The sequence below is a fragment of the Anolis sagrei genome, chromosome 2 (genome assembly GCF_037176765.1).
Source record: "Anolis sagrei isolate rAnoSag1 chromosome 2, rAnoSag1.mat, whole genome shotgun sequence".
In the NCBI taxonomy this organism is placed as follows: domain Eukaryota; kingdom Metazoa; phylum Chordata; class Lepidosauria; order Squamata; family Dactyloidae; genus Anolis; species Anolis sagrei.
In genome coordinates, this window is record NC_090022.1 from 168,362,964 (window position 1) to 168,472,663 (window position 109,700).

General features: G+C 42.3%; 3 protein-coding genes across 5 annotated transcripts; 1 reads left to right on the top strand and 2 right to left on the bottom strand.

Annotated features, from left to right (window-relative positions):
* Window positions 1-1,317: 1,317 nt before the first annotated feature.
* Window positions 1,318-16,463, top strand: M6PR (mannose-6-phosphate receptor, cation dependent). The gene is made up of 7 exons (XM_060763459.2): window positions 1,318-1,496; window positions 9,019-9,186; window positions 11,227-11,390; window positions 11,480-11,589; window positions 12,072-12,202; window positions 12,859-12,985; window positions 14,818-16,463. Exons 2-7 carry the CDS (start codon window positions 9,029-9,031, stop codon window positions 14,938-14,940), a joined length of 813 nt encoding a protein of 270 aa, XP_060619442.1. The 5' UTR covers window positions 1,318-1,496; window positions 9,019-9,028; the 3' UTR covers window positions 14,941-16,463.
* A 929-nt stretch (window positions 16,464-17,392) lies between these two features.
* Window positions 17,393-61,572, bottom strand: PHC1 (polyhomeotic homolog 1). Of its 3 annotated transcripts, none has more exons than XM_067464076.1 (15): window positions 61,251-61,572; window positions 46,164-46,322; window positions 44,605-44,715; window positions 40,753-40,830; window positions 39,497-39,646; window positions 37,919-38,074; window positions 36,134-36,635; window positions 34,347-35,137; window positions 30,880-31,039; window positions 28,796-28,932; window positions 28,441-28,555; window positions 25,054-25,162; window positions 21,958-22,105; window positions 20,410-20,641; window positions 17,393-18,409 (listed from the first exon to the last, which is right to left on the bottom strand). In XM_067464076.1, the coding sequence occupies exons 2-15, from the start codon at window positions 46,275-46,277 to the stop codon at window positions 18,255-18,257; spliced, it is 2,958 nt and encodes a 985-aa protein (XP_067320177.1). In that variant the 5' UTR covers window positions 46,278-46,322; window positions 61,251-61,572; the 3' UTR covers window positions 17,393-18,254. The 3 variants fall into 3 exon arrangements, with proteins under 3 accessions (XP_067320177.1, XP_060619443.2, XP_067320178.1); XM_060763460.2 differs by having other exon boundaries at window positions 28,796-29,004; XM_067464077.1 differs by lacking the exon at window positions 37,919-38,074 and having other exon boundaries at window positions 28,796-29,004.
* A 12,338-nt stretch (window positions 61,573-73,910) lies between these two features.
* On the bottom strand, window positions 73,911-90,119 carry LOC132766547 (single-stranded DNA cytosine deaminase). The gene is made up of 5 exons (XM_060760894.2): window positions 90,035-90,119; window positions 81,167-81,314; window positions 78,804-79,074; window positions 77,785-77,900; window positions 73,911-74,975 (listed from the first exon to the last, which is right to left on the bottom strand). Exons 1-5 carry the CDS (start codon window positions 90,043-90,045, stop codon window positions 74,922-74,924), a joined length of 600 nt encoding a protein of 199 aa, XP_060616877.1. The 5' UTR covers window positions 90,046-90,119; the 3' UTR covers window positions 73,911-74,921.
* Window positions 90,120-109,700: the final 19,581 nt, after the last annotated feature.

The window sequence follows — 109,700 nt, forward strand, 5'->3', positions numbered from 1 at the left end:
CAATTTCAACAGAAAGGAGGAGACCATGAACATGGCCCTATAGCCCGAAAAAACCTACAAGAACCTAGTGATTCCAGCCTTGAAAGCCTTCGACAATACAATGGTATTTTGGCCTGCATCAATAGGCGCATAGTCTCTAGATCTAGGGAAGTAATGCTACCCCTCTATTCTGCCTTGGTTAGACCACACCTGGAATATTGTGTCCAATTCTGGGCACCACAATTGAAGAGAGATATTGACAAGCTGGAATGTGTCCAGAGCAGGGCGACTAACATGATCAAGGATCTGGAGAACAAGCCCTATGAGGAGCGGCTTAAGGAGCTGGGCATGTTTAGCCAGAAGAAGAGAAGGCTGAGAGGAGATAGGATAGCCATGTATAAATATGTGAGAGGAAGCCACAGGGAGGAGGGAGCAAGCTTGTTTTCTGCATCCCTGGAGACTCGGACGCGGAACAATGGCTTCAAACTACAAGAGAGGAGATTCCATCTGAACATGAGGAAGAACTTCCTGACTTGTATTGTCGAAGGCTTTCATGGCCGGAATCACTGGGTTGTTGTAGGTTTTTCCGGGCTATATGGCCATGTTCTGGAGGCAATTTTTCTCCTGACGTTTCGCCTGCATCTATGTGAGAGCCATTCAGCAGTGGAACTCTCTGCCCCGGAGTGTGTTGGGGGCTCCTTCTTTGGTAGCTTTTAAGCAGAGGCTGGATGGCCATCTGTCAGGGGTGATTTGAATGCAATATTCCTGCTTCTTGGCAGGGGGTTGAACTGGATGGCCCATAAGGTCTCTTCCAACTCTTTGATTCTATGATTCTATGTCACCCCCACTTCACAGGGGCGGTCTGCCAGAGACTAGGAGGCAACGTTAGACCTTGAAGGCCCAGACCGGCAGTATCCCCTTGCGGCGGCCTCCAACTCTTTGATTCATGACAGTCAGTCATATCAGAGTGAACCATATCGGCCTGCTTTCCAGCGGGGAGGCTTGGCTGGCTTCTTCAGAGCATTTCAGGGGGGCTTCTTCGAGAGCAGAGCTCACCGCTCTCTTTGGGCCTCGCTTTATGGCGCCCCCAGCGGGAGAGGAGCAGAGGAGGCAGCGGCGCGCGAGAGTCTCGTGACGTTGGGGGTGGGGCACCTGGTTGAGAGGGTGTCATTTATTTCCTCACCGATTGGGCGTCAAGGTGCCTGTCAGACGGAAAGCCCCGCCTTACAGGAAGTGGGCGGAACCTGATTGGAGCAAGTGGCCTCCTGGCAACCAATCCTTGTAGAGGTCGAGGCCGCGCGCGCGCACGCACACATACACAGTCACCTCCCGCCCCTGTTGGCGTGCTTGCTTCCGGCCCGCTTCCTGTTTCCGGCGCACGGGGCTGTCGGCGCTTCCTTTCGGGTCGGCATGAGGCGTCACGAGGCCCCGCTGGGCTCCCGCTAACCGGCTCCCTCCCTTCCTCTTCGGGCGGGCTTCCTTCGCAGCCGAGGGGCCACCGGTGGCTGGAGCCGCAGGTGAGAGACAGGGGCGTCCTCCCTCTTTCCCACTTTCCCTCGGGGCTCCTTCGCTCCATATGCCTTCCATAGAGCCTCTTCATTTTTTCCATCGCCGCCTCCTCCTCCGTGGCTCTGCTTATAGAATCAAAGAGTAGGAAGAGACCTCATGGGCCATCCAGTCCAACCCCCTGCCAAGAAGCAGGAAAATTGCATTCAAAGCACTCCTGACAGATGGCCATCCAGCCTCTGTTTAAAAGCTTCCAAAGAAGGAGCCTCCACCACACTCTGGGGCAGGGAGTTCCACTGCTGAACAGCTCTCACAGTCAGGAAATTCATAGAATCATAGAATCAAAGAGTTGGAAGAGACCTCATGGGCCATCCAGTCCAACCCCATTCTGCCAAGAAGCAGGAATATTGCATTCAAATCACCCCTGACAGATGGCCATCCAGCCTCTGTTTAAAAGCATCCAAAGAAGAAGCCTCCACCAAGGGACCACAGAGAGTTCCACTGGTGAACGGCTCTCACAGTCAGGAATTTCTTCCTCATATTATTATTATTATTATTATTATTTATTTGCTTTACTTCTATACCGCCTTTCTCAGCCGAAATGGCAACTCAAGGCGGTTTACATAGTAAAGGTTATCACAACAGTATCAAAAAGACAATTAAAAACACATTATACAAAATATACCAAATCAAAACAATCATTATCATAAGCCTCAGCAAACAGATCAGAATCAGAGTCCGTAATCATAATCCTTATACCAATTCCTATATTCGGTTGTACCATCTTCGTGTATTCATTGCACCATTGTTCGTAAAGCCAAGTCTTGACCTTCCTCCGGAATCTCAGCAGTGAAGGGGCCTGTCTGATGTCCACAGGTAGGGCATTCCACAGCCGAGGGGCCACCACCGAGAAGGCCCTGTCCCTCGTCCCCGCCAACCGCACCTGCGATGCAGGCGGGACCGAGAGCAGGGCCTCCCCAGACGATCTTAATGTCCTAGTCGGTTCATAGGTGGAGATGCGTTCGGAGAGGTAAGTAGGGCCAGAACCGTTTAGGGCTTCAGATATTCAGATGGAATCTCCTTTCTTGTAGTTTGAAGCCATTGTTCCGTGTCCTAGTCTCCAAGGAAGCAGAAAACAAGCTTGCTCCCTCCTCCCTGTGGCTTCCTCTCACATGGCTATCATACCTCCTCTCAGCCTTCTCTTCTTCAGGCTAAACATGCCCAGCTCCTTAAGCCACTCCTCATAGGGCTTGTTCTCCAGACCCTTGATCATTTTAGTCACCCTCCTCTGGACACATTCCAACTTGTCAATATTTCTCTTGAATTGTGGTGCCCAGAATTGGACACAATATTCCAGGTGTGTTCTAGCCAAGGCGGAATAGAGGGGTAGCAATACTTTCCTAGATCTAGACCAGGGGTCCTCAAACTAAGGCCCAGGGGCCGAATACGGCCCCCCAAGGTCATTTACCCGGCCCTCGCTCAGGGTCAACCTTAGTCTGAAATGACTTGAAAGCAACCAACAACAACAGCAATCCTATCTCATCAGCCAAAAGCAGGACCACACTTTCCATTGAAATACTAATAAGTTTATATTTGTTAAAATTGTTCTTCATTTTCATTTTGTATTGTTTTTAAGTGTTTTTTGCATGACAAATAAGATATGTTCAGAGTGCATAGGAATTCATTCATTTTTTTCAAATTATAATCCGGCCCTCCAACAGTTTGAGGGACTGTGACCTGGCCCTCTGTTTAAAAAGTTTGAGGACCCCTGATCTAGACACTATACTCCTATTGATGCAGGCCAAACTCCCATTGGCTTTTTATGCTGCTACATCACATTGTTGGCTCATGTTTAACTTGTTGTTCACAAGGATTCCAAGATCTTTTTCACATGTACTGTCCTTGAGCCATGCATCCCCCATTCTGTATCTTTACATTTTGTTTTTTCTGCCAAAGTGGAGTATCTTACATTCATCTGCCATAGAATCATACAGTCGCAAGGGACCCCAAGGGCCGCTCCATTCTGTCATGCAGTAACACTTTATCAAAACGCTCCTGACAGATAGCCATGCTCCCTCTGGTTAAAAACCTCCAGAAAAAGAGGCTGCCACATACAGCAGAAAGAAGACATGCCTAGTGAGACACTAGACTTGAAGAAAGCCAACTTCAGTAAACTTTGGGAAAACCCGAGTGTGATCCCATGATCAGGAGTTCGTGATGGATGAGACTTTCTGAAAAGTGAGGTATTGTAGGCACAGTTTCAAACAGTTCCAGCGAGGATGGAAACTAGGAGGTGCCTCAAGAAACCAGAATGGATGTCTAGAGAATTTTCAGTTGAACCTAAGATTTAAAAGGGGCACTTACAAGAAAGGGAAAAAGAGAGAAACCAACAAAATTAATTTCAACAGGGAGAAATGTAAGGTACTAGTCTTAAGCAATAAAAATGAAATGCACAGATATAGGATGAGGGACAACTTGGCTTGAAAGCAATCTATGTAAAAGGGATCTAGGAGTCCTAGTAGACCACAAGCTGAACACTGTGAGTCAACACTGTGATGCAGCAGTTTAAAAAGCCAATGGGATTATAAGCTGCATCACTAGGAGCACAGTGTCTAGATCAAGAGAAGTAAAAGTACCACTCTATTCTGCTTTGCTCCGACCTCAACTGGAATACTGTAGCACCACAGTTCAGGTAGGATATTGACAAACTGCAAAATATTCAGGGAAGGGCAACCAAAGTGATCAAAGGTCTGGAAGGCAAGCTCTATGAAGAGTGGCTTAGGGAACCTGGAGAAAAGAGGGGACATTATAGCCATGTTTAAATATTGAAAGGATGTCACACTGAGGTGGGGGCAAGGTTGTGTTCTGCTGCTCTGGTGACTAGAACTCGGAGTAAGGGATTCAAATTGTACAAAAAGAGATTCCACACAAACATTAGGAAGAACTTCCTGATCATAAAATGATAAGAGACCACATGGCCCATCTAGCCCAGTGTTTCTCAACCTTCTTAATGCAATTCCTCATGTTGTGGTGACCCCTGAACAATAAAATTATTTTCGTTGCTACTTCATAACTGTAATTTTGCTACTGTTATGAACCGTAATGTAAATATCTGATATGCAGGATGTATTTTCATTCACTGGAACAAATTTGGCACTACTGGTTGGGTTGGAAGGGATTGATTTTGTCATTTGTCGTTGCTGGGATTTATAGTTAACCTATCATCAAAGAGCATTCTGAACTCCACCAACAATGGAATTAAACCAATCTTAGCACACAGAACTCCCATGACCAAGAGAAAATACTGGAAGGGTCTGGTGGGCATTGACCATGAATTTGGAGTTGTAGTTCACCTACATCCAGAGATCACTGTGGACTCAAACAATGATGGATCTGGACCAAACTTGGCACGAATACTCAGTATTCCCAAATGTGAACACCTTGACATTTGGGGGTTGTAATTACTAGGACTTACAGTTCACCTATAATCAAAGAGCATTCTGAACCCCATCAACGATAGAATTGGGCCAAACTTCCTACACAGAACCCCTATGACCAATGGAAAATACTGTGTTTTCTGATGGTCTTTGATGATTCCTCTCTGACACCCCCTTGCGACCCCCCTCCCCAGTGGTCCCGACCCCCAGGTTGAGAAATGCTGATCTAGTCCAATCTCTTGCCATGCAGGAAAAGCACAAAGTACACCTGACAGATGGCCATCCAGCCTCTATTTAAAAGCCTCCAAAGAAAGCATCCACCCCACTCTGAGGAAGAGAGTTCCACTGCTAAACAGCTCTTACAGTCAGGAAGTTCTTCCTGGTGTCCAGGTGGACTCTTCTTTCCTGAAATGTGAATCCATTGCTCCAAGTCCTAGTCTCCAAGACAGCAGAAAACAAGCTTTCCCCCTCTTCAACATGATATCATTTCAGGTCTCTAAACACAGCTATCATGTCTCCTCTCAGCCTTCTCTTCTCCAAGCTGAACAACACCCAGCTCCCTCAGCCACTTCTCATAGGGCATGGCTTAGTATTACAGGAGGCAATGTAGGCAAATGCTGTGCTTTTGCACTTCTAATGGCAATGGCATGGAGGCTTCAAAGCCGCGGGGCTCAGATCCATGTGCCTCTGCTCCCCTCTCTTGTGAAGCCTGCAACATTTTTGCAGTTGAGGGGGAGTTACACTTGTTGATTGAAGTACTTGCTTGGCCCCAAAAAGCCAGAGGTTTTTGGGCGTCCCTTGTCTGTCTCTAGAGTACAGAATGATAACCTTTAAAATAAACATTTTCAAAATAGTACATAATGCTAAGACACCGAGTGGGTCCGTCTTTCATTTGAACCCTTTTAAGGTTCCTGGATTCAATTGAGAGTGCAAGCAAACCATAAACATCCCCCTTCAACTGTGTCTGGATTGCGTCCATTACTGAACATAAGTCAGAAAGTGATTCCCCTTTTATTTGCTTATTACACTATGTAACAAAATAATTTTGTTCCTGGTTTGAAAGGGTTATTTCCTGTTGAACTGTGTGGTGCTTACTTTGAAAGTAGTTGTTATACTCTATTAACTTTGTTTTTGTGACTGCCACAAACTATATTGAATTGGTTGAGACTATGAGATATTCATTGAAAAAGTATAGCAAATTGTGCTGCAGAATGTCCCATAAAAACAAAGCTATTGCAGTTGAATACACTGTTTCCATGTTTTTTATGATACTATTTATTTACTCTATTTATATCCCTCCTTTCTCTACCCCGAAGGGGACTCAAGGCGGCTTTACATATGGCAACAGACAATGAAATACATTTAAGTTAAAAATTAAAATTCACATTAAAACATATAAACATTATAATCACTATTAAAATCACAATTAAAACCAATTAGGAAATGACATATCACAGGAACAAATATTGTGTTACGTAATGAAATGCTTAAACACTGATAGGGTCTGTTTGTACTGGTCAATGACCAAAATAAATGATTTGATTTGATTTGATAGGGTCTGTCCTAGGTCTTCACTGCAGTTGAGCCCTTTTAAGCTTCCTGAATTCCATTTAGAGCTGCAAACAAACAATAAACAATCTCCTTCAACTGTGTCTGGATTGTGTCCATAGCTGAGCATGAGAGACTGAAGTTAATTGTCCTTCTGATCTGTTTATTACAATTTCTCCAAATTTGGGTGAATATGCTGGGCAAGAACTCAGAAGCAAGGCTTTGAATCTTGTTGGGCAAATTGCATTCTTTCAGGACAAGAAGAAGGAAATGACTAATCTCTGAATAAAATCTTGCCAAAAACAAACTTTTTGTTTGGAATGCACTAACTCAGAACATTTCACAGTCACATAAAACAACTAATACTAAAGTTCATAGTGCATAGAAGCCTTTGTTAACTTACTCACGTATGAATGTCTTGAAATGTAGGCGGGATCATCTATAACCATGTTCAAAGGGAATCTCCACTTCTGAGATGATACTTTGTTCAGTGCTGTTTAACAATGTAAATACAGCTTCAGAAAAGAAAAACGTTAATGTCATGATTGAATGTGACCATACCTGAACAAACATGTCTGTAATTAGTATTCAAGAGAAAGCAGGTGTCTTCGAAATGGGATGGGAACTTGCACTGGATGTGCTGATAAAATGAGAACTACTTGTCATTTATTTCAAGAGGTCTTAAAAAGAGGATATGAAACACATCTGTTGGTTCAAGGGACACATTATTAATAGTTCTTTGTGTGTCATTGGAAAGTCTGTTGCTTGTGCTCATTTTGCAGTTGTGGCGTTCCTGAGGTAGAGCTCTAGACTACATGTTTTTGTCTTTTAGGGACTTTAGAGTCCAGAATCTATCTCATCAGATTCCTGCATTAATCTTGTGATTCAATCTTCCTGGCAGTTCTAGCCAGTCTCCTCATTTGAACAGGACACTGTTGCTGGACTTTGGAACAATAAAAAGGTTCCAGTTCAACTTTAAAGTAACTATAATACATATGTACATATTCTCTGAACATCAGTCATAAGAACTGCCAAAGATCAGGGTAGTCTAGTCTTATCTTCCATACATTTATTTATCCCATTGTCAAAAGCTGCATAAATATAGTGACTACCACAGCACTATTTATTTTATTTATTTATTATTTACATCATTTCTGCCCCACCCTTCTCACCCCCCCCCCGGGGGGGGGGGGGCCTCAGGGCGGCTAACATGGGCAACAATTCAATGCCATAATATCAACACAACAGTGTAAAAATACATAGCAAATTAAAACAATAATATTAATTAAAATCACATACTCGTATGCTAACATAGTCGCCTAATCAAAGTCACATATCCGTTTCCAATTGTCATAACAATCCTATGGTCCGGGTTCAGTGTCTAAAGTGCTGCTATGTCCACTAGCCGAAGGCCTGGCTCCAAAACCACAACTTTGTTTTTTTCCTAAAAGTAAGGAGGGAGGACGCCAATCCAATCTCACTGATGTTCAAATGTAAGAGACATCTAAATTACAGCAGTCCTTGCTTCACCAAACATATTTCCAGATTTTTTATGGTAACCCATACAAATGCTGACCTGTTTAGCTTCCAAGATCAGACTACATCTAGCATCTTAGGGTATTTAGGCCTATCCCAAAAGCACTTACATAGACATAATTACCATCATATATCACCAGGTAGGTTTCACTACTTCCCCTGCAATATACCTGAAAGAAAAATGTCTTAAATTACAGTGCAGTTGTTTGTTGGAAACCCATCTGAGTTCCCTCGGGAAGCTAGGTGCGGGATACAAATAAAGTTATTATTATTATTATTATTATTATTATTATTATTATTTGTACATTGAGGCTTTCTCTGATTTTTCCTGTATTACAGTATCTGTCTTATTGCCCATTCTATAGAGCAGGCTCTTCTTTCTGATTTTAAACTTTATCTAGTACAAACCTCATGGTCAGTTCAGGGTCCGTCTAGGAAAGAAAGCTTCAGGTTAAATGTGACCCTTTCACCATGTTTAAAGCAAGGGTGCCATGCTCTGCTGCTATCATTTTTCTTCCTCCCCCCCCCCCCCCCCCCGGCGAACATATCATTTAAACCATTTTCATTTCCCTATGTAGAAAGTGACTCATAACATAGTGCCACTTCAAAGTCTTTAAATTTCAAATCTTTCAGTGCAAAGAATTGCAAGTTCAAAAGAGTTAACCATTTGAAGTCAACCTAGCCTGAGCGATCCCAGTTGCCTTTTTGAAAGGTGTTTACGTAAGGGCTGGAAAAAAGTGGAAGAGAATACTAGCCAGTGAATGTGCTGGCTGTCTCCTGTCATGTGGACCTGAATTTATTATTGTCTTGGAGAATGGTCCTGGTGTACTTGGTACAAATCCCTCCCTTAAGTGGCAATTTTTTCCCAGCGCCCTATAATTCTGTCTTGTCATTCCTATGAGAGTAGTCATGTCCCAGATTCCTTCAATGTCCTTTTGATTTTCTGGAACTCAAAAGTCAGTGCCATATTAACAGTGTGTCTTCACTTGTTGTCTCTCTACTTTATTTCAAGTTATTATAGAATGTTCCTGGCCCGTGCTTGTCTCCATGCTGTGGTGCTTGCCATCATAACCGCCTCAACAACTGTTGAGAATAAATGTGATCTAGTTGGTGAGGAAGGGCATGAATCCACCAAGGAAAAAGCACTGCTGAAGAGATTGGAGCCACTTGCCAACATGAGGTACAGTGCTTGGAGCAAAAGTGGCTTGCTCAGAAAAGAGATGATTGTGATGCAATAAATGAAACAGAGGCCAGTGGCTTAAAGGGAATGTTTGAACAATTGATGTTAGGAAACAGGAAGTGATCCAGAAGTCACTTGATCATGCTGGCTGGGAGATTTTAGGAGTCCCTGACTTGACTTGAGTGGGGTGTTAGTGCCATTGCAACAAACACAAATCCACTACAAGTCGTAGTACATAAATCACAAGGGTAAATGTTTTTTTTAGCTTATATAATACAATATTAAACGTATAACCAACTTATATGATGCAGCATTGAGCAATATACAATGAACAAAAAACTCCGCTGACTCCATTTTTATAAACATTTTGTTGATTTAAATCATAATGCAGAATCACTCCGGGTGCTGGTTTTAGAGGTTGTCACCCCCCCCCCCCCCCTCTAATTTGGATTTGGGTACTAAATTATTACAGCGTGAAGCCTTTTGGATTTTCACCCTTAAAACTGTACATCCCAATGGTCTAAATGACACCATTTCATACCAGTGTTTCCTGTAAACTATAGTGTATAGCTCTTTAACACTTTCATTACTTGCTCTACCTGGTTTGGGCCCCTTTAATTGCTTCACTTTATATACTAGTTTCTACCTGTCAGCCATGTACTTGCTACAGAATCAAATCATTGCAGAGCACGGTTTAGGAGAACCTGATGTAAGTACCTATGCCTCTTTTGTTTTGTACGCCCTACATGCTAGCAACATATAGAAGTATTTATCCCTTTTGGAACATGTTCTAGCCACCTGTGTATATTCCCTTTAGATCCACTGTTTCATTGTATTCTTATCCACCTGAGGAAGAATTATTAGTTTGGAGAACTTGATGTCCACTTCATTGTACTCTTCACATTTCTCCACCTGAGGAAGACATTAGTCTGGAAATCCTCTACATGGATATCCTCTTACAAGGGGCTGGAAACTCCACTCAAGAGTATCTTTCTCTAAAGTAAGGGATCTTATGCCCTTAAGAGAAGTCTGCTTTACAGCAAGAAAGACACTACTCTTGTTACTGATGTAAAATCACTGTATAAACTACAGTTTTTTGTTCATTGTATATTGCTCAGTGCTGCATCATATAAGTTGGTTATACGTTTAATATTGTATTACATAAGCTTAAAAAAACCATTTACCTTTGTGATTTATGTACTATTTATTTATTTATTTACATCACTTCTACCCCGCCCTTCTCACCCCCGAGAGGGGACTCAGGGTGGCTTACATGGGCAACAATTCAGTGCCATAATGTCAATACAACAACATAAAATCAAATACATAAAAATTAACAATAATATTAATTAAAATCACATACTCATATACTAACATAGTCGCCTAATCAAAATCACATATCCGTTTTCTATTGTCATAATCCTATGGTCCGGTTCAGTGTCTAAGTGCTGCTAAGTCCACTAGCCAAAAGCCTGACTCCAAAACCACGACTTTAGTTTTTTCCTAAAAGTGAGGAGGGAGGACGCCGATCTAATCTCATTGGGAAGCGAATTCCACAAGCGAGGGGCCACCACTCGTCCCCACCAGACGCGTTTGTGACGCTGGTGGGACCGAAAGCAGGGCCTCCCCATTAGATCTTAAATTACGAGGTGGAACATAGAGAGAGATACGTTCGGATAAGTAAGCTGGGCCGGAGCCGTACTACGACTTGTACTGGATTTGTGTTTGTTGTGATTTAAGGAATCCATTGTCTTCTGTGTTAGTGCCATTGGCCATGCTGGCTGTGGAACTGTAGGAGTAGTAGCCCAAATAAGAGGGAACGTTTCCAAGCCTTTCTTCTCAAAACACATGAAATGAGCAGATGTTGTTCCTTCATTTGAGAAACAAACACCAATTTGGGTTTTCAGAAAAGCCGGGGGGAGGGGGGAAATATATTTCCAGTTCTTTCAGATTTTTGATCATGCAACGTATTGTAATTATTCCTTAGGGTGGAATCTCTACAGTTCTAAAATATAATACCTCTGGTGTTTCCTCCTGCAGTTTTCAAACAGAGAGTAAAAGTGGTAGTGATACCTACACCTACACATTCCGGGTGTGTCGAGAAGTTTCTGGTAGTAGTCCCTATGCTGGTTTGGTGCAGGAGGATGCAACGCAGAAAAAAGTAGCGGTGGGGCGAATCAACGAGACCCACCTCGCCAGTGGAAGTAAGATTGCCCAATTCCTCAGCAGATCTTCTCTGTTACACTACCTGTAGAATATGTGCTTCATATTCTTTGTATTTGTGTCTTGACAGGTAAGTGGATTATGCTGATCTATAAAGGGGGAGATCGCTATAATAGCCGTTGTGACAAAGAGAAGAGAAAAGCCATAATAATGATCAACTGTAACCGGAAAACACTAGCAGTGAGTAGTTACTAAAAATGGGGAAGTTAAAAGAGTCCAGGGTTTATTTTTTGACCAAATTTCTCCTGCCTGGGAGTAATTGCTCATTATCGTATCTCCAGTTTTGAGTGCATTTGAGCTGAGTTACATGCTCAAAAGAATAAGATTATACATTTCTGCAGGGATGGTAACAGATCAGAATAGCAATTATGTTCTTTCCTGCTTCAGCATTCCATTGGTTGGGCAAGTTTTCACCAGCAGTTAGTTCTTTATGTTAAAATTGGTTAAAATGTGAAGCCTGTATTGTCAGGTAATACTGTGAAAGAGATCACCTCTCTTGCTGGCTAGCAAGAGAAATACTGCCCGATTGAAATGAACTCACCAGTGAGGATAGTCTAGGTGTCTCAGAAGGCTAAAGGGAAGGAAGGATGCTGTCCTGTTTGTATTTTGGGGGTAATGCATATATTGATGACTTTCATGAATATTTTATGTTACCCAAACAGACTGGTTTCACTATGGTCACAGAAGAGCGGGAGAAGATCAACGAGTGTTTCTATATCTTTGAGCTAGAGAGCAGCTTGGCCTGTCCTCCAGAAGACTCACATCTAAGTGTTGGCTCCATATTGCTCATCATGTAGGTTTATCTAAAATCCTCAGCACTGCACTGCACTCATTGTCTTATATCATTATATATCAGGGGGATTTAAAGGTATTAAACAATTTAATTTTGGGACAGGACTACCTTTTGAAAATTGAATTCGCCTACAGTTGCTTACTTCATGGGTCTTATCTCAAAATCATGGAGCCCCCGGTGGCACAGTGGGTTAGACCCCTGTGCCGGCAGGACTGAAGACCGACAGGTCGCAGGTTCAAATCCGGGGAAAGGTGGATGAGCTCCCTCTATCAGCTCCAGCTCCTCATGCGGGGACATGAGAGAAGCCTCCCATAAGGATAAAAACATCAAATCATCCAGGCGTCCCCTGGGGAACATCCTTGCAGACGGCCAATTCTCTCACACCAGAAGTGACTTGCAGTTTCTCAAGCCGCTCCTGACACGACAAAAAATAAATAAATCTCAAAATCAGATATTATAGTGGCAGTGTGAACTTGACTTACCTGCTCAGGAATAATGAATCTGTACACTGAAGGATGTGTATTTGTAACTCTGCAAGGCAACTGTTGGCATCTTCCCAGCTTATTTCAGAATAAAGAACACATGTGTAGGGAGGTTTCTCTATAAACATAAAAGTTTTCTTCCTGATATATTTGTATTTTGAATTTGTATTCCAGATTTGCATCGCTGGTTGCAGTGTATATCACTGGAGGATTTCTTTACCAGCGTCTGGTAGTGGGAGCAAAAGGCATGGAACAGTTTCCCCATTTTGCTTTCTGGCAAGATCTGGGCAACCTAGTGGCAGTAAGTAGTAAAGCACTTGTCTTTGCAATATGGAAGTCACAGCCTGTGATGATTTTCTCTAAAATTTCATATTCCAAGACCTTACAATGCTGGGAAAAAGTTGCTTTCGGTACCTGGCTGATCTGCTAATATGTCATGAGATCATGGGTTGGCATGATGGAAGTGAGCTGCAGGGTGCTTTGAGTTATCAGGGTCCCAGCATCAAATGAAATATTGTTGAAAATGTGCACAAAGGAATTGCAGCAAATCTCAGGCCTGTTCCTTTCTTCAAGGGGCCCTTCCACACAACCATATAATCCAGAATATCTGCTTTGAACTGGGTTATCTGAGTCCACACTGACATATATTACAGTTCAAAGCAGAAAATGTGGGATTTTATTCAGCTGTGTGGAAGGGGCTAAGCACAGTTGAGGAAGAGTTCTGGACTTTTCTTGTGAAGCAAAGAACCACACATCAAAAGATATCTCCAATACAATACACCATAGTTTATCTTAACCTCAAAGCAGTTATTGACAAATTAGACATAATGAATCTACTTGTGTATAAGTCGACCTAACGTAAAGGTTGGGTACAGATTTGTGAGCCAAAATTACACTTTTTGATATAAGGCATTCCACAGAGGGGGGACCAACCAGTGCACCCCTGGCTACTGCCATTTTCCCTTCCAGAGATTCAAAAGGGGTGGAAAGCAGCACAGCAGTAAGTAGAGGCGAGGCAGTTTGTGATTCTTTTACCCTCTTCCTAGGACATACTATGTCAGGCAACACTTTTAAGCAGGGGGCTCGTTCTAAAGTTTAGTGTGGGGGCTGGATAAATTACCTTGGGGGCCACATCTAGCCCATGGACCTTTGTTTTAGGAACTCCTGTACTATGCTTTTGTTACTCCACTTAGAGAAGGGGGAGTATTTAAATTGACCTGTGAATAAATCAACACAGATTTTCGAGTTTGTTTTTGGCTAACATTTCTGGAGCTCTACATGGATATATACCAGGCATGGGCAAACTTCGGTCTTCCAGGTATTTTGAACTTCCAACTCCCAGAAATTAGGAATTGTGGGTGTTGAAGTCCAAAACTCCCGGAGGGCTGAAGTTTGCCCATACCTGATATATATAGTAACAAATCAGGGAGTCCCGATCCATCAGCAGTATACTCATGAGTACTGATTGTTCCCAGGACCCTTCTACATCCCAGGGTCTGATCCCAGATTATCTGCTTATCCAATATTATCTGGCAGTGTAAACTCATATAATCCAGTTCAAACAGATAGGTCAGCTGAACCTAACAGAAACCCATGTTACTGCTTGATTCTTTCCCAAGTAGCCCAAGAGAGAATCCATGTTTGTTTCACTGGCTTGTTGCAGGAGAAACGAGCAGTATGTGAAAAGCTGCTGAGTTGGGACACCTCAATTTTAAAAAACAAACCAGTTTATTTAACATTACTCCGCTTCTTTCACTATTACATTCAAAAGCCCTGTTTTTTATTGTCCAAATGCAGCCAATGAGGTGTGGGGTTTTTTTTGGCTCCCTGGTTTCCATGCTGGGGTTGCATTGGGCTTTTAAAGATAACAGGTGAATTCTTTTGTAGATTTTAGTATTAGCATACTATGGATCCTCTTTTAACCTTGGTTGCTTGCACCAAGAGCACTGTTCCTTGATGCATTTTTCCTAGAATCATTTGTGCTTAATTTGAGTTTCTTCCATGTATCTTCAAGATTAAGGAGGCTAGAATCAATCATTCTAAAAAGTGTAACTTCCCAATATGGACTATAACAGACTAAGATGAAGTTCCAACCATTTCTTGTAGTCTCACAGCATTAATCTGTGTTCGCAGGATGGCTGTGATTTTGTGTGCCGGTCCAAACCACGAAATGAACCAGCTGCATATCGTGGTGTTGGTGATGATCAGCTTGGAGATGAGTCGGAAGAGCGAGATGACCATTTACTACCCATGTGATCTCTCCAATTTCTTTCTGTGACCAGTCCTTCGCATCAGCAGCTGGCACTAAGCCACTTTCCCCCCTCATCTTTCTGTCTTTTCTAGTTGCCCCTTTAAACTGCTTGCTTTCACCAAGACGGTCCCATTTTTCCTTTCTGCTGATGCAAATAGGGGCAGGACTTACGAATGCAAAGGTGTTCTAATGAGCTTTGGAATAAGGGGAATTGTCAGGGCCTTGTGTAGCAAAACAGACTTCATTGCCTGGAAAGCCTCAGATTTTACATGACCTGTGGACAATTAGATGTCTTAATTACAGAGAGTGGACCAGCATATCTGTTATGTAAGAGAAGGAATGGCCTGGAATGCAGGGAAATTAGTGCTAGCAAGCAGATGGAAAGGTTAGGGCAGCTGGTTTTGAGAGTATTTTCTATAGACTTTATTGTAAAGAACTGGGGTGTTCTCCCCGCCCCCCGCTATTCGGGTGTACATTTTCACATCTTGCAAGTTTTCCTTGCGTTTTCTAATTCTTCCCTGACGTGCAGTTGACGTACCATCTGAACCTCTATCTGCTTTTCTTAACCAAAGCCTGTATTAAATGTACATTTGGGTTTTGTTTGATCACTGGCAAAGGAACCTGCCAATAATATGTATATTTTGAGAAAAGGTCCAGAAGTGAATTGAAGCTGGAGAATTAAGACAGCCTATAGCAAAACAGTTCCTGTGATGCCATTCCCTTGAAACACTTTAGTAACGTAATGGATCATTCAGCTTTAATTGTGAACATGATTGTGGCCACATGTCAAAGACTGATCCTCAACAGGAGTAGGATTTAACAAGACAAAGGCAGGATGGATAAAGACAACTGCCAAAGAATGTATGTTGTTTTGAATTCATTGCTCCAAGCCTTTGGGACTATGAAATAAATACAAAGATAGAGATGTGAAGCACCAGATTCCTGCCAGGATTTTAATTATTATTTTTTACTTTGATGGGACTCAAGAAACTTCCACTGTTACTATGTGTCTCAGCTATTACTGCTATCTGCTCTTAATGAGGGATATCAAATCCATCCTGTTTCTGTATTTGCTTTGAAGGGATGGGACATAGTTCTGTTAATTTTGGAGTTGGACAGGTGGACGTAGGACAGCTACCTCATAAGAGTGGAAAGCTGCAGCTCAAAACACATCCCTTTCTGGTGAAGGTATAGTAACTTAGTTCAAGAAATATTGGGATTCCTGAATTCACTTGAATTTGCTAGGAACTGCAGCTCTATGGGAGAGGATACCTACTTCTATTTGCTATCCTGTTAGGAGCTGGTGGTCTTAATGAGAAATAGATCTCTGGGTCAATTTGTCCTTTTCAAAAAGAGAGTCGAAGCTTTTGATGAGGTGAAAGAGACACAAGTTATGCAGTCTTGATTAGTCAAGCCTTTCCCTTAAAGAAAGTGGGTCACTGCAACAGACACTTTTTCACTGTGGTGTTTAAGAGACTTTGTACAAAAACATAGACTTTAAAAATAAAATGGCTTTGAAAGCCCTAAACTGTGTGTTTTCAGTTCATCAGCACAGATAGTAAAGATGCTCATTTAGAAAATATTTACTGCTCCAAGTCCTTCTGACACTGTATGTTCCACATTTATTGGTTAGTTTGGTGTGAACTGAGCAAAGAACAAGAGTACTAAACTGCTTCATGATAACTGTACAGCCTTCTCACATCTTGCAGATTTCTTCATTTAAGAAGCTACTGTGCTATAGCAATATTCATGACAATTTCCCACTAAACATCTGCAAGAATCAAATAGCTCGGCAGATGTTGCCACAATACAACTTCATCAACCATGCTGCCGAGGGCTGCTGGAACCTACAGTTCAGCAACATCCAGAAAAGCTAGGGGAACAAAACATTTCTTTTTCTGAAAAACCTTCAGCTAGAAAGATAAAGTATGTACCAAGACCTTTTATAACTGTAAGCCGTCCTCTAGCCAAACATGTTGTGTTTTAAGGCAATACACGCTGAAGTAGTTATCTGGAAGAGAAGGAACAAGCCAAGAGTCATGGCAATTATCCAACAGGTGCTGGGAAGCTTTCTAAATTCAATAGAAAGGTTTTATGGAGTAAAAGATGGAACTGGGTCTTGCTATTGAATTTATGTCTTTCAGGCTTGTTCCAAACACACTAGCAGAATCGTGGAAATAACTATCCTACTCTAATCTCTTCCGATAGTACAACAGACACATAGGTTACAAAAAGATTCAAGAAATGTTAAAGAGTCTGCATTGGTGTTTCAATATATTGTTTTAACATCTCTTCATTAAGCTTTCATTCAAATCCTATAACAGGCCTTGGTGATGCTCAGTGATACAAGAGAGAAGACAAAAGCAAAGCAATGCCACTACACTTGATATCTATGCCAGGTATCAAAAAAGCTGGTAGTCAGGGGAAGGATCAGGCTCAGAAAAAATAGCAACTCTGTTTTTGAAGCATTCTTTTTACTGAGGAACAGAATATTTGTATAATAAAGAAAAATATACAGGCTTTGATAAGAGATACAAACCTGCAAGAAGAAGCTTTTGTCCCAAATGCTCTCTCAGGGGGAGGGCAAAGTACAAAACTGAACAAAGAAAACTTTTAGAAGCAAGATAGAAACAACTGGAGTTCAGTACACTTAGATTCTCCTTTGGATCTGGGGTGGTATCTCCAAAACACACAACACAAACAAGTGGAATTATATGATCTTTAAAAGACATTCTCCTCTGATGCCATAGCCAAAAGTGCTCTTGTTGTCTAGGGAAGGGTTCCATTAGGAATGAACAAGCTCTTCTCCTTCAAATGATCCACAATACTTTAGCTTTAGTGTTCTAGATGGTCAGTTTGCTACTGACTTCCAGTCAACACCAAGAAAGGAACATGATATTGTTAAAAACTTCAGTTCCAAATGTAATCTTTCAGCTTCCCCTCCTCGGCAAGAGAAAAAATAAGCAAGGTGTGTTGATCCTCTGTGAATCTGTGCAGAAGAAAAATCCCATGGGAAGGAGAACATGAACATCCAAAAACTCTGGTACTGAGAAGAAAAATGGCTCCCTCACCCCTTCCACTAAGAAGCCTCAGCACAGAATAAATCAGCATCTTTGCCATGCTGCCCTCAGGAACAAGTCAGAGGATAGAGAACTTGCAGGCAACATGAGATGCTTTAAGGACTCCAAGGGAGCTGTTCTCTATGTAGCACCAAGGGACAGGCTTATAAGAGCTTGGTTTCCATCAGTTCCCTCTACGCTGAAAAGCTGGGGCAAGAGTCGCAGTCTACAAGAGGGAATCAGTCTGTCTTTCCATGTTCTTAGGTCTCTTTGAGAATGTTAATCTTAGCGCAGATCTTGAGAGCAGGGCCCAGTTTGATATTCATGGCACTCATGAGGTGCTCTTCCTTCAGAAGGAGGAGGGCCTGACCATCAATCTCCTGAGAGCGAAACTCCTCTGCAATCTCCTGGCAACCTAAAGGATTCAAACAGGAGAGAAACCCTGTAAGGGACAATAGCAAGAAGACTGGGCATTGTTATATTCATCTATACTTTGAATTTAAGAATGAGAAAGACTTTGAATCTGTAACAGGAAGAGTGCCATTTTTTTGTTCAGTTTACTCTAGAACAGTGCTTCCCACACTCCAGTCCCCCAGGTGTTTTGGACTTCAACTCCTAAAAGCCTCCGCTGCCTTGGCCAATGACCTGGGATTCTGGGGAAATGAAGTCCAAAACTCCTAGGAGAGCACACTTTGGGAAGCACTGCTCTAGAATACCCTTAAATACATGCTAGCAAGTATAAGGGTATATATGCTAGCAAGTATACCCTTAAATACATGCTAGCAAGTATACGGGAGAGCACATTTTGGGAAACACTGCTCTAGAATACCCTTAAATACATGCTACCAAGTATACTTTGGGAAACACTGCTCTAGAATACCCTTAAATACATGCTAGCAAGTATACTTTGGGAAACACTGCTCTAGAATACCCTTAAATACATGCTAGCAAGTATACGGGAGAGCACATTTTGGGAAACACTGCTCTAGAACACCCTTAAATACATGCTAGCAAGTATACGGGAGGGGGGCATTTTCACTTTTTGAGACCAACTTACCTGCCGGGGGACAAAAACAATTTTTGCAGCAGGGTGTTATGTGGTTTCCAGGCTGTATGGCCATGTTCTAGCAACATTTTCTCCTGGAGAAAATGGATCTGAAGATGCCAGTCACAGATACAGGTAAAATATCAGGAGAAAATGCTAGAACATGGCCATAGAGCCTGGAAAGAACACAACACCCCAGTGATTCTGGTCGTGAAAGCCTCTGGCAATACAATTTTTGCTCTGTTGTGATCCAAACCATCCACTAGAGCAGGGGTCCTCAAACTAAGGCCCAGGGGCTGGATGCCCTCCAAGGTCATTTACCCAGCCCTCACTCCGGGCCAACCTGAAATGACTTGAAAGCACATAACAACAACAATCCTATCTCATCAGACAAAAGGAGGTCCATATTTCCCATTGAAATACTAATAAGTTTATATTTGTTAACACTGTTCCTCGTTTTATTGTAAGCAGTGTTTTTTACACTACAAATAAGATATGTGCCGCGTGCATAGCAATTTATTCATGTTTTTTCTTTCAAATTATGTTTCTTTCTTTCAAGTGACTGGGCCTCACTGAAAGGGGTCCTGGGGACGTAGGGGACAGAGCTTCATCATAGCTGGAGTTATCGGATCCTCTACTTGAATCTTCTTGGCCCTGCAAAACCAACAGTTTGAGGGACTGTGAACTGGCCCTCTATTTAAAACGTTAGTGAACCCCTGCACTAGAGGGTCCAGAGAGCATTTACAAATTTCAGCCAAAGAGCAGCTTAAAAAAAAAACCGAAAACAAAACTTAAAACATGGTTAAACTACTCCTGTATGCCCCCTATGCATTTTAAAATCTTTCTTTTATTGTTTGGCAAGTGCAGCCCACTAACCCTCCACAGTTCCACATCTGCAATACCGCATAAGGTGCTTTCAAGTTCAAAATACCTCACAATGATTCTTAAATATGCTGTCACATCCACATATTGGGATGAAGGGATCCGAGACAAAAAAATACCAGACTAAACACATCACATCTATCATCATTATGGTATACTAACACAGACGAGCAGTCACGTGCCACAGGCAACAACTTTCGTACTAACCCTATTTTGAGCATCCAATTGCACCATATAATTAGGTTTTGTAAGGGGAGAGTTAGTACTTGCTCAGTCTCCTTCCATTGCAATCCAATCAGTATAGACAATATTGGGTTAAACCAGGTATGGGCGAACTGGTTCACATGAGAAATGTGTATGATTCACCCTTTTACAAATTGGACAGGAGAGCTGAAGTGTGCCTGTAGTCTATTATACTTCTCAAAACTAAAGCCTGAGCATGTCTTCTCTTTTGAAAAAAAAACAAGCAAAGGAGGAGGTGAACTTGCCTTGTAGGGATGCAATAAATTCATACACTTCCTCTACACTCCAGCGGCTGGGATTGCTGGATAGGAAAACTGGATTGATGCCATGGAGGTCAGGGATAGGTTGAATCATATTTGAGCTGCCAAGGTCCCGGTCACCGTGACTAGGCCTCACTGAAAGGGGTCCTGGGGACGTAGGGGACAGAGCTTCATCATAGCTGGAGTTATCGGATCCTCTACTTGAATCTTCTTGGCCCTGCAAAACCAAAACAACAGAAAACACAGAAAGAGGGAATGCTTCATAGGAGAACTCAAACAAGTATAGCCCAAGAATAAGAGGCGGTCCTGTGAATCCTCAAAGAAAACATCAAAAGATGACACTGGCAATTCCTTCAATATGTCACACAGTAGGAAGCAAGCTTCCAATTTTGGAAATGCCAGATGTTAGTACAAAATCTGTATTGCACTAGATGTTACTTGGAAAGAATTTAGAGAAGAGCTGGACACCTTCTGAATAGTTGCTAAAAATTAATTGTTGAAGGCTTTCATGGCTGGAATCACTGGGTTGTTGTAGGTTTTTCGAGCTGTATGGCCATGTTCTAGAAGCGTTCTCTCCTGACGTTTCGCCAGCATGGATACAGGTGAAACATCAGGAGAGAACGCTTCTAGAACATGGCCATACAACCCGAAAAACCTACAACCCAGTTGCTAAAAAGCCTTGTCTATACAACAGGGCTCAGTCTGATATGTGCCTGTTTAATCTTAGCAACAATGTAGGATCATAGAATCATAGAGTTGGAAGAGACCTCATGGGCCATCCAGTCCAACCCCATTCTGCCAAGAAGCAGGAATATTGCATTCAAATCACCCCTGACAGATGGACATCCAGCCTCTGTTTAAAAGCTTCCAAAGAAGGAGCCTCCACCACACTCCGGGGCAGAGAGTTCCACTGCTGAACGGCTCTCACAGTCAGGAAGTTCTTCCTCGTGTTCAGATGGAGTCTCCTTTCTTGTAGTTTGAAGTCATTGTTTTGTGTCCTAGTCTCCAGGGAAGCAGAAAACAAGCTTGCTCCCTCTTCCCTGTGACTTCCTCTCACATATTTATTCATGGCTATCATATCTCCTCTCAGCCTTCTCTTCTTCAGGCTAAACATGCCCAGCTCCTTAAGCCGATCCTCATAGGGCTTGTTCTCCAGACCCTTGATCATTTTAGTCGCCCTCCTCTGGACACATTCCAGCATGCCAATATCTCTCTTGAATTGTGGTGCCCAGAATTGGACACAATATTCCAGGTGTGGTCTGAGCAAGGCAGAATAGAGGGGTAGTATTACTTCCCTAGAGCTACACAGGAGGAAATAAGTTATCAAGTACATTCAGCCAGTTCAATATGTTAAGGCTTTTTCATGTTCACTGATTCCCAAATGGAATAGGACTGCAGCTGTACTTTATTAGGCAGCATACATACTGTATAATGTGGTAGCTAAAAAACTATGCCACATGCCTCTTTCATATCAAGCCATCACAGTATTGTCTCCTGGGTATGCAAGAGAAAGAGTTGGGTTTGCACCCTCACCCTGTGACGTTTGCCCTGGATCTTGGCTCGAGCAATCTCTGAGCTGCTGCGCCGAGGTCCACGTCGCCGACGGGCATAATTTGCTTCCTGGAGTTCTTTCATTTTCTTTCTTTGCAGCCGAAGTTGGTGACTACAGCCCACATTGTACCTGGCATGGGAAAAAAAGGGGAATAATGTCTTTACTTCTTAGCCTAAAACTAGAATCGATGGAAGCTGTACGATCTCAAGGTATTTTCAAACAAATAGCCGAGGAGGGGGATGCTGCTGATGCCTACATGCTTGCATAAAGAGGAATTTCCGGGCCAACCATCTATTTTGGATGACTACCATCATGCTCGTGGCAGAAGCAACTTTTGACTTGTTTAACCATATGGGTGCCACTGTCAGACCTGGGCATGAGGAACCTTTTCTGGAAAAGGCAACAGCGTAACCTGATCAACAACACAGGTTTTCTGAGTTTTAAGGAAATAATAAAAACCTATTTATAAAAGTAACTGAAATGTATTAGGCACTATACAGAAATAATTGGCTTATTAATAACTAGCTGTGCCCTGCCACGCGTTGCTGTGGCCTATAGTAAAACTTATCAAAGTTGAGGTAGATATCTGGACTATTATGAAAGAGAGGTCCCTACCTATTCCTTCCCCCTTTTCCTCCCCCTTTCTCTCCTTTCTTCCTTCTCTACCTCTTTCTTTCTTTCCTTCTTTCACTACTTGGTTTCATCCTTCTCTCTTTCCTTCATTCCCTCCCCCTTTCTTCCTTTGCCTTTCTTCCCTCCCTGTTTGCTTCCTTCTTTCGCTTTTTATTTCCTTTTATTTCACCACCATCATAACAATAACAATAATGCAATGCATTGCCTCCGGGACCTGACACCTCTCCCATTCCCCCTAAAAGGGTCTCAGAGGAATAATAGCATCATAATAATCATAGAAATAACAACCTTTACCCGCCACGCATTGCTGTGACCAACCTTCCCTCTTTCTCTCCTTCTTTCCCTCCTTCCTTCCTTCCCTCCCATCTTTCCTTCTCCTCTTCCTTCTCTATCTCCTTCCTTCCCCCTTTTTCTTTCTCTTCTGGCCTCTTTCCTTCCTTCTCTCTTTCCTTCTTTCCTTCCCTCCCTCTTTCTCTACATATTCCCCCTTCCTTCATTCCCTCTTTCCTTCCTTCATTCCCTTTTTTCTTTCCTTCTCTCCTTCCTTCCTTCCCCCTTTTTCTTTCTCTTCTGGTCTCTTTTCTTCCTTCTCTCTTTCCTTCTTTCCTTCCCTCCCTCTTTCTCTACATCTTCCCCCTTCCTTCACTCCCTCTTTCCTTCTTTCATTCCCTTTTTTCTTTCCTTCTCTCCTTCCTTCCTTCCCCCTTTTTTTTCCCTCCCTCTGTCTCTCATTTCTTCCTTCTCTACCTCTTTCCTTCCTTCCCCCTTTTTCTTTCTCTTCTGCTGTCTCTCTTTTCTTTCCTTCCATCTTTCCTTTTCTTTCCTTTTCTTCTTCCTTCTTTCTCTAACTTTTCTTCCTTCCCCCTTTTCTTTATCTCCCTTTCTCTTTCTTCCTTCTTTCCTTCCTTCCTGTCTTTCCTGGATTTTGACAGGGCGGGAAGGGGTGCGGTGGGGTTTGGAGGTGGCGTGAAGTAAAAGGAGGTAAGATTGGGGCAGGCGAGTGATGGAGCGTGAGGTTGTGTGTGTGTGTGCGGCAGCGGGGGGAGTGATGGAGCGTGGGGTTGCGTGTGTGTGTGCGGCAGCGGGGGGGAGTGGGGTTGCGCGTGTGTGTGTGTGGCGGTGGGGGGAGTGATGGAGCGTGGGGTTGTGTGTGTGCGTGCGGCGGGGGGGTGTGTGTGCAGGAAGCGGCGCGGCGGGGCTTGGAGTGGGCATGGCTTCCGCAGAGGGAACTGTGTGCGCGCGCCAGGGAACTTGCAGCTGGGCACCAATGCGCATGCTCAGTTGTTTTGCCGTTTTGTGAGTGTGTTGTTGTGTTGTTTTTCATTTTGAGTAGATATGTTTGTACCTTATGGGTTGTGTTATGGGCATGGAAATTTTGGTTAAGTTTCGTTGGGGGGTTTGTGAGTTTTGTTGATTTGCCATTTTGTGAGTGTGTTGTTGTGTTGTTTTTCATTTTGAGTAGATATGTTTGTACCTTGTGGGTTGTGTTATGGGCATGGCAATTTTGGTTAAGTTTCGTTGGGTTTTTTTGAGTTTTGTTGTTTTGCCGTTTTGTGAGTGTGTTGTTGTGTTGTTTTTCATTTTGAGTAGATATGTTTGTACCTTGTGGATTGTGTTATGGGCATGGCAATTTTGGTTAAGTTTCGTTGGGGTTTTTTGAGTTTTGTTGTTTTGCCGTTTTGTGAGTGTGTTGTTGTGTTGTTTTTCATTTTGAGTAGATATGTTTGTACCTTGTGGGTTGTGTTATGGGCATGGCAATTTTGGTTAAGTTTCGTTGGTTTTTTTGAGTTTTGTTGTTTTGCCGTTTTGTGAGTGTGTTGTGTTGTTTTTCATTTTGAGTAGATATGTTTGTACCTTGTGGGTTGTGTTATGGGCATGGCAATTTTGGTTAAGTTTCGTTGGGGTTTTTTGAGTTTTGTTGTTTTGCCGTTTTGTGAGTGTGTTGTTGTGTTGTTTTTCATTTTGAGTAGATATGTTTGTACCTTGTGGGTTGTGTTATGGGCATGGCAATTTTGGTTAAGTTTCGTTGGTTTTTTTGAGTTTTGTTGTTTTGCCGTTTTGTGAGTGTGTTGTGTTGTTTTTCATTTTGAGTAGATATGTTTGTACCTTGTGGGTTGTGTTATGGGCATGGCAATTTTGGTTAAGTTTCGTTGGGGTTTTTTGAGTTTTTTTGTTTTGCCGTTTTGTGAGTGTGTTGTTGTGTTGTTTTTCATTTTGAGTAGATATGTTTGTACCTTGTGGGTTGTGTTATGGGCATGGCAATTTTGGTACAGTTTCGTTGGGGGGGTTTTGAGTTTTGTTTCCTCGTTGGATGCCCCTAACAAATTTATATATATAGATTTAGGTGTGCCTCCATGATCAAATCAAAAACACTAAATTGGAAGTTAAAGATCAGTGACTATATGAAACATGCTGCCTCAAATAGGAAATGATGTTATTGTTACCTCTTGGCACATGTTACAGAACAAAATCTCTTAGAACCACGGAACTGATTGGCCGGGCCATATTTTCCACAGAATTCACATTTCAGCAGGTTCGCTTTCTTGTCTTGTTCTGAGAAAATGGGAGAGAAGCAGAGATATGGACAGTCAAGAAAAATAACTTTTCCAACTAACTACAGCAGAATGCAAGCCTATGATTTTATGTTTGAGAGTCAGTATAATCCCCTGTTGAAAGATTTATCAGCAACTGATGTAGAATATCAAAGCCTCCAGCAAAGGAAATGAAAACATCTGTATTAATATGTCTTCCCTTTGTCTCTGAATATATGAGTATGTGTCTGTCCTTTCATTTATCCATCTTGTGGAGTTTGAAAAAAAAATAGATCAGGGCTTGACACTTGTAGGAGGCAGGGAGCTGCACCACACCATCTCAAACTTTAGAAGGCCACACACTCACCAACCTGCACCTGTCATCTCTCCCTTTTTCTTTGGCTTTGAAACTAACGTTCTTATCACTAGGAGCATCAATAAATGTAACTGGCTAATTGGAGCCAATTCTAAAAGCTCCTACTTCTATATTTAGGCCCAAGGGGCCTTTTTTCAAACACCAGAAGGGACCAAAGGTCACCTCAATTTCTGATCCACTTCCACCCTGGCCTAAAATTACCATATATTTGTATGTATCTTGACCTCATATATATAAAACGATGATATGTTTTGGAGCCAAAATGATGGATTTAGATATAATCCATGGAGACATTGAGAGTCATCCCACAGAAAGAGAAAATCACTAATGCCACCATGGGAGGAAATCTACTCCTGGCCACCACATTTTCCCATCAAAGCATTGAAAATGCCTTTTGCCATGCAACTAAGAGATGGAGAAGGTTCCCTTTTTTAATATAAAGGTCAAGGTACAATATTAGCTCTTATAAAAGAAAAAGAACTATGCCCTTCTCTTGAGTAGAGCGGAGAAAGTATTTGTGTGTCTTGAGAAAACTTAAAAGAACCACCACCACCCTTAGAATCATAAAGTTGGAAGAGACCTCATGGGCCATCCAGTCCAACCCCATTCTGCCAAGAAGCAGGAATATTGCATTCAAATCACCACTGACAGATGACACCACTGACATCCAGCCTCTGTTTAAAAGCTTTCAAAGAAGGAGCCTCCACCACACTCCGGGGCAGAGTTCCACTGCTGAACAGCTCTCACAGTCAGGAAGTTCTTCCTCATGTTCAGATGGAATCTCCTCTCTTGTAGTTTGAAGCCATTGTTCCGCGTCCTAGTCTCCAGGGAAGCAGAAAACAAGTTCGCTCCCTCATCCCTGTGACTTCCTCTCACATATTTATACATGGCTGTCATGTCTCCTCTCATCCTTCTCTTCTTCAGGCTAAACATGCCCAGCTCCTTAAGCCGCTCCTCATAGGGCTTGTTCTCCAGACCCTTGATTATTTTAGTTGCCCTCCTTTGGACACATTCCAGCTTGTCAATATCTCTCTTCAATTGTGGTGCCCAGAATTGGACAAAATATTCCAGGTGTGGTCCAACCAAAGCAGAATAGAGGGGTAGCATGACTTCCCTAGTTCTAGACACTATACTCATATTGATGCAGGCCAAAATCCCATTAGCTTTTTTTGCCTCTCTGTTCTCTCAGCACTACTTTGAGGGGAAGTAGCATTTTCTCCTTCAAAAAGGCCAGAAGTGGTGCCACAGTACAGAAAATAAAGATGCAATGAACCCAAAGTTTTAAACAAGGGCAGTTTTGGAGGACATGACCTGTTGTTAAGTTGAGGGCCATCCCACAGAGAGAGAAAAGTGCCGGCATTGTCTCTTCTGGCCAGCCACTCCTAGCCACCATTTTCTCAGCCAGCACTAAAAAGCCAGAAACAATGCCAGAGCGAAGAGAGGAGGCTACTCCTTTTAGGTTCTTCTAGGATGCACTATGCTCTTGCCTCTCACCCCTCTATGCCCAAGAGAAGGGAATGATTCCTTTTACCAAAAAGGTAAAAGTTAAGGTTACGGTACTTACACACAGCACCTGGATAAGTCAACCCAGATTTTTGGGGTCAATTTTTGACATTTCTAGACTTATACGCAGCAGACGAAGTATGCCCCTGATTTTAGAGGGAAAAGTAGGTTTCACAGAATCGTTTGGGACAGCTGCCTGGAACCCATGGACCACCTTATGCCTACCATTAATGTGTCAGAACCTAATGCCTCCAAGTGAGGGAGATTAAATTCCCTCTGCTCATTTAATTCAAACATACCTTCAAGAAAGTGTAAATAAATCAAAAACACTTAGAATTGGCACTTGGTGACCATCATGGACGAAAATATGGACAGAGAACTAAAAAGGTCCAACAGTTACTAACACAGAAATAGCTCACTCGAAATTGAGACTCTCTCTTTTAACTACTAAGGTCAACAGTAAACACTTACTGTATATACTCGAGTATAAGCCTAGTTTTTCAGCTCTTTTTTTAGGCTGAAAAAGTCCCCCTCGGCTTATACTCGAGTCAAGGTTATTTATTATTTTACTCTGTTATTATTATTATTTGTAATACATTTATAATTTTACTCTATTAGTATTATTACATTTATTATTTTACTTTATTATTGTTATTACATTTATTATTTACATTTATTATTTTATTCTATTATAACTCTTATTACTACATTTATATTATTTTAATCAATAATAATAAATGTAATAATGTATTTTTATTAATAAATTATTACATTTATTATCTTTTTCTCTTTATTATTATTGCAAGGATGCATAAGCACATTTACATTGAAGAAGATGAAAATAATGGTTTCATCAGACTTGGACAGTTACCTTAAATTACAGTTTTATGTAAATATTCAAAAACATTGGACCTACTGATACTTCAATTAATGTAATTTCATTGGTATCTATTTTCATTTTGAAAGTGGCCAGTACCTGCTGCATTTCCCACCCTCGACTTATACTTGAGTCAACACGTTTTCCCAGTTTTTTGGGGTAAAATTAGATAAAAAGGTAAAGGTAGTCCCCTGACATTAAGTCCAGTCATGTCTGACTCTGGGATGTGGTGCTCATCTCCATTTCTAAGCCGAAGAGCCAGCGTTGTCCGTAGACACCTCCAAGGTCATGTGGCCGGCATGACTGCATGGAGCGCCGTTACCTTCCTGTCGGAGCGGTACCTATTCGTTTACTCACATTTGCATGTTTTCGAACTCCTAGGTTGGCAGAAGCTAGGGCTGACAGCGGAAGCTCATGCTGCTCCCCGGAATCGAACCTGCGATCTTTCGATCAACAAGCTCAGCAGCTCAGTGCTTTAACCCACAGCGCCACCGGGGGCCTCGGCTTATATTCGGGTCGGCTTATACTTGAGTATATACGGTACCTGCTGTTACACTTTCCCCTCCTGGAGAGTTGCTAGACTGGTTCTCGGTCTGCCTAGTAGGAGCTCCACCTTGAAGAGGCTTTTCAAAATCTTTTATCAGTTGAGAGCAACCCACCTAAAGAGAGATGGAAAGAAAACTTGCATCAACACATGATATTCTCCAAAGTGTTCATTCTGGGCGACTCAGTACACTTGTAGGTAAGGCTACAGGGACAGGCAATTTTACCCTGTCTTCAACAAATACAAGGTAAGTTAACAAACTACTCATGCATGGAAAACAAAAAGAAGAGGAAGACAGTTGGGGGAAGAAAGGAATAGCTTCTGCCCAGGGCACTCCAGGTTTCATGCTTCTTACCGGGAATGGTTCTGCCCCTTCCTGAATGACAAAGCCTTCTATAATATGTGTAAGGATCTGAGGCTTGACAATGGCTTGCGGAGGTTTGGAGTCTCCCATCTGACGGGACAACATGGCCAAGGTGGGCACAGGAGCAGCTGTAGAAGTGACAGAGGTGGGATCACTTGGGGATGCATTTGTAGTAGCACTGGGAAAAGATTCTGATTTCTCTGAAAGAACAGAAATAGTATTAACTATCCCAATCCATCTGAATGTCAAATTTAGTGATGTGGTTTGTATATTTCCATATGTATGCTTAAATAGAAAAGATGCATTGTATTAAGGACATAAGTGGATTCATATGGGTTAGAAAGGGAATATGCACCAATATTCCACTGCTTATCCCAGCTAGGTTAGGCACAATTATTCAATGGGACTTACATAAACGTTTAGTAGTCAGGTTCTGACAGATTTAATGAATCTACTCTACTTGGGACGAGCAATAGGATTGAGACCATAATATAGCTGCTGGAACCAACTGTGGCAAGACAGATGTTGCTGATGTAAGCTTCAAGCCCTGGGGCCCCATGTACCAGACATACACGAAACAGTGCAAGTATTAGACATGGAAGGTAGAAAGCTATCCATGAAGCAAGGCCTGGTCCAACCCCTACCCGTATTTATTTTATTTATCGTGTCAGGAGCAAACCAGACAGTTGTATTTCATTTTTTTAACAAACAAACAAACAAAACACAAAGTTTGCAGGCTTGGTATTCTATTAAATGTCCTTTGACCAGTATCTGGCCACTTGAAGTGCCTCTGGTGTTGTTGCAAGAAGGTCCTCCATTGTGCATGTGGCAAGGCTCAGGTTGCATTGCAGCAGGTGGTCTGCAGTTTGCTCTTCTCCACTCTCGCATGTCGCGGATTCCACTTTGTGGCCCCATTTCTTAAGGTTGGCTCTGCATCTCGTGGTGGCAGAGCGCAGTCTGTTCAGCGCCTTCCAAGTCGCCAGTTTTCTGTGTGCCCAGGAGGAAGTCTCTCATTTGGTATCAGCCATTGATTGAGCTTCTGGGTTTGAGACTGCCACTTTTGGACTCTCGCTTGCTGAGGTGTTCCAGCGAGTGTCTCTGTAAATCTTAGAAAACTATTTCTTGCTTTAAGTCATTGACATGCTGGCTGATACCCAAACAGGGAGTGGGCCACAGATGTCACCGCCCTGTCCTTTCACTATTGGTTGCTACTTCCCGGCGGATGTCAGGTGGTGCAATGCCGGCTAAACAGTGTAATTTCTCCAGTGGTGTAGGGCGCAGACACCCTGTGATAACGCGGCATGTCTCATTAAGAGCCACGTCTACTGTTTTAGCGTGGTGAGATGTGTTCCACACTGGGCATGCATATCAGCAGCAGAGTAGCAAAGCAAGGGCAGATGTCTTCACTGTGTCTGGTTGTGATCCCAGGTTGTGCCAGTCAACTTTCGTATGATATGGTTTTTAGCGCCCACTTTTTGCTTGATATCCAGGCAGTGCTTCTTGTAGGTCAGAGCACAATCCAGGTATCTGGGTGCGCTGCAATGCTCCAGTGGGATTCCTTCCCAGGTAATCCTCAGAGCTCCAGATGCTTGCCTGTTCTTAAGGTAAAAAGCACATGTCTGTGTTTTGGATGGATTAGGGATCAGCTGGTTTTTCTCTGTAATAGGTAGTGAGGGCACCTAGAGCTTCTGTTCAACCATCTCAAAGTTCACTGCTTGAGTGATAATGGCACGATCATCAACATAGATTAAACTCTCTGTCCCTTCTGGCAGTGACTGATTTATAGGTTGCTTACCTGTAACCATAGTTTCCTGAGTAGTCACCTGTGAATTCGCACATATGATATCATTTGTGTAAATGTTGAACATTGATGGAGCAAACATGCTCCCCTGAGGCAGGGCGTTCTTCTGTTTCCCCTACCTGTGATTCAAAAGTTTTGCTTGTACCGCATGTTTAAGTTATATGCGATCAACCACATCCCACTGTGTGTTATCTATGTTCATTATGCATCATATCCTGAATCTGTCAGAAGGCACACTAATGTAACTATAGTAAAGAGAACCAGAAAAACTCACCCCTGTTCCCTTCATTTCCAGGGCCACCCTTATCTTCAGTGGTTTTAGGACTCTCTGCCACAGGAGATTTGGCAGCCAGGAGAGGTGGTGGGGCACTAGACTCCTCCCTTTCCTCTTCTGATTCTGCTTTGCGCTTGACTGCCAAGGTCTGTGGCTTACTCTGTGTGGAGAGAAAGGAGCCAGTTTGAAAGGACAGACTCCAAATGAAGGGAAGAATAAGCTGTTTCTAGAGTTTACTTAGAAATGGAAAAAGTTGGGAAAAGGTGGAAGCAAAAGATCCTATCTAGATTAATATACTTGCCAAAGAGGAATGAAGAGTGTGAACATTAATAATAATACTATAGTAGTAACAGTGCTAACATCAATACATTCCTCAGAATAGTACTGCAGCTGTTTGAAGACTGTGATAAACTAGGGCATTTGAAGCCCACAGTCAATTCCAAGTCCAACATAAAAAAGCACCGAGTATCCCCCATACATAATATTCTTGTATACCAAAATTACAAGAATATTATGAAGCATTTCAATTGAAGGCAATTTTGGAATTAGAAGAAAATCAAGAGAAATGGATAAGAATAGAAAATGAAGTAAACAAAGGTCAAGGTGAATATGTAATTTTCACACAAAAACTAAAAGAGGTGATAGGAAAAACAATAGTTCCATGGAAAATAGCTTTAATATTTTGAGAAAAATGGGAAAAATGGATGCTGTTTTTTTTTTCAAAAGAAGCCCCAATAGGGAGTCTGAGGAACAAAGAGGATAATAATAATAATCATCATCATCATCTTTATTTGTACCCCGCTACCACCTCCTCAAGGGACTCGGTGTGGTTTACATGAGGCCAAGCCCAAAGTACATCAAACAAAACATCAATAAACACAACATCAATAAGGTAGGTAGGTAGTCCCCTGACATTAAGTCCAGTCATGTCTGACTCTGGGGTGTGGTGCTCATCTCCATTTCTAAGCCGAAGAGCCAGCATTGTCCGTAGACACCTCCAAGGTCATGTGGCCGGCATGACTGCATGGAGCACCGTTACCTTCCCGCCGGAGCGGTACCTATTCATCTACTCACATCTGCATGTTTTCGAACTGCTAGGTTGGCAGAAGCTAGGGCTGACAGCAGAAACTCACACTGCTCCCTGGAATCGAACCTGCGACCTTTCGATCAACAAGCTCAGCAGCTCAGTGCTTTAACCCACTGCGCCACCGGGGCTCCTCAACATCAATAAACAATCAATAAAATACAAATAATATAAATCACATAAACAAAAAACAATCGATAGTGACATAATTTTTAAAATGGCTGAGCCAAATGTAATAGATTAAAATTGAAAATATGCTGACATGAACAAGGTAAAATATAACTAGGATAGGATTTTTCGGAGAGAAATGAGGGAGCACAGTACATCCTAAGTTTGTATTAAAGTGCATTTAGGGACATATTGCTGAGAGATCTCCTTATTCTGGGAAGGCACACTGGAACAACCACGTTTTCAGGCTCCTCCTAAAAACTGCCAATGTTGGGGCATGTCTAATGTCCCTGGGAAGTGAGTTCCAGAGTTGGGGGGCCACCACCAAGAAGGCCCTCTCCCTCGTCACCACCAATCACGCCTGCGAAGGAGGCGGGAGCGCAAGCAGGGCCTCTCCAGATGATCGAAGAGATCGTGTGGGTTCATACACAGAAATGCGGTCACACAGGTAGGTGGGTCCTAAACTGTTCAGGGCTTTGGAGGTAAGAACCTGCACCTTGAATTGGGACCGGAAAATGAACGGCAGCCAATGGAGTTCCTTAAACAGGGGGGTTGTAAAGAAACTGAAACAGTTGGGGTATTGTAAAATAAAGGATTTATATAATGAAAAAGATGTACTAATGGAATGGAGTCAGTTGGAAAATTTAGGAGAAGGAAGATTTAGGCTAATACTAATATTAAGAGGCATTTGGGAACAAATAAAAGAAGAAGAAGAAAAACATAAAAGCACTAAGCAAAATAATAGTAAGAAAAAGACTTAGAAGGCTCTTCTGAGTATTTAAGCTTTCCTATTAATAAAATTGTCTTAAAACCTGGGATCAAAAGCATAAACTAAACTACCACTACTACTTAACAAGAAGCATAAATTATTAGGAAGCTTTCCTATACTTATCCAATTGCTAGCAAGCACAGGCAAGGAGGCAATAGTATGGAACTCCTGTGGGAATAGCCTCTTAGTAGATTGTGTTCTCTGTAGCTCCTATCTAATTTTATTCCCAAGTGTTCCTCTTTAGCCCAACTGCCAAAAACTTCAGGTTAAGATGGCTGCTGTAGATTTAGTATTTATCACAATATCAAGTAAATAAAGAAATGTATTATCAAAGGCTTTCATGGCCGGAATGACTGGGTTGTTGTAGGGGTTTTTTGGGCTATATGGCCATGTTCTAGAGGCATTCTCTCCTGACGTTTCGCCTGCATCTATGGCAAGCATCCTCAGAGGTAGTGAGATCTGTTGGAACTAGGAAAATTGATTTATATATCTGTGGAATGACCAAGGTGGGACAAAGGACTCTTGTCTGTTGGAGCTAGGTGTGAATGTTTCAACTGACCACCTTGATTAGCATTTGGCCTGGCAGTGCCTGGGACAATCTTTTGTTGAGAGGTGATTAGATGTCTTTGATTGTTTCCTCTCTGTTGTTTTGCTGTTGTAATTTTTGAGTTTTTTAATACTGGTAGCCAGATTTTGTTCATTTTCATGGTTTCCTCCTTTGTTGAAATTGTCCACATGCTTGTGGATTTCAATGGCTTCTCTGTGTAGTCTGACATGGTGGTTGTGAGAGTGGTCCAGCATTTCTGTGTTCTCAAATAAAATGCTGTGTCCAGGTTGGTTCATCAGGTGCTCTGTTACGGCTGGCTTCTCTGGTTGAAGTAGTCTGCAGTGCCTTTCAACAAACAAGGAAATCTAATCACCTCTCAACAAAAGATTGCCCCAGACACTGCCAGGCCATCAAATGCTAATCACGGTGGTCAGTTGAAACATTCACACTTGGCTCCAACAGACAAGAGGCATTTGTCCCACACTGGTCATTCCATAGATATATAAACCCATTTTCCTAGTTCCATGCTTGCCATAGATGCAGGCGAAACGCCAGGAGAAAATGTCTCTAGAACATGGCCATATAGCTAGATAAAGAAAGTTAAATAATAATAATAAGCCTTTATTTGTACCCCGCTACCATCTCCCGCAGGACTCGGTGCGGCTTACAAGAGGCCGAGCCCAAAGTACATCATTAACAAAAACACGACAGCAATACAATGCAACAATAAATAAGCAAACAATAAAACAGTAACAAAAGCACAGTATCAAAAGTTCATACAAGGCAAATCTTGACCATGCCTGTGACTGGCTAAGCAGGCCATGTGTTAGGTGTATGTAAAAGCCAATCTCATTCCTTCCCTATTTCAGCTCTGCTCCTTTAATAACTATGCCACTTACTGGTAACTGGACAGGCTGCACATAGTATGCTGCTGGCGGTGCCTGAGCCATCACTGGAGGTGCAACAGTGCTCTTCACCTGTGTTGTCCCTTGGACTTGGGCTACACTCACTCCGGAAGTGAGTTGAGGAGGTGCTTCTTGTAGGGGAGGTGGAGAAGAAGAAGAAAACAAGGCAGATGAGGTCTGTGACACCGAGGAGGCTGTGTGAGCCTGGGACACCGGCTGGACAACAGCAGGCAAGCCCCGAGGAGCCTGCACAGCTGCATTCAGCTGAGGAAGTCCCAGTGCCTGAGCCTGAGCAGAGCCCTGCTGGCGGCTGCCCACCACCTGGACTGGGATGTGAGGTGTAGGCTGCTGGGACGCCGACATTTTGGCAGCACCAAGTTGGGGAACCTTTAGTTGAGCAATTGGGGGCTTGGACTGAATTGGGACAGGTGACTTTGTGGCTGCCTGGCAAAGACTGTCCTGATGGAGCTGCACTGGCTGGGGCTGAGACTGCAGCATGGGTTGGACAACCAGGGTCTGAGCTGGCGGTTGGCCCTGAAGAGGTTGGCCCTGATGCTGGCCCTGCGCTGGTCCTTGCTGCTGCTGGGCCAGAGAGGGAGCTTGCTGGTGCTGCTGCTGCTGGGCTAACTGGAGGTGTGTGGCAGTGTGTAAGAGTTGGGACTGTCGATGTTGGAACTGCTGCTGGTGATGGATGGCAATTTGCTGCTGAATCACTACTTGCTTCTGAAGGTGAATCTGCTGCTGCTGCTGGATCAAGGAGTGAGGCTGGATTTGGGTATACGTGGCTGTAAGCAGAAAGAACAAAATATACAGCCGCATCAGCATTCATGCTAGCTTAAGGGTTTTTTTTTATGTCAGAAACAATTTGAGGAACTGCAAGTCACTTCTGGTGTGAGAGAATGGGCCATCTGCAGAGACATTGCCCAGGGGACATCTGGCTGTTTCACCATCCTGTGGGAGGTTTCTCTGGGAAGCTGGAGCTGACAGATGGGAGCTCGTCCCGCTCCCCATTCGAACCGCCAACCTTCAGGTCACCAGATCAGCTGGCACAAGGGTTTAACCCACTATACCACCACGACTCCATCTTAACTTAACCAAATAAAACCAGATTTCTGCCTCCAAGAAAATATCATCTGGCAGAGAAGGTGAAATGCAAACTTCAATGAAATAAGAGAAGCAAACAACTGCAGTTATCTCATAGATGGGTGGGGACCACAACCAGAGAGGGAACACATAGTTAGAGGATTCGTGGTCCAATCACATTAGCTGAAAGGAATTTAGATTACAGGAAGGCTGATAAAATGCCTGCCTCAGATCTTGAAGAGTCATCCTCAGATATTATAGGCTAGATCAGTGATTCTCAACCTGTGGGTCCCCAGATGTTTTGGCCTTCAACTCACAGAAATCCTAACAGCTGGTAAACTGGCTGGGATTTTTGGGACACCTGGGGACCCACAAGTTGAGAACCACTGGGCTAGATGGACAGAAGTCTCTCCAATAATCCATCAGCCTTGAATAAAGAAAGCATGGCAGTGCAATCTCAACTATCCTGAGCACCTGATCCTCAGACAAGGAGACTGCAAATCAGCCTCTCACCTCCCAGCTACAATTTCCATGAAAAACAAGCAATTATGCAAAATGCATTACAGCCAATCTCCCCTGTGGCATTTAGCAAGAGTACACAACTGTCACAACAGTGAAATTGGTTATTGACAAATGGATCAAGGAACCAAGCAGTCGTGGGAGGCTCTTCAGTAAAGAAAGCATCTACTTTCACCTACCAGAACTGATCAAAGTCTGGCTTGGGGCTGGCGTTGCTGTCCTGGTCAGGTTCATACCCACAGTCTGCTGACCATTACCATCTGCTTCTGCCTTCTTTGCTGCTGCATTTTCTGCCTCTGTTTGACTTCCCTGGCTCACAGTCACGGCCTGGGCAGCAGAGGCTACAGGCAAAGGCTGGACTACGCCAGTACCTTTCCTCTGACAGCTGCTCCCTTGGCCAGATGAGGTGGACTGACTCAACCCAGAGGCAGTATGATTCCCCACAGATGAAGCTACACCTCCAGAAATTCCATTATTTCCTGCAGCCCCTTGGCTGAGATTGAGAGACTGCCCTACATTGCCAGAAGAAGCTTGTGTCACTGTCAAGGTCTGGCCAGCATGGGTGGCCTGTGGCAGTACTGAAGACTGAGAATTCCCTGGTAAAGCAGCCTTTGGAGCAGAAGCCTGGAGCTGGGCATTAGCTGCTGAGGTCTGCTGACTTCTGACAGCCAAATTCTGCACCTGGGAAGGAAACAGAGGTGGAGGGACCACCCATTAGCACAAATTACAGGTCTATTTTATTTTATTTTATTTTATTTATTAATCAATTTTATATACCGCCACTCCCTGAAGGCTCGGAGCAGTTCACAATATACACATGCAATACATAACATTAAAATCAAGGAAAAATTCGATCAGCAAGGTTCAAATGCCTTGATTAGCAATAAAACCGAGCATGCTTCAAAGGCATTTTGAATTTGTTGCTGCCTTCCTTTTCCCTGTGTCTAAAACTGAATACTGGCCAGTGTTGCAAATTAGGGAATGAGGATTGAAACATTTTTAAAAAGAGAACGAATTCTTTCTTTGTAAAAAAATATCATCTCAGCTCCTTTCTCCCCATTTTGGGTCAGGTTAAAGATCTCATGGCACTTTCTGGGTGGAGCTTTAAGAAAAGGAAAGGCCCTCACAGCCTCCCCAGTACGGGTTTTGAATCCGCCTTGAACATGCTCCTTTAAAACATGTGGTACAAGTATTCTGGGGTCCACTACCTCTATATTCCTTTAGTTGAAACTCTACTCGTTTCTGTCTCCTCTGCCCATCTTTCCTTGATTTTCACATGGTCTATTTTATCTTTATCACCTGTACTCTTTCCTTCTACTTATGGGATAACCTGTGGCTGACTTTTGGTGGAATTAACATTAGTTAAGAAAGAGAACAGATAAAGAGAGAGAGAAAAAGATGCAAAGCAGGATGGAAATACCTCTAAGCAATCCATGAACTGGGATGGACAAGAGGAAAGGATAAGACATAGAATCTTCAGAAAGATACAGAGGCAGCATAAGCCATTCTGTAGCTCCTCAGAAATGAGCTTGACCATTGCAAACCCCAACCAACATGTATACATTTGATTTGTCTTACCAAATCACTCCCCCTGCCCCACGTTCTTTTTTGGAAAAAACCCTTGTCATAAAGAAGGTAAAAACTTCTGGCTTCTTGAGCCCTGGTTTCTTGTGGCTTGGGCTACTACTTGTGGAATCAGAAACATTAGTGCATATTCCATCTGTAAATCATTTGTGTCAGTGTAAGAATACAAGGGCATAATCAACACACTCACAGAAGGAGAACTGACTCATCAGTATGTCAACTTCAGAAATGAGAGCATTTCTGACTGAGTGCTGCCAAGAACCCTAGAGTATAGCACAATATTAATGCTCTACTCACATAAAGTGCGGGCTAGGAGGACACACTCAAAACTGGGGCAGGCCAGGTTGGTCGTGGGAACCCCGGAAGAGGGTGTCACTGACCTGGTCCGTGTCTGTGTGGACCCCAGGAGAATGAGTGGGTGGCACTTCCTGCTGAACAGCAGCCACAGCCCCGTTAGGCATCAGGATGAGCTGGGAGGTAAGAGGTACATTGCGGCCCAAGGTTCGGTTCACCTGCAACAGGTTCCCCAACTGCGGCTGTTGGAGGAGGTTTAGACAGTATGGAGATGGGAAGAGCAGAAGGGAGAGAAAGGAGGAAAGAAAGCGAACCACAAGCAAATAGATTATAATGTGTCGTGGGGCCTATAGTCTCCAACAGGCACTCATTCCAACTCAGCAGCGTCCTCTTCACTGCAGCCACTTGGCAGGAGATGGAATGAAGAGGTTACTTACTGTAAATGGACATGTTACTACAGTCCCCCTTTCAAGGTCAATAACTTAAGGTTGGTATGTGTCTTCAAGACATTTCTGATGTATGGCAACCTTATTGTAGGGTTTTCTTGGCAAGTTTTCTTCAGAGGGAGTGTACCATCGCAATTTTGAGAGACTAAGAAAGTGTGACTTGCTCAAGGTTTTTTGGTGGGGTTTTTTTGGTCATGTCAGGAGCAACTTGAGAAACTGCAAGTCGCTTCTAGTGCGAGAGAATTGGTAGTCTGCAAGGACGTTGCCCAGGGGACACCCGGATGTTTTGATGTTTTATCATCCTTGTGGGAGGCTTCTTTCATGTCCTCGCATGAGGAGCTGGAGCTGATAGAGGGAGCTCATCCATGCTCTCTCCAGATTCGAACCTGCAACCTGTCAGTCTTCAGTCCTGCCGGCACAGGGGTTTAACTCACTGCGCCACCAGGGGCTGCTCAAGGTTTCCATAGTCAGGTGGGGTATAAATCTCTAATCTCCCAGAATCCACTCAAATTGCTAAATCTCCCTGTCTTGCTATAGCATAAATTATGAGAAATAAATAACAATGGATTTGTGAATGACAGTAAGAGGGAGAGGAGGATGAGGGACCCAGGCTAATTCTGGATCAATAGAGGAACAGATTTTTCATATTCAATTGAATGCATTCATTAATAAATTAAAAATGAAAAATCTGAGGTCAAACAAATACACTAATTCAATGTTTGTTAAAAGATAGAATGCGGAGGAGGGGCAAGAATGTGGAGGAGCAAGAAGCTTGTTTCTCATTTAGCTTAGAACATGCTTTTTTCCCTTTAAACACTGTCAATTACAGGCTGTGATAGTATTTACAAATCAGATTATTTAAACCAATAGGGGGGAATCACATTTCAGCTGAGTATGTTACCAAGACTGGTTTTAAAAGAGAGATCCATGATCCAAACATGTTAAAAGAAGGGGATTATGTTCCAGTGCATTATGCATATTAAGTGCCATGGGATCTTTAAGATTCATGGAAAACCAAACAGAAATGCCACATAGTATATCTCTCCCTGTATTATATCTACATTGAACTACTATCCTGAAACTCAACCAAGAGTTCATGTGAATAAAGACTGCCAGTCTACAGAATAACAGACTGGCCCAAGTACATGAAATAATGCAAGTGGACCAAATGAGTTATTTATTCAAGATAGGTGACAGCAATGTGTTTACGCCTCTTACCCGAAGATACATCTGAGCTTGTGACTGGTTGAGAGGTGGTGAGGTGGTATTCCCCAAGAGTACCGATTGCGTCAGGGTGGTGGCACTAGGTGAACTCACACTCTGTGAGCGGCTGATTAACTGTGCAGCTGATGTGGTGGCCAAATTAATCTGTAAAGCAAAATAAAGGAGAGTAGGAATGGAAAAAGACCTGAAAAGCTGAAGAGAAACAGATTCATAGATGGAAAGACATCTATGATTCTATGGGTATGATCGTCTCAATCAGCCCAGATTCCCCAAAGTCATTTCTAACTCTCAGTTGAATGCCTCTCCTCCTGCTGTATAAAAATCTATAGCAATGATTTAGAGATAAACTTTCCAAAGTTGTTAGAATAGTACCACCACCACCATCATGCCTTTCCCCCCAGAAATGGGACTAAAAGCAGTTTACAAAATTTAAATTAAATGCAGCATGGATTTAAAATATACAAAATATTATTAAAGTGGAATTAGTATGCCCACGACATTAAAAGGAATTTAAATGGGTATTTAAAAGATTAAAAGGTGAAAACGGTTAAGAAAGCAGCAGAGCAGTCTATTAAGTCCTCTTAAGAACCATCAACTACACATAGCCAGCAGAGCAAATGCTCATGGAACCAAGTTCAGGAACCACTGAGAAGGAAAAGCAACAACAGATGCAACCTTTTCTAGCAGTACTGTTTTTGTATATGACTTCCAAGTCACTTGATTTATGTTTTCAGGGTTTTCTTAGACCAGAAGTAGTCAGAGGTGAGTTTCTAATTCCTTGCACAATTCAAAAGAAGGAATGAGGGTAAAATGGTTAACCATCACCCACAAAAACCAGGGGGAATCATAATAGATTTGGAAAACAATACCATCCAATTATGCTTTACATAGTAACATTATAAAACAAGCTGTATCATTCAGAACACAGGACAAGACATAAATCCTAGGAAGAAACAACCTCCTTTTACACATGAAGCTCTTTCCTTCCTTCAGCCTCTTCTTCCCCTTTTCGATGGTGCTTTCTTTTACACCAGCTGACCAGCTTTAGCACTCAAACACAAACCAGCCGTCTTACCCCTCTGCCCCAGGACCCTTTTTATTTCACCAAAAGTGACCCCACTATGATCACCAGAGACTTCTTCCTGAGCTCCAAAGTGCCAAACGCAATTATGAATTTAGCTATCCAGAAGACAAGGCATTCTCGAAGTAAACAGACATGAGATGGGAGATCACAGAAAGGAGTTACTTACTGAAGCTTGTGTGGTGGCTGTCTGCTGAGGGGTGCTTGTATTTGGAGAATTTGCCTGTCGACTGGCTGCAATTGTGGCCTGCAAGAAATAACCTTTTTTATTCAGAATCAAAATTTTGCCAAGAAGTAGTTGTCAATCAGACAATTTCCACCAATTTTACTGCTTGAAACTACAACAAAATCATGATCATAGTCCCTCAAGGATAGGCCTCCAGTTCAATTCATGTGCAGCCTTCTATGTTCCAATTTACAGTAATATTTAATACTATCTACAGCAGGGGTCCTCAAACTATGGCGGGATGCGGCTCTCCAAGCCCACCCCTCGTTCAGGGTCAACCCAAGTCTGAAATGACTTGAAAACACACAACAACAACAATCCTATCTCATCAGCCAAAAGTAGGCCCACACTTCCCACTGAAATACTAATAATTTTATATTTGTTGAAATTGTTCTTCATATTAATTATTATATTGTTTTTAAGTGTTTTTGTACTACAAATAAGATATGTGCAGTGTGCATAGGAATTCATTGATTTTTTTTCAAATTATAATCCGGCCCTCCAACAGTTTGAGGGATTGTGCTCTGGCCCTCTGTTTAAAAAGTTTGAGGACCCCTGATCTACAGTATGTCATGACAAAGTGGCATGCCATGACCAGGAGGGGGAGCCAGGGTTCTGTCCTGGATCCAGTGCTGTTTAACATCATCATTATTAATAATTAATAATAAAATAAAATATATTTATTTCCCCCCTCTCCTTGAAGCTTGAGGCAGGGAACAACATCATTAAAACAAGAGATAAAACACTATTAAAACACATACAACAAGAGTTAAAATACAATTTATTTATTTATTTATTTGCTTCATTTCTATACCGCATTTTTTAGCCCAAACAGGCGACTCAATGCGGTTTACAAGGTACAAATTATCATAACAATGTCAGTGCAATTAAGAACACAACAAATGTAACCACAGGATCAACAACACCGATCCACAACAATTAACAGACAACATGAAACAAACATAGCGCCTCAGTGAAATCAGATCCGATCTCATAATCCTTATGCCATTCCTATGTTCCATTTACCGTCTTCCTATGTTCGGTTGCGCTGTTTAACCAAACGCTTGTTCATAAAGCCAGGTCTTGACCTTTCTCCGAAACGCCAGCAATGATGGTGCCTGTCTGAGAAGGTGCCACCACTGAGAAGGCCCTGTCTCTCGTCCCCGCCAAGCGTGCCTATGATGCAGGCGGGACCGAGAGCAGGGCCTCCCCAGGCGATCTTAATGATAAACGTCTTCCATCCTGGCTCCATTTGAGTTTCCTGGCCAGATGTTGACTCTTCTTGATTGGTGTTGATCTTATATTGACTTCCTTCTTAACATTGTAAACATTTATCTTATCACTATCCAGTTCTTATCAGAGTTTATTTTTCAGTTCTTATTAGCTAAAGAGAAATATATCTGGGCAATGGAACTGAGGGCGTGTTTATTAAATCTGTAGAAAATACCAAATTGGGAGGGATATCTAATACCCCAGCAACCCGTATCAGAATCCAAAACGACCATAACAAATTAAAGAGCTGGGCCAAAACTAACAAAATGAATTTCAATAGGGAGAAACATATGGTACTACACTTAGGCAATACAATGAAATGCACAGATGTAAGATGGATAACACCTGACTTGAAAGCAGTCTGTGTGAAAGGGACCTAAGAATCTTAGTATACCACAAACTCAACATGTATCAACAGTGTGATATGGCAGCTAAAAAGCCACTGCGATTCTAGGCTGGATCAACAGGAATACAGTGCCAAGACTGAAGTAATAGTACAACTCTATTCTGTTTTGATGAGATCTCACCTGGAATGTCATGTCCAGTTCTGGACACCACAATTCAAGGATATTGACAAACTAGAACATGTCCAGAGAAAAACAACTAAAATGGTCAAAGGTTTGGAAGCCAAGTCCTATGAGAAACAAATTAGAGAGCCAAGTATGTTTAGCTAGGGGAAAAGAAGGCTGAGAGGAGCCATAATAGCCATGTTTAAATATTGGAAATGATGTCACATTGAGGGGGGACAAGCTTGCTTTCTTGTGCTCTGGAGATACAAAGCAACAGTTTCAAAAAGCAGGAAAGGGATTCCACCTAAATATTACGAAGAACTGTTTGTGGTATGTGAGAAAACATTCTTAAATAAAAAGCATTTTAAAGAAGTATAGTTTATACTATATTTTGCATGGATGTACCGCAGATAGAAAGTATTTTTTTAATAAAAGTCATACTTAACAGGCAGATAAACCTGTTCAGCCAGCACTTAGATGTCTTTTTTAAATAAAACTGTTTATTTTAGTTATGGTACATAACAGAAAACCAAATCATGGCAGATATAATTAGGTAACAATATTTTTGATGTGTACATGCCTATCTACTTTGGTGAATGTCTTTTTAATATTAGATATCTAAGTAGATAGCCAGCACTTAGATGTCTAACATTAACAAGACATTCACCATTTACTCAGATTATGTTTATAATATTGAGGTGAACTGTTTTAAAATTGTTCAGGAAAACAGTGAATACTTTCTAAACATTAAATCTAATTTAAAACCACATCCTCATTTATCTGTAAGAAATAGCAAGCAATATAAACATGCAAACAAAAAAATGAATAATAAAAAACTAGTCAACTGGTTTTGTTTTGTTTTTTTTTTTTACTAACTAGCTTGGGGGCCCGGAGGTGCCCGGGATATTTGAAAAAGGCATTGTTTGATTTGGGGTGTTAGGTAATATCAGTTTAAATTGTAGCTCTATTTCTTAGGAAAAAAGTAAGTCTTTCCTGTTGGTTTTTATGAATGCTCCTATTAGAAAATGAGGATATGGGTGAACTGCAATTCCCAAAATTGTGGGTCAATCACCCGCAATGCCCACCAGTATTCAAAGTTGGCCATGTTTGGTCTGTGTGCCAAGTTTGGTCCGGATCTGATGTCAGCTGGATTCAGTGCTCTCTGGCAAGTGTGAACTACAACTCCCAAATCAGAAGGCAATCACCCCCAAACCCCGCCTGTATGCACAGTTGGTCATGTTGGTGAGGAACCCTTCCCGTGAGGCTCGGAAGGACCGCACCCCAAGTGTGCCAAGGCACACTTCTGTCCAAGGCACAGAAATTCACAAAATAAAACAAAATTACATTTCAGATTGAAACAAGGCAATCTCCAAACCATTTAAAACATTATCAAATACAGTACACTCACAATCATAAAAAGCCCAATAAAACCATGAATGCACCCTTTGGGTGGAAACCAAGCATAACAAATTAGATTCAAAAGCTTTTCTAAAGGCCTCTTAACAATAGGGTTTAATGGACTTCAGTTAGTAATGCATTCTAAAAACTTGTGGCCACTGCTGAAAAGACCCTTATATCCTGATTGTATGAAGCAGGCAAGGTGGAAGATCCTCTGTCACCAATGTTAAATGTCAGGCAAACTAATGTGATTAAGTTGACCCTTCAAGATAACTTCCAAAATGTATTAAGGCTTAAAATGACAGGTGATGTCTGTAAAAGAACTCTCACATAGTGTATTTAGCAGTTCAATCTGGGCATCAACATTTCATGAATTACAGTGGTAAGGCCAATGTTATGTAATTAGGGCCAGAGCTTGTGTAATGACCTCAACTAGTAAAAAGAGTTTTGACTATCATCTCTAGGACTCCTACATAAACATGAATTCAAGCTAAACATATTGCATTTTTGAGGAGTGGTAAACCTTTATACAGAGTAGCTAATTTTCCAAGCAAGACAATTGTAATTTCAAACTGCCTTATATCAGCCAATCCTTTTGCCTTTTGCCCTGTCTTACCTGCTGGACTGCGGCCAAGCTGTGAAGCTGAGCACTGTTAAGTTGCTGTTGGAGCATAAACTGGTGAAAATACTGGGCTGCATTGGGTTGTCGCTGCAGTGCTTGAAGAGCCTGTAGTAAGGAAGAAATACAGAATCAGAATACAGAAATGAACATGCTAAGGAATCCATGGGGCCATTCAGACCACCAAATCCAGGCTAAACAGAGCTTGAACTGAATTGTGAGGAAGAGACTGGATTTTAAGCAGAGATGAACCCACTGGCAACCTACAGGTGAAACCTATTGTTCTAGGTCCTGTTGAACCCAACACAGCCTACCAAAGTAAACATCTCTTCTGGTACACCAAGAGGCAATGTGCTGATCAGCAACACATATGGAAGCCAATTGTTAAGCCATAAATGAGTTGTGTTGTCAAAGAAATCATTGAGTTGCTGTGAGTTTTCCAGGCTGTATGGCCATGTTCCAGAAGCATTCTCTCCTGGTGTTTTGCCCACATCTATGGCAGGCATCCTCAGAGGTTGTGAGGTTAGTTGGAAACAAGGCAAGTGGGGTTCATATATCTGGGGAAATGTCCAGGGTGGGAGAAAGAACTCTTGTTGCAATTGGCCACCTTAATTAGCATTGAACAGCCTCACAGCTTCAAAGCCTGGCTGCTTCCTGCCTAGAGGAATCCTTTGTTGGGAGGAGTTAGCTCGCCCTGGTTGTTTCTTATTTGGAATTTCCTGTTTTCTGAGTGTTGTTTTTTATTTACTGTCCTGATTTTAGAGATTTTTTTTAATACTAGTAGCCAGATTTTGTTCCTTTTAATGGTTTCCTTCTTTCTGTTGAACTGGCCACATGCTTGTGGATTTCAATGGTTTCTCTGTGTAGTTGGACATGGTGGTTGTTAGACTGGTCCAGCATTTCTGTGTTCTCAAATAATATGCTGTGTCCAGGTTGATTTATCAGGAGCTCTGCTATGGCTGACTTCTCTGGTTGAAGTGGTCTGCAGTGCCTTTCATGTTCCTTGATTCGTGTTTGGGCAATGCTGTGTTGGGTGGTCCCTACGCAGACTTGTCCACCGCTGAATGGTATACGGTAGACTCCTGCAGAAGTGAGAGGATCTCTCTTGTCCTTTGCTGAACGTAGCATTTGTTCAGTTTTCTTAGTGGATGTGTAGATAGTTTGTATAGTCAAACTATGCAGTCAGTGGTTCCCTTGATGTATGGTAAAATATTTTTCATCTGGGTGGATCTGTCTTTATTCTCATGATGGGAGTTCACGCCACGAGAGTAAAGACAAAGATCCACCCAGAGGAAACAAGAGTTCCTTCTCCCACCCTCGACATTCCACAGATACATAAACTCCACTTGCCTAGTTTCCAGCAGACCTCACAACCTCTGAGGATGCCTGACATAGATGTGGGCAAAATATTAGGAGAGAATGCTTCTGGAACATAGCCATACAGCCCAGAAAACTCACAGCAACCCATAAATGACTTATCCATTCAATTTTATAAGCAAGCATGATAATACCTAACACAGTAATTCACCTGCCGTAGAAACAAAGATAACTCTGACCTGTACCGCCTGACGCTCATAAAGGGTCATTTGTGATATTTGAGGGCGAGTGCTTCCTCCAGAGCCTGAGCTGCCACTGGCTGAGTTTGAGTTCTGCTCGCTTTCCGTCTCCATAGTGCCAAATCCCAATGATTTCTGCTTGAAGATTTGTCTCAAAATCTAGACCAAAAAAATTAAATCAGTTTATATTTTTTTAAAAACAGATATATTTACCTCTGTTCTGCATAACATGGCCAAACTTTTCAAAAGTATACCCTTCAGGGAAGGAAAAAAAGGGAATATATCCAATAACGAAGGCAACGGTTTCAATAACCATTTATATAAATTTAACATACAAATTTGCCCCAATCTATAACCATATTTTAAAATTTAAATATTTAAAGATAAGAGATAGATGTTAATTACTCAGAGAAGGCCTGTACAACTTGCAGCCCTCAAGGTGTTTTGGACTTCAGCTCCTAAAATTCCTGACCACTGAACAATCTGGCTAGGGCTTCTGAGAGATGTGAGGCCCAAATACACAAAGATTCAAGGGTTGTGCAGGCCTGATTTAGAGCAATCATTTAAGACTAGTTATGAATTTTCCAGTAGGAATCTATAAGTGCAAAATAAAATATTTTAAGGATTTTCAAACATGAAACTACAGTTCATGACAATTACTTCTAAGCCCCAGAATGGCTAGCTATGGTTTTTCTCTTGTAATAGAACAAGTAAATATACTTTATACTACTCAAGATATTTTCAGGAACCGGAGACCTGTAAAGCACTATATATATATCTTGAATCTCATGTTGGACAAAAAGTGTGATATAAGTACAATATATAAATTTTAAAATATATTATTTTTTCCACATATGCATTCACACTCAGTAAGTCTAGTTTCTTGCCTCAAGGTATCACACTCTGCTTAATCTTCAGTACCAACTACCCTAAAGACCCAACTGGTGCCTTCAAAGGAAAATATCTGTCTACTAGGCCCTGGAAATTCCCACCAAATGTGCTCCTCAGTAAATATGAGGTGCAAATATTTCACATGGAAAATTATAACCTGTTGTACTTTTCTGTAGACCAGTAGTTCCCAACCTTTGGTTCTCCAGTTGTTGTGGACTTCAACTTCCAGAAATCCCAGCCAAGCTTACCAGCTGTTAGGAATTGTGAGAGCTAAAGTTCCAAAAACCTGGAGGACCAAAGGTTGGAAACCACTGCTGTAGATCTTCCAGGGTTACAAAATAAATAAATCACATTATAACGAGCAGCTAATAACACAATAACACAAGTCAAAATGGACAACTAGCATCACTTTAGGGTTGTTATAAGTCAGAAATGACTTGAAGACAGTCCACAATAACAATGACAACTTTATTTATTCTAAAGCTTAAATCAAATATTACAATATTAATAATTCATCTCTCTATAGACATTTCCAAATGTAAAATTAATAGAACACATTTTAAAGCTTTATTTCACTAAACTAGTATACTAAAATCTCCACATTCAGGGAAGTGAAAACTATCATCCAAGATTCTAGATAATCCAATTGATTTGTTTGGTCAACCCATTTCTTGTATATAAACCAATATCTGGTTCTTTTAATCTAGATTCGTTCTGCACAACCCGTGACCCTTCAGGTGTTTTGGACACCCAGGATTCCTGACCATTGGACAAGCTGGCTAGGGCTTCTTGCAGTTGGAGTCCCAAACAACTGGAGGTTGCGCAGGCCTGTCCTAGATCATTGCCACCTTAGTCATCATGATTGTGAACTCCTGGTCTCTGAGAGCTATGACCTTGGTTACTTTGTTTTGATGTAATTTGTTAATATGTCTCTTTATTGGCACTGAATGTTTGCCATATGTGCTGGAAACCGCCGTGAGTCCGGGAGATAGACCTTCTACAAATAACAATAACAATAATAATAATAATAAGTAGTAGTAGTAGTAGTAGTAATTATAGGTAGGTAGGTAACTAGGTAGTAGTTTCCGAGGAGGTTTTTCTGTTTGTTTGCTAAAATTATTATTAACAGTAATTGTTAATCTTTTAAAAGTATTTCCTGAAGGAGAAGAGGGGAGGAGAAAAAGAAACTAAAAGATGACTCAAGGCTCTCAGAGCCATCCAAATATTTTTTAAAGAAAATTATTTATTTATTTGCTTCATTTATATACCGCTCTTCTCAGCCCTCGGGCGACTCAGAGTGGTTAACAACCAGTTTCAACAAGACAATACAAAATCAGTAATCAATTAAAACAGTAATATCAATCAATTAACACCAGAGTCAATACAACAGTACAGCAATATAACAATCCATCACTTCTCATCAATAGAATCAGCAACCGATCTCGTTGTCCATTATTCCATTCCAATAATCACTCAATTGTACTGCTTAGTTGAAAGCCTGTTTGAAAAGCCAGGTTTTCACACTCTTCCGGAATGCCAGTAAGGAGGGGACCGATCTAATGTCTGTAGGAGCCCTTCCTACAGACATTAGATCGGCCCCCTCCTTACTGGCCGAGGGGCCACTACTGAGAAGGCCCTGTCTCTCATCCCCGCCAGGCGTGCTTGTGAAGCCAGTGGGACCGAGAGCAGGGCCTCCCCAGACGCTCTTAAAAGATGCTCCTTTCTGTCTCCCAAGTCCCCAAATACACACACACCCCACACACCTGTTCCACACTTTCCCAATTCCCAGTCCCACTAAATAAAATTAAGAAAATCAAGGGAAATCAAAATGATTCATGGAATCATAGAATCATAGAATCATAGAATCATAGAATCAAAGAGTTGGAAGAGACCTCATGGGCCATCCAGTCCAACCCCCTGCCAAGAAGCAGGAATATTGCATTCAAATCACCCCTGACAAATGGCCATCCAGCCTCTGTTTAAAAGCTTCCAAAGAAGGAGCCTCCACCACATTCCGGGGCAGAGAGTTCCACTGCTGAACGGCTCTCACAGTCAGGAAGTTCTTCCTCATGTTCAGATGGAATCTCCTCTCTTGTAGTTTGAAGCCATTGTTCCGCGTCCTAGTCTCCAAGGAAGCAGAAAACAAGCTTGCTCCCTCCTCCCTGTGGCTTCCTCTCACATATTTATACATGGCTATCATATCTCCTCTCAGCCTTCTCTTCTTCAGGCTAAACATGCCCAGTTCCCTAAGCCGCTCCTCATAGGGCTTGTTCTCCAGACCCTTGATCATTTTAGTCGCCCTCCTCTGGACACATTCCAGCTTGTCAATATCTCTCTTGAATTGTGGTGCCCAGAATTGGACACAATATTCCAGGTGTGGTCTAACCAGAGCAGAATAGAGGGGTAGCATTACTTCCTTAGATCTAGACACTATGCCCCTCTTGATGCAGGCCAAAATCCCATTGGCTTTTTTTGCCGCCACATCACATTGTTGGCTCATGTTTAACTTGTTGTCCACGAGGACTCCAAGATCTTTTTCACACGTACTGCTCTCGAGCCAGGCGTCACCCATTCTGTATCTTTGCATTTCGTTTTTTCTGCCAAAGTGGAGTATCTTGCATTTGTCACTGTTGAACTTCATTTTGTTAGTTTTGGCCCATCTCTCTAATCTGTCAAGATCGTTTTGAATTCTGCTCCTGTCCTCTGGACTATTGGCTATCCCTCCCAATTTGGTGTCGTCTGCAAACTTGATGATCATGCCTTCTAGCCCTTCATCTAAGTCATTAATAAAGATGTTGAACAGGACCGGGCCCAGGACGGAACCCTGCGGCACTCCACTTGTCACTTCTTTCCAAGATGAAGAGGAAGCATTAGTGAGCACTCTCTGTGTTCGTCCACTTAACCAATTCCAGATCCACCTCACCGTAGTTTTGCCTAGCCCACATTGGACTAGTTTCCTTGCCAGAAGGTCATGGGGGACCTTGTCGAAGGCCTTACTGAAATCCAGGTACGCTACATCCACGGCATTCCCCGCATCTACCCAGCTTGTAGCTCTATCGAAGAAAGAGATCAGATTAGTCTGACATGACTTGTTTTTGATAAATCCATGTTGACTATTAGCGATGACTGCTTTTGTTTCTAAGTGTTTGCAGACCACTTCCTTAACAATCTTTTCCAGAATCTTGCCCGGTATCGACGTGAGGCTGACCGGACGGTAGTTGTTTGGGTCATCCTTTTTTCCCTTCTTGAAGATTGGGACCACATTGGCCCTCCTCCAATCTGCTGGAACTTCTCCCATTCTCCAAGAACTCTCGAAGATGGTTGCCAATGGTTCCGAAATGACTTCCGCTAGTTCCTTCAATACTCTGGGGTGTAGTTGATCTGGCCCTGGGGACTTGAACTCATTAAGAGCGGCCAGGTATTCCTGAACGACTTCTTTCCCAATTTGGGGTTGGATGTCCTCCAAACCCTCATCCACTCCATCTTGCTGAGGTTGAAGACTCTCTTTTTGTGAGAAGACCGAGGCAAAGAAGGCATTAAGTAGTTCTGCCTTTTCCCTATCCCCTGTCATCATTGCCCCATCTTCTCCTCGAAGAGGTCCTATCGCCTCCTTGTTTTTCCTTTTTCTACTGACATAAGAATAGAAGCCCTTTTTATTGTTTTTAATGTCCCTGGCAAGTCTGAGCTCGTTTTTTGCTTTAGCCTTGCGGACCTTTTCCCTACAGGTGTTGGCTATTTGTTTGAATTCTTCTTTGGTGATTTCTCCCTTTTTCCACTTCTTGTGCATGTCTCTTTTGTGTCTTAGCACAGTTAGAAGTTCTTTGGACATCCATTCTGGTTTCTTTGCACTTGTCCTATTTTTTCTCTTTGTTGGCACAGTTTGCAATTGCGCCTTGAGTATTTCACTCTTGAGAAATTCCCATCCATCCGTAACTCCCTTGTCTTTTAGTATCTGTGTTCACGGAATGCTGCTCAGCGTTTCCTTCATTTTTTGGAAATCAGCTCTCCTAAAGTCCAAAATGCGGGTTTGACTTGTCTTAGTTTCGGCCTTCCTTTGTACCTCAAATTGCAGGAGCACATGGTCACTTGCCCCTAAGGATCCTACCACTTCGACCGCATCGATCAGGTCCTCCGCATTTGTTAAGATGAGATCAAGAGTAGTCAATCCCCTTGTTGCTTCTTCTACCTTCTGGACCATGAAATTGTCTGCAAGGCAAGCGAGAAATTTGTTGGACCTTGTACTCTTGGCCGAGTTTGTTTTCCAGCAAATATCGGGATAGTTGAAATCGCCCATGACTACTACATCTCTTCTCTGTGCCTGTTTGGTCAACTGTTGGCAGAAGACTTCATCAAGTTCTTCCTCCTGGCTTGGGGGTCTGTAGTAGACGCCTACAACGACATCTTTTTGAGTCCCAGTTCCCTTGATTCTTATCCAGATGATTTCAAGCTGGTTTCCCAGATTGCTGTCTTGAATTTCTTCTGCAGCATAAGAGTTTTTGACATATAAGGCTACTCCGCCTCCTCTCCCCTTTGTTCGGTTTCTGTGAAAGAGGTTATACCCCTCGATATCTACATTCCAGCGATAGGAGTCATCCCACCAGGTTTCAGTGATCCCTATGATATCATATTTGTGGTGTTGTGCTAAAAGTTGGAGTTCGTCTTGTTTATTTCCCATGCTCTGTGCATTAGTGTAAAGACATGTGAGCCCCTGAGATCTTCCCCTGAGCTGTTTAATTGGGATTATTGTGCTTTGGGTACTTGGTCCTTGTTGTGTTTGTGCAGCCCTCCGTTTAGCCTTCTGGCGATTCCCAGATATTGTGGGTAAAGTAGTGTTCGCAAGGCTGTTGTCCCCCTCCCCCGGTGGACCTAGTTTAAAGTGCGTCTAATGAGGTTTGCGAGTCTGTGAGCAAAAAGGTGTTTTCCTACTTGTGTGAGATTCAATGCTCGAGAGAGGCCAAGCCTAGCCAAAAAATGAAGCTGAGAGCGAGCTGCAAGGCAATATGACTGAAGTACCTCTTTAGAGCCAGGATGCAACTGAGAGCAATTGAGGCACTCGCCCCATTAAATAGACGCAGCTTGTGAAAGACACATCACAGTGTTCTTCTATTCTGATTGAACAGGCAGGGCTCACAGGGAAACCCCATGCAGTTGCTTCTCTCCTCTTTGCACTGTGTGATGCCGAATAGGAGAGGAGAAGCTGTGACTGACTGCTGTGTGGCCCGTTTTAGCCACAAAAATGGCAGCCAAGCCCTTACTGTTATGGCCAACTGAACAAGCCAGATTGGTCAAAGGGAACTGACCAAACCAAATTGGTGCACAAGCCTACTTGTTAACACTACCAAATGTGAAAAAGAAGAAGCAGCACATTGTTTTGAAAAGAACAGTATGGTATTTTTGTTTCAACTATATATCCCTTTATTGAGGCACAAACTTTAATGTAAGAGAATCAAGAAATAGAGTTCAAAATCAACATGTCATAGATGTTTGATCTGTTACAGATCATATAAAAACCTGGATGCAGCTTAACAAAAAATTTCATGCACTTAAAATATCACTCATTTTCTAAACTTTTTTTTTGTTCTTTTAAGAATCGATTTAAAGCTGACAAATAATATAAGCTGCAAAGCAGGTGTGAACACTGAATGCTAGACATTACACGAAGCTAGAAACATAGTACACATTCCTAAGTGTCAAGGTCAAATGTTTAGACTGCTAGGATTTTTCCAGCCTGGCACTTAGACAGTCACCAATAACACAGCATTAGCACAACATTACAAGAGGAAGTCTAGCAGAAGCAGCTTCATTATTTTTTTGTTGAGAAAAGGAATGCCCATATTCCACTAACCAAATTAATTTTCTATCCTTTAATTATCCAGGTATCATATAACTGGTGATCATATTTCTAATCATGCATACATGCACTCATATATAAATCCAGAAGTTTAAAAAATCACACCCCAAAACATGGATTGACATCCATGGGTCAATGTAAGTACTGTACATTAACTCTTATTAAAACAAAAACAATTCCCTTCTCTGAGTGGTGAAAGACGAGAATGTAGATCACCCCAGAAGAACCTAAACGAATCACCAACCCTCTCTACTCTCTGTCCTGCAGTAGTACTTTTGGACTTTTTCAATGACTAGCTGGGAAAAGCAGCAGCAACTATTTGATACTTCTTCTCAATAGAGCACCAAGAGAATACAGGCACTGGTTACAAACAAAGATAGGCTCTGTAAATTTGTTAAGTTGAATCTGTATGTAAATCAGAACAGGTATATTTTTAAGTAACTCCAGCCACTTTGTTAGTTTTGGATAGCATAGAGAAGGGTTCACACTCGTATGATCTTGGGAAGGGTTAAAATCTTTGGAATATTTATTTTGCTGTCTGTGTCCCTGTCTGTCTCTGTGACAAATGATTTTGAAAATTTTGGTTTGTCATGGAAACAAGGATCACTGATAAAGCTTCAGCGAATATATCTCTATGATAACTATTCCAGAAGTGATTTCCTCTCACTTCCTGTTGTCTCACCCCTGCTTCTAACTAGGAGACATGTAAGTCAGATGTTTGTAGCTCAGGATCTGCTTGTACAGGGAATCGGTGCTTATCTGACATTTCTTTTTTAAGAGTTAATTCTGTACCTTAACATTTACCAGACAGAGAGAGAGAAATAAAGTTCTGAAATCAGCACTTCATGAAGATTATCCAGCTTAGATTTGGAAATAAAGCTTTCAAATAAAGGTGCACAAGACTGCAGCCTTACTGTACAAGCAGCTCTATTGTCCTCAAAGACATCAAAAGGCTGCCAAAATTGTAATGGATCTTGTCTCTTAGTAAATGCTGTTTTGGAATAAAAGGCTTGTGAGGCACATGGACATTATCATTAGTTGTGCAAAAGACTCTACTGAAACCAAAACTGCAAAGACACGGCCATTGTCGACACATGGTTCCATTTTCTAGAACTTTGGTTCAACCTGAACTATTCCTAAAGATGTGCAAGAAATACACTGCTGAACTGTAACCCTCATATACTCAACCATTACTATATTCATGAGAAATATGTGCTGGAGTCCAAAAATGTCTGGAGGCCAATATGTTTCTTTCCTCTGTCCTCTCTCACTTGTTTACAGCTTGGAGATCTTCTTGGCTTCACCTCTATTATTATAATAGAAGTAGCCTCTGCCAAAGAGGACCTTTTAGTAGTCAGAATTCCCAGATATGACCTTATCTATATGTGAGTAACTTGGTGCACTGGTACATATCTCCACTTAAGATTACAAATAAAGAATGTATTTATATAATTTATAGAAATAAATTTAACAAACACTCTTCTCCAGATTGCCTCAATCTGAAATCCAGATGTTGGTGAGATGATCTTTTCAGAAAAACACTCCTGGTTTTGGGACACTTCTAATGAACATTGCCTGACACCTTCACACGCAACTTCTCTCCAGATTCAAGAACAGACTTTAATATTTTCATGTGTCTTTTAAGCCATATTATAAGGATAATTTGAAGACCAGCATTGAAATTTACTGCAGGTCTCTTACGAAGGCATGATCATCAAGTTTGCAGACAACACCCAGTTGGAAGGGATAGCTAATACCCCAGAAAACAGGAGCAGAATTCAAAGCGATCTTAACAGATTAGAGAGATGGGCCAAAACTAACAAAATGAAATTTAGCAAGGCAGTTAAACTTATGCAGAAAAAATGAAACAGAATGGGAGATGCCTGGCTTGACAGCAGTATGTGTGATAAAGATCTTAGGAGTCCTTGTGGACAACAAGTTAAACATGAGCCAACAATGTCATGCGGTGGCAAAAAAAAAAAAAAGCCAATGCGATTTTGGCCTGCATAAATACGAGTAGAGTGTCTAAATCCAGGGAAGTCATGCTACCCCTCTATTCTGACTTGGTTAGACTACACCTGGAATACTCCAATTCTGGGCACCGCAATCAAAGGGAGATGTTGACAATCTGGAATGTGTCCAGAGGAGGGAGACTAAAATGATCAAAGGTCTGGAAAAAAGCCCAATGAGGAGTGGCTTCAATAGCCTCCAGAAGAGAAGGCTGAGAGGAGACATTATGGTCATGTATAAATATATGAGGGGAAGTCATGGAGAAGTGAGCAGGGTTGTTTTCTACTGCCCTGGAGACTAGGACACAGAACAATGGCTTCAAACTACAGGAAAGGAGATTCCATCTGAACATGAGGAAGAACTTCCTAACTGTGAGAGCTGTTCAGCAGCGGAACTCTCTGCCCCAGAGTGTGGTGGAGGCTCCTTCTTTAGAGGCTTTTAAACAGAGGCTGGATGGCCATCTGTCAGGGGTACTTTGATTTTCTTTTCCTGTATGCCAGGGGGTTGGATTAGAGAACACATGTGGTCTCTTCCAACTCTACTATTCTATGATTCTATTAAGAAAACTGATGCTTTCCAATATATATATATATTTACTAAAATCAAGAGTAGTAAATTAATCCGTTCTAGTTAAAGAATATGGAGAAAAGAGACCAGACAAAATCTTACTCTATGAAAAAATATCAAACAACACCAAGAATCACATATGTAGTTACAAATGTTTAATTATATATTATCTCTTGAACTGATTCCCCAAACCTATTGTTATAGCTAGCCATAATGGTATATAACCATACCAAGCAGCCAGGGTCTGTTCTGCTGGCAACTTTGGTGCTACAGGATGATATTTCCACCAAAACCACCCCACCCCCTCAGTAGCATGTGTGATTGCAAGGAGTAGAAGCAGGATCCTATCACAACTCTTCATCAGTCTGCAGCTTTCTAGCAGAATGTGGCTGGCAAGGTCATTTCTGCAGCACTCCAACAGCAGAACAGACCTTAATTGCTCAATGAGGCTTTTAAAGTAAGAGAGGATCTCAGATCATAGCAATAGTGCCATACTTTGAAGAGGACTACCAAATAGTTACAAATGTGTAAGTGCAGCTTCAGCATCCGTAGTTACTCAACAGGATGCAGCTATCAGTTTTCCCAATCAACCAACAAAACTATGGGACAACATTCAAATACAGGTCTCCTTTTCTGTGGGTGCAAGGTAAATCAACAAAAAGACTGAAACTCAGAACTCAACAGGAGTAGCAATCCATTAGCTGCACAATGACTTCTGGCTTTCATGAAAAACATTTGATAGTAAATTACGAGATATATGACAGAAGGCTGTTGAGAAAAATTCATAATTTGTCACTGAATCCTCAGATGGTGGCATCAGAAAAATCTTAAGGAAAGAGATAAATCTCATAATAATGAGTAAACAAACATAGTATCTGCAATAGTTTGGCTGTGCTGGAAATGAATCAGTTCTTTAGAATGGGATATTGAACATTTAGACCTCTAGATGTTTTAGCTTCAAAACCCAGAAATTCCAGCCAGTATGGCAAATGGAAAATGGTTGTGGGAGCTTTAATATAAAATATTTACAAGTCTAAAGGGTCCCCAAATCTATTTTAAAATTTGCAAAAGGATCAAATCTGATGGTCTGATAATATAAAACAAAACTCTGCAATCTGCATCATCAATGGAGTCTTCAAGACACTATCAGAATAAAATATTCAAGATGTACATACATTGCTTTAAAAAACAACATAACCCCAACTCCACATTTTAGTTTGCACAAAAGCTGCAAAATACAGAGGCTGAAAATCAAATGAAATTGTTGGCCAATTTATCAGTTAATTGCATTAAATGTAAGATTACACTTAGTTGATTACACTTATACTTAATCCTTGGTCTCAGGATTAAGCTGTATAAAAATGATTATTTTTGTTCAGTCCACAACCAGATTGTAGGTCTCTCAAAGAATTGCAACCCATCTGGGGAAAAACAACCTGAATAGAAAGCAAACCCATATCTCTAGGACTGCAATTGACTGCTGTGACTTTGGAGCTACTGTAGCAAGATGAAGACTCTCTCAAAACGATTTTAGAAAGGCATCGTCCTCAGACTCAGCACCGATCAGCCATGTAGAAAGGCGATTGTAAAGATCATTGAAAGAGTGTTAACTAGAGCCCTTTCAACAACTGAAACATGCAAAGAGCCATTGAAAGCTTCATTTTTGTAAATACTAAAGTCAAAAAAGCAGGTGTGCCTGCCTAAATGCTTTTAGTCTTTAGCCTGATTGGCAGCATTTCCAAGTGGAAACCCAGCACATGTGACACTTTATGCACAGAGAGTATGAATCCTTTGTGTTTAACAGGTACTTAGGAAAACACTGGATACTGCAAATATTGCAATCACGTAAGAATAAGTACCAATCTCCTATACACTTCATATCATGCATTTCAAAACTATAATCTCAATAATAATAATAATAATAAGGTGGATTTGCAATTTATATAAAGTATAAATCATTTATGTATAACAGATACTTGGGGAAACATTGGATGCTGCAAATATTGAAATCACATAAGAATAGGTAACAAACTCCTATACACTTCCTTTCATAATCTCAGTAATAACGTATTTTTGCCCCCATATTAAAAGGGAACAAAGTGATGTGGCACTTAAAATGTAAGCATCACCATCAGTGCTTGAGGATACATTTGTGCACATGACTCCAGAGCCGAAACTTCAAAGGTCCCTTCCACGCAGCCATCTAATCCAGAATACCAAGGCAGATAATCCACATCTGCTTTGAACTGGGTTATTTGAGTCCACACTGCCAGATAATTTAGTTCAATGTGGATTTTATACTACTGTGTAGAATGGATCCAAGGCTCAAGATGTAATGACAGCAGACAAAGGTAATGCTAACCAAAATAACAGCCAAGCAAAGGAAACAGGTTCATCCAAAGACAAAGGCCCTTTTTACACTGCTATATAATCCAAACTATCAAAACAAATAATCCACAGGATCTGCTTTGAACTGGATCATAAGACTCTACACTGCCATATAAGCCAGTTCAAAGCAGAAAATCTGGATTTATATAGCAGAGTAGAAGGCGCCAAAATCAGGAAACAGTTTCAAAGACCAGAAAGCAATAGAATCATAGGGCTCTTCCACACAACCATACAACCCAGAATATCAAGGCAGAAAATCCCACAATATCTGCTTTGAGTTGAGTTATCTGAGTCCACTCTGCCATATATTCCAATTCAAAGCAGATAACGTGGGATTTTATTCCAACTGTTTGGGGTCGCCAAAGACCATCAGGAAACACAGTATTTTCTGTTGGTCATGGGGGTTCTGTGTGGGAAGTTTGGCCGAGTTCGATTGTTGGTGAGGTTCAGAATGCTCTTTGATTGTAGATGAACTATAAATCCCAGCAACTACAACTTCCAAATGTCAAGGTCTATTTTCCCCAAGCCACCAGTCTTCACATTTGGGCATATTGAGTATTTGTGCCAAGTTTGGTCCAGATCCATCATTGTTTAAGTCCACAGTGCTGTCTGGATGTAGGTAAACTACAACTTCAAACTCAAGGTCAATGCCCACCAAACCCTTCCAACGTTTTCTGTTGGCCATGGGAGTTTTGTGTGCTAAGTTTGGTTCAATTCCATCATTGGTGGAGTTCAGATTGTAAAAAGGTAAAGGTTGCCCCCTGACAGTAAGTCCGGTCATGTCTGACTCCGGGATGTGGTGCTCATCTCCATTTCAAAGCCGAAGAGCCAGCGTTGTCTATAGACACCTCCAAGGTCACATGGCTGCATGGAGCGCCGTTACCTTCCCCCCAGAGTGGTACCTATTGATCTACTCACATTTGCATGTTTTCGAACTGCTAGGTTGGCAGAAGCTGTGCCCGGAATCGAACCTGTGACCTTTCGGTCAACAAACTCAGCAGCTCAGAGCTTTAACCCACTGTGCCATCAGGTGAACTATAAATCCCAACAACTCCAACTCCCAAATGACAAAATCAATCAATCCACCCTCCTCCCAACCCCACTACTATTCAAATTTGGGCATATCGAGTATTTGTGCCAAATTTGGTCTAGTGAAAATACATCCTGCTTACCATTCATAACAGGAGCAAAATTACAGTTATGAAGTAACAAAATAATGTTATGGTTGGGGGTCACCACAACATGAGGAACTGTATTAAGACTGTATTAAGAGGTCACGGCATTAGGAAGGTTGAGAAACACTGTTGTAGACTGTCCCAGAGGATGTCCTGCAGCCACAGCCATGTGTTTGGATGTGCATTGAGCATTCCTCATTTGGAATCCTGTGATCATGTTCAACATTTACACAAATGACCAGCCACTGCCAGAAGGGACAGAGAGCTTCATCTATGCTGATGATCGTGCCATCACCGCTCAAGCAGGGAGCTTTGAGATGGTTCAATAGAAGCTCTCCGAAGCTCTAGGTGCCCTCACTGCCTATTACAGGGAAAACCAGCTGATCCCTAACCCATCTAAAACACAGACATGTGCCTTTCGCCTTAAGAACAGACAAGCATCCCGAGCTCTGAGGATTACCTGGGAAGGAATCCCACTGGAGCATTGCAGCACACCTAAAAATACCTGGGAGTCACTCTGGACCATGCTCTGACCTACAAGAAGCACTGCCTAAATATCAAGCAAAAAATGGGCGCTAGAAACAATATACGAAAGCTGACTGGCACAACCTGGGATCACAACCAGACACAGTGAAGACATCTGCCCTTGTGCTGTGCTACTCTGCTGCTGAGTATGCATGCCCAGTGTGGAACACATCTCACCATGCTAAAACAGTAGATGTGGCTCTTAATGTGACATGACGCATTATCACAGGGTGTCTGCGCCCTACACAGAGGCGGCCCTAGGTAATTTTCAACAGTAAGCAAACAGTATTTTGGCGCCCCTCCCCCCCCAACCAATCACTGATATATATTTTCTGTTCATCGTGGGAGTTCTGTGTGCCATATTCGGTTCAATTCCATCATTTGTAGAGTTCAGAATGCTCTTTGATTGTAGGTGAACTATACATCCCAGTAACTATAACTCGCATATGTCAAGGTCTATTTTCCCCCAAGAGTGCCTCAAGAGCGCCCCTGGGCAAAATCAACTATACTGCAAATGCTTACTTTGCGTAATGGGTTGAGCCGCCCCTGGCCCTACAACACTGGAGAAATTACATGGTTTAGCTGGTATTGCACCACCTGACATCTGCCGGGAAGTAGCAGCCAATAGTGAAAGGACCAAGGCAGTGACATATAATATTTATTTATTTGATCAGTTATATGACCATTTCAAATAGAACACGGATAAAAAACAAGGCAAAAAGGTGAGGACAGCAGCTGACCTTCTATTTATAGTCAGAATGTTATTGTCCTGGTTCTTCAGTGACATCTCCAGCTCATTACCAGCCAGCACGTCAAGGACTTAAATCAAGAAAGAGCTTTCTAAGATCTACAGAAACAGTCGCTAGAACACCTCAGTAAGCGAGAGTCCAAAAGTGGCAGGCTCAAAACCAGAACCTCAATCAATGGCTGATACCAAATGAGAGACTACCCCCTGGGCACACAGAAGACTGGGCGACTTGGAAGGTGCTGTACAGACTACGCTCTGGCACCACAAGATGCAGAGCCAACCTTCAGAAATGGGGCTACAAAGTGGAATCCTCGAGATGCGAGTGTGGAGAAGAGCAAACCACTGACCACCTGCTGCAATGCAACCTGAGCCCTGCCACATGAAAAATGGAGAACCTTCTTGCAGCAACACCAGAGGCACTCCAAGTGGCCAGATACTGGTCAAAGGACATTTAATCAGCTACCAAGCTTGCAAACTTTGTGTTTTGTTTGTTTGTTAAAAAAAATGCAGTAAAACTGTTTGGTCTGCTCCTGACACGATAAATAAAATAAATTTGGAATCCGCCAAAATCGTTAGTGGCACCTTTTGCTGCCTGATGGCTCACATTTGTTCCAAATATTGTGCAGAAACCATCTTCAGGCTATGCATATTATGAAGCAAACGTCGATTTTGGGTTTCGCCTTGGGGCCCAACTCCGAAATGCCTCATTCTGCATACACAAAGAGGACAAAATCTTCCAAACCCTGAATATTTTGGCTAAGGGATGCTCAACCTGGATAAGCGCAGACTGGCAAATAAGGGCCTACTAGAGAACCGAATTGGGGGGGGGGGGGGGGGGTGTTCCTGAGCCTGGTTGAGCGGCGGAAAAGGAGCAGGGCTGACGGCCTTCCCTTGCGGCGAATTTCGGCCCCAAGCCGGCGGCACTCGCTTACCTCGCTAGGCCCGGCTGGGGAGGGGGCGGGGAGAAGCGGCGGCAAGGAGAGAAGCGGAGGGAGGGGGCGGAGCCGGGCCCAGCGGCTACAAGCCACCGACAACCGCGCCCCCTCAGCGGCAACAGCAGCAGCGGCCTTCCCCCTTGACGACCAGCAGCGCTACACCGGAAGCAGCCGAGAGAAGGGGGGAGACTTCTTTGACACCAAACCTCCCCCACCTCCTTCTTTCCTGGCGCGCGGCCTCTCTCTCATATACACACACACTCCATCTCTCTCTTTCCCCCTCTCCCTCCTTCCCTTCCACTTCCTGCCAGAGGGGGCGACCGAGAGACTCTCTTCCGGGCCACGTGACCAACCTTCCTCTCCCCCCCCTTGAGCTCCCTGAGGTTTGCTGTTGCCATGGAAACCAGAGGGCTGGCCCCAGGCTACTTGAGGGGCCTTCTTCCCCGCTTTTCCTTTGCAGAGGCCTCCCTCTCCCAAACATGGGGACCAACAACCCCTTTTTAAAACGGTTACGGCATTTAGACAGGTTAAAACAAAACCTACATACAAACATACCAAAATTCACATCAACAGCAACAAAAGATTATGGGCTCTTCCAGACAAGCCCTGAATCTGAACCCACGTTTTCTGCTTTCATAGAATCATAGAATCAAAGCCCGACTGCTCACTGGAGGGAAAGATACTAGAGACAAAGTTGAAGTACTTTGGCCACATCATGAGGAGACAGCAAAGCCTAGAGAAGACAATTATGGTGGGGAAAGTGGAAGGCAAAAGGAAGAGGGGCCGACCAAGGGCAAGATGGATGGATGGCATCCTTGAAGTGACTGGACTGACCTTGAGGGAGCTGGGGGTGGTAACGGCCGACAGGGAGCTCTGGCGTGGTCTGGTCCATGAGGTCACGAAGAGTCGGAGACGACTGAACGAATGAACAACAACAGAATCATAGAATCAAAGAGTTGGAAGAGACCTCATAGGCCATCCAATCCAACCCCCTGCCAAGAAGCAGGAATATTGCATTCAAATCACCCCTGACAGATGGCCATCCAGCCCCTGTTTAAAAGCTTCCAAAGAAGGAGCCTCCACCACACTCCGAGGCAGAGAGTTCCACTGCTGAACAGCTCTCACAGTCAGGAAGTTCTTCCTCATGTTCAGATGGAATCTCCTCTCTTGTAGTTTGAAGCCATTGTTCCACGTCCTAGTCTCCAAGGAAGCAGAAAACAAGCTTGCTCCCTCCTCCCTGTGGCTTCCTCTCACATACTTATACATAGCTATCACTTCCAGTGGGTTAAACCCCTGTGCCGACAGGACTGAAGACCGACAGGTCGCAGGTTCGAATCCGGGAAGAGGCGGATGAACTCCCTCTATCAGCTCCAGCTCCTCATACGGGGACATGAGAGAAGCCTCCCACAAGGATGATAAAAACATCAACTCATCTGGGCATCCCCTGGACAACGTCCTTGCAGACGGCCAATTCTCTCACACCAGAAATGACTTGCAGATTCTCAAGTTGTTCCTGACATGACAAAAAACAGAACAAAAAAAACTTCAGCCTTCTCTTCTTCAGGCTAAACATGCCCAGCTCCTTAAGCCGCTCCTCATAGGGCTTGTTCTCCAGACCCTTGATCATTTTAGTCGCCCTCCTCTGGACACATTCCAGCTTGTCAATATCTCTCTTGAATTGTGGTGCCCAGAATTGGACACAACAATTCAGATGTGGTCTAACCAAGGGGTAGCATTGAGGCAGCCTTGTTATTGTGGAAATGGAAATAAGGGGGGTGTACTGCCAAATAAGGAAGGTGAAGGGGGGGTGTCCCGTGTGCAAAAGCTGAGTGTGGGGCTCTGTGCAAAAGTTTGAGTGCGGGGTGCAGACCATCACCTGATTTCCCGGAAATCACCTGATTTAAGGGAAATGGGAAACTTTCGTTTTGCAAAAGGTATATATAGAGTTCAGCCCACCAGAAAGGGGTCGCCTCTACAGAAACGCCTCGTTGCGTGGGAGGTGGCCAGGCAGCTGCTTTTGAAACTTAATAAACTGCTTTTCCCTTGGATGAATCAAGTTGTCTGTCCCTTTGACTCCTGCCTGCGCTCGCTTTGAAGGTTACAAGATAAGCTTTGGCAGAGGGGCCCTATTTGGGCAAAAAGGTCTGCTACATTTCTGGTGCCGTGACTCGGATCCAGACGAGCCAAGGATCAAGGGGGCAGATCCTGTTGCCAGGACGATTCCTGGTCAGCGGCGAGGACTGGAGATAACCACCGTGAGCCGAGAAGGGGGCCCCCAGCTGATCCGGTTGCGGTACTTCTCTCTTCTGTCCACGTCGCTGGATCAAGGTAATCGCAACGACATAAATCACCAGAGAAAAGCAGACGGGAAGGCCAGGAGGGATACACAGGAGGAGGAAGAAGTCCAGAAGGCGAAGGTTGTTCTGACGTCTACGATAATCTGGCAAGTATTAGTGGTTGAGAAAAGACACTAAGGGAACACACACATACCGGCGCCGGGGGAAGGGAACCACTAAGTCTCCCATTGGGTTGGTGGGAGGAAAAGGAGGAGGCTCTGCGTTTTCTGACGCGTACTGTCGAGTGTCCAGACGTCCAGGCCAGAGCCAAATCCCACCTAGAAGCCATGGGAGGGGGGAGTTCAAAGCCAATTTCCCCATTGCAGTGCATGTTACAACATTTTGACAAATTTGTGGCAGCATCTGGTCAAGCAGATCCAGGAGATTTTAAGGATTACTGGTTAAGAAATTTGTGTACAGGCGAGTGGCCCACTTTTCCTTTTGATTGGCCCGAAGAGGGAACTTGGGACCTGAAGAAGATTAGACAGGTAGAGGAATATTGTGCAAATAAACATCCAGATCAACACATATATATTGCAACTTGGGACATTGTGGTCTCAGAAAATCCAGACTGGATAAGAAAATGTAAACAAGGACAGTGTATGGCAGTCAAGAAGAGAGGAGGCAAGGAAAAAGGGAAGGTTTGGTCACAAGAGGAGGACCAACCCGAGGCAGCAGGGAGAATTGTTAGAAGACCAGCGGCCCCTGCAGTGCCTAATGCCCCTTCACTGCCAGTCGCTCCTCCATTACCACCACCATCACCCCCACCTTATCAGGCACAGGGGGGAAATAAAAATTCATCTTTGAGATACCCAGACTTGTCGGCCCTTCAAGTTGGAGAAGGAGGACAGATTGAGAAAAAGTCCAGCAGAATGCCGAGTAATGCAAGCCCGGCCCAAACCAGGAGCCGGGGCAATTTGGCCCCTTCGTTTGGGTCACCTATAAATGCCCCACTGGTTGAGATGCCCATCCGGGAAGTTCCAATCCTCAATAGCCAGGATCAGATAGTGAGAACATACCAAGTGGTCCCATTTACCAGTAGTGATCTGTTGAACTGGAAAAATTCCACCCCTCCATACTCGGAACAGCCCCAAGCAATGGCTAACTTATTGGAAAGTATTATGGCAACCCATAATCCCACCTGGCAGGATTGCAAACAATTGCTCCAGGTTTTGTTTACTACTGAGGAAAGGAGACAGGTGATCAATCAGGCGATACTACTGGCTCAGGCACAGCCCCCGGCGGGGACAGATGCAGTGGTTTGGGGGGCCCAACGTCTCCCGATGGAGGTGGATCCCCAATGGGACCCCAACAATCCACAACATAGGGTGGACTTGAAAGTATTTCAGGGCCTTTTGGTGGACGCTATAAGACACGGTCCACCACGCCCTGCAAACATACTCAAAATACAGAGTGTTAAACAAGAAAAGACAGAATCCCCTACAGCATTCTTGGAAAGATTAGAGGATGCCTATAGAAAATATAGCCCCTACAACTTGGAAGATGACAATGGAAAGAGGGCACTGGCACAATCTTTCATTACGCAGGCAGCAGATGACATAAGAAGGAAGATCCAAAAACAACCTGGGTTTTTAGGAAAAACCATGAATGAGTTATTAGCCATAGCTGACCAGGTCTATATGGCTAGGAACCAGGTAGAAGAAGAAAAGAAGAAGAGGGATAGAAAGGAAGGATACAAGACTCTCCTATCCATGATGGATGGTAGAACAGGAGAAAAGAGGGGCAGAGGACGTGGAAGAGGAAATGGTAGAGGAAGAGGAGGAACTGGAAGATTAGAGTGGAATCAATGTGCGAAATGCAGGAAATTTGGGCACTGGCAGGGCCAATGTACAGAGCAAGTAACTAGTGATCGAGGAGGTCAAGAAAATGGTAGAGGAAGAGGCCGGGGACGTGGCAGAGGACGAGGAAGTTATACACCGTACCAGGAAAAGGAGGCAATAGTGGCTGCAGTGGTGGAGGAAGAAGGATGGGAGGACATAGAAGATGGTGAATGAAGGAGCCAGGCTCTTGTTTTGTTGGACCCCGGGGAGCCTATGGTCACTATGGAAATCGGGGACCAACAAATTGACTTTTTGGTGGATACAGGGGCTGAAAGATCAGTAATAAACAAGCTAACGAGCCCACCAAGTGCTGAAACCACTCGAGTTATAGGGGTTTCAGGAAAAGTCCAGAAATGCCCCTTGCTCCAGGAAAGGACTTGTAATTTGGCTGGACATAATGTGAGTCACAAATTATTATATCTCCCAGATTGTCCTGTTCCCCTCTTGGGGCGAGACATTCTCTCTAAATTAAGGGCACAGATTCAATTCATTAACACTGGCCAGATGGAATTGACTATTCCAATGGAAGAGGAATGGAGGTTGTTTCTCATAAGGCAGGAAACATCAGAACCACCCAAAGCCCAGTGGCCATGGGAAAAGACGCCTTTGGTATGGGCAGAAGATAACCCACCCGGCCTGGCTAAATATGTGCCCCCAGTAGTGGTGGAAATAAAGAAAGGAATGGGGCCGGTAAAGAGGCCCCAATACCCTGTCAGTCGGGAAGCATCAATAGGAATACAAAAACATATTGACAGGCTACTGGAACATGGATTAATTATACCTTGCAGCTCACCCTGGAACTCTCCCCTGTTGCCAGTCAAAAAGCCAGGAGGCGAATTTCGCCCTGTTCAAGACTTAAGAGCAGTAAATCAAGTCACTGTTCCTTTGACCCCGGTAGTGCCAAATCCACATATCATGATGAGTTTAATACCCGCATGGACGGCGTGGTTTACGGCTACAGCATTACTTCCCTAGATCTAGACACTATGCTCCTATTGATGCAGGCCAAAATCCCATTGGCTTTTTATGCCGCTACATCACATTGTTGGCTCGTGTTTAACTTGTCCACAAGGACTCAAAGATCTTTTTCACACATACTGCTCTCGAGCCAGGCATTGTCCCCCATTCTACATCTTTGCATTTTGTTTTTTTCTGCCTAAGTGGAGTATCTTGCATTTGTCACTGTTGAACTTCATTTTGTTAGTTTTGGCTTTAAATTGGATTATATGAGTCCGCACTGGGATAAACAGAAACCTGGGATCCGACCCTGGGATATAGGGCCTGTCTAGAAGGGTCCCAAACGTACTTTTTCTAGAATAATGCTACATCCTTTAAAAAAATAGGAACTGTAATCTACACTTAACTAATCTAAGGGCTTTACATTCTTTGGTAATCACCAGACCCCTCTCATGCCCCTTCTACACTGCCGTATAATCCAGATATAATCCACATTACCTGCTTTGAACTGGATTGAATAAATCTTCACTGCTATATTATCTGATACAAAGTAGATAATCTGGATTTTATATGGCAGTGTAGAAAGAGCCTATATCCTAGGATCTGATCCCAGATTATCTTCTTATCCTAGATAAGAATTATTTTATCCTATATTTTATCCTATATAAAAATTAATTTAATGATTACCTGGTTTCGGAAATAGCTAGAGGGATTTGCCCAGCCTTTTCCATTCCCAGGAAATTAAAATATAAAATACATTTACTTTTATATCTGGACGCCCCATGTAAAAACACGCAAGCTCGTGGTTTTAAGGGGCTGTTTAGATGCACTCTGAGTTTGTTGGTTGGAGACCAGAGACTAGGGATGAACTACAAACTGAAAGGGTAAACCTACTTTATTAACTATGACCAACAATACTTCTAGAAGTTCAAAATCTCTAGGTCCATTTCCTGACATGCTGACTCCAATCTGTTCCAATAGAGTTATTGAAGGCTTACATGGATGGAAACACTGAGTTGCTGTGAGCTTTTCAGACTGAAAACCCCACAGCAATCTAGTTTCAATAGAGATACACAGAGATCAAGAACAAGATCAGAGATTGTTAACTGCTCCAAGGAAGGAGATCAGGAAAGTTTCCCATATCCGACATAAGCAGAGTTGCAAGCATGGGCATTTTATAGAAATTTGACATACATTTGAAAGAATAGACGTTTGCTGTAATTGGTTCAAATTATGATCCACAATTTTATTGGTTCAAAAGTACATCCATTTACAGTTTGAGTGGTGTAAGGTATGGTAGGAAACTTAATAAAGTTTTATTGCAAGAAGATTTGAGTCTATCTCCTGTATTCACGCCACCCGTTTCTGCCTGTAGGGAAACCATCAGCCCGGTTGGGATTACTGTCTGTTGATTGGTATTGGCTAGCAGAGGGGAAGGTTCCCTTGATGTAACAATGAGTGGCCATTTCAAATGGATGAGTTAAAACTTATAGAATCATAGAATAATGTGATGGACTAACCATCACCCCCCCCCCCCAACCTCTGCAGGGGTGGAGGACCAATCCCAGGAGGCTTATGGATCTGGATGGATTTCTGACAGCTCTTGGGGAATTTCCTGCCACCTCGGTAGGTGATCCTGTTGATGCTCTAGTCACGATTGCTCCAGAACAGTCCCTCTTGAGTAGCAGAGCTAAACCCTCTCCTTGGTTCAATTAGGAGCTGGTAGCGATGAAGTGAACGAAGATGGGACTAGAGTGCATGTGGCATTCAGAGCGCAACAAGTCAGATCAAACACAGCTGTGTGCCTATCTAAGGGCATATGCCAGGCAATCAATGCCGCAAAAAAATCTTTGTGGCCAACATTGTGGCATCCGCAAAGAACCATCCAGCAGAGCTGTTTCAAATGATAAGAGGTTTGTTAAACCCAACCTCACAGGATGGGGTCCCTGACCATTTAGCCGTTCACTGCGAAGCATTTGCTCAGTTCTTTGCAGATCTGTTCTGACCTAGACACCATGTTAACAGCAGTCTCTGAGGATGTAATACGACCACCTGCTTGTCCAGTTTTGATTGATTCATTTCAATTGGTGCAGCTCGAGGATGTGGACAAGATCCTTGGGGAAGCAAGGGCAACCACATGCATCCTAGACCCCTGCCCTTCTAGCTGATAAAGGAGGCCAGAAGGGGTCTGGCAGAGTGGGTGAAGATGATGGTTAATGCCTCCTTACAGGAAGGCAGGATTCCAGCGAGCTTAAAAGAAGCTGTAATAAAATCACAGTTGAAAAAACCCTCACTGGACCCCACTCAATTGAACAACTTTTGGCCACTTTCCAATCTTCCCTTTCTGAGCAAAGTCCTGGAACGTGTGGTGGTCTCGCAACTCTAGAGGTTCTTGATGTTGTCACTAAAAGAGGATCACAGTACAGATGTTGCATTTTGTTAGCTTATATCTCTTCAGGCAGGCCTACCCAGAGAGTCTTTTAAGCATGAATTTTAAATGCGTGTCCTTTCTGTTTTGTGTATTTTAATACATATTTTATACAGAAACGTTTTGATGTGTTGCTTTTATAGAGGTACATTTTAATATGTGTATTTGTGGTCTTTTTGCAGTCTTTATGTGTTTTAATTATTCTGTAACCCACCTCGAACCAGAAATATAATTAAATAAATAAATAAATATCAAAGCTTTTATGTGGAATCAGCATGAAACTATTGCCTTAAGTGAAAAGAACTGTATTAAAATGAATTTCAAATCTGGGCAGGAAACATGATAGAGAAGAAAAATGTGTAATCTGAGTATTGGTCCAAAGAGGAGGCCACATAGAGGGGTAAAGAAGTGAAAAGAGGAGAAAAACCCAAGAGACTCAAGTTATGTCTTTAGTTCTATTGCCACCTAGTGGCACATAGTCTCTTGTGCAAGCATATCTTCATCTCCCTCCAGGTGACAAGATGAAAGTGAAATAATTAATCCCCTGAAAAAATCGAACCCTATAGATCAGGGGTCCACAAACCTTTTAAACAGAGGGCCAGGTCACAGTCCCTCAAACTGTTGGAGGGCCGGATTATAATTTGAAAAAAAAATGAATGAATTCCTATGCACACTTCACATATCTTATTTGTAATGCAAAAAGCACTTAATTATTATTTTTTATTTATTATTCAAACTTATATGCTGCCACTCCCCTAAGGCTCGGAGCGGATTGCAATACAAAAATTAAATGAAGAACAATTTTTTACAAATATAAATGTATTAGTATTTCAATGGGAAATGTGGGCCTGCTTTCGGCTGATGAGATAGGATTGTTGTTGTTGTTGTGTGCATTCAAGTCATTTCAGACTTAGGTTGGCCCTGAGCGAGGGCTGGGTAAATGACCTTGGAGGGCCATATCCAGCCCCCGGGCCTTAGTTTGAGGACCCCTGCTATAGATTTTCTAACAATGCAAACAAGATGGAGGCCCAGGTCTCCACCGTTAGCAGAATAGCTTTTTTTCATCTGCAGCAGGCTAGACGGCTGGCCCCCTACCTGTCCAGGGATGACCTAGCTACGATGATCCAGGCTACGGTCATCTCAAGACTGGACTACTATAACACCCTCTACATTGGCTTTCCTCTGTCGGTGCTCCGGAAGCTCAAGTTGGTACAAAATGCAGCTACTCGGCTTCTTGCGGGAATTCCGATGAGATGCCATATAGCACCAATGTTACGGCAGCTGCATTGGTTACCAATTGAGCACCGGATCACTTTCAAAGTGATGATACTCACCTTTAAGGCCTTGCATGGTCTGGGGCCGATGTATCTGAGGGACCGCCTCACTCCCAGAGATCCCTCCGTTCTGAGGACCAAGATCTATTGGAAATTCCCAGTGTCAAGACCTTGTGTCTAACAGCAACCAGACGCAGAGCCTTTACAGCAGTGGCACCATCACTCTGGAATACTCTGCCACCCGAAGTCCGTGCCTTACGGGACTTATCAGCTTTCCGCAGGGCATGTAAGACATACCTGTTTCAACAGGCCTTTGATTTTTGATATTGCTGTTTTTAAATTGTTTTAAATTGTGTTAGATTTTAGCCATTCTTGTAAGCCGCTCCGAGCCCCAGGGGAGTGGCGGCATATAAGTTTGAATAAATAAATAAATAAATAAAGATAGCAATTTGGCAGAAGACCAAATGGAGAAGGCAAACCGGTAAGATCCTGCTTTAATTTTTTTCATAGTTGTTCTTTCCAGTCTTAAGTCTTCTTCTGATTTCTTGACTATAGTCTCCATTTTGATTTTTGACTGAGCCAAAGTATCAAAAGTGTACACTTCATTGTCTCCATTATTCATTTTAAAACTGTAATAATCTGTGGTTACTATTTTTGTTTCCATAAGGTTAACCCTGCTTTGTTTCTTGGATTTCCTTAACAAGTATGTCAAGCTTTTGTTGTTTGCAGCTACATATATTGTATCATCTGCATGTCATAAGTTGTTAATGTTCCTCTTTCCAATTTTATGCATCCATTCTTTGAGTCTAGTGCAGCTTTCTGTATATGTTCTGCATACAAATTAAATAGATTTTGTGATAAAAGGCAGCCTTCACTTTGTTACTTTTCTCTATATTCTATTCCTACAGGTGTTTCTTAGGTTGCATATAGATTATGAATCAGGACAATAAAATATTGTTAACGGCAGTCTCTGAGGATGTAATACGACCACCTGCTTGTCCAGTTTTGATGGATTCCTACAGGTGTTTCTTAGGTTGCATATATATTATGAATCAGGACAATAAAATATTGTGGCACGCCCATTTCTTTTAGAACAATCCATAATTTTTCAAAATATGCACAAAGGTTTTAATATGACCTGTAAAGAACAGGGTGATTTTTTGCTGAAACTCTTTGGTGAGCTCTATAACCCAATGTTATGACTGCAATATGATCCCTAATACCTCTCCCTTTTCTGAACCCAGCTTGGACATCTGGCATTTTTCACTCCTGTAATGAATTTTTTAAAAGTAACTAAGTTTGTGGAAACTCTATTAAAATAAAGAGAAGTTGTGTAAAACACAAGAACATCTGCAGAACTGCTTCCAGACAGCACTTAAATGTGCGCCAAAGCAGATTTAAGAAACCCGCTTAGGCGCACATTTAATAATAATAATAATAATAATAATAATAAATATATAAATAAATAAATAAATACTTTTTATACTGTCCTCTCTCCTTGAAGGAACTCAGAGCGGTTTACATACAAAGAAGGTAAACATTCAATACCATAGTCAACAAACAAATCCAAGCAATGCAAACAACATCAATAGACTTATAACTACTAAAAAAAGAAATAATATGAAATAATGAGAAATACTAATATTTAAATAAACATAGTTACACTAAAAACACAGTGTCCCGGAGAGTTTAAGTTCCCGCAGAGGGATGTCTAGATGTCATGCTCATCCCCCCGCCCTTCCTGGCTCATCATTTCTACACATCAGGAGGAAATACTTTAATGGTGGCTGGGTAGTTCTTTTTATTTTTACGGGCTTCTTTTGAGGGGTCTTTGGGAGGGGGTTGGTGCCCTCTAGATTTTCCAGGCTCATTGAGCCCAAAAAACCCAAGAGGGCTGTGCGGATTGGGCCCAGGGATTGCATGACATGGTCCCCAGGCCCAATCCACACTAGGCCCATACCTAGAAAGACCAAGATCTTTGATAAAATCCAGGTCCTACCTGTTATCAAATTAATTTGGCAAAGCAGGATTTTCCTGCTTTGTCTCGAATTAATTCGATTTTACAGGTGGCATTGTTTGGATGCCTCCAATAAAAGTGCATGAGCTCACGTGTTTTGGGTCCTGTCTGGATGGGACCTGAGAGACATTTATCCACTTTTGAATAAAATGAGCTGTGTGTTCAAGGACTTGTTCAGATTAAAGGTGCCTTAATACCAGTCCTCAGTACTCTTGCCAAACTACAGCTCCCAGAATTCATGGAGGGAACCCATGACTATGGCCCCTTTGGCACAGCTGAATAAAATCCTATATTATCTGATTTGAACTGGTGAGGAGACAGGAAAGCCTAGAGAAGACAATTATGCTGGGGAAAGTGGAAGGCAAAAGGAAGAGGGGCCGACCAAGGACAAGATGGATGGATGGCATCCTTGAAGTGACTGGACTGACCTTGAGGGAGCTGGGGGTGGTAACGGCCGACAGGGAGCTCTGGCGTGGGCTGGTCCATGAGGTCACGAAGAGTCGGAGACGACTGAACGAATGAACAACAACAAAATATGGCAGTGTGGACTCAGATAACCCTGTTCAAAGCAGATATTATGGCATTTTCTGCCATGATATTCTGGGCTATATGGCAGTGTGGAAGGGCCCTATAAAACAGATAAAACCAAGACAAATTGCAGATGAGATATCTTTGTGAAGTCTATTGTAATTTAAATTATTACGTAAACTAAAATGTCTAGATTTTTTTAGCATATCAGCTCTTTTCCCCAATCTCTGACAAACAGTGCCAAAGATTAAAAAAAGAAATCAGTAGATACACATATTGATGTATTTATTTATTTATGTATGGGATAAGCATATTATGCAGCTACATACGAAAGAATTAATGCTTAGCAAAGAAATGTCACCGTTCCTATACTTTGGAACTTTTAAGTGTAGTTCTAGAAACACCAAGAATCTGCTAGAAGCCAGGGGATATTTCCCTCTCTGATGAAGGAAAGACTTATGACATTACATGTTTTTTATCAAATATTTTCAGATACAAATACATACAATTACACAATAATAAAATACTAAATGAAATATTTGGATCTCTGGCACCAATGATAAATATCTAGTAACTTCTCAGCAATTACAGTATACCAGCTGTGAATGTGAACATATGTAATCTCTTCTGATTTCGGAAATGAAGCTTGTTCATCTAGGTAGCTTTGTTTGCAAATGTGAGACCAGACTACAGAATGTACAGAGGGAAAGAACTACTGTTGGCAGTTAGAGATGAGCCGAGATTCTGATTCGGTATAAGGCAGTGTTCTATATCACTGCTTATTAAGAGATAATCTATTTACATTTACAGTCACACAGGATAATTTTGAGAGGAAAATGTGTCACAAATATGTCACAAAATTAAATTCATTTTTATAAAACCAAGCAATGCAGCTCAAGTGGCATAGCACAGATCGGTTATGCACAAAACACTAGAGAACATTGGGGGAGTCCTCATACTGTGCATATTATGCAACAGATAAAAGTGGTGCATTTTTTAATCTTTCTCACCTTTAGTGGATTTGACCTCTACTCTCCCAGAGTCTTATATAGGTAATCCTGTTTGAGGCCCGGATGGTAACCGCAAAAACCACAAATGTGCATTAAGGGTTGTCTTTTGTGCACTTTAGTGGTTGTTTGCAGTCTGGCCTGTGGATGGGAAATTCTTCCCTTGGCGGATGGGATTTTTTTCATCCCATCAGTTCCAGTGGACAGGAAAAAACAATACTAGGTCCACAATCTCAGGAATTGCAGTGGGGCGTGGGGGGGGGGGGGGGAGGGGCAGATTAAGCTTCCCTTGGTCTGCACCAGACCTGCACAACCTGTAGTCCTCCTGGTGTTTGGGACTTCAGCTCCCAGAGTTCCTGGCCATTGGACAAGCTGGCTAAGGTTGTTGTAGGTTTTTTCAGGCTTTATGGCCATCTTCTAGAGGCATTCTCTCCTGACGTTTCATCTGCATCTATGACAAGCATCCTCAGAGGTAGTGAGGTAAACAAGGTCACTAGAGAATGCCTCTAGAACATGGCCATATAGCCCGAAACTCCATGACCTGGTTGCAAAAATTAAATGTTACACTTCTAACTTCTACTTCAACATATTTTCTTTTGGGTTTTGCTCCTATGATGTGAGAAGATCTTCGCAATTTGGTAAGAACAACACCACAGAACAAACCTGCCCAGTGTAAGCACCAAGTCCAGCAAGGATATCAGACTGCTGTAGTGTTATTCAGACAATAATTGCTTGCTATATAGATCCAGCTTGGAAGCACGATAGCAAGGTGATGCCAAGGCAAGAGGGCATCATGTCACAGTTTCCAAGTCTATCCAATTCCAGTGGGACTCCCTTAGACGTTGTGTAACAAGATGTGTCAATAATTTTGTATGTTGCCCATACTGAAGCAAGGTTACAACTCATATTTAGCTTCCTATTCCATCATGTTTCTTTTAAATGATGACTATGTCTGGAATTTAAAACAATCTAAGAAATTTGGCTATACTTCTTCTAATTCTATTTAAGATTAAAATGTCGATTTCTCTAGCTATCCTCACTAATAGAAATCAAGAAGATTTCATAATTTCACGAACTTTACTTTCACTCAAAAAGATGCAGGAGGCTCTATGTGCAAATCTACATAATCTCAGAGGGTCTTTCTCATTTTTTTTCCAGAAGAGCTACTTTTTTCTCAGAATGACAATGCTCACAAAAGTAGCAAAGGAGAGAGTGGGATGAAGAGTCCTGAATGTTCATGGTTAGAGATCTTTCTTCATGTTACCCACAATCTCAGCACCTTAAAGTCCCAGCATCCGGAAAGCATCTCGTAGGTCATCAACTTCATAAAGTGGCTGTGAAAGAAAGAAATGCACGTTCAAATTTCCTGCAAAGAAATTGTTTCAGCAGAGGTATGGAGCTCACAACAGCTAACTAAATTTCTTTCAAAACTAAGGAAACAAAATTAATATTCAACAGGCATAAATATAAGGTACTACATCAAGGGACAAAAAATGAAAATTATAAATATGGGATAGTTGGCGCCTGACTTGAAAGCACTACATGTGAGAAGGATCTACAGCAGTGGTTCTCAACCTGTGGGTCCCCAGGTGTTTTGGCCTACAACTCCCAGAAATCCCAGCCAGTTTATCAGTTGTTAGGATTTCTGGGAGTTGAAGGCGAAAACATCTGGGGACCCACAGGTTGAGAACCACTGATCTACAGGGTTGTGGTATACAACAAGTTAAACATTTGTCAACAATGTGATATGGCAGACAAAATAGGCAATGCAAATATGGGTTGCATCAACAAGACTGTAATGCTCTGATCAAGGGATGTATACACACCACTCTGTTCTGCTTTGGTTATACTATGTCCAGTTCTAGGCGTTATGATTCAAGCACGATTTTGACGTTAAGTTGGAATGTGCTCAGAGAAGTGCAACAGAAATACGTAAAAATCTACAAACTACAAATATATTGACAACTTGGGGACTTCATATGATTAGCTTAGCAAAGAAATTATTGAGATTTGACATGATAGCTGTATTTAAATATCTGAAAGGATCTCATGTAGTCAAGATGAAACAAACTTGCTTTCTGATGTTCTAGATACTAGAACTTCAGCCAATGGATTCACATTACAAGAAAAGAGATTCCACCTAAACATTTTTAAAAAACATTTATTTATTGGCCATCTGTCAGGGGTGATTTGAATGCAATATTCCTGCTTCTTGCCAGGGGGTTGGACTGGATGGCCCATGAGGTATCTTCCAACTCTTTGATTCTATGATTCTATGATTCTACTGTGAGTATGGAGTACTCAAGAGTGGCATAGACTGCCATGGGTGGAGCATATTCTCTTATTTGGAGGTACAGGCATCTTTCAGTGGTGTTTTTCTTGTGTATTCCTAAATGCCAGAGGGCACCTTTTGATACCCTTGTCTGTTGTTTAACATCTATATGCAACCACTTGCTCAGCTGGTTCGAGGTTTTGGGCTTGAGTGTTATCAGTATGCCGATGACACTCAGCTGGTGCTGAAGATGGAAGGCCGACCGGACTCTGTACCCGATTGTTTCCATCAGTGCCTCGAGGCTGTTACTGGATGGCTGCGTGCCAGCAGGTTGAGGGTGAATCTAGCAAAGACGGAGATCCTACGGCTGGGTGGACCGGGCAGTGGGGCCATCCATCTGCCCACCCTGGATGGCGAGGCGTTACGCCCGTCATCGTTGGTAAAGAGTCTGGGAGTCCTTTTGGACCCTCTGCTGACAATGGAGGCCCAGGTCTCTGCCGTGAGCAAAACCGCCTTCTTTCACCTGCGGCAGGCTAGACGGCTGGCCCCCTACCTGTCCAGGGACGACCTAGCTACGGTGATCCAGGCCACGGTCATCTCAAGACTAGACTACTGTAACGCCCTCTACATTGGCCTCCCTCTGTCGGTGATTCGGAAGCTCAAGTTGGTACAAAACGCAGCTGCTCGGCTTCTTGCGGGAATTCCGATGAGATGCCACATAACACCAATCCTACTACAGCTGCATTGGTTACCAATTGAGCACCGGATCACTTTCAAAGTGATGGTACTCACCTTTAAGGCCTTGCATGGTCTGAGGCCAATGTATCTGAGGGACCCCCTACCAACCCCAGAGATCCCTCTGTTCTGAGGACCAAGATCTATTGGAAGTCCCCAGTGTCAAGACCTTGCATCTAACGGCAACCAGGCGCAGAGCCTTCACAGCAGTGGCGCCATCAGTCTGGAATGCTCTGCCACCTGAAGTTCGTGCCGTGCAGGACTTACCAGCTTTCCGCAGGGCATGTAAAACATACCTGTTCCGACAGGCTTTTAATGTTTGATACTGTTGTTTTTAAATTGTTTTAAATTGCTTTTAAACTTTGTTAGTTTTTAGCTATTCTTGTAAGCCGCTCCGAGCCCCAGGGGAGTGGCGGCATATAAGTTTAAATAATAAATAAATAAATAAATAAATAAATTCTATGATTTTGTGAAGAAAAAAGAGGTCCAAGTAGAAAATAAAAATAACAAAAAGGAAAAGGAATACAGACAGTCCCCAAGTCATGAACAAGATAGGTTCTGTAGGTTTGTTCTTAAGTTTAATCTGTATGTAAGTCGGAACAGGTACATTTTTAAGTGTAACTCCAGCCATAGATAGATTGGATAGATATAAAGCTTTGGATATCATAGGGAATCCTGTGGAGTTTGTTTTGCTCACATTCTGTCCCTGTGACAATTGGATTTTGAAAAATTTGACTTGTGGGGAAAAGGATTGGTTATAAAGCTTCTGTGGAGACATTTTCCTGGAGTGATTTTCCCTTCTGAGGGGGAGATTCATTTCCTGTTGTCTCACCCCCATTCTTAACTATGAGTTGTTTGTAAGTCAGATGTTTGTAACCTGGGGACTGCCTGTACAGGAATACAGAAAAATGAGACTGTGGTGAAGAAGAAGAAAAAAGACAAGGACATTCAACAAAAAGGGAGGATGAAAGTGAAGAGAGAAAAATTAAGATGAGATGCCAAAGTACAAAGGGTAACCAGGGAGTGCCAGTGATTATGGTGCATGCATTGGGAGAAGGCAGGGAATCCCAGGAGAGAGTGGAAGAAAGAAAGAGCAAGAATAAAAATGGGGGAGGAAGGGAGAAACACCAGCTTACCAAAAGGATACGACGCAATTTTCTGGTAAGACGTACAGAATTCTCATGAAGCCCTTCCCAAGCCTTGAAGGTCGATTTACGGTTTTCAACAAAGGTGTTCCAGCAGTAAAAGTAGTCTAATGGGAGAGGGATCCAGAATATTCAAATTAAGTTTGACCTGTTAGAGTGCATCTGCGCACCAGAGTTACAAAACAACTACTTAGATGTTCCTATCCATGAATCCTGGGTAGGGTACTTTTATCAAGAAACTACAAACTCTCTGTTGGCCTCCTCCTCCCAGTATAGCCAGTGGTGGCAAAGTAGCTTCCATACCAATGTGGCAATGAATCTACTCTAGGCTTTAGTCTGGACATAATATTGCTATCCCATAGCCTGAACGCTATCCTCAAAATAGATTCTGTACCTTGGATAGCCATTTTAAGGTAAAAGGTTGTCCCCTGACATCAAGTCCAGTCATGTCTGACTCTGGGGTGTGGTGCTCATCTCCATTTCTAAGCCGAAGAGCTGGCGTTGTCTATAGACACCTCCAAGGTCATGTGGCCTGCATGACTGCATGGAGCGCCGTTATCTTCCCGCCGGAGTGGTACCTATTGATCTACTCACATTTGCATGTTTTCAAACTGCTAGGTTGGCAGAAGCTAGGGCTGACAGTGGAAGCTCACACCGCTCCCCAGAATCGAACCTGCGACCTTTCGGTCAACAAGCTCAGCAGCTCAGCGGTTTAATCCACTGTGCCACAGGGGGCTCCATTTTAAAGTTCAGACTAAATGCACCATTCTCCTGATGTGCACTGTGTTGGTTCCATGTTATATATGCAAATGTGGATATTCCAAAATCCAAGAAACTGCAAAACACTTCTGATCCCAAGCATTTTAGATAAGGGATACTAAATCCATGATAAGCTTCTAGATAAATATGCCCTAAGCTTCAACTACTGGGGATGCACCTGACTGTACCTTTCTGACTTCTCTAATTCCCTCCTTGGCTTTCATCTCCCAATCATCCTTGTTTTGACTCACCTTTGAAAGTCATAATGGCCATCTGAGCTCCTGCACGGTGGAGACGCCGTAGCCCTTCAGGCTCAGCATTGCGTTCTTCACAAAAATACAAGCGAGCAGCAAAGATGCGCAATGTCAGGTTAGGATATGCACTCAAGAAATCAGCCACGTGCCGGGCACAGTCGTAACAGGGGCTCCAGGATGTGAACCAGGTGATTCGATAGCAGTGCCTTGGATCCAGATCCCACGTTGAAATGTATCGCAGGAAGAGAACTTCAACATGGCAACCAGACTGAAGTAAGGACACAGAAAAATAGAGAGCAGAACAGAGATACAACTAATGATCAGTGAGAGGTCAAAGAACAGGGTGAATTCGCATAATTACAAGAAAAGAAGATACGGGAGAATGTAACACAGGACTGGGGATTCAACACTTGCAAGAATGAGTTCATCATAGTATAAATAAGCATTAGGGCTACGGATTTATACAGTCACTACCATTTGAAGCTATGTATGTAGAGCTGAGTGTTGTTGTTTTTTTAAATCATGTTCTTATTAGTGATATTTTTCATGTATCCTGTCTTGGGATAGTTTGGCGCAGTAGTTTGGATAACAATTAATTTATTAATTTTTTTGGTCCTGTCAGGAGTGACTCCTGGTGTGAGAGAATTGGCTGTCTGCAAGGACGTTGCCCAGGGGACGCCTGGATGATTTGATGTTTTTATCATCCTTGTGGGAGGCTTCTCTCATGTCCCCGCATGAGGAGCTGGAGCTGATAGAGGGAGCTCATCCTTCTCTCCCCGGAGCTGAGTGTTTTAATGCTGCCTCCCTGCAAAAAAAGTCCTTTCCACACACAGTGGAAAATTATATCAAACCAAAGATAAATGGAACTTTAGTTAAAGGTTTTCTTCTGACATTAAGTCCAGTTGTGTCTAACTGGGGGTGCTCATCTCCATTTCTTAGCCAAAGACCCTGTGTTGTCCGTAGACAACTCCAAGGTCATGTGGCCAGCACGACTGCATGGAGCGCCGTTACCTTCCCGTCGGAGTGGTACCTATTGATCTACTCACATTTACACGTTTTCACACTTTACATACATATAAATTCCATGTATAGAGAAAGGATTTGGGAGTAGAAGGGTGTCCCAACACTTAGCTCTTTCTGTTTTTACCATTTGATTCTGTGAAATGATAATAACTCACTCTTGGATTACATAAATACATGGATAATTGGTAGGAAAATTAAAGAGTAGAGATATTTGTTCGAATGGGATGCGACACAAAGTTCTGCATATTTCCATTTCAGATCTTGTATTAACTATTTCCAAGATTTTTATTTCCAAGTTGTACCAGTTCTACTAAAAGTAAGAGACTGTGATTTATTCTAATGCTAGCATCGCTCTTTCTTCAAGCTAGCCAGCACTGGCACAAGAAGTAATCGAAGAGTCAGATTCACCAGTATGGTCTCTACTACTGACGTCACTTTGGGTGAGAAATGTCAATGCTTGTTAGGAGACCACCCATAGACCGAAACAACCAGGCCCGTAGACAGAATTTCGTTTTGGGGGGGGGGGGATTTTCAGGGGGGGTTTCGGGGGAGCTGAGTTTTGGGGGGAGGGGCTGAGTCTGAGTGAAAGAGGGTCTAGCCTAGCAAACCTTTTGTATCATTACCCCAATACCCCCATGCATATGGGATATATTGAGTATGGTGATCAGATCATGATATGAATAAACATAACAGTTTAAATAATGCACCAGTAAGGCCTTTTCCTGAACCACCATGAGAATTTCGGGGGGGGGGGGGGGGGGCTGAAGCTACATGCCTGGAAACAACACAAGCAAATCTGACAAATTTCCCATGTGTTTCCCCCCATTTTCTCCTGTTTCCAGGCGCATCATGAGTTTAGAAGACTATTCCCCCCACCCTTCCGTTTCTGCACACTTCTACTACTTTTCATGGATGAAAGGCAACGAATGACATCTGGAAGTAGTTTTACATTGTGTGGTGGGCTCCGTGCACACGTCCCTGAAGTGTGGAAAACGTGAGGGCCTGCATCTGAGAGGTCCTAGGACTCTGGGAGAGCAGAGTTTTTAATTTCCCCCATAATTAGAGAAACCCATTGGGTGACCTTAGGCAAGTCACACACTCTCAGCCTCAAAGTAAGGTAGTTGTGAAGCTCTTTTGAATAAACAGCTAAGACAACGCTGTGAGAGTGTCGCTAGAATCAACTCTGTAAGCTGCTCTGAGTCCCCTTCAGGGTGAGGAGGGCAGGTAAATATAATAAATAAACTCAAAGGCATATAACAGCAAGAATAAAATTTTTGCCAACTGTGGGTGCTAATCTATTATAGGAGTCCTTAACATGCCTCACCCATGTTTTGTACCTTATTTCTCAGATATCCAAAATCAAGGGAGCAAGATGTGGCACTATTCCGCCTTTTCACCACATAGCAAAGGTATGTTTCATGGCGGCCTTTGGCCCAGCGCAAGTTCTTGAAGTGGTACAGGAATTTCTTTTGTTTCATAAGGAGACTGAGAAGACAAATAACATCAAAAAATTAATAACATATAATTCAAGAGGAAGCTACAGGGCAGCTGTGATTAGATCAGAGGGAACTTTCGAACTCAAGCTCTGGAGTGAACAAAAAGCTGAAGCAGAGTCAATTATTTTTCATACAGCAAAAGAGTATTTTACATGAGAAGCGAGGGAAATGAAAGCTATTATTTTATTTATGTATTTCTCGCACTTCTACCCCGTCCTTCTCAACCCCCGAGAGGGGACTCAAGGCGGCTTACAAAAAGGCACAATTGTTGCTGGCACAACAAAAAGGTAAAAGAATAAAACATATAAACAGTAATTAAAAATTAGGCAGTTGAGACAATTAAAACAATCCATTATATATCACAATCCTTAAAAACAATCTAGTGCTCAACATTTATCATCTCATAGTCCATAAATTCAGATTCCACATTGTCCAATCCAACAATTCTGGTCGTCACTTGTGCCTTATCTATCCGCCAGATTACCCGAAGGCCTGGTCCCAAATCCATGTTTTTAATTTCCTTCTAAAGGAGAGGAGGGATGTCGATGACCTAATTTCCCCGGAAGTGAGTTCCGCAGGTGAGGGGCCACCACCGAGAAGGCCCTCCTCCTCGTCCCCACCAATCTCACTTGTGATAGAGGTGGGGCCGAGAGCAGTGCCTCCCCTACTGATGAAAATCAATCTAGTCTGCCAAAGTAAGATTTTGCAGTGGTATAAGAAGACTAAAATGTTTTTTTTAATTATTTTTAATATTATTTTTATTGAGAATAAAATATCTCCAATAAGGTTGGAGTAAAGAAATAAGTTAAAAGACAATAAAAGTGTGGGAACAATTTGTGCAAGAAAGTAGGAAGTGGGGATAGATGGTGAAAGGTAAAAGAGAAGAGGGGGGGAAAGAAAAAAGAAAGAAAAACATCATATTGAATTTACAACTTCCAGGTTCCTCTAGATTGTAATTTCAGTTTTTTTCGCTAGTCTTGTGGTTCTTCTTTTTTTCTCTTTTAGCCATTGAGAATGTTTTATACCTCCTGGTTGTTAATTTCTGCATTATCTTTCCTAATAAATTCAGTAAATTTCTCCCAGTTTGTTCTTTGTACATTATTTTCTGTTAGTCTTTGGGTAAGTAAGTCCATATTCATTATGTCCCAGACTTTCAGTAACCATTTTTCAATTGTTTGTATTTCATTGGATTTCCATAATTGGGCCAGGTTGATCCTACCTGCTGTTACTAAATAAATGAAAATTTTATTTGTGTTTTTCTCCATCTCAAAATCCATGATTCCTAATTAAAAAAAATACTCTGGTTTAAACTTAAAGCTTATCTGTAAAATTAGTTCTCTTTTTGTATATCAGGTGCCAAAAAAAATTAATTTTCTTACACTTCTACCACATGTGTATGAAAGTGCCTGTGTACTTCCCACATTTCCAACATTTGTCATTAGTTCTACCTCTATTAATTTTTGCCAGTTTTTCTGGTGTTAGGTGTTTTTATTTTGCTTTCTGTAACAATTTTACTGATGGTAATTTAAATCATATTAAGTGTTATCTTTATGACCATACAAAGATTTTAATCATGCTTTATTTCTTGCATGCTAATAGTATTTCACTTGGCATGAAAAAACAACATGCTTTTAATAACTTTAAAGACAACAAGCTGTACCCACCATGCGTTGCTGTGGCCAACCTTCCCTCCCTCCTTCTCTCCCTCCTTCCCTTTTCTTCTTTCCTTCTCTCCTTCCTTCCTTCTCTACATCTTTCCTTCCTCCCTTTTTCTTTTCCTTCCCTTTCTCTTTCTTCCTTCTCTGCCTCTTTCCTTCCTTCCTTCCTTCCTTCCTTCCTTCCTTCCTTCCTTCCTCCCTTCCTTCCTTCCTTCCTTCCTTTGCTTTTTGCTTCCATCCTTTCTTTTGTCTTTCCTTCCTTTTTTCCCTCTTTCTTTCTCTTCCTTCACTCCCTCTTTCCTTCCTTTTCTTTCCTTCTCTCCTTCCTTCTTTCTCTACCCATTTCTTTTCATCCCTCCTTTCTGTATGTCATTTATCTTTTCGTCATTTATCTTTTGGGGGTTTTAAAGTCCTTTCCACTGTTTTTTTTGGGGGGGGGGGTTATGAGTGATGGACACTCATTGGTCAGAGTCTGATGTAGAGGAAAGAGGCTCCCAGCTCTGCATGGAGAGGGATCTAAGGAAGGGGCTCTTCTGTTTCCTTACCTCCCTGTCTTACTGTGGGTCAGGAACAAATCCAAAGACATGCCCTCTTGGGAGGACCTCCTTGTTGGTGGACTTGCAAAATTCCTGGTGTCAAAGCAGGTGGGCAGGCAAGCAGATGAGAAGCAAAAGGAGACCGCTGTTTTGTACTGACATATCCTTTCAATTCCTCAATTTCTAGCATTGTAGCAATTTAACATTTCAACAGAGCATTTTCAAAGAGTTATAGAAATCCCTCCCGCTGCAAAAAACAAAAGAAAAGAAATTGAAGCCACCACTGGGGCTCGGATGGTTCCCCATCTACAATTCTGGAATGCCCCAAAGAACCAAACCAAATCCTCACTGGACTTTCTTGGAAAGATCTGTGCAGCAGTGGTTTAGCTTTGTGTTTATTTATTTTGTTTATTTATTTACTGCATTTTTACCCCACTCTAACTCAAGCCTAAAGGGGACTCAGAGCGGCTTCAAGATTGGCCATATTCAATGCTACATAAAACATATAAATACAAATTGCAATATACATTAGTATCATAAAATGTCAGAAAAACAATGGCATATAAGTAAATACATTTGTGTTCCTCTAATGCTGAGGGTATGACTTGCCCAAGGCCACTAAGTGAATTTCTATGGTTAAGTGGCATTTTAAACCTTGGTCTCCAGAATCATAGTCCAATGCTATGCTGGTTCTACAGTACACCATGCTGCCCCTCCATTATGAAAGGGACATACTTAAATAAGAAGTAGAAGGGCTACAAGACCAAGCCTCAAACATCACCACCACTGAGAGAAGTTCTATAACAACCTTTGCCAAGATGAACTGAACCACCTCAACTGGGCTCTACAGGCCAATGGATACTCCACCTCAGACATCAGAAGAGCTGTAAGACCAAGAACAAGCCACAAGAGTAAAGACGAAGATCCACCCAGAGGAAAAGTGTTCTTGCCATACATCAAGGGAACCACTGATTGCATAGGGAAGCTGATGAGGAAACACAACATACAAACTATCTACAGACCCACCAAGAAAATCCAACAAATGCTACGTTCAGCAAAGGACAAGAGGGATCCTCTCACTTCTGCAGGAGTCTACCGCGTACCATGCAGCTGTGGGCAAGTCTACATAGGGACCACCAAACGCAGCATTGCCCAAACACGAGTCAAGGAACATGAAAGGCACTGCAGACTACTTCAACCAGAGAAGTCAGCCATAGCAGAGCTCCTGATGCAGCCAGGCGTTGAAGCTGTGAGGCTCTTCAATGTTAATTAAGGTGGCCAATTGCAACAAGAGTTCTTTCTCCCACCCTGGACATTTCCCCAGATATACGAACTCCACTTGCCTTGTTTCCAACAAACCTCAAAACCTCTGAGGATGCCTGCCATAGATGTGGGCAAAACATCAGGAGTGAATGCTTCTGGAACATGGCCATACAGCCCGGAAAACTCACAGCATTTTATTTGAGAACACAGAAATGCTGGACCACTCTCACAACCACCATGTCAGACTACACAGAGAAGCCATTGAAATACACAAGCATGGGGACAATTTCAACAGAAAGGAGGAAACCATGAAAATGAACAAAATCTGGCTACCAGTATTAAAAAAACCCTAAAATTGCAACAGCACAACAGCAGAGAGGAAGCAGGCAGGGACATCTAATTACCTCTCAGCAAACGTTTGCTCCAGGCACAGTCAGCCCATTGTATGCTAATCAAGGTGGTCAGTTGAAACATTCACACCTAGCTCCAGCAGACAAGAGTCCTTTGTCCCACCCTGGTCATTCCACAGATATATAAACCCTTTTTCCTAGTTCCAACAGACCTCACTACCTCTGAGGATGCTTGCCATAGATGCAGGCGAAACGTCAGGAGAGAATGCCTCTAGACCATAGCCACACAGCCCGAAAAACCTACAACAACCCAGTGATTCCGGCCATGAAAACCTTTGCCAACCTAGAGCCCTCAAAATCAGTAGGACTTCAATGCTCATCTCCTGCAACCAGTGTGGCTTGCAATCTTTTCTTGAATAATAGTGCATGTGTGCGCATGCATCTTCAAAACACCTATCTGCTTATGGGAACCCCACAAAATTTTCCTGGGCAAGAAATATTCATAGGTGGTCTTACCAGTTTCTTCCTCTCAAATATAGTATGTAGCACATGGGATTCAATTGTCATCTCCCATCCAAATAATAAACAAAACGACTCTGCTTAATTTCCAATATCAGATGGGATCTGGTGCCTTTAGGCTGATTAGACTAGATGGTGGAACTTGTAGTTTAACACATTTAAACAGGGCCAGGTTGGAAGGCAGTGGTATAGTGTGCAAGGATAAGCAATCCTAACAGATCTTGGAGATGCTATTTCTTTAAAGAAAAATACTCCATACAAATCTTGTACACAAATTATAACACTATAGCGAGGTGGGAGAGGCTGCTACAATGCAGGCATAGTTACCACCAAATTTTATACTTACTTAAACCAGTGGGAAAGAGGAAAGCCAGAGAGCCAAATAATTATATAAAAAGTGCACTACCCACATTGGAATCATTCCAGCACAAAGTCAACAAATGGCTTTTTATTAAAGCCTTTGAAGCCTATTTTGAATCTGTACATGTGTTATGAGTGGCATTAAATTGTCTTAACTGATTTTAAAATTTTCTGGTTTTAAATGAAAAATGATACAACGTATTTTTTAATTGTCATTATTGGACACTGTCCTGAGATATTTTGATATATAACTATCCAAATAAATAAATAAATGTGCCTTGCATAGCAAAAATCTGGGTTAGAAAATTTGAAGGAGCTGAAAAATAGCTGAGATCTTCTTTCTCTGTACTTTCTATATTGTAAGGCAGGAGTGTGAAGAACTGTGAGGCTGCAAATAACTGCTCACTGAAGCAAGACCTTTGCCACCTTCATAGGCAATGCAAAACAGGAGTGAAAGGGTTAAAAATAATCCCAGCCTGTCATCACCTTTCTTTTTGGGTGACCTGCCAGATAAGAGGTTGGATTGAAACATCTGTTTCTCATTTGAGTAGAACTTGAGAAAGTTATTACTATATAAGTTGAGCATCTCTTATCCAAAATAATTATTAGAATTGTTTTGGGTTTTGGAGTCTCTACCCTGTTTCCCCAAAAAATAAGAAAATATATTATTTTTTGCTCCAAAAGACACATTGGGGCTTATTTTCAGGGGATGTCTTATTTTTCCAAATTGACTTTTTAATGAACTGTAACTAGAGCTTATTTTTGAAGTAGAGCTTATATTTCGGACATCCTCAAAAATCGTGCTTATTTTGGGGGTAAGTCTTATTTTTGGGGAAAACATAGTATATCTGCATAAATGTAGATAATGAGATATCTTGAAAATGGGACCCAAGACTAAACAGAATGTTTCATATGCACATAGCCTGGGAGTATTTTTTTTTTCACAATAGTTTAAATAATGTTTCACGTGAAACAAAGTTTATTTCTAGGTTCTTGTGGGTTTTTTCGGGCTATAGAGCCATGTTCTAGAGGCATTTCTCCTGATGTTTCGCCTGCATCTATCGCAAGCATCTTCAGAGGTAGTGAGGTCTGTTGGAATTAGGACAATGGGTTTATATATCTGTGGAATGGCTGGGGTGGGGCAAGGAGCTCTTCCCTGCTGCAGTTAGGTGTGAATGTTTCAACTGACCACCTTCATTAGCATTTGAAGGCCTGGCTGAGTCTGGGAAAATCTTTTGTTGAGAGGTGTTAAGATGTGCCTGGTTGTTTCCTCTCTGCTGTTTTGCTGTTGTAATTTTAGAGTTTTTTTTAATACCGGTAGCCAGATTTTGTTCATTTTCATGGTCTCTTCCTTTCTGTTGAAATTGTCCACATGCTTGTGGATTTCAATGGCTTCTCTGTGTAGTCTGACATGGTGGTTGTTGGTGTGGTCCAGCATTTCTGTGTTCTCAAATAATATGCTGTGTCCTGAAACATCAGGAAGCAAATGGTGTCACTAACTCAGCTACCATGAGAACATCTTTGCATTTTCAAGTATTTTGGATTTCAGAATTCCAGATAAATGATGCTCAGAATCCCCAGTCAGCATGGCCAGTGGCTATACAAGTTGAGGGATTGGGGAAATATGAGACAAATACTCTAGATGGGAAATTTTCCCAGAATCTGACATGGAACTGTGAAAGCAAACAAGGGTGGAAAAAAGAAGCACATCCCAGATCACCTTCAAGTCAAAGTGTAGCCTGGGAAGCAACTTGAACCATGGCTTATTTACTTTTTTTCATTATTTTTAATTCTATCACAGACCTGTGAAGTAAGCGAAGATGGACCTGAGAGCTTCAAAGTGGTCAATCACTGTAGCTCAGAAGATAAAATTTAGACTCCAGGAGTAAAATTTAGACTCCAGGAGCATATTCTGAACTCGAACAGTAAAGGGTATGTATCCTATGATTCTCAACTATGCAAGGAAGCACTTCAACCATATAGGTTGAGATGCTTTATGTTTTATATTGTTTCCTATGCTTAAATCCGTTGTGGAAGAATCTCTATCTAAGGACAAGGACATAATCACAAGAGAAACAGAAGGTACAACCTCCCCCTGAAGGCGCAGGTTTGCAGTTTGGGAGTGATCCTGGACTCATCGCTGAGCCTGGAACCCCAGATCTCGGTGGTGGACAGGAGAGCTTTTGCACAATTAAAGCTTGTGCGCCAGCTGCGCCCGTACCTTGGGAAGTCTGACTTGGCCACGGTGGTCCACGCTCTGGTTACATCCCGTATTGATTACTTCAACGCTCTCTACATAGGGTTGCCTCTGAAGACTGCCCGGAAGCTGCAATTAGTCCAATGTTAGGCAGCCAGATTACTAACGGGAGCGGGGTACAGGGAGCGCACAACTCCTTTGTTGCGCCAGCTCCACTGGCTGCCAATTAGCTTCCAAGCACAATTCAAAGTGCTGGTTTTAACCTACAAAACCCTATATGGTTCCGGCCCGATTTACCTGTCTGAATGTATTCTCCCCTATGAACCACCAATACAATTAATATCTTCTGGTGGGGCCCTGCTCTCGGTCCCGCCACTTTCGCAATCGCATCTGGCGGGAATGAGAGACAGGGCCTTTTCTGTGGTGGCCCCTTGGCTATTGAACTCTCTCCCAATTGAGATCAGATCTGCCCCCTCCCTCCTGTCCTTCAGGAGGCTGGTGAAATCCTGGCTATGGAAGGAAGCATTCCCAGAGTAATGGTTGAAACCAGCTACAGAACAAAGTTATTGACCACACATACGGACTGAGTTGGACATGATTTTATCTTGGCGATTTGGCTTATTTGTAATTTTAATCGATATGTATTTTAACTCATTATTATATGATGGTTTTAGATTGTGCTGTTAGCATTGAATCCTTGCTGTAAGCCGGTCTGAGTCCCTCTATGGAGGTTGAGAAGATCGAGATATAAGAGTTTTAAATAAATAAATAAATACATCCTAATCATGTAAAACAAAGCAGGTGAAGTAATGACTTGTTGTGGTGTAGGGGGTGGGTGGTTAGAATATATCTGTCCGGTTCAGTTTGTTTTGACATTTGAATTTCCATAAAGTATCCTGAAGTCCCATTATGAAATGAACCATAAGACAAACTAATTCAAACAGAGGTCAGATAGGTAGAGGGGTCATTCAGATTCAAAAGCTGTGCTATTAATTCTATCAATCCATCTACAGAAACACGCTGTTTTGCAAATGCCAAAAAAAAGTTTATGCTCTAACAAATGCTTTGTAGTTTTTAATGTAAACAGGTTCAAATTAAGAAAAAATGTACTTAGAATCTGTATTGTCGAAGGCTTTCATGGCTGGAATCACTCAGTTCTTGTGGGTTTTTTCGGGCTATATGGCTAAAGTACTTAGAATCATTTGTCTGTTTCTTACTAAACAATATACAGAATATCTTCTACAGAAAGCTATTTTTGATGCCAGAACATGTAAATTACATAGAAGTCTTCTGTATACTGAACATTCAAGTATGTTTCTGGGCTCTTAAACCCTTCCTTTTGCCCCTTCCTCCCTTTCCTTTTCTCCTGTTGAACCTTTACTGTTGATTGTCATAACTTCATTGGCGGCAAGGCTCTATAGCTTTTGCTTATATTGTTCTTTAAAGTTTCATAGGGTGAAATTGCTGTTGTTGGTGTTGTCATAGTATATTTATGGTATACTGTGCTTTCATAAGAATGTACAAAAAACAATTTGAGGAATGAAACTATGCATAAAGAGAGAGATTATCTAAGCAAACTCTGGATATGAGAGGAATGGAAGAGAAAGATTACAGTGAAAATGATGAAGAACAATAACGAAAGAAAAATATTTATGAGAGTGAGAGTGTGGGAGAGAGATGGAGACCAAGATGACGGCATCTGAGGACCGAGAAATGGGGAGAAACCATCTGGAGAGCTGAGTCAGATGGGGAAGAAAAGAAGTACAGATCAACCCCGCTCTGGATACAGTCATATTGCACAGCAGCAGAAGCCGCCTATTATTTACCTGTCCATCATGACTCTGCTGAGTTGATGTGAGAAATCAGTTTTGAGTCACCAAACTCCTGTGTGGTGTCTGAGGGGCCCTTCAACTCGTGGTACAGAAATGAGAAGTGCCAAGGGGTTGCTAAGTACACCCAGCTCTCAACGCCCCCATAGAAATCACTTGTCTGGGGTGGAGTTACACAGTTCACTGGAGACGAGGGCAATCATTGTAAAAAGAATGTGTGATTCTGGTTGGTTGTTTAAGCCCCAATTTCATCAGCCCTTTTCTACATAATCATCTCTGAAAGTTAATTTTAAAAAATGATATGTAGGTAGATCAAAACAACGACTTGTTAACTGCAGAAGGACTGGCTTGCAAAGGAGTCCTTCCAGACAGGAGAGACTCTTTATGACAGCAAATGTATGTGTATGTGAGGCTTCAAGTCACTGTAGAATTATGGTTGACCCCATGAATTTGGCAAAGAGAACTCAGAGGTGGCTTTGACAGTTCCCTCCTCTGGTACCCTAGAACTGTTCTGTCTTTTTTCTTCTTAACATCTTCTCCAGTAAGCAGAGGCGGCCCTAGGTAATTTTCAACGGTAAGCAAACAGTATTTTGCCCCCCCACCCCCCAACCAATCACTGATATATATTTTCTGTTCGTTGTGGGAGTCCTGTGTGCCATATTTGGTTCAGTTCCATCACTGGTGGAGTTCAGAATGCTCTTTGATTGTAGGCAAACTATACATCCCAGTAACTACAACTTGCATATGTCAAGGTCTATTTTCCCCCAAGAGCGCCTCAAGAGTGCCCCTGGGCAAAATCAACTATACTGCAAATGCTTACTTTGCGTAACGGGTTGAGCCGCCCTTCCAATAAGATTAACATTAAGGTCATGTGCAGAACCTACTAATATTAAGTGAATGCAAATACCAATACAAGCCCATTCTAGTGCTATCTTAATTCCAACATTCACACATCTCCAGAATCTTGCTTTCAGTTCACTCCTAAGTGGTCCTCAGAGCATCACAACATGGATACACTTGGAATAATACTGCTGATCAGACCAGCTTTCTATCAGAGGGCAGTCTCTTGTGACACCTGATACAACTTCACTATTGTGGGTATTAACCATGCATTGGTTTTGAAAAAAATGATACATGGCTACTGGTGGTGGTGATGGAAATTCTCGTTTTGACTGAAATATGTAAGGAAGGAGCTTTTGCTCCTTTTGGTGTTAGTGGGAGTCTCCTTCATCTCTGATTCCACAGCAAGCTGGCTTCAGAAAGGCAAAAGCTGCACATCGCAAGTGCTGAACCTGACTCAGCACATAGAAGATGGCTTTGAAAGGCAGCAGATTACAGGAGCTGTCTTTATAGACCTGTCAGCAGCTTATGATGCTGTGAACCACCGCCTCCTCCTGAGAAAAATGTATAATATCACAAAGTACTACCACCTCACCCGCCTCATAGGAAACCTGCTACAAAACAGGAGCTTTTTTGTTGAGTTCCAGGGCCAGAGAAGCAGATGGAGGAAACAGAAGAACGGCTTGCCTCAGGGGAACGTGCTTGCTCCATCCATGTTCAACATTTACACAAATGACCAGCCACTGCCAGAAGGGATGGAGAGTTTCATCTATGCTGATGATTGTGCCATTACTGCTCAAGCAGGGAGCTTTGAGATGGTAGAATACAAGCTCTCCGAAGTTCTAGGTGCCCTTACCGCCTATTACAGGGAAAACCAGCTGATCCCTAATCCATCTAAAACACAGACATGTGCATTTCAACTTAAGAACAGACACGCATCCTGAGCTCTGAGGATTACCTGGGAAGGAATCCCACTGGAGCATTGCAGCACACCCAAATACCTGGGAGTCACTCTGGACCGTGCTCTGACCTACAAGAAGCACTGCCTGAACATCAAGCAAAAGGTGGGTACTGGAAACAATATCATACGAAAGCTGACTGGCATAACCTGGGGATCACAACCATACACAGTGAAGACATCTGCCCTTGTGCTATGCTACTCTGCTGCTGAGTATGCATGCCCAGTGTGGAACACAACTCACCATGCTAAAACAGTGGATGTGGCTCTTAATGAGACATGCTGCATTATCACGGGGTGTCTGCGCCCTACACCACTGGAGAAATTACACTGTTTAGCCGGTATTGCGCCACCTGATATCCGCTGGGAAGTTGCAGTCAATAGTGAAAGGACCAAGGCAGTGACATCTCCAGCCCATCCCTTGTTTGGGTATCATCCAGCACGTCAAGGACTTAAATCAAGAAATAGTTTTCTAAGATCTACAGAGACACTCGCTGGAACACCCCAGCAAGCGAGAGTCCAAAAGTAGCAGGCTCAAACCCAGAACCTCAATCAATGGCTGATACCCAATGAGAGACTCCCCCCTGGGTACACAGAAAACTGGGCAACTTGGAAGGCGCTGAACAGACTGCGCTCTGGCAACATGAGGTGCAGAGCCAACCTTAAGAAATGGGGCTACAAAGTGGAATCCATGACATGCAATGTGGAGAAGAGCAAACCACTGACCACCTACTGCAATGCAACCTGAGCCCTGCCACATGCACAACGGAGGACCTTCTTGCGGCAACACCAGAGACACTCCAAGTGGCCAGATACTGGTTAAAGGACATTTAATCAACTATCAAGCTTGCAAACTTTGTGTTTTGTCTGTCTGTTTGTTTGTTTTGTTAAAAATATAATACAACTGTCTGGTTGCTCCTGACACGATAAATAAATATCTTTTTGAGATTGTATTTGTAATTTCAAATGATGTTTTAAATTACTGTCATGGTAAAAAATTGGTGACTGAAAGAAAATTTCACTTGGGGGGCAGAATCCTTGAAGGGGCAATGTTCACGATGTCCCATAGCTACACTCCTCTTCATATTTCTCTGACAATTCAGGCCCCTTCAACACTGCTCTATATCCCAGGATCTGATAGTAGATTATCTTCTTACCCCAGATTATCTGGCAGTGTAGACTCATATAATCCAGTTCAAAGCAGATAATCTGAGATCAGATTCTGGGATATAGGACAGTGTAGAAGGGACCTCACTCACTAACCAAGTGTTAACAAAATAAGGTGCATTAACAATGTTTTATATTATAAATTATCATTATCTTATAGTAATGTTTATAGTCATGTATCTTGAACAATCAGTTATTGCTGTACTTCAGTTAAAAAGTGTACTGAGAAAAAAGAAACAAGAAAAAACAAGAAAATGTCTCAGAGTAGCATTTCAGTCAAAGCTGGAGGGGTGCACGAGTGTGTAAATCAACAGGAAATTGTGTGATCTTGTAAGTTATAAATAACTGTTTGTTTTCCACTCACGTCCTTGCTCAGAAATCACATTTTGAATCGCGCGCCAGCAGCTTCAGTTGGTCTTTTTTTCTGTAGCCACATCTGAATATTCACTTCCTTTCCCCTAAAAGTGAAAACCTCAGTTAAACTTTCTCTGCTTACCAAAGACGGCAGCTGAAACATGAGTTGCAAACTGTGTTCTCAGTGCTCTATGGGTCGATGTTCTTGTTATGTTTTACACACCAGTGCATGTTACTTTATTCTATTTATACACTAGCTTTTGGGTACCCGGGGATGCCCAGGTTAATTGAAAAAGGCATTGTTTGTTTTGGGGTGTTAGATAATATCATTTAGTTAATTAGTAATTCTATGTATTAGGAAAAAGCCAGTTTTTGATTTCGTTTATTAAAATAAATGCTCCCATTAGAGAATGCATAAGGATGTGGGTGAACTATAATTCCCAAAAGTATAGGCCAATCCTCCCCAAACCATACCTGTATGCACAGGTGGTCATGTTGCATCTATGTGCTAAGTTTGGTCCAGATGCAACGTTAGCTGGGTTCAGTGCTCTCTGGATATAGGTGAACTACAATTCCTATAAATCAAGGTTTTTGTTTTTTGTTTTGGCGTGTCAGGAGCTACTTGAGAAACTGCAAGTCGCTTCTGGTGTGAGAGAATTGGCCGTCTGCATGGACACTGCCGAGGGGACGCCCGGATGAATTGATGTTTTTATCATCCTTGTGGGAGGCTTCTCTCATGTCCCTGCATGAGGAGCTGGAGCTGATAGAGGGAGCTCATCCGCCTCTCCCCGGATTCGAACCTGCGACCTGTCGGTCCTAGTCCTGCCGGCACAGGGGTTTAACCCACTGTGCCACTGGGGGCTCCTTATAAATCAAGGTCAATTCCCCCAAACCTGGCCATAGGGGTTTTGCATGCCAAATGTGGTCTAGGTCCATTATCGAAGGGGGTCACAGTGTTCTGCTTTGATGCAAGGTGATCTACAACTGCCATCTGGACTGGGGTTGTGAATTGCTCCGACATTTACAGCCATTGAGGAAAGAGGAAACTTGGAAAACTTCTCAGCTGCAACCCCCTTGGACCCAGGACGAACTGTGACTGTAATGTATATTTTCCTTCAGCCCTCTGAAACTTCCTTGTTGCCTTAAAGGGATAACTCTTTGTGAACAATAAAACTTATTTTGAGTTATCTACGGTGTTTGGGTCTTTGAGAGTTCCAGTTTCCTAAAGGAGGGCAAGAAGCAATCCCCTGGGGAAAGATGTCACGTCCATGCCTCTTTCACTAAGAGCTATAGCTCCTAGGCGAGAACAGCACAAAGTTCTCACAGCCACCGCCGACATCTGTGCTTCAAGCGTCAGCGCTGTGTCCAGGAGAACCCCCAAACTGCAGACCTGTGACTTCAGGGGGAGTGCAACCCCATCCAGCACAGGTTGCCACCCAATACCCCAATCAGACGGGCGACTGACGTGGAGGACCTCTTTCTTGTCAGGATTGATCTTCAGCTTGTTCCTCCTCATCCAGTTCATCACAGCAACCGGGCACTGGTCCAGTATCCTCAGGGCTACAAACTATTAAGCAAACCCACCTATACTTACTCACCTTTAACCCGATTGACATCTAACTATATACATACAGGTATATCCCCAACTTAACAAAGTTGACTTCCCATTTGACAAGAAAACAGAACTTTATGCTTCTGTTGAAATTTGAAAGCAATTGCATGTTCCTCATCTGTACACAACTGCAATTTACATTTTAAATTTGGTTCAAAAGCATAGGTCTTTTTATCTACTTTAAAGCTTCTGATAACTGCAGGTAAGAAAGCTATTGGAAACTGTTTCTTCTGTTATTCACTGGTTATTTAATTTGAGGTCTTGATGCCATAGCCATCTCTCTTTATGTTTTGTTTCTCTTCAATAACAAGCACCTCATGCTTAAGTAGCCAACATAATAACTGGCATGAAGGGATAATACGGAATGATCACATACCATTGTTCAAGGCTATTTATTTTTGGGGTGCTGTCATTCAGTCTAGCTAAGCCATTTTTTTTAAGTCTGGTATTTTTTAGAGTATGAGTCAATGTTGCACAAAGACATAGTATTGAAATGTAGATCATGTGGGTGTTTTGCTGTCAGATAAACATGGGGCATTCAATCACGGAATATACACATACTCTTTTCAATCACTGTAAAAGCAGTAAAGCATTTATTAATACTTGCCTGCCAACTATTGTATATCCGTATCCTTTTCTTAAGACTTGTCATGTTCTCTTTGGTTCTGCATTGGGCTTTTGCTATGTATAATTACATTGGTTACTGTGACTATGTATTTGGTATTCTAGGCTATACATACATTCAGCTATAACTATATGTGATGGTGCGAGTGGTGCTATCTATGTGTTAGTTAAAGATTTAAACTGTTGTATCATGCTTAAGCCTGCATTTTTACCCTGTTTATGTATAGCTGGATTGGTTATTTATAGGTGTCAATCAGTACTGTTTGGCTCCACCTCTTCCTGCAGGAGGAAAGTGCTTCCTTTCTTTCATTCTGCCATCAGAGTTTCTACCAGATGGATGTGAGTAAGAGACTTGACTCTGAAAGACCCTGATTTAATGACCTCTCAGCACCAGTTCTGAGGTTTTTTACCCTTGAGACTTATGCTTCATGTTCAGACCAACCTGAATGACGTTGGAAGTCTCAAGCGCCTTCAAACCGGTTCTTTTGGCACCAGAGGAAGATCCTGAGTCTTCAAACATAGGCCATTTGAACTGGGGTTGTGGTTTGCTCCGGCATTCACAGCCATTGAGGAAAGAGGAAATTTGGAAAGGCTTCTCAGCTTCAAATTCCTTGGACCCAGGACTAACTGAAACTGTAACATATATTTTCCTTCACTCCTCTGAAGTTTCCAGCTCATTGCTTTAAAAAGATAACTCATTGTGAACAATAAATACCATTTCGAGTTATCTGTTGTGTTTTGGTCTTTGGGAGTTCCAGTTTCCTATAGGAGGGCAAGAAGCAATGCCTCCTTCATTAAGAGTTATAGCCCCCAGGCGCGACGGCACACTATACACAACACACTTGTTTAAATATGTGTGTATATAATATGAATTGTAGTATATGAGAAAACTGCTTGTTGGAAAATAAATTGTTTGGCAGAGAATGTCGCAGAATAACCTTATTAGCTAGGAATTCAAGTATATCTTTTTTGACTGACTGATGACTCCAGGACCTGGAGATAATTGATCTTTTTGACCGAACTCTCTGTCCTGGAACTCTCTGAGTAGTTTATGCAACGAAGTTAACCTTAAGTATAAAACAGACATAGTTCCCAACTCCATCTCTTTAGACTAAGGAATTGAGGGTTGTTTGCTAGCTAATTTGGATCTGTATTGTTGAAGGCTTTTATGGCTGGAATCAATGACATTGTTCTGGCAACATTTTCTCCTGACATTTCATCTGGATTTCATAGAATCATAGAATCAAAGAGTTGGAAGACACCTCATGGGCCATCCAGTCCAACCCCCTGCCAAGAAGCAGGAATATTGCATTCAAATCACACCTGACAGATGGCCATCCAGCCTATGTTTAAAAGCTTCCAAAGAAGGAAGCTGGCATCTTCAGAGTATCTGTTGGTGAGATCTGGAAGAGTATAGAAACTGGACATTATGATTTCTTCTTGGTGAGCTCTGGCTGAAGGAGAGGAACTGACCATTGTATTGCTTGCTGATTAAACATGGCTAAAACAACATTTTGCTGGTGTCATCTACCTTACACATTGTGACCTCTTGTTCATGAGGCTTGGCTGAAGGAGAGAGACTGGCCACTGTGATGTCTTTCTGATGTCACCTTACTAGAGCAGAAGGACTGACCAGTAGGACCCATTACTGATAAGGATTGGTTGCAGGAGAGGATCTTGACTTCTTGCTGATATCAATTGTCTGAAAAGAAGGACTGGCAATTGTGATCTATTGTTGATGTGGTCTGGCTGATTGAGGTGGACTGGTCACTTGGGATTCTTGCTGTAGAGGCTTTCTAAATGAGAAGTACTAGTCATTATGACAATCTTGTTTTTAAGGTCTGACTGAAGGAAAGGGACCTCTTATTTGTGGGGTCTGGATAAGTCAGCTGGGCCAGCTATTGTGACTTCTTATTGATTGTAACTTGGCTGAAAAAAAGGAAAGACCACTGGACTTAGAAGACTTGTGAAGGAGAGGGAGGGATATTACCGCTTATGCATGTATTTGACTAAGTTTCTGTGGAATCGCCTCTTGTGTGTGTGTGTGTGTGTGTGTGTTAAGGGAAAAACACCAGGTCAATCACAATTCATAGTTGGGTAGAATCATAGAATCATAGAATCAAAGAGTTGGAAGAGACCTCATGGGCCATCCAGTCCAACCCCCTGCCAAGAAGCAGGAATATTGCATTCAAATCACCCCTGACAGATGGCCATCCAGCCTCTGTTTAAAAGCTTCCAAAGAAGGAGCCTCCACCACACTCCAGGGCAGAGAGTTCCACTGCTGAATGGCTCTCACAGTCAGGAAGTTCTTCCTCATGTTCAGATGGAATATCCTCTCTTGTAGCTTGAAGCCATTGTTCCGCGTCCTAGTCTCCAGGGAAGCAAAAAACAAGCTTGCTCCCTCCTCCCTGTGGCTTCCTCTCACATATTTATACATGGCTATCATATCCCCTCTCAGCTTTCTCTTCTTCAGGCTAAACATGCCCAGCTCCTTAAGCCGCTCCTCATAGGGCTTGTTCTCCAGACCTTTTATCATTTTAGTCGCTCTCCTCTGGACACATTCCAGCTTGTCAATATCTCTCTTGAATTGTGGTGCCCAGAACTGGACACAATATTCCAGATGTGGTCTAACCAAAACAGAATAGAGGGGTAGCATTACTTCCCTAGATCTAGACACTATGCTTAGATTAAAACAAACAAGGATAACAAGCTTGAACCACTCCCTGAATGGGATATAACTTGGGGAATGTTTGTAATGTTTTTTGGGACTTACTGAATCACTTGCTTCAGAACTAACTTGGAGTAAGTTCCTGGCTGAGAGCCTACTATGCTTGTCTCCTCATACCACTGAATGAAGAAGAAATCTTCAAAGAAGATGCATGAATTTAATGCAAAGAACTTTATGTGAGTTTGTTATTTATTTATCATGTCAGGAGCAAACCAAACAGTTGTATTGCATTTTTTTAACAAACAAACAAAACACAAAGTTTGCAAGCTTGGTAGTTGATTAAATGTCCTTTGACCAGTATCTGGCCACTTGGAGTGCTTCTGGTGTTGCCGCAATAAGGTCCTCCATTGTGCATGTAGCAGGGCTCAGGTTGCATTGCAGCAGGTGGTCTGTAGTTTGCTTGCATGTCGTGGATTCCACTTTGTGGCCCCATTTCTTAAGGTTGGTTCTGCATCTCGTGGTGCCAGAGCGCAGTCTGTTCAGCGCCTTCCAAGTCGCCCAGTTTTCTGTGTGCCCAGGGGGAGAGTCTCTCATTTGGTATCAGCCATTGATGGAGGTTTGGGCCTGCCACTTTTGGACTCTTGCTTGCTGGGGTGTTCCAGCGAGTGTCTCTGTAGATCTTAGAAAACTATTTCTTGATTTAAGTCATTGACATGCTGGCTGATACCCAAACAGGGGATGAGCTGGAGATGTCACTGCCTTGTCCTTTCATTATTGGTTGCTACTTCCCAGCGGATGTCAGGTGGTGCAATACTAGCTAAACAGTGTAATTTCTCCAGTGGTGTAGGGCGCAGACACCCCGTGATAATGCAGCATGTCTCATTAAGGGCCACATCTACTGTTTTATCGTGGTGAGTTGTGTTCCACACTGGGCATGCGTACTCAGCAGCAAAGTAGCAAAGCGCAAGGGCAGATTTCTTCACTGTGTCTAGTTGTGATCCCCAGGTTGTGCCAGTCAGCTTTGGTATGATATTGTTTCTAGCGCCCACTTTGTGCTTGATAGGCAGTGCTTCTTGTAGATCAAAGCATGGTCCCAAGTGACTCCCAGGTATTTGGGTGTGCTGCAATGCTCCAGTGGGATTCCTTCTGTGAGTTTGTTGCTCCAGATGGACTGAGCTATTTTTAAGCTGGAGGTTTTGTGTTTTTGAAGCTGCTTGTTTAATTTTCTCCTTGACTCTGCTACTTAAGAGTAAACTTTGATTTTCCCATTTTCTTGACTTGTATTTGCTCATTATGAATGCACAAAATGGGCAGTTTTTTAAAATGCTAGATTGGCAGAAGCTGGTGCTAACAGCAGAAGCTCACCCCGCTCCCCAGATTTGAACTGCCAACCTTTCAGTCAGCAAGTTCAGCAGCTCAGCGCTTTAACTCACTGCACCACCGGAGGCTCTTAATCTATATATTTATTACTTTTTCCAGCAATGTAAGTATTATCATAGAATTTTTAAAGACAATATTTCCCCCCTCTATGAATAACATCGCTATATACAGGGCCATAGCCAGAAAAAAATTTCGGGAGGAGTTGAAATTTTTTTTGGGGGGGGGGGGGTTGAAAATTTCACAGGGGGGGGTTGAAACCTGCCTCCTAGCTCACACTGAAGCAAAGAGCACAGCAGGGGGCAGAGCAGCCTTCAATAGCCTGCAGCTCTGCCCCTGTCAACCACCTCCACCAAATCTGGTCTCCTTAATGAGAGCATTCAACCCCCCTCCCAACTTGGTTGCTTCGCTACATCAGCTATTGCTGCAAGTAATGACAGTGTGAATAAATTGTCAATATTTGCCTGAGATAGTGCTTGCAGTTCTGGAGGGACTCTTAATTTTTTGCATCTCATAGACTTAGCATGGGGATTTGGTTAACCAGTAAGTTCATGAGTAAACCAGTTTTTTTTTCAAAATCTGAAACATTTGGGGGGGGGTTGAACCCTTAACCCCCCCCCCCCCCCCTCTCTACAGGCCTGGTTATATGCATCAATTTGAACTAGTTTCCTCCAGCTTCCCCATTGCAAAAGAATAATCAAAATAATAGTAAAAGATCAAAATAGACTACCCACCTCAGATACAAAGTGGAATCCTGTCAAGCGGTCATTTGATTAGACGGGTGTTTTTGTTTTTTTTTTCATTTTATCTTATTATCTCCAGAATAGGGGGAGGGGGGGGAGGGAAGGGTATTTCCAACTTTAAAAATCCGTATTTATATTTTTATCTCATTTTGAAAAGCTTCATATTTAGATTTGCAGCCAGCAGATGGCACTATTTAATACCCTTTTGTTCTAGCAATTCCCCACATGTAGAAAAGAAGTCCTTGGTAATCTGCAACCACAAAGTCTTGCATTGTTGAATTTATAAGTACAATTCAAGATATTATTTATTTAAAGACATCAGATCTTTTGTTTGGGAAATATAGTCATAGGGTGCCTGTTCTGTCCCCCAAGTTAACTCTCTCATGTGCCTATACTTGGCAAGAACAGAGTGTGAAACTCACAACAAAAGATGTAACAGTAAACAAAAAAAATAATGTAATTGTGCTGAAGATCAGTACCCTAAAGCCTCCCAGGGTCTGACTAACAAACGATTACTTGAAGGGACAGATGGAAGCTTGGAACTTAACTGGATTTTTCTTGATTTCTTCATTGAATCATAGAATCAAAGAGTTGGAAGAGACATCATGGGCCATCCAGTCCAACCCCCTGCCAAGATCACCCCTAACAGATGGCCATCCAGCCTCTGTTTAAAAACATCCAAAGAAGGAGCCTCCACCACACTCCGGGGCAGAGAGTTCCACTGCTGAACGGCTCTCACAGTCAGGAAGTTCTTCCTCGTGTTCAGATGGAATCTCCTCTCTTGTAGTTTGAAGCCATGGTTCCGCGTCCTAGTCTCCAAGGAAGCAGAAAACAAGCTTGCTCCCTCCTCCCTGTGGCTTCCTCTCACATATTTATACATGGCTATCATATCTCCTCTCAGCCTTCTCTTCTTCAGGCTAAACATGCCCAGCTCTTTAAGCCACTCCTCATAGGGCTTGTTCTCCAGACCCTTGATCATTTTAGTCACCCTCCTCTGGATACATTCCAGTTTGTCAATATCTCTCTTGAATTGTGATCTTCAGAAGATCTCTTCTTTTCTAGCCTTTTCTTTGTGTCTGGCTTGGACTTCTGTTAGCACCTCCTATTAAGTCTCTTTTCTTCTTTAAACTTCAGAGTTGGTTCCATAATGCTTCAAGTTTATTTCTCCAAGTCTTAAACTTAAACTGAAGGTGCAGGTTCGCAGTTTGGGAGTTCTCTCTACGTGGGGTTGCCTCTGAAGACTGCCCGGAAGCTGCAGCTAGTCCAACGCTCGGCAGCCAGACTACTAATGGGTGCTGGGTGCAGGGAGCACACCACTCCGCTATTACACCAGCTCCACTGGCTGCCAATTAGCTTCCGAGCACAATTCAAAGTGCTGGTGTTAACCTATAAAGCCCTAAACAACTCTGGCCCTGTTTACCTCTCTGAACGTATTCTCCCCTATGAACCATCAAGATCATTAAGATCATCTGGAGAGGCCCTGCTCTCGGTCCCACCGGTCTCGCAAGCACATCTGGTGGGGACGAGGGACAGGGCCTTCTCGGTGGTGGCCCCTCGCCTCTGGAACTCTCTCCCACTGGAGATCAGAACCGCCCTGTCTATCCTGACATTTAGGAAACAGGTGAAGACTTGGTTATGGAGACAGGCATTAGACGAGTGAGCCAACACCCTGAGATATGGATGGAGGAAGATGAGCAACGATTTTAGTGTGACGACTGACCATTATAGTTATTGATTGTAATTGCTGTTTTAATGTTTTACTGTAATATGTATTATGATGTTTTATTGATTGTATGTGATATTATGGTTGGAAACCGGTCTGAGTCCCTCAAGAGAGGTGAGAAGGCCGGTATACAAAACTTTTAAATAAATAAATAATAAATAAATTTAATTTCTTCAACCTTAGGTTTCTTTGACTTAGTTATTTTAACCTTTGATTGAGTCTCCTTAACCTCTGACATTGAAGATATTGCAGCCTCTAGACCAGGGGTCCTCAAACTATGGCCTGAGGGCCAAATACGGCCCTCCAAGGTTATTTACCCAGCCCTTGCTCAGGGTCAACCTAAGTCTGAAATGACTTGAAAACACACTACTACTACTCACTAAGTGTAGCTGCCAATTGATTATATTAAAACCAGATGGACATTTTCCTAACTAATAAAAGGTAAAGGTTGTCCCCTGACATTAAGTCCAGTCATGTCTGACTCTGGGGTGCTCATCACCATTTCTAAGCTGAAGAGCCGGCGTTATTTACTTTTATTTACTTATTATTTATTTACTTTGTTTCTATACCGCTTTTCTCAGCCCTTAGGCAACTCAAAGCAGTTTACACAACAATGCAAAATATCACAAAACAGTATAATGCAATTAAAACAGATTATAACATCAACAGTTAACAACAGTATAACAATCATAACGCCTCAACAATAAAATCAGAATCCACTCTCATTATCCATTGTTCCGTATTCCTATGTTCAATTTCACTGTTTAGTCAAACGCTTGTTCGAATTCACCTTCCTCCGAAACGCCAACAGCGAGGGGGCCGATCTCATGTCTGCAGGTAGGGCATTCCACAACCGAGGGGCCACCACTGAGAAGGCCCTGTCTCTCGTCCCCGCCAGGCGCGCCTGCGATGCAGGCGGGACAGAGAGCAGGGCCTCCCCAGACTATCTTAGTGTCCTGGTCGGTTCATAGGAGGAGATGCGTTCGGAGAGGTAAGTAGGGCCAGAACCGTTTAGGGCTTTATAGGCTAACGCCAGCACTTTGAATTGTGCCCGGTAGCAAACTGGCAGCCAGTGGAGCTGGCGCAACAGAGGAGTAGTATCCTCCCTGAGTGCCGCTCCAGTTAGCAACCTGGCTGCCGAGCGCTGGACCATTTGAAGCTTCCGATCAGTCTTCAAAGGCAACCCCACGTAGAGAGCGTTGCAGTAGTCTAAGCGGGGTTGTCACCTCCAAGGTCATGTGGCCGGCATGACTGCATGGAGCGTGGTTACCTTCCCGCTGGAGCGGTACCTATTGATCTACTCACTAATACAATTAGTAAAAATGGGAGTAGCTTGTAATAATATCTATAGTTTCCTCTTGCACTCTGAAATTTTATGCTGTTACCATTATTTTCTTCAAAGTACTCTACTCGAGCTGTTGAGTTTCCCAAAGGCATGGCAGGGATTTGGACTAGCCCATGTGGTCTCTTCCAGCTCTATGATTCTATCTGGTTGATCAGTGAGAGAAGAGAGACTGGGTCATGGATGGGCAACTTTGGGACCTCTAGACCAGGGGTCCTCAAACTATGGCCCGGGGGCCGGATACAGTCCTCCAAAGTCATTTACCCGGCCCTTGCTCTGGGTAAACCTAAGACTTGAACTAACACAACAACAACAACAACAACAACAACCCTATCTCATCAGCCAAAAGCAGGCCCACACTTCCCATTGAAATACTAATACATTTATATTTGTTAAAATTGTTCTTCATTTTAATTAATGTATTTTAAGTGTTTTTTTGAACTACAAATAAGATATGTGCAGTGTGCATAGGAATTCATGTTTTTTTTCAAATTATAATCTGGCCCTCCAACAGTTTGAGGGACTGTGACCTGGCCCTCTGTTTAAAAAGTTTGAGGACCCCTGCTCTAGACCAGTGGTCTCGTGGACAACAAGTTAAACATGAGCCAACAATGTGATGTGGCGGCAAAAAAAAGCCAATGGGATTTTGGCCTGCATCAATATGAGCATAGTGTCTAGATCTAGGGAAGTCATGCTACCCCTCTATTCCGCTTTGGTTAGACCACACCTGGAATATTGTGTCAAGTTCTGGGCACCACAATTCAAGAGAGATATCGACAAACTGGAATGTATCTAGAGGAGGGCGACTAAAATGATCAAGGATCTGGAGAACAAACCCTATGAAGAGCGGCTTAAAGAGCTGAGCATATTTAGCCTGCAGAAGAGAAGGCTGAGAGGAGATATGATAGCCATGTATAAATATGTGAGAGGAAGACACAGGGAAGAGGGAGCAAGCTTTTTTTCTGCTTCCCTGGAGACTAGGACGCGGAACAATGGTTTCAAACAACAAGAAAGGAGATTCTATCTGAACATGCGGAAGAACTTCCTGACTGTGAGAGCTGTTCAGTAGTGGAACTCTCTGCCCTGGAGTGTGGTGGAGGCTCCTTCTTTGAAGGCTTTTAAACAGAAACTGGATGGCCATCTGTCAGGGGTGCTTTGAATGCAATATTTCTGCTTCTTGGCAGGGGGTTGGACTGGATGGCCCATAAGGTCTCTTCCAACTCTATGATTCTATGATTCTATAGTTCAGTTTAAAGTGGATAATCTGGGATCAGGTCCTGGGATATAGGGCTGTATAAAAGGGGCTTCTGTTGAGGAGCAGTTCCTCTTACAACTGTCTGAGGATTTGGGGGTATGTAAAGTAATTGTAATTAGCAATCAGCACTTTGAAGTACTCTGTCAGTTAAAGTGTTTTCATGTTTACATCTTGCTTATTACTGAAGACCAAGGTGTTCTTAAATGCAGAATTACAAGTTCCCCAGTTCAAAAGCTGGCAGCCATAGAAAGAATTTTGTGTAACTGGAGGGTAATCCCTCTTAATGTTGGTTTGCAATTTAACAGTATCATTTATACAATCAAAAATATCTGCATGGGAAAGTCACTTTCCACAGTTCTGATACTGGTACTCCATGTTCATGCATTACAGGGTGTTCTATTTCACAACTTTTATGGTCATGGCTATGGTCATGGGACTTGAAACCTTAAGTGTCAAATCCAATAATTCACACTAACATTTTAATGAGGCCACCATTATAAGTCACAAATAACAATAGCAAAGGGGGTAATTTACTAGGGCAGAACGCAGATGTACCCGGATGTAAGAACAATGGGAATTCAAATTTGTCTTCTATAGGTGGGGGAACATTTGGAACATATGTATTTTAAGTGTGTGTGTCTATAAGATATTTTAGATATGTTTACTTTGTTTTAGAGAAATACATACTCAAGCCTTCTCAGTAGGAAGGCATGCAAGATGAATCATTAACTGCAAGTCATCATCCATTTGGCAACACAAGCATGCAGTCATTTGGATTATGTTCCCTATTGTGGATCCCAAATTTGTCAATACCTAATCCATATACCAGGCCTTCCAAAAGTTGCTTGTTTGCTGCAATATTCTGGAGCTCAGTCAAAGGAGGAAAGACATTTTGTTGTTCATTCGTTCAGCCGTTTCCAACTCTCCATGACCTCATGGACCAGCCCACGCCAGAGCTCCCTGTCGGCCATTACCACCCCCAGCTCCTTCAAGATAAATCCAGTCACTTCAAGTATGCCATCCATCCATCTTGCCCTTGGTCGCCCCCTCTTCCTTTTGCCTTCCACTTTCCCCAGCATAATTGTCTTCTCTAGGCTTTGCTGTCTCCTCATGATGTGGCCAAAGTACTTCATCTTGGCCTCTACTATCCTTCCCTCCAGTGAGCAGTCAGGCTTTATTTCCTGAAGTATGGACTAGTTGGATCTTCTCGCAGTCCAAGGCACTCTCAGAACTTTCCTCCAACACCACAGTTCAAAAGCATCGATCTTCCTTCGCTCAGCATTCCCTAAGGTCCAGCTCTCACATCCGTAGGTGACTATGGGGAATACCATTGCTTTGACTATGTGGATCTTTGTTGCCAGTGTGATGTCTCCACTCTTCACTATTTTATCGAGTTGTTGGCACAACTGTGGTAAAATAGGAACATATGCCCACATGTGGTGGGAATGTGAAAAAATCCAAAAGTTCCAAGAAATAATCAGGAAAGAAATGGAGGAGCTATTAGAGATCAAGATAGAATGGAATAAGGCCCAATTTTTCACTGAGAAATTCGAAAATAAAGAGGAATATAAGGAAAGTGAGGAAATAATAAAACATATGATAGAGGGAATTAAAGCCTCAGTGGCCCTGGGCTGGAAAGACCACAAGAAATGGGATACAAAAACCTGGTACAAATATTTAGCAGATTACCTTCTTCAAGATTATATTAGCGAAAGGAAAAGTTACTATATGACGGGTCAAAGCAAAAAGACATGGAAAGCAAAATGGAAGAGTCTCATATATAGAATAAAGGGGAAAGATAAATATACGGTGTTGAACAAAACTATTCTCATGATTGAACAATTGTAATAAACACAGCTAAAGTATCTATTTGTTCCCGGGGGGGGGGGGGGTTGGTGTGCTGGTGGCGGGATTGGGGAAAAAACTGGTATTTTGAATGTTATTTTCAAAGATGGAATGTTTCTATGTATTATACAATAGTAATAATAAAATTAAAAAAAAGAAAAAAAAACTATTTTATCGAGATTGAACATTGCTCTCCTCCCAAGAAGTAAGTGTCTCCTGATTTCCTGGCTGTGGTCTGCGTCTGCAGTAATCTTTGCACCTAGAAATATAAAGTCTGTCACTGCCTCCACATTTTCTCCCTCTATTTCCCAGTTATCAATTATTTTTGTTGCCATAACCTTGGTTTTTCTTTTAACGTTTAGCTGCAACCCAGCTTTTGCACTTTCTTCATTCACCTTGATTAGAAGGCTTCTCAGCTCCTCCTCACTTTCAGCCATTAAAGTGGTATCATCTGTATATCTAAGGTCGTTAATGTTTCTTCCAGCAATTTTAACCCCAGCCTTGCATTCATCAAGCCCCGTACATCGCATGATGTGTTCTGCATACAAGTTGAGTAGGTTGGGTGAGTGTATACAACCCTTTCCCAATCTTGAACCAGTCGGCTGTTCCATGGTCAGTTCTGACTGTTGCCACTTGGTCCTTATACAGATTCCTCAGGAGAGAGACAAGGTGATAGAATATAAACAATTAAAAGAATGGGACAACACTTTGAGAGAATGGATATATGGGAAAAAGAGAAACAGAATAATGAAAAAGATTCAATATACCCCAAAGAGAATCCTTGGATGGGGGTTTCCAAATCTACAATGTTATTATGAGGCTTTCCAATTAAGACCACTACTAGAAATAAGTTTAAAGGGAGAAGATAAATGGATAAAAGTAGAGAATGAAATAAATCTAGGATGGGGAAAATACGGGCTATACACCAGAGATATTAACAAAATAAAGGAAAATCTAACAGGGCCGAGAAAGGTAGCATATGACTGTTGGCAAAAATGGCAAAAACTATGGGCATATAAAATATCAGGAAAGACCCCTATTAAGAGCATGGGACTCCCCGAAAGGTTAGCAAATAACTTAGAAGAAAAGGGATTAAGGAGGGTACAAGATATGTGGAAACAAGATGGAGAGATAATTAATTGGCCAGAATTTTTGGAAAATGGGGGGAAAGAAAATTGGTTAAAATTAAGAGGGATTTGGGAAAAAGTAAAAAAAGAGGGTGCAAAACCCACTGAAGAACTAAAGGTAGATAAATTGCTAAATGCAAGAGAAAAGACAAGTAAAGGAACAGTGGCAAAAATATATAATTTAATGGTAGAAGATAAAGAGTTTATGATTAGAGCAATAAGTAATAAATGGATTGGAGTTAAATCGTTACAGACAAGAGAAATAGAGGAAATAATTAGGAACATGAATAAAATAAAAATAGAAAAATAGAATGAATTAGAAAAAAAGATGATATTAAGATGGTATAGAACTCCTGAACAATTGGCTTATATGGTAAAAGGAAAGAATTCAAAGTGTTGGCATTGTAATAAAGAAAAAGGTACTTATTCACACATGTGGTGGGAGTGTTCTGAAATAAAAAAAATTCTGGCAAATCATACAAGTAAAAATTCAGGAGATATTCCAGATAAGAATTCAAATTAATAATGATTTGCTACTTTGGGGAGTGCTGGATCATCCGAGTATAATAATTAATTGCCAGGAGTTATTTAAGGTAACAATAAGAGCAGCCCATGCAGTGATTGCCAGAGGATGGAAAGACAAATAGAAATCGACGTTAACTAATTGGAATGATTATATGTACGACCAAGTGCTGTTAGACATTACGAGAATTATGACCAAGCAAACACCAAGAATGGACAAAGAAAAGATCACTACAAACAGATGGAAGGTCTACTTCAACTGGGTGAAAAATGGAGGAGCCAACGATCACATCAAAGAAAAAACACAAAGACTCTACCAGTGGCTGGATCTGCAAGATTAGCTAGAAATACACTGTGGTTGAAGAGGGAGGGAGGGAGGGAGAGGGAGGGAAGGTGGAGATAAGGTAATATACACCAGTGTAAATTAGTATAATATCTTTAATATTTGTTGAATTATTTAGGTTTTATATGGAATTTGGCTTACTGATTTGGCTTACTGATCTGTGTGTATAATATAATAAAAATATCTTAAAAAACACAAGGTGATGTGGTATGCCCATACCACCAAGAACTTGCCACAACTTATTATGATCCACACAATCAAAGGCTTTAGAATAGATTTTAAAAAACACCTCCCTGCCTTTCTCCATTATCCAGCGGATATTGGCAATATGGTCTCTCATTCCTCTGCCTTTTCTAAATATCTCTGGTTGTACTGGTCCATTTAGTTTTCTTGGCAAGAATACTGGGGTGGTATGCCATTGCCTTCCCCAGGGATCGCGCTTTATTTTATGTATTCTCAATCTCATGAGTACAAATGCAGATCCGGATGGAAAAGAGAGATACAGACCAAAATATGCACAGAGTAATAGAAACTTAGTTTGAATTTTAATATACTGATGCATATATTCCAAAAAATATATAAAAAGTTTATTCATGTAATATTTTTTCTAGGAACTCCATTCCACAGCCCTGCATAAAGTAAGACAGTAAAGCAGCATGAGGAATATCTGGCATTTTCACAGAACATGTGGATGGGAGTTCTATACAATAACTCCCATAGTACAATGACTATGAAATACATTCATATGTGTTTACATTTGGTTCTATATTTAGCATTTGGAGCAGATTGAAAACTGTTGTAGAAATGCTTCTGATAAGAGAGGCAGCATTGACTACTCACAGGGAACCTTGGAGAGCTTTACAAACCCATTTTGGGGAAGGACTATCAAATGATGCCTGATCTAAGCCATTTTAGGTCTACTGGGAGCCTTTATCCAGCTGCAAGTGCTCTGGAAACCAAGGATTTGTCAAAATTGCCCACATGCTTCTCTAGAGGGACACACAGATATTGTGTTTCTTTCACAATGGACAACTAGGGAGAATCATAGTGCTACAAATGTCTGTGAAAGAGACTAATCTGACAGGAAAAGCTTCAGCTATATAATTTCTGCCCATCAGTGCTACTGCCAAAGGCTAAGAAAAAGAAACAGAGGTGGCTGCTTT

Excerpts from the sequence above, each read along its gene's own strand:
- M6PR (XM_060763459.2), top strand. The coding sequence starts at position 9,029 with ATGTTCCTGGCCCGTGCTTGTCTCCATGCTGTGGTGCTTGCCATCATA. Across the intron at positions 9,187-11,226 it reads GAGCCACTTGCCAACATGAG|TTTTCAAACAGAGAGTAAAA; the intron begins GTACAGTGCTTG and ends TTCCTCCTGCAG. Across the intron at positions 12,986-14,817 it reads ATCTGGGCAACCTAGTGGCA|GATGGCTGTGATTTTGTGTG; the intron begins GTAAGTAGTAAA and ends CTGTGTTCGCAG.
- PHC1 (XM_060763460.2), bottom strand. The coding sequence starts at position 46,277 with ATGGAGACGGAAAGCGAGCAGAACTCAAACTCAGCCAGTGGCAGCTCA. Across the intron at positions 39,647-40,752 it reads CAGCCACCACACAAGCTTCA|ATTAATTTGGCCACCACATC; the intron begins GTAAGTAACTCC and ends TTTGCTTTACAG. Across the intron at positions 18,410-20,409 it reads ATTTATTGCATCCCTACAAG|GTTGCCAGGAGATTGCAGAG; the intron begins GCAAGTTCACCT and ends TGAATCCTTTAG.
- LOC132766547 (XM_060760894.2), bottom strand. Across the intron at positions 79,075-81,166 it reads TTGGATATCTGAGAAATAAG|TCTGGTTGCCATGTTGAAGT; the intron begins GTACAAAACATG and ends TCCTTACTTCAG. Across the intron at positions 77,901-78,803 it reads GGCCATTATGACTTTCAAAG|ACTACTTTTACTGCTGGAAC; the intron begins GTGAGTCAAAAC and ends CTCTCCCATTAG.